General features: G+C 35.0%; 14 protein-coding genes, 1 long non-coding RNA gene and 7 pseudogenes across 20 annotated transcripts in view; 11 read left to right on the forward strand and 11 right to left on the reverse strand.

Annotated features, from left to right (window-relative positions):
* The first annotated feature begins 2,501 nt into the window (after positions 1-2,501).
* LOC145584385 (cytosolic sulfotransferase 5 pseudogene) lies at positions 2,502-3,604 on the forward strand (annotated as a pseudogene).
* Positions 3,605-8,605: 5,001 nt separating this feature from the next.
* Positions 8,606-9,633, forward strand: LOC145584386 (flavonol 3-sulfotransferase pseudogene; annotated as a pseudogene).
* Positions 9,634-10,506: 873 nt separating this feature from the next.
* On the forward strand, positions 10,507-11,734 carry LOC145585510 (cytosolic sulfotransferase 5 pseudogene; annotated as a pseudogene).
* A 1,518-nt stretch (positions 11,735-13,252) lies between these two features.
* LOC145585511 (cytosolic sulfotransferase 5 pseudogene) lies at positions 13,253-14,637 on the forward strand (annotated as a pseudogene).
* A 2,640-nt stretch (positions 14,638-17,277) lies between these two features.
* Positions 17,278-19,009, forward strand: LOC145585512 (xylulose 5-phosphate/phosphate translocator, chloroplastic pseudogene; annotated as a pseudogene).
* A 399-nt stretch (positions 19,010-19,408) lies between these two features.
* On the reverse strand, positions 19,409-23,499 carry LOC145585513 (uncharacterized). The gene is made up of 8 exons (XM_081642211.1): positions 23,122-23,499; positions 22,785-22,841; positions 22,590-22,665; positions 21,718-21,797; positions 21,563-21,612; positions 21,401-21,485; positions 21,170-21,268; positions 19,409-19,981 (listed from the first exon to the last, which is right to left on the reverse strand). The coding sequence occupies exons 1-8, from the start codon at positions 23,404-23,406 to the stop codon at positions 19,760-19,762; spliced, it is 954 nt and encodes a 317-aa protein (XP_081498337.1). The 5' UTR covers positions 23,407-23,499; the 3' UTR covers positions 19,409-19,759.
* Positions 23,500-24,364: 865 nt separating this feature from the next.
* On the forward strand, positions 24,365-28,454 carry LOC145586640 (uncharacterized). Of its 2 annotated transcripts, XM_081643529.1 has the most exons (5): positions 24,365-24,431; positions 24,614-24,712; positions 26,031-26,157; positions 27,360-27,432; positions 27,939-28,454. In XM_081643529.1, the coding sequence occupies exons 2-5, from the start codon at positions 24,685-24,687 to the stop codon at positions 28,203-28,205; spliced, it is 495 nt and encodes a 164-aa protein (XP_081499655.1). In that variant the 5' UTR covers positions 24,365-24,431; positions 24,614-24,684; the 3' UTR covers positions 28,206-28,454. The 2 variants fall into 2 exon arrangements, with proteins under 2 accessions (XP_081499655.1, XP_081499654.1); XM_081643528.1 differs by lacking the exon at positions 24,365-24,431 and having other exon boundaries at positions 24,513-24,712; positions 27,939-28,451.
* Positions 28,455-30,058: 1,604 nt separating this feature from the next.
* LOC145586641 (uncharacterized) lies at positions 30,059-32,501 on the forward strand. Its single transcript, XR_014100994.1, has 4 exons — positions 30,059-30,235; positions 30,334-30,387; positions 31,913-31,982; positions 32,069-32,501. It is a non-coding gene; the product is annotated as an uncharacterized LOC145586641 (long non-coding RNA).
* On the reverse strand, positions 32,479-33,892 carry LOC145586639 (flavonol sulfotransferase-like pseudogene; annotated as a pseudogene).
* A 3,445-nt stretch (positions 33,893-37,337) lies between these two features.
* On the reverse strand, positions 37,338-38,348 carry LOC145584388 (flavonol sulfotransferase-like pseudogene; annotated as a pseudogene).
* A 1,271-nt stretch (positions 38,349-39,619) lies between these two features.
* Positions 39,620-49,323, forward strand: LOC145585514 (isochorismate synthase, chloroplastic-like). Its single transcript, XM_081642212.1, has 15 exons — positions 39,620-40,053; positions 42,764-43,002; positions 43,715-43,832; positions 43,929-44,045; positions 44,120-44,266; positions 44,358-44,432; positions 44,521-44,589; positions 45,289-45,407; positions 45,502-45,559; positions 45,693-45,803; positions 46,480-46,564; positions 46,945-47,042; positions 47,256-47,348; positions 47,694-47,750; positions 48,862-49,323. Exons 1-14 carry the CDS (start codon positions 39,775-39,777, stop codon positions 47,742-47,744), a joined length of 1,659 nt encoding a protein of 552 aa, XP_081498338.1. The 5' UTR covers positions 39,620-39,774; the 3' UTR covers positions 47,745-47,750; positions 48,862-49,323.
* Positions 49,324-55,054: 5,731 nt separating this feature from the next.
* Positions 55,055-57,346, forward strand: LOC145584389 (transcription factor bHLH91-like). Its single transcript, XM_081641241.1, has 3 exons — positions 55,055-56,002; positions 56,510-56,980; positions 57,210-57,346. The coding sequence occupies exons 1-3, from the start codon at positions 55,055-55,057 to the stop codon at positions 57,321-57,323; spliced, it is 1,533 nt and encodes a 510-aa protein (XP_081497367.1). The 3' UTR covers positions 57,324-57,346.
* A 1,506-nt stretch (positions 57,347-58,852) lies between these two features.
* LOC145585516 (uncharacterized) lies at positions 58,853-62,398 on the reverse strand. 4 transcript variants are annotated; one of them, XR_014100677.1, is made up of 6 exons: positions 62,214-62,398; positions 61,476-61,637; positions 61,227-61,276; positions 60,962-61,067; positions 60,743-60,872; positions 58,853-59,085 (listed from the first exon to the last, which is right to left on the reverse strand). XR_014100677.1 is itself a non-coding variant. In XM_081642214.1 (6 exons), the coding sequence occupies exons 2-6, from the start codon at positions 61,584-61,586 to the stop codon at positions 59,037-59,039; spliced, it is 375 nt and encodes a 124-aa protein (XP_081498340.1). In that variant the 5' UTR covers positions 61,587-61,630; positions 62,214-62,398; the 3' UTR covers positions 58,853-59,036. The 4 variants fall into 4 exon arrangements, 3 of the variants coding, with proteins under 3 accessions (XP_081498340.1, XP_081498341.1, XP_081498339.1); XM_081642214.1 differs by having other exon boundaries at positions 60,814-60,872; positions 61,476-61,630; XM_081642215.1 differs by having other exon boundaries at positions 60,814-60,872; positions 61,476-61,633.
* Positions 62,399-65,124: 2,726 nt separating this feature from the next.
* On the forward strand, positions 65,125-70,495 carry LOC145586642 (110 kDa U5 small nuclear ribonucleoprotein component CLO-like). The gene is made up of 11 exons (XM_081643530.1): positions 65,125-65,796; positions 66,352-66,562; positions 67,011-67,079; positions 67,165-68,358; positions 68,580-68,678; positions 68,766-68,924; positions 69,014-69,099; positions 69,199-69,397; positions 69,474-69,584; positions 69,793-69,999; positions 70,125-70,495. The coding sequence occupies exons 1-11, from the start codon at positions 65,243-65,245 to the stop codon at positions 70,221-70,223; spliced, it is 2,988 nt and encodes a 995-aa protein (XP_081499656.1). The 5' UTR covers positions 65,125-65,242; the 3' UTR covers positions 70,224-70,495.
* Positions 70,496-71,355: 860 nt separating this feature from the next.
* On the reverse strand, positions 71,356-84,582 carry LOC145585517 (protein transport protein SEC23 C-like). The gene is made up of 12 exons (XM_081642216.1): positions 83,592-84,582; positions 83,085-83,258; positions 77,401-77,562; positions 76,546-76,688; positions 74,218-74,293; positions 73,961-74,136; positions 73,768-73,849; positions 73,158-73,235; positions 72,898-73,059; positions 72,558-72,821; positions 72,306-72,410; positions 71,356-71,818 (listed from the first exon to the last, which is right to left on the reverse strand). Exons 1-12 carry the CDS (start codon positions 84,333-84,335, stop codon positions 71,675-71,677), a joined length of 2,310 nt encoding a protein of 769 aa, XP_081498342.1. The 5' UTR covers positions 84,336-84,582; the 3' UTR covers positions 71,356-71,674.
* A 1,950-nt stretch (positions 84,583-86,532) lies between these two features.
* Positions 86,533-89,982, forward strand: LOC145585518 (GDP-mannose 4,6 dehydratase 2). Its single transcript, XM_081642217.1, has 2 exons — positions 86,533-87,223; positions 89,025-89,982. The coding sequence occupies exons 1-2, from the start codon at positions 86,650-86,652 to the stop codon at positions 89,534-89,536; spliced, it is 1,086 nt and encodes a 361-aa protein (XP_081498343.1). The 5' UTR covers positions 86,533-86,649; the 3' UTR covers positions 89,537-89,982.
* A 469-nt stretch (positions 89,983-90,451) lies between these two features.
* On the reverse strand, positions 90,452-92,662 carry LOC145585519 (non-specific phospholipase C4-like). Its single transcript, XM_081642218.1, has 5 exons — positions 92,405-92,662; positions 91,929-92,308; positions 91,443-91,852; positions 91,187-91,357; positions 90,452-90,960 (listed from the first exon to the last, which is right to left on the reverse strand). Exons 1-5 carry the CDS (start codon positions 92,660-92,662, stop codon positions 90,632-90,634), a joined length of 1,548 nt encoding a protein of 515 aa, XP_081498344.1. The 3' UTR covers positions 90,452-90,631.
* A 1,962-nt stretch (positions 92,663-94,624) lies between these two features.
* LOC145584390 (non-specific phospholipase C3-like) lies at positions 94,625-97,954 on the reverse strand. Its single transcript, XM_081641242.1, has 5 exons — positions 97,685-97,954; positions 96,218-96,597; positions 95,619-96,028; positions 95,078-95,248; positions 94,625-94,977 (listed from the first exon to the last, which is right to left on the reverse strand). The coding sequence occupies exons 1-5, from the start codon at positions 97,952-97,954 to the stop codon at positions 94,625-94,627; spliced, it is 1,584 nt and encodes a 527-aa protein (XP_081497368.1).
* A 2,177-nt stretch (positions 97,955-100,131) lies between these two features.
* LOC145586645 (3-phosphoshikimate 1-carboxyvinyltransferase 2-like) lies at positions 100,132-101,736 on the reverse strand. 2 transcript variants are annotated; one of them, XR_014100995.1, is made up of 4 exons: positions 101,648-101,736; positions 101,315-101,471; positions 100,505-101,134; positions 100,132-100,410 (listed from the first exon to the last, which is right to left on the reverse strand). XR_014100995.1 is itself a non-coding variant. In XM_081643533.1 (3 exons), exons 1-3 carry the CDS (start codon positions 101,710-101,712, stop codon positions 100,916-100,918), a joined length of 441 nt encoding a protein of 146 aa, XP_081499659.1. In that variant the 5' UTR covers positions 101,713-101,736; the 3' UTR covers positions 100,132-100,915. The 2 variants fall into 2 exon arrangements, 1 of the variants encoding a protein (XP_081499659.1); XM_081643533.1 differs by having other exon boundaries at positions 100,132-101,134.
* A 318-nt stretch (positions 101,737-102,054) lies between these two features.
* LOC145586643 (non-specific phospholipase C4-like) lies at positions 102,055-106,036 on the reverse strand. Its single transcript, XM_081643531.1, has 5 exons — positions 105,706-106,036; positions 103,590-103,969; positions 103,020-103,429; positions 102,720-102,890; positions 102,055-102,613 (listed from the first exon to the last, which is right to left on the reverse strand). The coding sequence occupies exons 1-5, from the start codon at positions 105,949-105,951 to the stop codon at positions 102,273-102,275; spliced, it is 1,548 nt and encodes a 515-aa protein (XP_081499657.1). The 5' UTR covers positions 105,952-106,036; the 3' UTR covers positions 102,055-102,272.
* Positions 106,037-112,129: 6,093 nt separating this feature from the next.
* Positions 112,130-116,151, reverse strand: LOC145586644 (ferredoxin--NADP reductase, root isozyme, chloroplastic-like). Its single transcript, XM_081643532.1, has 5 exons — positions 116,008-116,151; positions 115,458-115,514; positions 114,232-114,564; positions 113,622-113,841; positions 112,130-112,890 (listed from the first exon to the last, which is right to left on the reverse strand). The coding sequence occupies exons 1-5, from the start codon at positions 116,029-116,031 to the stop codon at positions 112,394-112,396; spliced, it is 1,131 nt and encodes a 376-aa protein (XP_081499658.1). The 5' UTR covers positions 116,032-116,151; the 3' UTR covers positions 112,130-112,393.
* Positions 116,152-125,234: 9,083 nt separating this feature from the next.
* The window catches only part of LOC145585520 (uncharacterized), a 19,876-nt gene continuing 4,314 nt past the window's right edge, over positions 125,235-140,796 (reverse strand). Inside the window, exons 10-20 of the mRNA XM_081642219.1 lie at positions 140,091-140,189; positions 139,440-139,536; positions 131,115-131,224; positions 130,977-131,019; positions 130,740-130,831; positions 129,634-129,682; positions 129,476-129,546; positions 128,428-128,547; positions 127,105-127,193; positions 126,471-126,516; positions 125,235-125,536 (exon numbers count right to left, since the gene is read on the reverse strand). Coding sequence (XP_081498345.1) covers positions 125,498-125,536; positions 126,471-126,516; positions 127,105-127,193; positions 128,428-128,547; positions 129,476-129,546; positions 129,634-129,682; positions 130,740-130,831; positions 130,977-131,019; positions 131,115-131,224; positions 139,440-139,536; positions 140,091-140,189 — 855 coding nt within the window. The 3' untranslated portion in view covers positions 125,235-125,497. The remainder of the gene's footprint in view (positions 125,537-126,470; positions 126,517-127,104; positions 127,194-128,427; positions 128,548-129,475; positions 129,547-129,633; positions 129,683-130,739; positions 130,832-130,976; positions 131,020-131,114; positions 131,225-139,439; positions 139,537-140,090; positions 140,190-140,796) is intronic.

Raw genomic sequence — 140,796 nt, forward strand, 5'->3', positions numbered from 1 at the left:
CCTATCTATACCCCACCCTTATACTACCTCCGTTTCATATTATTTGCAACGATTTGATATAAAGTAGAGAGAAAAAATATCTAATCGTTGCAAATAATATGAAACGGAGGTAGTAAAAAATTGAAGAAGTGGAAATGGAGGAATGTTATGTATTTGTAAATACATAACATTGATTAAAATATTTTTAAAAACATACGATTGAGGAAGAAATGAGGAGGGAGATAGGAAGAGAGTAGTCTGTAGGTGGACCCCACCTATTTTTTAGTCGGATTGTATCACGTGATGGGGCACCACATGCTGATTGTTCCACTGAAAGTTTATATAGTACCATTGAATCCTCAGTGGTACTATTTATGCATAAATTTAGTACAACTGAATGCATATATAATACCATTATGTGCATATATAGTATTACTGTATATTCAGTGGTATTATTTGATCATCCAATGATACCAGAATATGCATTTGTTTGTACATATGTATAATTACATGAATACCCCTTGTTATGCATTTCTACATACCTAACATTCCTCCCTTTAAAATCCCTCTAAAAAAATTTTCTAGCCAAATACTGATTGGTTTCATAAAACTGAATGGACACACGTGTGAATGGTTGGACGGACACGTCAAACAACCTTTTTTTAAAAAATATTAAAATTAAGTTATAAAATAGGATTATTATGTGGTAGTCATACTAAAATGACTATCATTTTATTAAATTTTTATTGACTGTTTTTATTTTTTTTTTTATTTTTTTTTAACTATTTTTCAATGTCAAAATCAAATATAATTCCTCTACTTAAATTTTAATATTCATTTAATAATTTTGAAATAGTTATTGAATTTTCTTAAATAATTTTCATAATTAATTTACGAAATTCAATTTTAATTATCACCAATTTTATATGTGGCTAGCCACACCATGTATTCATCATGGGGTTACTTCATTAGTGTTATAGGGGTTACTCGGTTAGTGTTATAAGGTTTACTCGATCAGTATTACAGGGGTTACTAGGTAAATGTTATAGATTTTCTTTTTGTTCTTTTACAAGCGGTCAAAACGTACTAATTATTATTAATGAAATAAAAAAGTTCATAATAATTAATATGTGATCTAGTTTGATTCTAATAATGAGATCATTATTAATTAATATCCTATCTTTATAATTAATTTTTTCTAATGTTTTTTTTGTTCTACCCGGTTCACCTTTTGGGCGTGCTAATCTGGATTCTGAGATTAGTTCTGGTCTTTTGGATGGGTAAGTTTCAGTCCCCTCTCGATTGTTGTTGCGGGGGATTAAACACGTAATCCTCCCTACTAAGTGCAGTCTCAATCACCACTACACCAACAACTAATTGGTAATTTTTTCTAATATCGCATTAAAAATATTAAGGATTAAAGATGTAGATCGATATGTGTAAATAACAAGATAATTATGAAACGAAGATCAAGTAAACAATTTTTCTTCACCACTGACACCTACCACATGGTCTATAGAAATCTTGTCAATCAATTGTATTATCTATACTAATAGATTAAAAGGCGTTCCTAAGAAAGTCTGTATGTGCTACATAGATCCTTTCACTTATGCCACGTCACATACTCAACTTCTTATTATGCCACATCACCACTCAATTAACCTTAATCATTATGCCACGTCACTATTCTCTATATAAAATCAATGATAAGATGATTCAAATACCTAACCTCTTATAGAAAACATGGTTAAGCCAATTAGCAACTATGTTACAAGTATGGATTTAAATAATATATATATATATATATATATATATATATATATATATATATATATATATATATATATATATATATATATATATATATATATATATGTTCCTAAGAAAGTCTATGTGTCACATAGACCCTTTTACTTATGTCACATCACCTATGATAAGAAGATTCGAACACCTAATATCTTATAGGAAAAATGGTTATTTAACCATCTAAGCTAATTAAATTAGCAACTATGTTATAAGTATAAAAATAAATGTATACAATTGTAAATCACAAGGAATATTAAAAAGGGGGGAAAAAAGCACCAATAATATTAGATACATATAATCACAAGGTTTAATTGAAATTGTAACCTGGTACAATGTCCGGAAAACACACCAGTTATCTATTTATAGCAAAGTAAGTTATAATGTCTTCTCATCATTAAATCCTAACCAAATCCTTGAATAGACTTAATGAGATTTAATCAACAACTACCCAAACTTCGAATAGAAGTAGTTTCTTAATAAGTCACGCACTAGACTTTAATGAGAGTGAGAGATAATTTAAGTGGTTAAAGCTCCCCTTCCTCTTTTAGGTGATCTTAGAATTGATTCAATTCTCATCACTCGTTATTGTGGCTCTTCAAACCAAACCGAAAAAAAAAAAAAAAAAAAAAAAAGAGTAGTGGACTTTAATCTCTATGTATATACAGCCATGCATAACGACTTAGCAAGTGCAATATACGTCGACCTTAAGGGAAAAAATGGCAGAGCAACTCCCAACAAATTCAAATACAACTCCTACTAAAACAACCCAAAGTGAAGAAACAGTTTTCCTCTCTGAAGAAGAAGTTGAACAACTTGTACAATGCCTTCCAAAGGTAAACTTTATGGGTAGTAATAAGATTCAACTCATAAACATTCAAGGGTTTTGGTATCCTAGTTCTCGTGTTGCTAGCATATTCAATTTCCAAAGACATTTTCTTGCTCAAGACACTGATCTTGTTATAGCTAGCTTTCCTAAAACCGGCACCACTTGGTTTAAATCGTTACTCTTTTTGGTTGCCAATCGAAATGTCTATCCTCCTAATCAAAGCCCTTAGGTTTCCCATAGTCCACATGAGCTTGTTTACGGGTTAGAAAATTCTGTCTATGGTGGTATCCTAACTGTCCCTAGACCGCACGAGCTTAACCAACTCCCTTCACCGCGACTTCTCCAGTCTCACATGCCTTACACGTCTCTTCCTGAATCTATCAAGGCCTCTTCATGTAAAATCTTGTACATTACTCGAAATCCCTTGGACACACTTGTGTCACACTGGCATTTTTATTCAAAAGTGATGAAGAGAGTAGTAGAAGATGAAAATTTTCAACCCCCTAGTATTGAAGATTTCTTCGAGGAATTCTACCAAGGTAAAGTATATTATGGGCCATTTTTTGATCACGCACTTGAGTACTGGAAGCAGAGTTTAGAGCAACCTAACAAAGTATTGTTCTTGAAGTATGAGGATTTGATCGAAAATCCTAGTTTTAATTTGAAAAAGTTGGCCAAATTCATAGATAAGCCATTTTCTCCACAAGAGGAAAACAAAGGTGTTATCAAAGAAATAATAGACTTTTGTAGTATCAACAATCTTAAAGAGCTTGAAGTTAATAAGAATGGTTTTCTTAGCAAAATTCATGAGAACAAGACTTTCTTTAGGGAGGGAGTTGTCGGAGGGTGGACTCGTTATTTCAGTGATTCCATGGCGGAGAGAATGAACAAGTTGATGGAACAAAAACTTGGAGATTCAGGATTGTCCTTTAAATCACAACTTTAAGTTACAATACATTCAACGTTATGTTTTACTCATTACGTTGAACTTGGAGATTCAGGGTTGTCCTTTACCTTTATTTTGAATGATGTATTATTGTTGTTGAGTTTTGATTTGTATTTCGATATTCGTCGTATGGGAGTTTTACTCGTGTTATAGTGTGTTGTATGGAAGTTGTTGAAGAATAGTGAACTGATGATGCATGGTATATTATGCATTTATGCATATCAATTAATTAATTTGCATAATAATTTGAATGGTGTACTTTAAATGTATTAATTACAAAGCTTATAATTTTTTTTTATTTTTTTTTTGGATGATACAAAGCTTATACTTCTTACTCCGTAATAATTGAAGAAGTGCAACTCCAAAAAAAAGTTGTTAGGTTTTAGATACTCAACTTTGAGTCTCATTTGAGAAAAAGTGTTGGCCTTTTATTAATATAATAATATATTTTGCAATATATTAAATTTTATTTTATTTGATTTTTTTTTTTATAAAAAAAAAAAAAAAAAAAAAAAAAAAAAAAAAAAAAAAAAAAACTTATAATATAGATTTGGTGGGGCTATAAATTGAAAGTGACATTAGTATACTTTAAAGAGTCTCACCATTGGGAAATTGGAATTCACATGAGTTGCTAAATTAAGGACCTGTTCTCATTGACTGAACTGAACTGAACTGAACTGAACTGAACTTATTAATTAGTGATTTTTAACTACGGATTAGTGATCTTTGATTATTTATTATTATAAATATGTGTATATACAAATATACATATTAAAATATTTAAGAAAAATATACTATATAATTAAAATATTTTCTTTTCGAAGAGGACGAAGAACTAACCGGTTATGAAAATGTGTATCAAAAAAATATAACCATTTGAACAATGAATTGTATCAATATTATTATTATTATTATTGTTATTATTATTATTAATTATTATTATTATTATTATTATTATTATTATTATTATATCTCAAAAACTGATAAAGTCATACAACCTACAAAAAATTAGTGGGAAGCCAATATACAATCTGGGCCCCCACTCTTCTAGCTATAGAAAAGCCTATCCTAGTAAAAATATGAGCAGCAGCACGAGCCCCGATAACCTGAGTCGTCGAGAACTTCTGAACCCGTTTCAGCAACGCGACAGCCTCCTTGTTTAACTCCCCAAGTGAAGAAAAGGTCCCCAAGTGAAGAAAAGGAGAAGGGAAGGAATCCATATCCAATTGCTCGACAACTAGATTCATACTTGACCCGCTTCCGATGAGCTGCATCAACCACAGCCCGTCCAGGCTAAAAGCCAGATAGCCCCGACTGTGTCAAAGGAGAAGACCTTGTCAAATCAACACATACATCACGACCACGATCCCAGGAATAAAGTAACACATCTGCAGGTTTAAGGGCCCCGTCGTTCCCTCCAGACAACCCAATGTCAACCTCCTTTCTAGCTGAAATCCCAGATCAATAACCAACATCAACAAGAGTATCCCGAACAACATTATGCCGATGTTTAATACCAACCATACCAGCACACGACACCACGTGATCATCAAAAATATCCCCAGTGAAAACCCTTAACAAGCAGTGCACGGCGTCGAAACAATGAATAAAGGAACACCTAAGCGGTAGCACAACACACATCGGTAAGTCTTTGCATTCATCGTCTGACCTAACCCTGAAATAGGAACTGCCCGAAGCCAAGTAGAGGTGTGATCTCCCTGCTGCGATTTCCACAATGCTGATTGACGAGGAGATAAAGAGAAGGTGGATTCTGCAAATGCGGTAACCTTTGTGAAATATATATCTACCAATTTCTTCATGAGTTTAGGGGCAGCGACCTCACTAGCATTACTCAAAATGTCAGACTCAACCGTTCCATTAAACAGAAGCAATGCATCCGCGAAGGCTCGACCAAGTCCATCAACGCCAGCATGCCATAGAAGCTTTATCTGCAACCCGGCAGACTGTAACCGAGAGGCAAGAAAAGCATAATGACGAACATCACCTGCGGAGTAAACACCAAGTCCGCCTAACGCAAATGGTAAGGTGGCAAGCCGCCACTGCCAATCGCCAAAACCAGGTCCCGAAGCAATAACGATGCGCTCCAAAGAAGATTGAAGAGCCTCGTCGAAAGTGCGCTGAACCACCTCAAAAGTACTAGGAGGACAAGTACATAAAGCAAAGTAGAGTTTAGAAACTCCGGTACATGCCCTAAGCAACAACAACTCACACTGAGGATCATCGAGTTTAGCAACCCTATCCATTAGAGCAATGGTCTTGGACACCCTCTGCAGCATAAGGTCACCTCCAAAACCGGGATCGGAACTAGCGAGACCACCCAGCAACTTGACGCCATGAGAGGGTCGAGCAATATTAGACGGAAAGACACCCATAAGCCTGCTTCGAGGGTCCTCTGAAAGACACCCACAAGCCTTCTTCAGTTATTATTGTTATTATTATTATTATTATTATTATTATTATTATTATTATTATTATTATTATCACTACTAAAAATTAAGGTTTTTGCGACCGCCACAAACGGTCGCAAAAATAGCAAAAACGGTCGCAAAGCGGTGGTCGCAATTTCCATGGTCGCAAAAAAACAAAATTACAACCGGTTGACGGTCGCAAAATTATTGCAACTGTTTATTCTATTTTCAACGACAAGTACTAAGACGGTCGCAAATATAAAAAATTGCGACCAGTAGAGCAGCGGTCGCAAAAATTGGTATTTGCGACGGCTATAGGCGGTCGCTAATTAATTATAAAAAAAAATAAAATAAAAATAGAAACAAATGCAACCTAGCCTGCATTCACACCGTACCCACGCACCACCACTGCCAACCTCCCAAAACCACCTCTACCCACGCACCACCACTGCCAACATCCAACCCAAAACACCCTCTACCCACGCACCACCGCGGCCAAGCTTAACCCAAACAACCAGAAACTAAACCAAAATACAAAATTTAAATCAAAATTAACAAAAAAACCCCACAAAATTACCCACCAAAAACAAACCACAAAATCAAACCAAAATCAAACCACAAAATCAAACCTAAAATCAAAATTAGCAAAAATCAAACCCAAAATCAAAAAGAAAATAAAACTGAAATTTAACAAAAATAAAACCTAAAAATTAACAAAAAATAAAAACGAAAATTAAACCCAAAACGAACATAAATAAAAAAAAAATTATCAAACATTCGAACATGAAAATTTGAAAAAAAAAAATCAAACCAAATTCGAAAAAATCAAACAAGAAAAAAAAATATAAAAACGAAAACATACCTCAAACCACGAATGGACTTTGAATTTCACCTCGAATTTGGTTTATAAGGCCAAATTCGACCATGAAAAGTCTAGATCTAGCCTTTTCATGGCCGAATTTGACCCTAAAAACCATTAACTTGTTTAAGCATGAGCTTGTGACGGTGGAGATCGTGGCGGTGCAGTGGGCTCGTGCTTGTGACGGTGGTGGTAAAGGAGGTGACAGTTGAAGGTTGGTGTCGGTGACGGAATTCACAAAACTTCGTAGTGTGATTTTTAACCTAGTTCTTTGAATTTTGTCTGATTTCCGGCAATTAAAGTCAGAGAATAAATGAAGGAGAGAAGGAAAAATGAAGGAGATAAAGAAAAAATGGAGAAGAGGAAGGATGATGGAGGGACGCGGAGAGAGGAGAGAGAAAGGAGAAAGAAAGAGAAGAGAGAGAAATGAAAAAGAAATAAAACGGCTGATGTTGAAATATTATTAGGGTTAGGGGTGAGTGGGATCCTTTTTTATACCACTTTTTTTTTTAAAAAAAAAAAAAACTAATTACGACCGCCTAAAAAACGGTCGCAAATGGTCGCAAATTGCGACCGTTTCTATAACGGTCGTAATGGTCGCAATTTGCGACCATTTTTGGCGGTCGCAATAGAATTGTTTTTTTTAGAATTATTTTTAACATGTATATTATTTTTATGAAATTTTTAAATACCTTTGCGACTGTTAAATAGCCTAAAAACGGTCGCAAATTTGCGACCGCCTTAAAAACGGTAGCAAATATTATATTTTGCGACCGTTTTAATGACCGTCGTAAAAAAATGGTCGCAATTTGACCGAATTTTAGTAGTGATTATTATTATTAATATTATTATTATTATTATTATTATTATTATCGTTGTTGTAATAAGAGGTTAAAAGAATGAAATTTGGCTTTATATCATTAGCAATATCATTAGAAATAAACTGCACTGAACTGAACTTATTAGAGCTGAACTGAACCGAACTGAACTGAAAATAAACGTATGAGAACATGCCCTAAGAAGTGAGTTGGGTATCACTATTGGAGGTAAAAAAAACAACTCATTTTGTATTTCAATACTCAAAGTTGGGTCACACCAAAAGAGATGGTCTTAGTCTCTTACACACAAATCCACAATGAATCAAAATGATAAATTGGACGATATATATGTCAAGGAAGAAGAAGTTCAAAACTTGATTCTATCCCTTTATAAATATTTAAGATAAATAAACTTTATAAATATCTTTTTTTTTTTTTTTTTTTTTGACAAAGGATACAACCAGATTACATACTAATACTAAAGCAAATAAAATTAACTGCCGCTTCTCCGGTAATCTGATGAGTTCGATGAATGCGTTAACGATCCGCCTTATGTATACTACAATACTGAAAGGTTGAGCCAAGTTGTTGAAGCTTACGAATAAGCCAAGGTAAGCCACATTACCTTGTCCATCCCCCAAAAGAAGGGTAACAAGATTATATGAGTCAGTGAAAACCGTGATAGAATGAAATCGCCGATCAAAAGCCCATTGAAGCCCATATAAGCAGGCCAAAGCCTCCGCATGAAGAGCTGAAGTACAGACCCCCGAAGTTACTTCCTCCCATGATTCGATCATCCAACGGGTCATCATTATCCAAGCACCAACCCATCCCAGCGTGTTGAGAGTCTTTGGCCTTATTGTAATCTAGTAGCATCTAAGCACAAAGTAGAGCTTCAACCTCAAGTTTTGTGTAAAAAAAAAAAACCTCAAGTCATTTTACATGGCCGAGCCATTTACAATATGTCAAAGTGAAGAATTAAATTTAGTCATTGAAAAAGAAGTTGAACAGCTTAAACAATGCCTTCCAAGGGCAAACTTCATGGGTTGTAAGCAATTCCAACTCATTAGAATTCAAGATTTTTGGTATCCTATTTTTCGTTTTCATAACATTCTCACTTGCCAAATACATTTCCTTGCTCAAGACACTAATTTCGTAGTTACTAGCTTTCCTAAAACCAGCACCACTTGGTTAAAATCTTTACTCTTTTCGATTACTAATCGATTTGTACACCCTCCTAAACAAAGTCCTGTGCTTTCTCACAATTCACACGAACTTGTTTATGATTTAGAAACCGGTGTTTATGGTGGTAACCCTAAGCTCCCCCGTCCACACCAACTTAATGAACTCCCTTCACCGCGCCTTCTCCACTATCACATGCCTTATGCATCCCTTCCTGAATCTATCAAGGCTTCTGCCTGTAAGATCGTGTACATTTGTCGAAATCCCTTGGACACACTTGTGTCATACTGGCATCTTTATCCAAATATAATATAGAGAGCAACTAGAGATAAAAATTTCCAACCTCCTAATATTGAAGATTTCTTAGAGGACTTTTGCCAAGGTATTGCATTAAATGGGCCGTATTTTGAGCATGTACTTGGATATTGGAAGCAGAGTTTAGAGCAACCTGATAAGGTATTGTTTTTGAAGTACGAGAATCTGAAGGAAGGTCCCAGTTTTTATTTGAAGAAGTTGGCTGAGTTCATTGATATTCCATTTTCTCCCAAAGAGGAAAACGAAGGCATCATCAAAGATATTATAGAGTTGTGTAGTATTGACAATCTTAGAGAGCTAGAGGTTAACAAGAATGGTTTGTTTTGCGAATTAGTGGAGAACAGACATATTTTAGAGACGGCGCAATTGGAGGATGGAATAAGTATCTCACCGATCCCATGGCGGAGAGAATGCAGAAATTGATGGAACAAAAATTTGGTTGTTCAGGATTGTTCTTTAAAATTTTGTCTTAAAAAATCATCAGTAAATACTACGAATATAAATCTATAATATGTGTAAGTGTTGCAGATCAAGTGATCAACATTTTGTTTAATTTGGTATGTTTTTAAATTAAGTGATGGTAACTTAGCTAGGTTTCAATTTAAAAATATCCCATTTAAGACATGTAATTTTCATTATTGTATTTTCATTAGTAACACGGCCAACTCCACACCTTATTAAGGGGTATCATTAAGGGGTGAGAAAGATGAGGGAAACAAATAGGAAAAAGGAAAAAAAAAAATGGGTTTACTAAAGTCAGTAAGTCACGTGACCGGCACATGACTAGGTAACGTCGTGTTTTTGTGGTCAAACTTGAAAATCTGGTAGAGGTATTTCTTTGTTAAAAAATTTGTTTAAATGGTATGTTCTCATAAAAAAAAAAAAGAATTTATAAGGTATTTTTTGACAAAAAATGTCATTTAAAAGGTAGTTTCTAACAAATTTTCCATATATCAATGCAATCTACTATTCCTCCTCATATATACTATATATTAAAAAAAAAATAAAACAAAAAAGATCATTTATTAAAATACAAAGAGAGTAAATAACAAGTCAAGTAAAAATTAAAAATAAAAAATAAAATAAAATAAAATAAAAATTAGAGGAAGTATGTACTTCGAGTACTCCGTAGTTTACAAGGACTGAAATGGACAATTGCATTTTTAATTTGCATGTGAGCATTCTCAAGTATAGTACTCGTAGCATGGATGCTTATACTCTAGTACAAAGGTACAATGGATTATTATGGACCAGATTTAATCTTATTTATATTTATTTGAAATTTAGAAGGTTTCTATTGAGACTATATATACTATAAGAGTTGGTGTGGTGAGAAATCAAACATATACAAATTACCATATCATCTTCTTCATAGTATCTCATTTCAACTCCTAATACAAACTTATTCACTATGAATCAAAATGATATAATGGACGATACACACGTCCATGAAGAAGTTGAAAAATTGATTCAATCCCTTCCAAAGTGTACCATGAGTGGCATGCCTTCATCACTAATTAAGTATGAGGGGTTTTGGTACTTGCATAATTTTGCAATCTTGAAAAATGTCCTCACCTTTCAAAAACATTTTATTGCTCGTGACAGTGATTTATTCATTGCTGGCTTTCCAAAAACTGGCACAACTTGGTTAAAATCTCTACTCTTTGCAATTGTTAACCGTGAAAATCATCCTGTTGATCATAGTCCTTTACTCACCCATCATCCACAAGAGCTTGTGTACAACCTTGAGAGTGATTTGTATAACCAAGCCTTTGCCTATCCTAAGCCACATCATCTTAATGAACTTAAGTCGCCTAGGCTTCTTAGCACTCATGTTTCCTACACATCCCTTCCAGAGTCTATTAAGACTTCTGGGTGTCGAATTCTGTATATTTGTCGAAATCCTTTGGATACTCTTGTTTCATTCTATTACTTCACCTTGGAATATGCGAAAAAGAAAGGAAAGGAAGATTTTTTAAAATCTCTTGAGGATTTTTTTGAAGACTTTTATGAAGGGAAATTCATGTATGGACCCTACTTTGAGCATGTTCTTGGATTTTGGAGGATGGGTTTAGAGCGACCTGATAAAGTATTGTTTCTCAAGTATGAAGACCTAAAAAATGATCTCAAACCTCACTTGAAGAGGGTGGCGGAATTTATAGGTATGCCTTTTTCTCCTCAAGAGGAAAGTGAAGATGTCATAACTCAAATTATAGAATTATGCAACATTAAGAATATGAAGGAGGTTAATAAGAGTGGTGTAATTAACAAGTTCTTTGAGAAGAAGAGCTATTTTAGGAAAGGAGAGGTTGGAGATTGGACCAATCATTTCACACCCGCCTTGGTCGAAAAGATGAATAAACTCATGCAAGAAAAATTTGAGGGCTCTGGTTTATCTTTCAACTTGCTTCCTTAATTATAATTATCTCTACCAGGCCACTTAAATGTATGATATCGTCATTACTTGGATAGTAATGAACTAATGATGTTAATTCTCATGCTTTGTCCTAGAATTTGGTATTAGATTTTGTTGAAATAAATCCAAGTTATATTGTATGGAGTATTATGTATTTTTGTGAATGTAAAGTTGTTTTTATTTAATCACATTAGGTACTCGTATTTATTTTGAATAAAATGTAATGAAGGAAATATTAATTAACTTTTCAGTCTTGCTGTCCCTAGTGCTATTCATGTCTTTGGTAAGTTTTGTTATAAATTTTAATAAAAGGGTGAACTAAATAAAATTTCTCACACTCCATAGTTTTGAAAGGGTTGTTAATTTAACAGTAATTAATATTTTATATTTTTGTAAGTTGAATTTTGCACCCTTAAAATGTTGTTGATGGGAACTAACCACTCAAGACTTAACATCAATGTCAGAAGGTGTTATCCCTTAGTCCCACGACTCTGACATCAGTGGTACAAATTATCTCTATTCTCTTATATCAAACACACAAAAATAACGACGAATTTATTGTGTGGTTTATTTGCACCCTTGAAATATGCATATTCATCACATTTCACAAGAAGAACATGTGTTATACTCCCTCCGTCCCTTTACTTTTATCCCACTGCTATTTTTTAAGTCAAACTTTGAAAATTTTGATCATAAATTACTGTTAATTTATACTTCCTCCGTTTTCTTATACTTGCAACAGTTTGACTTTTACACTATTCATGTACTCCACTTTGACTAGCTTTGACGATTTATAGCTAAGAAAAAATATAGTCATGTGTGATCTTGTTAGATTCGTCTCGTTTTATACTATTTTAATATCTAACATTTATATTTTTTACATATTGCTAATTAAAAATATAAACGAATGAAATAATGCATCGGCAAGCGTGAAAAGAGAAGTGTTGCAAGTAAAAAAAAAACAGAGGAAGTATAAGATAATATTGGCTTATTCTTAACGAATTTTCCTATTTTATATAGATTGTATGAATTTGAGGTTTTCACTATTTATTAATTTATTATATTTCGCTTATATTAAATTACGATTACATAATACACACTAATAAGTCAAAAAAATTATTATAAAAATCGTGCATCACACGAGCCTAACTTAGTACTCCGTATTTTACTATTTTTGTCCCCATTAGTAGTACCCCCTATCATAGTTTAATATTTTTAAGATTCTTTCTCCTCTCCACTTGTACCCATTATTATTATTATTATTATTATTATTATTATTATTATTATTATTATACTTTGTATATTATTTATTATTTAATTTTATTAAACTACTCTACTTCAATAATAAATCAATGCATTCTACTATTCCTCCTCATACAATAGACTCGGAAAAATAGATCATTTATTAAAATATAAAGAAAGTAAATAACAAGTCAAGTAAAAAAAATAGAGGAAGTATTTACTTCTGAGTACTCCGTAGTTTACAAGGACTGAAATGGACAATTGCATTTTTAATTTGCATGCGAGCATTCTCAAGTATAGTACTCGTAGGATGCATGCTTATACTCTAGTGTGAAGGTACAATGGATTATTATGGACCAAATTTAATCTTATTTATATTTATTTAAAATTTAGAAGGTTTCTATTGAGACTATATATACTATAAGAGTTGGTGTGGTGAGAAATCAAACATATACAAATTACCATATCATCTTCTTCATAGTATCTCATTTCAACTCCTAATACAAACTTATTCACCATGAATCAAAATGATAAAATGGACGATATATACGTCCATGAAGAAGAAGTTGAAACATTGATTCAATCCCTTCCAAAGTGTACCATGAGTGGCATACCTTCTTCATCACTAATTGAGTATGAGGGGTTTTGGTACTTACATACTTTTGCAATCTTGAGAAATGTTCTCACCTTTCAAAAACATTTTGTTGCTCGTGACAGTGATTTATTCATTGCTGGCTTTCCAAAAACTGGCACAACTTGATTAAAATCTCTACTCTTTGCAATTGTTAACCGCGCAAATCATCCTATTGATCGTAGTCCTTTACTCACCCATCATCCACAAGAGCTTGTGTACAACCTTGAGAGTGATTTGTATAACCAAGCCTTTGCCTATCCTAAGCCACATCATCTTAATGAACTTAAGTCGCCTAGGCTTCTTAGCACTCATGTTTCCTACACATCCCTTCCAGAGTCTATTAAGACTTCTGGGTGTCGAATTCTGTATATTTGTCGAAATCCTTTGGACACTCTTGTTTCATTCTATTACTTCACCTTGGAGTATGCAAAAAAGATAGAAAATGAAGATTTTTTAAAATCTCTTGAGGATTTTTTTGAAGACTTTTATGAAGGAAAATTCATGTATGGGCCCTACTTTGAGCATGTTCTTGAATTTTGGAAGATGAGTTTAGAGCGACCTGATAAAGTGTTATTTCTTAAGTATGAAGACTTAGAAGATGATCTCATACCTCACTTGAAGAGGGTGGCGGAATTTATAGGTATGCCTTTTACTCCTCAAGAAGAATATGAAGATGTCATTACTCAAATTATAGAATTATGCAACATTAAGAATATGAAGGAGGTTAATAAGAGTGGTGTAATTAACAAGTTCTTTGAGAAGAAGAGCTATTTTAGGAAAGGAGAGGTTGGAGATTGGACCAATCATTTCACACCCGCCTTGGTCGAAAAGATGAATAAACTCATGCAAGAAAAATTTGAGGGCTCTGGTTTATCTTTCAAATTGCTTCCTTAATTATAATTATCGATCTCTACCACTTAATAAATGGTATCGTCGTTACTTGGATAGTAATGATGTTAATTCTCATGCTTTCTCTAAGAATTTGGTTATTAGATTTTGTTACTTGAAGAGCTATTATGCATTTTTGTGAATGTGATGTTGTCTTTATTTACTGATAATAGGTACTCGTATTTACTTTGAATAAAATGTAATGAAGTAAGGAGTATTAACATTTTCAGTCTTGCTGTCCCTAGTGTTATTCATGTCTTTTGTTTGAAATTTAATAAAATGGTGATTTAAATTAAATTTCTTATGCTTCATAGTTTTGAAAGAATTATTGTTAAATTTAGCAGTAATATTTTAAATTTTTGTAAGGTAAATTTGCACCCTTAAAATGTTGTTAATGGGAACTCAACAGTCAACATCAATGTTAGAAGGTGTTATCCCTTAATCCCACGACTATACAATGACATCAGTGGTACAAATGATCTCTATTCACTAATATCAATTATCAAACACACAAAAATAACAACAAATTTATTGTGTGGTTTATTTGCACCCTTGAAATATGCATATTCTTCATGTCCATAAGAACATCTGTGTTATAAGACATATGGCTAACTAAGGCCCTATAATTTACTCATATATACTTTACACATTTTCATCCTTGCCAACACACATACTTTATCGATGAAATTGTTAGAAAATTACTGTGTTTTTAAATGTTAGTTATACGTTGTGTAGAAAGCTAACAATATTTTGCATTAGTTTAACACTAGGATTGATTCACCGAAAATTATATATATAAATTTTTTTAAAAAAAATCATTTTACTAAAGAAATTTAAATCTAGCAAAAACATAACAATTAAATCAACTAAAAAGTTCCATTTAGTAAAGCTATGATTGTTGCACATATCAAGCATTCATTGTACATTTTTCATATCGATGTATTTTACAACCTTTCTCAACGAAAGAATATATCTACTCATATCAATTTGTTGTAGCTAAAGGATTAAGCTCTTTCCGATCTTGTATGAATCCTTATTAGCAAAACAACTTTTACGATTTTTCTTCAATAATAATAATAAAAAAAAAAAACTTTTACATGACTTATACTCAAATAACCTTACTCAAACAAATATACGCAAACATATTAACAAAAAGCATACTACCTTCTTCTTCCTTCTTTCTTTATGTTCTTCCTGCAGTGTTCTTCTTTCTTTTTTCTTAGTTTTTTCCTGCTTTTATTATGATTCTTTATTATTCACTTTCTTAATAATTTTGAGTGCAATTTTCTCTCTTCATTTTCTTCTCTTTCATTCCACATTTTCTACTTCCTTTATTTTATGCATCATTATGCATTGGTTAATATTCCAAAGAAAACATCAATGGAGGTTAGTACGTTTTGGTGTTGTTGATTTTTAATTAATTTAAAATAATTTAGAATTTGACTGAATTTGTAATTGATTTTCTAATTTTATAATTTGATGAATTTCAATTTGAGGAGTTTGATGGATTTCAATTGACTTTTTGATGAATTTATGGTGAATTAGAATATCTCAATTGAATTTTTGAGTTAATATTAATTTAATTGATGAGATTTTGTGATGAATTACTGAATTGTTGCATCTTGAATTTGTTTTTTTTATCACGATTTTTGATATTTTTTAATTAAGTTGCTAATATTTGCGTATAATTTTTGGAAAAAAATGAACATGGTGTACTTTAAAATTGAACATTTAGTACATAAAAACTGAACATTTTCAAATGATTTATCTTATCTTTATTTTTCGTAAATAATTATATACAATGAATTTGAATTTGAATTTATATGAATATAGTTCATAATTTTTTTTGACGTGTTCAATTTTTTAATACTAATGTTCATTATATTTAGTGTGTTCATATATTTATATTAAATATACATTTTATTAGGTGTGCTCTAACTATTCTATGATTGTATGATAAATGTTCATTATTAATATGCTAATGTTCATAATTATTTTTAAAGTGTTCATGTTTTATTACTAAATGTTTTTTTTTATTTACGTGTTAAAAATTTTTAATTTATAAATTGTTCATTTTTAAGGTGGTCTTACAATTCATGATTATCATGTTCATTTTTAATATACTAAATGTTCATTTTTTTATGTGTTCATTTTTTATTACTGAATGTTCATTTTTTATTACTGAATGTTCATTTTTTTATGTGTTCATTTTATTAATAAAAGATAGTCAAACAACACTTACAAATAATTTCTAAAAAATCTAAAATCTTACTACATGTTCATTTTATAGGTAATGGTACAGCTAGAATAACTGTAGAATAGCCGCACCAAGATGCAGGCCATGCAGCTAAGACTTATTAGGAGCATTTACTACACTCAAACTCGCGTGTAACCCACTATCCAATTCTGATGCTACCAGGTCCAGCATGTATGAAGCATATCTTATTTGAAGCCCACACAAAGTCAATAGAGTGATTTCCATAAAAATAGTTCAAAGATGCAAAAATTCCCAAATTACATTCCTTTTACAAAAAATTCCCTCCATACCGTCCAACTCAGCATTTAAATTGACTTTTTTTTTCTACTGTTTACTAGTAAACCGCTAATTGAATTAGTGGTTTATACACATATAAACCGCTAATTCAATTAGTGGTTTAGTTGCTAGGTGAAATAATCTCCACAATTGTATGCACAAATTCTTATAAAACCGCTAATTGAGTTAGCGGTTTTATCCTTTATGAAACCGCTAATTCAATTAGCGGTTTTGTGTTGATTGATTTTTTTTTTTTAAAAAAAACACAATAAACTTGCTTTGTGGACGGTATGGAGGGAATTTTTTGTAAAAAGGGTATAATTTGGAATTTTTAGCCTTTTTTAGCATTATTTATGGAAAACACCCAAGTCAATACAAGTACAAAAGTTACAAAGAAAAGCCCTAAAACTTTCCTTAGATTGAGTTCCTAATCTGTGTCATCACCTCCACCATTCACTTTTATCACCTTCTTTTTTTCTCTCTCCTCTCTCTCACTCTTTCTCTCTCCTGTTACAGTAGCTCCCACAAAAATGCTTGCTTTAAATCTGCTACCCTCTTCTTCTCTTTCTCCTCTCAACAACTCTCATAAACCCTTCAAAAACCCTTGTTCCCTCCTTCCCCCAATTTCAACTCTCAAACTCAGAAATTCATCAAATTCATCCCCAAATTTTATTCATTTTCAATCTAATCCCAGAAATCTTTCAACCCCATTTACCAATTCAATATTACCTAACAAACCCAGATCCCATTTTTTGATCCCACATTGTTCATCTTCAACCTCCCCTGAATCTTTAACCTCTGAATCCAATGAATCAAATCCCAAATCAAAAACCCTAAAACTTGCTCTTGTTTTTGGGTTATGGTACTTCCAAAACATTGTTTTCAACATTTATAACAAAAAAGCTTTGAACATTTTCCCATTTCCTTGGCTTTTAGCTTCTTTCCAACTTTTTGTGGGTTCAATTTGGATGCTATCTCTTTGGTCATTTAAGCTTCAAACTCCTCCAAAAATCACCAAACCCTTCATTTTAGCACTTCTTGGTCCTGCACTTTTTCACACCATTGGTCATATCTCTGCTTGTGTCTCCTTTTCTAAAGTTGCTGTTTCATTCACTCATGTGATCAAGTCTTCTGAGCCTGTTTTCTCTGTTATCTTCTCCACTTTCTTAGGCGAATCGTACCCTGTTTCGATATGGCTTTCAATCCTCCCCATTGTATTTGGGTGCTCCCTTGCCGCGGTCACTGAGGTGTCCTTTAATTTGCAAGGGTTGTGGGGTGCTTTGATTAGCAATGTAGGTTTTGTTCTAAGAAATATTTACTCTAAGAAGAGTTTACAGAGTTTTAAAGAGGTTGATGGATTGAATATGTATGGTTGGATTAGTATAATCTCTTTTTTCTACTTGTTTCCGGTTGCTTGTTTCGTCGAGGGACCTCAATGGGTTCAAGGCTATCACAAAGCGATCGAATCAATTGGTAATCCAATGACATTGTATGTTTGGGTTTTGATAGCTGGGGTGTTTTATCACCTCTATAATCAGTCATCTTACCAAGCATTAGATGAGATTAGCCCACTTACATTTTCAGTGGGCAATACTATGAAGAGGGTGGTTGTTATTGTGGCAACTGTATTAGTCTTCAGGAACCCTGTTAGGCCTCTTAATGCTCTAGGTTCCGCCATCGCCATCTTCGGAACGTTCTTGTATTCACAAGCAAATGCAGCTCAGAAGGCCAAGAAGAAGCTTGAAGGTGAGAAGAGTAGCTAAAATACAGTTCTTTAGATTTTTTGTTTTAGCAAAATTTTTGCTTTGTTGTTTTTAGTTTTAACATTGTTTGCATTCTGTTGCCTTGATAGTTAGATATTTATAGGATCTTATTGTTTAATTTAAGACACCTAAATTAGACTTGTATGAGTGTATCTCATTTCGTGTTTAAGTTAGGGAACTTTGTTTTTTTTTTTTTTTTTTTTGGTCATTTGTGTTGTTAGAAGTTTTAGAACTTGCCATAATTGTATCAGTAGCCAGTAGGTATCTTTTTGGCTTTGAAATGCTAAGTGGCATTTTTGGTGCAAAATATTTGTATTCTTGTTGATTATTTATTAAACACACAGAATTTGACAATGATAAAAACATTGTTATTGAGTTAGGGATCAGGATTGTTATTGGAATCCTGCAACATATTTATGAAGTTGGATTACATATGGGAAATTATGGGACTTTTTCAATGTAGGTTATATTGGTACAGAAATTCATGAGAGATCATTCAGGAGCTCCTAAAATTGTTTTCGGAGGATTCATAAACTGTGCCCAAGAATATAACAGTTCTCTGTATTAAAAAGAAACAGAAATCCGGAAGATTATGAGTGTTCTGCACCAGTATATTCTTTAGTATTGAACAGGAAGTCGGGAATCCAAATCTTAGAACGGTGGCAAAGCCATTGCAGGATTCACCAAAAATTTAAATCACGGATGCCATCTTCATAGATCATGGTGTTTTGGAGTTGTGGGACAAAGGTGTTCAAAATGCATAGGATTGAAATAAATTTCTTTAACAAAAGACCAAAAGTAACAGATACACTAGTGAATACATTTATACATGTACAGGCTTTACTTCCTAAAGAGCTAAAACAGACTAAACGTAAAATTCTGCTTGTGACCTCCCTCCATCCCTTATATTTTGCACTATTTGACCCCAAAGAGCTCTCACAAAAAGTGGATCCATGGTGCAAAAAAAATTAAGGGAAAGAGGGAGTATTAATCAAGCTGACTGCAATGTAAGCCAGAGAAGTAGCAAACGGAGTTCCTAATAAAAGAAAAGCTTCTACTGTGTGATCTGTATCTATGCAGATTAAAAGAATGAGCATAATGCAGGCTTCAACCGATGATAATATTATGTTCTCTTCTGATACATTCGTCTATACATTTTAGCACCTTCAAGTTCAGCATGAATCTCTCTCTCAGTCCTAATCCCCATTGGATTACTTAGAAGCCAACCATCAGGATCACAACCAAAATTAGGGTCAATGACATCAAGGTGTAGCATATCCGGCACAATATCAAACTGATTTCTCATGTCAACTGCCACTTCATGCACATCAGACTGCACAAATACCTGTTTCGAATTGAAGCATGAAAATCAGAAACCAAGCAGTTGAATAAAGCTGGGCTGTGATATGGTATCAAGCTAAGAAATTATCATTTAAAGAGACTTGAAAAGCAAGCTAGCAGATTGGCATTGAAATAAGCAAACAAATGTTGAATGCTGGAGAAATCTACAATAACCTAGGTAGAAGTATAAATTCACCCCATTTCCCAACCTTAAAATAAATTCTAGGAAGAGAAAATAAATCGTGGGTAGAGGGAAAAAGAAGGTGAAATTTTAAAGAAAGATGACACTTTAAGGTCTTAAAAGAGTGCATTATAGTAGCTGTTTTTGCCCCTCATCTCGTGCATTGCACAAGTTTTATAGCTACTGAGGATGTAATCTAAATAATTCTGCTTGAGGACCACAAAGAAGCAGAAGTACCCCCATAGTACAGTAATTAAATATCTGTACTTCTGTAGAAGGGTCAATCTCCAACAAAAAGTTCTCTCAAAGATTAAAATCAGCTTTCAAATTCTCCACTTTTGAGAAAAATTGTATACTAACCCTTTATGCATTGATCCCCTCTAACTTCACTAATCCAAGAAGTGATCAATATCCTAGCCTTTAAACTTGCCCACACATGATCCAATCCAGATGTAGTGGGAGCTGTGCAAGCTGACCATGTAATCATGTATAGGTAAAAAGCAAGACATATTCAAGGACGGGTAAAAGCAATAACAGCAACGCTGCCACCACGAAATCTGATTCCCCCACAGGCCACAGGCATGGTGTGGGAAGATTCAGACTTTGGGCTTGTAGGTAGCAAAGAAAGGCAAAGTCTAAGCAGTGCAAGAGATAAATAGAAAATATAACCGAAGTATAAAATGTCACCACCATGGTTAAAGTTAAACCGTTAAACAATTCACCAACCCCCTTACCAATTTGCAATTCCAAGTATCCTAAAAATTGAATAAAAATAATTACTATGTTCAAAAAATCGTTTCATAGTGTTATAAAGGATGCCATAAAACTAAATTTCCCTAAGTTTTCATTACGTAGATATAATTATATGATTGTGACCCTGAACATATTGCGAATTAGGTTATGGTCTTAGCAATCAGGATTCAGGTATCTAGGTCATTGGGATAATTGGCAATAGACAACGAAATGGTAACCATTGCCTATGCTGCATGAGCTATGCTAGATAAAACTTACCTGTCCACCTGATGTTAAATTATCCACAATGGAGTCAACCAGTGGCTTCTGCAAAACCCTTCTCTTATGGTGCCTTTTCTTGAAGTGAGGATCTGGACACTGCAACCAATAAGGTCAATAACAGACCAAGTTTACTCTGAAGAAGCTCTTTTATGACATAATGATGCAATGACATTAATAGGCGATGCAGCTATAACATAAGGAAATCATACTGAGATAAGATGAACTGACCAGGATCGAAACCAACACCAGTGGTCCAGGATAAGAAGATGCCAACTGCTGGAAAGATATTGTAGCATTGGCAAACATGAAATGTCTGAAGCATAAGTACAGCATAATTAGTCAGTGAACAATTCATACAATCAATACTCCATATAAGTCTCAGAATCTTACGTATTAGAAAGACTCAGTTCTTTTGCCCAAAAATTCGAACGCTTTACCAACTGCACGTAGAGAAATTTCCCAGAGTAACCATAAATCCATTATGTTCAATAAGATGTAGCTAAAACAAAAGTCCAAATAAGTAGCCCAGATGTCTAATCCCATACTTTTTTGCGTATTTCAAGTCCCAAATAATTATTAGAACCAATGTTCCTTTTGGCTAGCCATAAGAGAAATCTGCCACTACCTGAAATTACTATGATGTCAGGCACTAAAGCACAATTTCCTCACAGCAACAAAAACAGCAGTCATAGTTGTCATAAAAATGAAATACACAGGACAAGTATGTGGGTATCTTGTTATCCAGGGTAAAAAGTTCATGAAACAATTTTCTCCCCCCGATTACTGCACGTCTGCACCTAAGTGTGCTTGACTCTATAATCCACTATAATCAGTTAAAACTCTTCCATCATCACCTTATTCATGATCAACATGTCCCTACACACATAGTAGCATCAGCCAGATGTCAAAGTAGGTGAAAATAGCCCATGTATAACTAGAAAACTCTTCTGATAGAAATCTGAAGGCTGAAATGTCACACAATTCTTAATGACATCAATAAGAATTTCAACTAATGCACCTAGGATTCTAGGAAGGGAGAAGAGGCAAAATAAAAGTAGTATGAAGGTAAAATTGATGCTTGCATGGAAATTGACATTAACTATACAACTGCAACACGGATGTGGAGACAACAGCCTGCATGTCACAAAGTTAAAAAATGGTGCATAACTCATACTAAGTTAATACTATGCCATTTCCCTCATTCACAATTTCTCTTCCTTTTTAGACTTTAGTCCATCATCTTCCCTTTGCTTCGATGTTTCATCTTTCCTAAGGGCATGAACTCATGATAAACAATTTGGTTCTATGATCAAGTACATTGCGAGTTTTTGACTCAAAAACGATGTAAGATATCTCATTCAACCACTATCAAACCAATGAGAGGCATTAATATATTTAGAAGAAATGCATTCAATACCACAGCCAATGTCCACCATCAGAGGCAAAGAGGAGTCTTTAAACACATCATTCCAATCAGGCACCTCTGCTGGTACCTATCAATTGCAGCATTAACACATAAAATCAACTTCAATGCTCTCAATAACCCTGAAAATAGAACGACTAAAGAAACCAAAAACCATAATTTGGAAGTGAATTAGTGAACAACACTTACAGATAATGCTGTACTAAGAGGATTAACATGCTGCCGGACTCGAATATTACCCACCTCCTACATCACATAATATAACCATGAAAATCTGCTCCATCAAATAACTCAATACAAACAATTTCATGCTACCAAGAAATCAATAAAAGAGTATTGAGTCCACTCTTAAAAGGGCTACCTCCATCTTGCCGTAAATTATTGTAAGTCCATCTCATATAAAAATTACAAGCACCAATCTTTGAATGCAAGTTCCATATAACATGAACAAAATAATCAAAATTGAGCTAGAAATTACTGGGAAAGTGTTAAAAATGCGAAAGAAATGAATGTGGGAGAATTAAACCTCGCAATTAATTGGAAGCTTAAGGTCAGAATACTCCAAAGCAACAAGATTAGGGCTTCTAATTACATCAGTAACACTGCCAGTTTCAGATAAACTTGTGACCCGAGTTCGAACCCTTTGCCAACCAGAATTGAAATTAAAAATGGGATTTTGAATTGGGTAATAAAGAAGATGATGATTGTAAATTGAAGATTGAGAAAATAAGGAGCGGCAAAAGCAAGAAGCAGCTTTTGGTAAGTTCATGGTAATAGAAGGTGTTTGGAAGTGAGAGAAAATGACCGCCATTGTTGGTTGAAGTTTCTTCTTTGATGTGTATTTTCTGGAGAAAATTGGGGTTTAGTTTAAAGCTTGAATCTTTGTACAGTAGTATTGTCTGAAATCGGACTAGTTGCTTTGGGTGATTGGATAGCCGACGAATTTTGGGCTCCTTTGTTGGTCTGTTTCTTGCTGGGCTTGGTATACTAGTCATTAAGTCCACTACCCCCCTCGAGGAGAGGGGAGGGACGGAGTGTTGCACTTTTATCTTATTCCGGAGTCCTAACACACATATAGACATAGAGTTAGGTGTATTCAAGATTATACTCTGTATTAGTTTTATTCATGTTGAGAATTTTATTTTTAAATGAATAAAAGTGATAAAAAGGACAACCGAGAACAATTAAGGATTTGTGGAGGGGTGGGTGGGTTAGTCTTTCTATGACAGTTTTCTCTTTGGTCTTTAAATGATTTAAATGTAAAATGGGAATACTCCGTAATTTACACTCAGAGCTTAGTAACAAAACAAGTAACAATACTTGAAATTAAATTAAGTAGTAGAGTGAAGGATTGAAATGTGCATGTACAAGGTTTGATTCTTTCTCTTTGGTTGTTAGTTATTACGTTGTTTAATGCTTAAATTGTTCTCATTTAGATTTAAATGAGTGAATGATTTTATATAATTTATTCTTTTTAGTTGAATTCTTTGCTTACTTGTATCATTTATCTCTAGTTCTTATTATATATGTCTAGAGTACATTATTCAAACAAATAAAAGAAAGAATCTTTTGCACACAGTATTTAACATCTTATTAAAATTTCTTCGGAAGTTAAAGACTCGTAATTAGAATCTTTTGGCAATTAGCATTGATTACAATCAATAGAAACAAATACTCCGTAATAATCTTAGACCCATTTGGAATCTATACAAATACAAGACGTGCAATCAAAGTAGCACTCAATAAAAAAAATCCAAATTGAAGATATGATTAATGATAATCCAAGGTAGAGAAGCTTCACTAAACACTCACACAACTTACCAAAAAATGCCACATGTAAGGACAGTGTACCATACAACCTCTGAAATATTAAAACTATCATCTTCAATTTTTTTGGTTAAAATATCACAAATTTCGCACCCCAATAAATTAAAAATTAAAAATTAAATTAAATTAATCAAAATCTAGGACTTTTGTGATTTTGGGTATTTAGCAAGTTTTACATCATTTATTTTCAGGTGGTTCTTCATCTTCTTCGGATCTTGCAAACTCAAAGACTGGGAAATTTCTTTTACTCCTTAAGCGGATAATGGGTCAGATTTTGGACAAAATCCAAGGTAATTTAATCTCACTCTTTTAAGCTAATTACAGTTTGTTCGAATTCATTTATACTTGCTTTCTATTTTTTGGTTTTTAATGATGAAATTTAGTAAATACCCTTGATTTCAATGGGGTTTTGTAAGTGTTATATTGCAGAATTGTTGATTTTTTTTTTTTTTTACTTATTTGTTATAATTGTTGTTATCATGACAAACCCATGATCAACTTAAATTAGTTAATCATGTTCGTTTTTTTTTTTTTTTTTTTTTTTGGGGAAGGGGGAGGGGGGGGGGGGGGGGGGAGAATGGATTAAAGTAGCTATCTTTTGGATTTTCTGCTAGTGAGAGGCAGAAAATTTATCAAATTTGTTCTTATATGATATTATAGGAGTTTTAAGGTTGTAGTGTATAGATTAAGATTCTATTAGTATCTAGAAAAAGTGGGGAATCCCATGTATGCTTATGTGTACATGTGATGTGAGTCAGTTTGAGGCTTTTAGCTGTCCTATAAGGCAGGCGCATTCGATTATACTAGGTAACTATCGAGTAGTGGAGTCTGGTACGTCTTCGTGTCATTTGGTTTTGAGACGGAATCTTACTTGGTTTAGGCGGAGTAAGCTAAGTCATAATGTCAATTGGTTTTGAGATGAAATCTACTTGGTTATAATGGTCCAGAATTCCATAGATGCAGGCTAACCTATTTGCAAGTTGAGAAATTAAGTAGCTAGTGTAAACTTGCATAACACGGGGTGTAGATGAGATAAAGAAGTAAGAAAAGGTTACATATTTAAAAAATCAAATATATGCTGCGTTATTACTAGAAAAACCCTTATTAGAACTTATTGGACCTTATATGATTATTCAATGTTTTTAAGGCTTTAATTGATTGATCGATCTAAACTTACTAGAACAACGTAATTGTGAATTGAACTCGGATAGCCTATAACTCTCATTTGAAGTTATCTAAACACTTTTTCTGAAACTCGCTTCTTTACAGCTTGTCAAAGACATCAGTCATCAAAATTTTAAATCATAAGATTAGATAATTACCCAACTTCAGTAGGTGGGTTTCTTTAATGTGAAAAGAACTAAGCCTAAATACTTCATATCGAATGGCATGGAGTAGGTTACATATCAACTCCTTCATCTATAAAAGTCTACCCTTAGTGGGAATGGATTATAGAAAATGCTTGAGTGACAAAAAGGATTGAATGATGCTTTGTTGAGGACATATATGCCCTAAACTTCTTATTGATTAATTGAAATTATGTCAGTTTTTTATTTACTTGATTACTATATACACCCTGATGATGGGTCATGTTGCCATCTTGCATAGGTAAGGAATGGAGGAAGAAAAAAATCAGGAAGATAACGGACAAAGTGTTTGATCGTGTGCAGACTCAGACTGGAAATGTCACACTGTCGTTTGAAGAGCTATATATAGCTGTCCTGATAGTTTACAAGTGAGTAGAGCTGTCAGTTTCTGACCCGAACCGTTAAACCCGACTGTTTCGAACCGATCCGAAAAGGAACTGAACTGTTTAAAACCCGTTTTTTGGAAACCGAAAACTGACCCGACCCAATTTTTTCCAAACCGAAACTGAACTAAACCGAATTTGTGTAAACCGTTACTAACTCAACCCGTTATCAAGCCAAACCGTTACAACCCGAAACTGAAAGCAACCCAAACCGATTACGTTTAAACCCGATAGTAACCCGACCCGTTTTAAACCGAAAACCGTTAAAACCCGATAAAAATCCGATAAACCTAAATCGTTCCAACCCGTAACCCGTTGTGACCGAACCGGTTATAATCCGTAACCCGTTGTAACCGAACCGTTTACGACCCGTAGCCCGTTATGACCAAACCGTTTAAAACCCGTAACCCGTTATGACTGAGTCATTTACAACCTGTTACCCAATATGTTTATGATCTAATCCGTTTCAACACACTACTCGATAAACCCAACTTATTTATGACTTGACTTGATTATAACATGACTCGTTCCTACCCATTATCTGACTAATTCGACTCGATAATCATCCGACTCAATTTTAACCCGATATGATTTTGATTAGAAACCCGTTTCAAATTGGGTAAACTCGTTTTCAAAACAACCAAGTTCAATCTAAACCGAATATAACCGGAACAATAATGGTTGGACCCGATTTCACCCGATCTATTTTGAACCGAAACCCATTTTCGAACTGACCCAGTTAAACCCAAACTGATTATGACCCGAACCAATTACGACCCGTCCTGATTAAGACCCGAACTGTTTTTAACCGAAACCCACATTAAATGGGCTAAACCCGTTTTCAAACCGACCCACTTCAACCCAAATTGATTATGACCCGATCCGACTAGAACCCGACCCGATAAGGACCCGATCCGAATAGAAACTGCAATTAAAAAAACCAAACCGAACTGACCCGATAATTTTCAAAACCGACCCAAACCGACCCGCTTATTATTTCAATCCGTTATAAACCGACCCGTTATAACCCGAAACTGATAAACCCAACCCAAACCCGAACTGTTTAACCGAATTGACACCCCTACAAGTGAGTGATTTTTTCAATTAGCTTTGTCAAAGTCTAGTACTCTTAAGTAAAAGTATGGTTCCCATGCTAACAAAATGGTACAAATGCGATGCTGTTGCAGTGATATCAATAAGTACTTACCAGGGCCACACTTTGATCCTCCGACAAAAGATGAAGTCAGAGGGTTGATGGAGGTACTTTCAGCTTTATAACCCTTTGGAATTTAGCATGTCTGATAACATCTCTTCTTTCATTTGTCAAACCATTGTTTGAACTTATCAAAACTTATCTGTTGTTATTGGAGTGGGAACTTTACTTATTATGAACCTTTTTTTTTTCAGCTTGTATGAACTTCTTTAAATTGTTATTTGAACTTTTGTTGCCCTTATCTGAACATCTATTTCCTGAAACTTGTTCTTTTAAGGGGAAAAGAATTAGGACAATGACAGAAAATAAGACCATTTCTATTCTTGAATCTTATCTCCACTTATTGTACAGTGATGACTATGACCTGCTTATGGTATTAATTGGAGATAGAACTCACTATATTAGATCATGGAATTTGCTGTTTTGAAATCAGTTTTTATGCTAATATTGGCTTGAATCTCTTTCCACTTTTCAGCTGTCAGCACTGCTTGGCAACCTCTTTTTTTAAAAAAATGGTATGGCTTTAATGTTTGGCATTTTTTTATAATTGCAGAAGTGTGACATCAATTTGGATGGGGGAATCAACCGAGATGAATTTGTGAAATTCATGCTGGAGTTGACTGCTGACACGTTTAGCACAGTGAGCCAGGGACTGATCATCAGTCTGGTGGTGGCACCAACAGTAGCTTTAGCAACAAAGAGGGCAACCGAAGGTGTCCCAGGCGTGGGGAAAGTGGTGCAGAAGATGCCTAATTCGATTTATGCATCCCTTGTTACTCTTGCTGTTGTTGCAATCCAGAATGCTAGCCAGGGATACTGATGACTAGAGTTTGTCGTTGATATAGCTCTGGCCTTGCTTGTTCATGTGATACAGGAACTATACATATTATTTTTCCATTTTTCCATCTATGTCATCTTCTCTCAGCTATTTTAAAGCTTTTGAGGGGATTCAGGATGTTGAAAAGCATAAACAGTAATCATTGTTGTAATAACTACCAATTTGTTGCGTGCTTTCTAATGTTTCAGCTTATTAATCAATCTGCAAACTGTCCAAATTTCATTGTAAGATGGTGATTATGTTATGCTATACGCACAAGTCATACCTATTTATCAGTGGTTTGATTGCAATGACTGATGAGGAAAAATACTCGATTCACCACTCAGCGATTCTTTGAACACTTGACTCCTTGAGTGAAAGTATTTTTTAAAAACCACTTTTAATATTTTAACCAACTAAGCTAGTTGATATTCATATTCACCTAGCAAATTAATTCAACAAGGTTATGTATGCTTGTATGTTCCCTATTTTAAAAAATTTCAACTCAAACTTAAACTATGATCTCCCCTCTTCTCCCAAACCATTGTTACCCTTACCACCATAGGTAATTTTTTTTTTTGGTTTAAGTGACAAGTGTTACCATGTGAATGATTGAAAATATATAAAAAAACGAAAAAAATAAAAAAGAACACCCAACCCCATCCCACGACAACCCCACCAGTCCACCACCACCCAAGTCCGGCACTCCGGCGTCCCTCCTCCCACCGGCCTAGCCTAGATCCCCTCCCCAACTGCCGACTCCACCTTTTCCCGGCGCCCTTTCCCCCAAAACTGGCTCCAACGTGAGGGAATTGAAGGTCACCATGACCCAGACACCTAAACCGCTCCCACTCCCCGGAATTCACCCATGATTCCTATTCCAACCCCCGAAAATTCGAAAACCACCCTTCTCCCCAAAACCGTTTCTTCCGCCTAATCAAACAGTAGATCGACGCCGGTACTTTATAAACGGACAAGATCAAACACTCCATAAAAACGCAAGGAGAACAACATGATACAACTACCCATCTCGCCGTTGTTCCTGTGGCGACTTCTTCGATGGCCGATAACGACTTTTTCCGGGTTAGGGAAAAAAAAGCGGTGGTTTTCGGGTGTGGGGGGGCGATTTTGATGGGTAGGTCGTGGTGAGGGAAGGATTCCGGTGGTTTGGGGTGGGGGATGCCGGAGAGTTGAAGGGCTGTCGGCAGGCCTGGGGAGTGGGGAGGGTGGTCGTGAGCCTGTGAGGGTTATTGGCTGTGTTTTTCAGTTTTTTTTTTTTTTTTTTTTTTCATTTTAATTTTTTTCAATCAATTATGTAGTGACATATGTCTCTTTCCCTCAAAAAAAAAATAAGTTAGGTTATTAGTTGGGACCAATTAAAGCGAATACAATTCGGATTATTTAAAAATAATACAAAGTTGGGATTATTTTGAGCGAAACGATAAAAATTGGGATTATTTTTGTCTATTTTTCCTACATAGTTTTGTACGAATATAAATTTTCTATTCCGCTTTTTCTAAAAAAAAAAAAAAAAAAAAAAATCTATTCCCCTTAATGGTTAAAATCGTAAAATAATATACTCCTGTAGTGTCTTTGTTGGACAAAAACATTGTAACTAAGGGCTTATTCTGTTTAATTTAATTTCAATTCAGTTCCGTTCTTAATTTCCTTCTCTCATAAACAATCAATTTCAACTCTATTTTGTTCAGTACAATTTAGTTATTTCCAGTAAATCAGAACAGGCCCTAAAACACACCTTAAATATAATTGCGAGCCTTGCAAGTTGCAGCCACCTCTAATTCGGTATGCGGCGTATGGCCATATGCCCCAAGGACCAGACCTATTTAAAATTGGCTAAAGCCATCTGTCCAACTTGATAAATCATAGTCACAAGTACAAGTATGAATTTGCATTATTACTCCATTTCTGCGCAGTTCTCTTAAAGGCGCTCAGCAATGGCAACTGCTGCTGCATCATCTTCTTCGTCTTCCCAAACTTCTCCTTCTTCAGACCCCAAATTTGATCTTGTTGAGGTATTTCTCTCTTCTCTTCTCATCTCATCTCAATTAAATAACTTAATTCATTCAAATTACGCTAATGCGACCTTTCGTAACTCTTCAATTTTGTGCAGATTAAACGTCACGAGGTTGCAATTGCAGAGCTTAACAGTCTACCTTCTTCTAGGGTTAGATTTTAATTTACCTTTATTTTTTCTAATTTTTATGCCTGATTATGAATTTCATTTTTCTCTTTCAACCCTGAAAAATTGATTCAATTGCGCTGGTATGAAGTAGCTTATGCTGCTTCGCTGCTTAAGGGGCGTAGCGAGTCGCTAAAGCGAAGTTTTTGGACAGGAAGTCTTTTTTTTTTAATTTTGATTGTAATTCTTGTATTATTGCTGTATTCATGTCAATTAGGGGTTTTTTTTGGATGAATATAAGTGTAGTATGATACTTATTTTGTGGTCTATTAGCCAAGAATGAGTTGAAATGACTAATGATATGCTATGAAGTGTGGGTTGATTACAAGATATTTAGAGAAAATTAGGGGAAAGAAAAGCATTAGAGTGAGAATAGGAAGGAGAAGATTGCAGAGGACAAAGAGAAAGGAATTATCTATCCGTACTAGTATTAATCCTAAACACAAAATAATTGAATGATGTGCTATATCGTGTAACGAGCATAGTGTGCCCAAAACATCTGTGTATGCCTGTTCTTGTTGGACATACATTATTACATATGAAGTGCGGAGTATAATCCAAGTGCACCAAGAGTTAGAACTTGGAATTCTTGGAACTGGCTATTTATAGGGTTTTTTTTCTGTTAAAAGCTGGGTGTCTGAGTGATGTGCAGTATGCCAGGATTTGTGTATGATTGTACTTTTGGTATGGAGTGAATGGCATGGATTCGCAGCATGACTGCATGACCATCATAATAGGAGATTTCATCCTGAGTTTTAAGTTTATAAAAGTAGTGAAGGAAGAAGCAAGCAGTAAATATGTATGGCTCAGGTGAGAGTGTTTCCAATCTCAGAAGCGCTCTGGTGCATATGATGTTTCTGTTACGGTGGGGTGCAAGCTAGGACGTTTAAGTGATGGTGCTCCTCTTCATAGTTGAGTACTTTAATTTGTCCAGATAGTGGTTGTTGGATAACTTTTTATCTAGGTATTGGTAATGCTCTTTATCATTTCTGCCAATGGTTCTGCTTGTTCATTGCTTCTAGTTGTTTTTGTTTACCTTCTAAGAGAAAATGGATATTGGACTTTGAGTCCAATTTGTGCATTCATTATCGAGGGGGAGGATTATCGAGGGGGAGGGGGCATGGGAAGAAAAAGTGTCAAATGCCAGAAAATAGAAGCAGGGTCGGGGAAAGAATGAAGCATGTTTCTTCTGATAAGGTGTCGAATTGGGGAGGATTCTAAACTTTGACTATTGTGATTAAGTAAAGTGGAAATATCTGGTACCATAACTATTTGCCAAACACAAGCAAGGTGAAGGGTTGATATTCTTAATTCTATGAGAAGGTTAAAATCGTACTCCTGAATTCTATAACTATGCAAATTTAAAAATTTACTTGGCATATGAGATCTGTATTTTGGATTATATCTTCTGGTGTTGTTTTTGCTGCAAAGGAGTGCACTTAGTTATGATTCACTTATGACAATCAGTATATATAACTGATACTGAATCCTCTTGATTTTTTATTTTCAGCATGTCTATCTGAAGAATGGGAACATATTTTTCCGTACAACCATCCAAAAAGCAATCACATATGAGCAGAGTAAGTAAAATGATTCAACTATTGAAGAGGGCGTTGCTTTAGTTTTTCTCATTATTACCCTAAAGTCCTTGGTGATTAATATGCAGAACAACTTGATTTGGCCAAGAGTAAGCCCCAAAAGCTCAATAGAGGTTGATGACATCTAGTCACATTGTTAAGCATGGAACATAATTAATTACCTGGCATTTGATGGCCCAAAGTGTTGTCGTAAACTTGATCTTTTGGTGATAATTCAGGGTTTGATCCAGGGTTGTGAGGTTTTTGATCCCTGAATGATATCGACTGCTTTGCCCTGATGGTGAATGGTGATGTTCGCTGAACTCTTCCCTTCATTTGTGCAGACTTTATCTATGCTGATCTATCTAAAAATTTGCATTTATACAAGTATTGAGTTTAGTGTGTGACATATTTTAGGGAGGCTTGTAGTGTATGTTGCATGAATTTTTTTTTGTTTCCATTAGCCGACATTACATACTGGTATTTTTAAGCGAATGAAGGAGATTATTTACAAGCTCCAAAGTCCCAGTTTTGCCGTAAGAGTGTAATTTCTAGGAGGTTTTCATGCTTTCATTATATGCTCCATAAATTTCCAAATTCACCATCATTCTTGGAGACCATGTGCACCATCATTCTTTGAGACCATACTTTAAAAGAAACACTAAAACTGCCAAATTATTCAAGTAGATTCTTGATTTTATTATAGAAACCAGACTCGTGAAGAACCCAAACCTTGGTCCTGAGTTCGGTAAGGAAAAAAGTTAGACAAAAGAAAAAAAAAATTACAGCAACGACGACGGCGACAATGACAATAACAATAACAAAAAAGGATAGCTCATTGAAGGTTGGCTTTGCAAGAGTGGGGTTGAGGGAGTAACTTAAAGCACAACCCAGTACCTTCAAGTTTATCTTGCATGAGTTTATTCATCCTCTCAACCATGTTAGGTGTGAAGTGATTGATCCAATCCCCTACCTCTCCTTTTCGAAAGAAAATCTTATTCTCAAGTGACTTCATGACCATCTCTGTGCCTTTATTAACCTCTAATTCCTTCATATTCTTGATGCTACAAAGGTCTATAATTTCGTGAATAACACCATCACTCTCTTCTCTTGGCGAAAATGGCTTACCTATGAAGTTAGCCAACTTTTTCAACTCCGATACTGGATCATCCTTTAAGTCCTCATACTTAAGGAACAATACCTTGTCTGGATGCTCTAAGCTTGCCTTCCAAAATCCAATCACATGTTCGAAGAAAGGCCCACATGGGTGTTTCCCATCATAAACTTCCTCAAAGAAATCCTCTATAGAAGGAGATTTGAAATTTTCTCCAAATTGTTTCTTCATAGACTTAATGCAGAAGTAATATAATGACACAAGTGTGTCAAAGGGATTTCGACAAATGTACAAAATCCGACACTTAGAAGTCTTGATGGATTCAGGAAGGGATGTGTAGGATAAATGAATGTTAAATAGCCTAGGCGAAGTAAGCTCATTAAGATGGTGATAGCAAGGGTAATCAAAGGCTCCATTATAGAGAGCCTCAAGGCTATGAACAAGTTCGTGTGGATTAGCATTAAGCAACGGGCTTTGATCAATAGGGTGGTGGATACGGTTGACAGTAGCAAAGAGTAAAGATTTCAACCAAGTGGTACCGACTTTCATGAGACCAGCTATGATAAGATCGGTGTCTCGAGCAAGAAAGTGTCTTTGTAACATGAGGATACTTTGGATATAGTCACCTCCATACCAGAAATTCTCATATTTTACTAGTTCAATAAGCTCATTGCCCGTGAAGGAGCATTTTGGAAGGCATCTTTTTTTGAGCTCGACTTGAACTTCTTCTTCAAGCACTTGTAGAATTTCCTGATCTTGTGTTTGATTTGGATTCTTTGTGGATACATTCATGTTCTTAGCTTGAGCTGAAGATGGAACCCGATATTGGAGAGTTTTGTGTATAGGAATGATATAAACAAAGCTAGGAATTGAAGGGTTTTTATGTGATTAATAAGAAGAAAAACCGAATTAAACATAATTAGTGAATTTATAGAGGAAGTTAGCTATATATTATAAAATTTGATTTTAAATGCTAGTTTGTGGAAAGATTCCATGATTAATTGTTATATTAATTTCTTAGATAAAATATGAGCTAGCTTAATAAAATTATGATAAAATCTTTGATCATGCATGGATACTTGTTAGAAAAACAGTTATTTAACTTATTGTAGTTACGTACAAAATGATGATAAAATCTTTGATCAATCAATTATCTACAATAGCTAGCTGTGATATATAGTTTATTGTAGGCATAATCTTGACACGATTGTAGGCTTGAGTTTGTAAACCATAATTATCTCTGATATACTGGAATGGATCGTTACATCGATCTTCATATAAGGGAATTATTGTATGAAGTACTAAAAATGTTAGAATTAGTTCCTTAAACAACATGCATGAAAATAGTGCAAATCAAATTAAGATGTTTGCATTGCATGATCATGTCAAATGCGCACATGTTGCCGCATACAAGTATTTCGTTATGAATTATTTTGACATATTAATAACTCTCAGCTCTTTGTTCCATATAAACAGTCTTATATACGCGAGTACTCAAATGTTATACATGCTTCGTACGTACGAAATATATAATAACATTGAATGATGTGTTTTTTTTTTTTTTTTTTTTTTTTTTTTTTTTTTTTTTTTTTTTTTTTTGTTTTTGTGTATTTGATCTTCCCATAACCTGTAACGAACATCACTTTCTTCACACAAGAGATAGAAATCAAATTAGAATTGATTTCGATGACTAAACTCATAAACCTAGAACAAAGATTTTACAATGAAGTAAGCCTCATGAAGTCATGAATCATGTCAACTTGTCATATAATAACAATGGATGATCATTCATATTCATACATGGCCCTTGTCATGCAACTTTATAACGTCAAAAATACCATTATAAACAATATTAATTGCTAACAAATCATACTCCGTGCGATCACCTGAGCTGTAGTTACAATTTTTTTTTGGAAAGATGACCAATTAAGACAACTAGACAAGAAACAAGCAAGGACTTATTTTCGCATTTTTGGTGACTTTTGCTGAACTAAATTTTTTTATTGAAATTACTTTTTTTTACAAATTAAAACTTAATTTATTGATTTTCTATTATATTTATTTCTTAAAGTTACCGATCTTTATTAAATAGGACTTTTTTCATAACCTAATAATTAGTAATAATGTAGTAGTAATAGTAATTGTAATGTAATAATTAGAAATAGTAATAGTAGTAACGTAATACGGAGTAGTAAAAATAACAATAATAATAATTCAGTTCAACCGATTTTTAGCTAAACAAAAAAAAAAAAAAAAAAAAAAAAACAGGGCCTAAGTGAGATATATTATATGGTACTCATCTATTTATACCAGACTAATAGAGTACACTAATAAGGGTCTGTCCTCTTCAGCTTAATTTCAGTTCAGCTTTAATTAGTTCAGTTGAGTTCCAATCAGATTAGTTCAATTCAGTTCAGTTCCTAATTTTCTTCTCTTATAAAATATTCATTTCATTTCAGCTCACTTTAATAAATCAGAACATGCCCTAATTTGTTGTATATTATGAAGAAGTAGACTGTAGTGTTTACAAAGATAATTACTACGTAATTACAAGGGTTCATACTTGGAATACCAACGACGATCTATATAAAACTATCATATCCACCATCTCCTCGACATATTTATATTACATCAATCAAAACTGATATCAAATATATTAATTTAATTATGATAATATCTTTGACTAACCACTTATCGATTGTATCTAGCTAGCATGTACTAGTATTTTATTGAGTTTGTCTATAATATATATTTATCTCTGACATTCTCGAAAGGATCACTATATAGTCAATCTCGATCTGCATTTAAGGGATCGGTGTTATATATGGTACAAATTATATTATTAACAATGTTATAATTAAATTCCTAAAAAGAAAATACATGCATGAATGAAAACGGTGGAAAATCAAATTAGCAATTAAGGCCTCGTTAGTTTCTGAAAATAAGTTCCTATAGAAAATTATATATCATGAGAAGTTATTTCTTTAATGAAGTTCCTAGGAATTTTTGTAAGTTGTTGGGTTATAACAATGGAAAGTTGTAATTTTCATATATACCAGTTCACTTGATTTTTCACTTTTCATTTTATTTTGTCAACCAAACAAGCACAAATTATTCTATGATCATGCCAAAATCAAGTTTGTAATAAAAATTGCATTCAATGCTTGAATGCTTTGAGACGGTTTTACTTAGTGAGTTTGAGCTTATTTGTTGTTAGGGAGCAAGGGTTACATTATTTTTGTTTTTTGAATAGTTTGAATGATCTACGACTTAATGCAATAAACTGTAGTTATTGCTTTACATTTCTTGTACGCAGCATATTTTCTCATTTTTGTCCTTGCAACTCACAAGAGTCACAACTTAAAGCTTTGCAAAAGCGTACAACAGAGTTGAGGGTGATGATACATTGATACCAAACCACCCTCGAATGAGATACAGCTAGAATAATTTTTTTCTCCTTTATAATCAAAGGCAGTTAAAGTTTTCTAACTTTTACTACATGAGCAGTTAATGAGAAGATCAGTAAGAAAAAATGGATATTGTACGATATTAAGACATTAGGCGTGTTCGGCAAAATATAGCTGTGAAGGTAATTGTAGCCGTGGAGGTAACTGTTAGCTGTGTAGGTAACTGTTAACTGTCAACAAGGTGTTAGCTGTGAAGATAAATAATTTAGATATGAGTGTTCGGTAAAGTAGCGGTTGACTAGCTGTTACATATAAAAATCAATATTTTATTTTTAAAACTATAGATTAAATTTTCAACAGGTACCTCAAAAGCTACCTCTAATTTCAAAAGCTAATATTTCTAACTTTTCATAAAAGCTACCTCCACCACTAAAAGCTACCCTAACCACTAGTTTGCCAAACACTCATATTTTTTGTTAAGTAGTGTTTTGACTTGATCAAACCACTAAAAGCTACTTAAAAGCTAGCGCCGAACACGCCCTAAGTGACCTAAAAACTATCATTATGCGTTTAAGATGTTCATAAACACCGAACTAAAAATGGCTTACGATTGGAAGACCCAAATAAGGAGTCAAATAGATTATTAATCATGAGGTACATTTATTTATGAAATTACATACATAGAAAGTTAGAAACTACACAGATTCATCATGAAGAATCCAATCTTAATTCTACGTACCATATTTGTGAACAAAATGAAATTAAACCTCATGAAAGGACGATAAAGCATACGATGATAACCCAATATAAATGGCTATATGGATGATCTGCGAGTAATCAACATTGAGGAAGTAACGTAAAAGATAACCCAGTGCCCTCAATTTTTTCTTCCATCAATTTTTTCATTCTTTCCACCATAGTAGGAGTGAAATGTTTAGTCCAATCTCCGACCTCTCCCTTCCTAAAGTAGGTCTTCTTATCGAAGAACTTGTCTATTGCCTTGTCGTCGCTCTTATTAACTTCCAAATCCTTCATAGTCTTGATGCTACAAAGCTCAATTATTTGTGTTATAACACCTTCATTTTCCTCTTGTGGTGAAAATGGTACACCTATGAATTCAGCCAACCTTTTCAGATGAAAAGTTGGATCGTCTTTCAGATCCTCATACTTAAGAAATAAAACCTTTTCTGGTCGCTCTAAGCTTGTCTTCCAAAATCCAACAACATGTTCAAAGAAAGGGCCACATGGACGTCTCCCATCATAAAAATCTTCAAAGAATTCCTCCATAGAAGGTGGTTTGAAATCTTCTACTTGCTTCTTCATGAAGTTTATAGAGAAAAAATATAGTGACACAAGCATGTCTAAGGGATTTCGACAAATGTACAAAGTCCGACATTTTGAATTCTTGATGGATTCAGGAAGGGATGTGTAAGACAAATGGGTGCTAAAAAGCCTCGGCGAAGGGAGATCATTAGGGTTGTGTGAAGGATGCTCTCCATAGAGAGGCTCGAGGCTATGTACAAGTTCATGTGGGTGATGGCTAAGCAAAGGGCTTTGAGTAATGGGGTGGTGAACACGGTTGACAATAGCAAAAAGTAAAGCTTTTAACCAAGTGGTGCCGGTTTTCATGAGACTACCAATTATAAGATCGGTGTCTTGAGCAACAAAGTTTCTTTGTAACTTGAGTATGTTTTGGATGTACATATCACCATACCAAATGTTTTGATATTTTGCTAGTTGAACAAGTTCACTACCCATGAAAGGAGATTTTGGAAGGTTTTTTTGCACCTCTTGAATTTTTTCTTCATCGTTTTCGAGAACGAATTTTGTTTGATTTTCACCATTCATTGTGGATGAATTCAAGCAGTGTTTTAAGAGATGGGATGCACACTAACTAGCCTTGTTTATATAGAGTAGAAGTTTGTAAGTGATGAGAATTCTCATGCATGCACAATCATATTTATAGTAGTGTGTAGTCTATATATGTCGACATGTATGAATTTTTATAAAAATATCAATATCAATAAATACATGAACCTTGCTAGTTGCTTTGGTATATTATATTTTAGTACTATGAAGAGTTTGCTAGCATTTTACTCAATACTCGTATTATTTATGACCCTTGTCATGCAACTTTTGTGGTTAGTATTAAGAACAGTTATTTCCATATATACTGACTACTGAAACTTTTTTTAAAAAAAATACTAATAAAAGAAAAAACATTAGGATATTTTTATTTGTTTGTTTCTAGCTATATTAGGTTGTTTAAGTAAATTTCTTGTTGTAACAATACTAATTACTAGTGGGAAAAGTTGCAGTAGAACACTGGTTAAATATTGGACATTAAGGTTTCATGTTCAAATCCTAGATGCAGTAAAAAGCATTTTTTATTTGGATTTTTACTTCTTTTCACTTTCTTAACCAAAAACTGTTTACTATTAGTAGTAGAAATCGGCAAATATTTGGTATCCAATACCTAAAATCAAATCTTGTTTACATATATTTATTCTTTTTGTCTCTCTCTACAGCAAAAATATATTACAAAAGTAGTCATTGTACTCCGTTCTCATTAGCTTAGTTAGCTCTTATGATACGAGTATTAAATGATTCCATGTTCAAATCCGAACTATCTAGACATACCATAAGATTAGTAGTGACTAATTTGGTTTTAGTAGTTTTATTTGTTTATGTCATTAATTATGTGTTTGGCTAGGGAGCTTTCTATTTGAGGGGATAATAGATCATAAAACAATATATACTAAGTATAACAATTTATAGTAGATGTCACTTAACTTAGTTGATTATAGTTTTTCAGATGTTACCCAAAATCTAAAATCAAACCTCATAACCATAGTGCCTCATTTGTTAACTCTTATGATAGAAAATGAGTCCAAGTTCGAATCCTAATTGGTTCGAAGAGACACTATAGGACTAATCTAGTTTAGGAGTAGTTTTATTTCTTCTTCATATGTCTAGCTAGCAGCTTTCCATTTGAGGGGGTAAAAAATCACAAAATAATACAACTCCTTATATGTGTCACAATAACAACCAGTCAATTCTATAAACATGAACTATATGTCTATATAAGTCAAATTGCCCATAACTTCCACTATTTTACAAAAGACACTCCCAATTTGTCCACTAAAAACTCTTAGAAGCACAGCAACATTATTTCAATTAGCCACCAAATAATTTATTTTGAACCAACCCATCAATTATAACTATTTTTAGCTAGCCACCTTTCAAATTTTCTTTTCAACTCAAAAATCAAATCATGGTTGCAGCAACATCATCTTTTGCTGTAGGGAAGTGCATTACTCGGTTTTCTGACTTAGAACCTCAAAGACACCACTATCAATCATGTTCATTATCAATTATGTCTATGAATGGGTGCCAAGGTGACCCCAAAATTCCAATAGGGATTGTCGAAACTCGAACTCTACCTTCGGTTCCATCACCGGCTCTAGCCTTGGACCGTCTTAAATATACCATTTCCGGCTTAAGGTCTAACCAACCATACTCGAATTTCCCCTCCGGTCTCATCCGCATCCAGGTAAACTTTTTTCTTTAGCTTTTAAGAGTTTATTAAAGTTATAAATTATGTTTTAGCTTAATGCAAGAATGTTGCATATATATAGAACACTAATTTTTGGTTCGATAGTGTACATACTTACCATACTCCCTTCGTTCCTTTATTTTCGTCCCATTGCAAATATGTGGGTTAATTTTAATTATCTTTGAACATAATTGCTTAGTAGTCGCTAGAATTATTTTATAAACAATAATCATGATGTTTAAAGATAAGTGGGCACACAATTATCGAACATTGAGGAAAGGTATGGAGTGAACGTTGTGATATGTGAATTAGGATAGGAGTTGTATTATCCTTTACCTTATCCTAAATATCACTCTTTGTGGTGTACAAAGAACAGAACTTTGAAGAAATTCTTTGAAGAAATTTGTACTTGCTTTCTATCATACTTTTGCAAAACTCATTGATGATTGAGGAATGAGAGATTGGCCCAATAAAGTAATAATAATGTACGTACTAGAATTTAGGCGTTGTTTTTGTCTGAAATGATTTAATCAGATTTTATATGAACTTACTCCGCATTATATTATTTTAAGAGGAAAATATTCTGCCTAAAATTGTTTTATTTGTATGCAATTTTGATTAATGCATGAAGTTATGTGGAAAAAAAATGATTTAATTTTTTTGTCTTATACGTCAAAATAAATTAAAATAGGATCAATTAAGCTACTTTAAACAGACTAATAGTCACAAATTGTCAAGTAAAATGACCTCATTCTGTCTTCATTTGTTGTTCCTATTTTGACGATATATGTTGTCTTTAATTTTTTTTTTCAATTATTAATTATTATTATAAATTAAAATTATATACATAGCTACCATGAGAATTAAGTGGGAGTTCTTTGATTCTACCTTAATTTTATTGTCTAATAATGTACTCTAGTTATTACTTAAAAATGTTGGCTTAGTGGTAAAATGACTTTTTAACTTAGATTGAGGGTTCATTCTACACTAGAAATACTTTGAAAGAGGAGGTTATCTTATCCCCCCCCCCCCAACTCCTAAGCCCATTAACCTAGGTAGGATCGATCAATGCGAGGTTTAGACTGATGGGTAATCTAATTAATTGCGTTGCATTTTGTCAAAAAAATTAATTGGGTTGCAATAATTGAAAAATTAAATACGAAATTATTTATTGATTTAACATTAGTTGGTACGTAACAACTCTCTCAGAAATTATAATAGCGGAATTATTTATTGATTTGACATTAGTTAGCACGTAACAACTCCCTAAGAAATTAAGGCATTGGACTAAGGATGTCAATGGGATAGGGCGAGTGGATGTTAGTTTTTCCATCCCTATCCCAACCTAATTTGTCTATCATCATCGTCATCATTCTCATCCACATCCCCATGAAGGGTCTAAAAGTCATTAACATTCCCATTCCACTAATCATCTAATCCACCTGGGTTTCCACACCCATGTGATCCACCAAACCCCCATCTCAAATTCATAGATGAGTTTTGACATTAATCGTATTATATAGAATATATCATGGTATGAAGTGCGATATTAGGGTCTAATATTGTATTCATACACCAAATTCAAAAGGGCTTTCATGTTAGTGGGTATAGAATTGAATATAAAACCAATTTTGTGGCGGGTTAATCATTGACATCTATGAGAAAACAATTTATTTTATATTTTTCTGTGGGTATTGAAAGCTACTACAGGGATGATGTAAATGAGATTAATTTGACACTATCACTCACGAAACTTACTTTAACTGATTGAGCTAGTTAACATCCACTCATTATGTATTACTTTTGACTTTATAAGACAAGTCTGTAGCTAGTCGGTCAATAAAATGATCAAATAGGTCATTGATTTTAACCAATTAACGTTCTTGACTGTATTTCCAATCATACAAATATACAATACATCATACACTTTAAATTACATATTGTTAAAATTAAGTATCGAATGTACGCGTGATAATTAAAGATTAAGCTAGACCGAAATAAACCTAATCGTTTATTGTTTTTGGCAAAAAAATATACTTCCAAAATCTTAACCTTGCGCCCTTGTCTTATCAAATTATGTTTACATTATTAGTTACTACTTTTGTTTTTTTTTTTTAGTTGACACGTTTTGACTCTAACACTATTCACATACTTTCCTTTGACTATGTTTTGTGATTTTATACGTAATGAAAAACATAGTCATGTGGATTTTGTTAGATTCGTCACAATAGATATTTTTAAAATATCAACTTTTATAATTTTTGGTAATCGGTAATTAAAGATGTTAATGGTTGAATTTGTACATTGATAAACGTGACTAAAAAAACGTGTTAACTAAAGAGGAATTATTAGTTATTACTCCCTCCGTCCCTTATGGGCAAATTTTAGTTCCAAAATATTCACCCATTTGCTTTTTTCAATAATCATTAATATTAAATTCCCTCCAATTTACAACAATATTTGTGCAAATTTAAGTTTCCCATGTAAATTTTGTTTTCCCATTTACTTTTATTACTTTCTCTCTCTACTTTTTTTGCATACTCAATGTCAATTTACTTTTTCAATGTACTTTTACTATTCTTATTTGTGTTTATTAATTCCTGTGATAAATGTCCACAAGAGACTATCAATAGGGGACGGAAGGAGTAACAATTGTGGTGTTAATTTCCGACATAAAATCAATAATATTTGAATTTAATTTTGAAAGGTACCAATAGAGCAAGAGATAGAAGCCATAGATTGGCTTCATTCACAAGACCACCACCACCAACTCCCTCGTCTTTTCTTCTCCGGTAGACGTCAATTCAACGGCTCCGATTTCATCGACGGCTACAACAATGGTAAAATCAACGGCCATGATCTCATCAGCGTCGCAGGTTTAGGTGCTGCCGTTTATTTTCAGCATTTTCGCCCTTTCTCATTTGATGACTGGAGTTCAATTAAGAGGTATTCAATTTCTTTAAAATTATTACTTTTTTCATCTTTCTATTATTAAATTCTTGTACTATGTAATACTGAATTTCTTTAATTTTCTGCTGTTTTCATTCTAGAATTAAAAGCCACATTTTTTTTTGGTGGTTAAAATTCGCTAATTTTAAGCTTAAATTTGAGTAAGAATTTAATATTTTAGTTTATACACCTTACAATTTATACTATTATATTATTACAGAAATTAATGGTTTATGTTAACAAGATGTAACTTTACAAATCAATAATCGCAACATTTTTCAATTTGGCAGAAGAATAATATAATTTGCCGAGACTAAGGGTCTGTTCTGATTTACTGAGCTGAACTGAATTGTTTATGAGAGAAAGAAATTAGGAACTGAATTGAATTGAAATTAAGCCGAAGAAAACAGGTCCTAAACGAGTGTTGTTAAGTAAACTTTTATAATTTATTGTTTATCAAAAAATTATTTTTGGAAGACATTTTGTGAGTTTATGAATTATGATGCTGATTAATGATTAATTTGTTAGAGGGTGTTAATGTGTTATACTTCGTATTAAGCTAATTAGTTAACTAGATCAAATGAAATGACATTTTTTCCATTATAGTCTAAATTTAGTTATGTATTACTAATCTTTTTACTATCAAGTTAAATTGGGGTTTTTAAATATGATTTCTAATCATGTAATGTAATACATTTATGGTTTGAAGGTTCCTGTCAAAGAGTTGTCCTTTGATTCGTGCATACGGGGCGATCCGATTTGATGCAAAAGTTGATATATCGAAAGAATGGGAGCCTTTTGGCTCCTTCTACTTCATGGTTCCTCAGGTATGTTATATTTACATACATGATGCTTGTTCATAAGCGGTGATACCAGGTATTATTTTAATATATGAACAACCCATTGTTAGACATGAATGACAGGTTGAGCTCAATGAGTTCGAGGGAAGGTCCCTGTTGGCTGCCAATGTTGCATGGGATAATGGCCTTTCTTGCCCTTGGGAATCAGCGATTGATTCCCTTCAAGCAACCTTGGACCAGGTAATCTTGTAAATTTCGCGTGTTTTGTTTTGAACTTAGAGCCCCTCTTCAGTGAGTTAATTTTAATGTCATAGGTCAATTTTGTCATCTTCAAGTCAGAGAAAAAATTTCCTAAAACTACAATAAGGGCCGATGTATTGCACATCCCTGATGAGGATAATTGGGAGATTGCTGTCACTAAAGCATTGAAGATGATCAGAAGCAGCTCAGCTCTCACAAAGGTATCGAACTTCGGGACACTCTATCATATAGTATTGTGTATTCTAATATTCTGTCCTTTTGACTTTTTTTGTAACTTTCATGTGACACTAGGCTGTACTTGCACGAAGTAGCAGAATCTTTACTAATTCCGATATTGACCCACTAGCATGGTTAGCTTGTTTACAGGTAGTCTGTTTTTCAGTTAAAGTTGTGATTTCCTGTGAACTCTATAGTTTAAGTTTTATGGGCTAGTTTCCTTTTACTATTGTTGTAGGCAGAGGGGGATAATGCTTACCAGTTCTTGCTTCAGCCACCCAATGCACCAGCTTTCATTGGAAACACTGTAAGTTTTCTATACCCCTTTCTTTAATTTGGCTTTGGTGGTAGTTTGTCTATTTTTAGCTTACATGAAACATGTCTTTCGTACATTTTTTTGTTTTTGAAAACACATGCCTTTTTTACATAGTAAGATGATATTTGGAAAGGTCTTTCTACACACCAAAAAAAAGTTGACTTGTTTAATTAAGTTCATTGTTTCACTAGAGGAGCAACTGATGTATACTTAACATAAATGACAGTCGCAACATGAGACATTGCCTGACAATATGCATATAAATTTAAAATCTGATATACTGCCTTTCATTCAGTGTTCTTGACAAAAATGAAAGCTGTCACAGCAGATTGTTGGAGCCCTTAATGGAATCGCAAACCTATTCTTACTTTCTTAGTACCTATGGAATCTCATGAGCATTGCTTTTATATTTCTCTCTTTCTCTATGAAGTTTCTTTATTCCTAACATTCTCCTGATGAACTAAGAATAGGCTACCTTGTTTTATCCTGTTCTACTGGTTTATTGAATTAAACTACCCAGAAGGATTTTCGGCGCCTTCCTTTTCGTACTAATAATGTTACAAGTCTCTGATTGGACTGATAACACTGAATATATTGGATGTTGAAGCTTGACCATTATGGTATTGTGAAATGATGCTTGTGATTCATGCCTTTGTGTTGTAAGTAACCATTGATAAATCTATGCTATAGCCAGAGCAGCTGTTTCACCGAAAGAAGCTTAACATTTGGAGTGAAGCTTTGGCTGGAACCCGAGCCATATGTGGATCAGAGATTTTGGATCATAAAACAGCATTGGATCTTCTCTCCAGGTTAACCCTGCTATTAGAATAACCCTGCTATTAGATATATGATTTTCATTGTTGTTTAGCTGACAAATACTGTTTTCGTCACATTGCTTTCCAGCCCAAAAGATAACTTAGAGTTTACAATTGTAAGGCAGTGTATAAAGAAGAAACTTGAGGTGAGTGAATATTTATAGGTAACAGATAAGCTTTTCTTGATAATACTTTTTCTGCCTTAGAGTAGAAATTATGTATTGAAGCTTTACTAATGTTTCCTATCACTTACGTCATATCTTTGAATATTTTTCACAGTCTGTTTGTAACTCAGTATTAGTGGATCCCCAGAAGGCAATTCGAAAGCTTCCCAGAGTACAACATCTGTATGCTAATTTAAAAGGAAGATTAAGAAGTGAAGATGATGAGGTATGCTTATGATATCTGTTTTTTTTTGGAATAATTGTGTAGGCACATATAAATTGTTTAAGTGCCACATCGGAAAATTAAAATTTGTGCTTACAGTGTGTTCTACTTTTTATGTGAAAGATTCTTATCTTATCAGTATACCCCTATTGTCACTGTTCTATTACGTGATGGTTTTGAACAGAGTTATATCTTTATTATATTTATAATGTACTGCATGATACTACCAATAAAGTTAACTGAGCATCTTTATGGACATGGCCGAGTATCTCACCAAATGAAGACAGGGAACCCAATATTTGCTGATCTAGAGCTTATAACTTTCTTGTTTTGAAATAATGACGGATTCAACAAAAGCAATTTAGAAGCAGGAGCTAGGCAATGTGTGTAGTTTCTGAAATTAGAATTTTAAAGTGTTCAGCATTTTGGAAGAATACTACCCTGGTTGTAGTTAGTGAGGTGCAGTTATATTTGTAAGGCTGGAAGACAGTTAACTTCATTGGTAGTGTCATTTTGGAAGAATGATTACAAGTTCCTATAACTGCATTTTGGAAGAAAGTTTCAGTCTGTACAAAGGTACAAGCATTAGGAAAAGTGAATATCTTCTTTTTTGGAGAAAGAGATGTTTGTGAGTGTATTATGTATATAACCTTTTTCTGCTTTTTTGAATGAATTTCAGTTTGAGATTTTATCTTCTCTTCACCCAAGTCCAGCTGTGTGTGGATTTCCCGCTGAAGATGCACGTTGCCTTATTGCAGAAACTGGTATTCTGTCTAACCATGAATTTGAACTTTTGATTTCTACTTTGTGATTAGTTTTGTGCATTGAATTAAGTTGAAAGTATATGCTTGTATCTTCATTTCAAGTCATAAGAGCCACATTAGTCAAGGTTTAAGCTGATATAATATAATGGGTTTATATCCTAACTTACCATAGAAACTGATTTTGAGGTAACATATGTGCTTAGATATAGAGTTAATGCTAGTTCTAAATTACATCGGATACTACAGCATGTGTCATGTTGATATATAAGGAATCATTCTTGCTTCTTTTTAATTTTTGCTAACCAATTCAATAGATTCTAGTAGTTCCTCAGATGTTTTCTTTTCTTTTCTTTTCTTTTTTTTTTTTTTTTTTTTTCTAGAAATGTTTGACCGAGGAATGTATGCTGGCCCTATTGGTTGGTTTGGAGGTGAAGAAGCTGAATTTGCAGTTGGGATAAGATCTGCTTTAGTAAAAAAGGTAAGTTGTGGAACTTTGTCGGAACTTTGTCCTGTGGACAGTTCTGAATCCTTCTGATTGATAACTATGGAATTCTGAGGCTGAAAGAGAGGGATATTTGTGCCACATTAGTTCTTGATTTTTTCTTTTTATTGAATTGCCTGGCCTGTGCTCTGCTGATGGCCGTGAAATTTATCTCCCGCTTACATTTATAATTTGGAGTTCATTTGACAGGGTCTTGGTGCTTTCTTTTATGCTGGAACTGGAATTGTTGAGGGAAGTGATCCTTCCTTAGAGTGGGAAGAATTAGAGCTGAAAACTATGCAGGTTTTTCCCCACCTTTATCTAGTTCTTTCTTCTTCATACTACTGTTCCTTCCCCTTAGGAGATCCACATAACTTTTCAGCTTGTGTATACAATTAGGCATTCATTTGCACATGTAATACGAGTATACAACATGTCTTTGTGTGAACAATCAATGCCTAGTGCTCCTTTTTCACATTTACAAGGACCTTTGTTATAATAGGCCCCTGTTGTAAATATACGGAACTATGGATCAGTCGAATAGTTTGAAGTTTAGTTGATCAAAACAGGTTATCAAAATTATAGTTTGAAGTATAAAATAATCATAATTCAATTGTTTACTTATTAGCTGATTGATTTTCTCTACAGTTCACCAAGTTGTTGAGACTTGAGGTACCTCTCTTGCATACCGTGACATGACTTCAGGTCTCTCTCTCTCTCTCTCTCTCTCTTTCTCTCTCTCTCTCTCTCTCGCTACATTACTTTCATTTAACATTGTCTTGAAAGATTTCTATTGCAATGAAGACAGGGATATCTGTAAGATGAAATGAAGTCTTGAAAAGAATGTCTTTTTTTTTGGTTCTTATGCTTTTTCAAATACTAATTTTCCAAATAAATATGAAGATATAAAGGGAAATTTGTAGACTAATTAAGTAGGGAAATTCAGAGATGATGGATTGTTAATGAGATATTAAGCCCTAAAGTAAGTTAATTATGCACTAATATTCTTTGGCATGGGAGACAGTAGACAGTACACCATTATAGCAGTATAGCCACCGCATGGATCAGCAGCTTAATTATCATTAGTTTGAGGGATAGATTACGGATAAGAGTAGATCGTATTGTGGACGTGTAAGGTTTGTCATGCCTGAAATATAAGGTGACAGTGAGATGGTTTATGATAATCCGAGTGATCCAAGTCATCCAACAATTACTTTGGACTTGTCATTTAACCTATGGTAATCAAGATCTTCTAACACCATTGTATCACCTTCTAGTTTGCACGTACTTTAAATAGTCTGTAAATTTTCTACCAGGTTTTATTCCTCACGTAATGCATAATTTTTTTTACTTCGCTTGTATTGTGAATTTTGTGCCAGGGTTTAATGACTCTAATTCTTGTATTATTGTGGACATTAGTCAGGTTAGATTGTTGGCCATTAATAGGAGTGACTCACTGTGTTTTTTGCTACTTTACTTTCTTTTTGCCTATTGACACTCAATTATATGATCTCCGGCTCCGCCCCCCATCTCCCCTCCCCAAACAAAAAAGATCCTAACATTATAATTGGTTCGCTTTCTCTCTTTGATGTGACCCTCTTCCTTCTGAAATAAGTTATGGTGATAAATTTGGATTAGTGTTAAGAGAAGTCTATTTTGAGATTTCTGCAGTTTGATTTTGGTATCACTACTGCGTTATTTCTGATAATCTTAGATTTATAATTCTGCTTTCTGTATAGTTATATAAGCCAAACGTTTATCATGACACAAATTTCCCTTTCATATGCTGTATTTTCTAAATTATTTTGTTCTACAGGAGCTAATTTTTGTGAATTTTGGACTCTTCATCATCGTGGATCTTGTTGAAATCAACTTAGTTCTTCATTTGGTGATATACCAAGCTATGCAAATACTATGAACTTCATTTCTGCAACAAGGTTCGAATTTTTCCTACGAAGGTTTCAATCACTTTCCACATCTTTGTATAGAATTGTGAATCAAGCTGGACACTGTGGAAATGGGGTGAAGCAGCGAAAAAGGGCTAAAGAATCAAACATTAGAATACACAACAATCATACAAATGATGTTTACGAGCTATAGTTCTTAAGCATGTCTTGTAAATTAGTGCATCTTCTCCTGTCCACAAGCATGTGGTTTGTAAGTTATATAGAACAGGTTGTTGATTATTTTCTTGTTTGATTACCTTAGAAGTATGTAACATTATAAGAAAACATTCTTGATTACATGTGATTTACAATTGATTTAATATTTTCACTATCTGGCAACTTTTTACTTAATTTATTCTCGATTTAGGGCTCGTTTAGTTCACCTTATTTTTGCTTCTCTGAATTTATCAGATCTGGTCTGATTGTCAGATTTGACAAACTTTGACCTTAAGTGTACGATAATTAATATGGAAAAAATATATTAAGCGAGGTCTTGTTAGATTCGTAACAATGTGTATTTTATTAATATGCAATTTTCATAACTTTTTACATCACGAAAATAAAAATATTTAGTGATTAAAAATGGCACACAAAATGATGATTTGATTTGAATTTATTTTTTTATGATTTGATCTGATCTGATCTAATCCTATTATAAAATAAGTAAAAATAAACTGAACTAAACAAGACCTTACACAAATTCATTTTGATTTATGACTTTAAGGTTGTAGGTCGTAGCTAGGGATAGACAATCCCATAATAATATAATATGATTAATATCTGATAGAGTATAAAACATATTCCTGGGCCTCAACCATCAGCTTAAGTTTTTGGTTGAGTTGGTCCTCTAACATGGTATCAGAGCCAGCGTGACACAAAGGTCACGGGTTCGAATCTCATCCACCCCTCCTTCAAAGTGGAATTAATTCGCACCAGGTATGGGTGGGCCTGTGTTGCATCCATATTTCAAGCTCAAAAGGCCTTTCATGTGAGGGGGAATGATAGAGTATAAAACATATTCCTGGGCCTCAACCATCAGCTTAAGCTTTTGGTTGAGTTGGTCTTCTAACAATATCGTTGAGAGGCTTGAAACTTCTATAAAAAGAAGGCATGTCATGCAAAAGTCCATTTGATATACTATTATAATATCTTAGCTTATGACATAGGGGTTTTTTATTTTTCCTTTCTGTAAAAAATTTGTTCGTCCTTAAAATGTACAAAATTATTGATTCTCTCTTATTAATTCTTTATATTTGATGAAAATACAAGTCATTAAAGTGAATATCGTCATACCTTAATGCCATAGAAATCTATTTACGAAATTAATGGTTTAAGCTATGTATTGGATAGCCTAACCATAAAACTATTACGATATTTTAAAGATTGGAAGAAGTATGTTTTTGTACTTTTATGATACCTCTTGTTACTTTGAATATTAAGCAGCCAAAACCCCTCAAAACTATATTTAAAAAAAGTAGAGAAAATCCAAAAAATGAGGCAACAAAAAGAATGTCATGTTAAGTTGATGATGATAATAGTATAATAATAAAATCCCAAACTAACTCGCTTGGTAAAGGATTAATTTCTTTAAAGTACTAGACTTTCGGTCTTACCTACTCAAAAGGAAAGAATAAAAATTTCATTGTTTGAAGAATTTCAAAACGGTTAATGCTAATAAGAGGAGTTAGTTCAGGCTCCCATTTTGCGTGGAATTCTTGCTAATCACTGGTCCCACTTTTCAATTCTGTTTTACTCAGACAACCTAAACTAACTTTCTGGCAGATATATCCCCTTTTTTTGCGTGAATTAGCATCTTTCTCTATGCTTATTTTCCTATTTTTGCACTATTTTTTTTGGGTTCGAATGAGCTATTAGCTAGAGTGTTACGACTTTACGAGTACAAATTACGAATGAAGGAGAACGATTTAAACTTATGAACTATTGTACATATATTCTCAATATTTGTCATTAGATCAGCTTAAGATCTCATTGGTACTTTGCTCTATTTTGTATATATGGATATAACTATATAAGGATATAATAAACCTAATTATTAGAGATCAAGTGAGTCACCTTTTTTTTTCCCACTCGATTCACTCTGTGGGCAAATTCGAATTCAGGGTTCAGTTTTAAGTGATTAAGTTTCAATCCCTTTCCAATTGTATTTGGCTTGATAATCAACAGGTTGAAGCTTCTTATCCAACCTATTTATTGAATAAGTTACTTAAATGACACGTTTAAGTCACATTCAATTCACCTTATTTTCTCTAAATTTAGGATTCATTTGAAATTTAACAAGCCTTGGTACGTAATTCATCATGATAAGTAAGTTCAAATAAGGGATATCTAAGTTCAATTTACAACAAATATCATTGTAATAAGTTCTAATAATAATAAGTTTATATGTGATCAAATAATAAGCAAAAATCAGGGAAATCAAAGGCTTATTCTTAAGTTGATGTAAGTTCATAATTCATATATATTCAAATAATTTAAAATCAGGTAAATACAACGCACGACATAAGTCACTAATACAAATTAAAAGAATGATAGTCTTAGCTTGAGCATGTCATAATCAATAGGGTAATTTTTTTTAAATAGAGATATGCATGCATCTCTCTCGTGAATCATAAAACTGTTTATGGAGGAAATGTCAACCAGCTACTTTGCTTATTATATTTGGTATCCTGTTAGACAGGCAAAAATACTTAGATTATTGGTTCTCAAATTACGTTAATTAGTTGGTGTAGTTACGAGATTATCTACAAATTTATTCTCAAACATTCCCAATCTTTATTGAAAAGGGTAAGTTACCCGCAAGTCTAACTATGGAAAATTTTTCATTAGTAACGGTTTTGTATATAATTAATAAAGAATAATAAATACAAATATGGTACACTCGAGTGTACTGTACACCAAACTAACTAAATTAAGGTTAATTTTTGGTTTTCATTTAATGATTAAACGAAAAACAATCATCAAAATAAGAACAAAATACTCATAGGTATACGGTGCACCCGAGTGTATATAACAATCTTTTTAAGCCTTTAAATAGGTTTCATCTGAAAATCAATCAACAATAATGTGAAGGCAGCTCCTCGAGCTTATAAATTTGTTATTGTCTACTTTGTGTTTTCTTGTCCAATATGGAACAACTCCATTGCATTATTTTAATTGGAGTCATAAAAAATTTGACCATTTTCGATCCTGGAAATCGGAAACCCCCGAGAGAAAATGAAAGGCATGACAATTGCACTTCACTAAATTTGAATCAGCTTCCTAATAATAAAACGAATATTTCAATCGGATCAACATTATACGGAGTATGTTTTTTATTTCAATGAATCTTCGAAATTATAAAATAATTGTAAGTATGTCAACATATTTTAATTTAATTTTCAAAAATTTTATCTAGCTTTTCACATAAAAGGGAAAGTTGTTCATTCACCTTTCAGCCACCTCGCAATATCTAATTTAGCTAAGCTAGCTTTTCATTTTATCTAGTGAGTGCAAAATTTTGATTAATATCTAGCTTTCCATCTTCTAATTATGGACATTCCAATTAATATTGTTTTTCTTAAATTCTTGTACTGTTAATTTTCTTTAGCTACCATTTCCTTAACATTTAACTAACTTCCAGCTGATTTTTCAAATTAGCTAATAATTTCAACTACCTTCTGATTTTTTAGCTAAATTATAATTTTGTCAACCACATCCTAGAATCCTAGATCATCAATTTATTTACTTGTATATGTTTTTTATATATCTTTTGTCTTATTACATGCATATGTTAATATGTATGATATAGATTATGGATATACATAACTTATTCCCTACAATCCATATATCATATATGTATTCATGTATGAGTAACAATTAGGTATGTCCCAAAATATAATATGGGGTGGTAAATTATATTTTATTTTTTCGAAATAATATGGAGCAATAAATTAGTGATTCTTGAGTGAAACTTATCTGTCTATCTAATTAAGACTGGCATATTCTGATTTAGTGAATTGAGTTGAATTGAGTTGAATTGAATTGAAGTGAAGTGAAATGAATTGTTTATGAGAGAAGAAAATTAGGAACGGAACTGAGCTTAACTGAACTGATTGGAGCTGAACTGAACTGAAATTAAGTTGAAAAGAACAGACCCTTATACGAAGTATTAACTAGAAACCTCACGTGACTCATCCAATTATATACTGTAATTCTCATTTCCTTGATCCTCAATGTAACAAAAACATTAATGAGAAACAAAACCTTTTAAGACACGATGCATTGGATATGATGACCACCTCAAATCTTCAACCTCATCAAAACATATAGGTTACAAGTCATAGAAGAAAAACATATCTTATTGTCACTAATCTACCCTTTTACGATAAAATAAGTAATTTTTCGTAAAATGAATCTTTAAAGTGGTGTAAGACACTATCTAAATGTAGTACGGAGTAATAATCATAATTAAAGTGTCCAATTTTTAGAAATTGCTACTCCGTAAAAGATAAGGAATTTCTTAAGGTGTCGTTAAATTAAATCTTTTTTTTCATCTCATAAAATCAATTAAGCTTAGAAACAAAACTTTTACAATTTTTTTATTTTTTTTTTTTATTTTTGCATTTTCTTACAAGCTTGTTGCAGCAATAAATTTGGTTAGCTAGAAGTAGTGTAGCAGCGGTAAAAGGGTAAAAGCGTTGAAAAAGGCCAAAACAGATAAGAAGTTGGGTACTGTCAGGTCTGTGTAAAACAGCCACGCCAGAGGTAGAGAGAGTATCCGAACGCAGAAGATCATATGCTGGTCCCATTTTACTCAGGGTGAGAGAGAAAAGGATTTTCAGTTACATTTAATGATTATCACTTCATAAATTGATTACTCTCATTGTTTAAGTACGTACGTGTATTATTATTATTATTATTATTATTATTATTATTATTATTATATTATTTTTTTTTGTGTGTTTTATTCACAAGGAGTGTTAAATTGTTTGATAACGTGATTATAGTATAAGTTCCCCGTTTGATCTCTTGATGTTAATTAAATACTCGTAAAACTTATAATAATGTGTCCAATGATCGATATGTACATACATAGCTCAAAACTTTTAGTGTAAGGATTTCTCCTTTTGCATACCCTATTCTTAATTAGTAACCTAGCTAGCTATCTTCTTCTCTCTCTTCATTCTCGCTCATTTCCTCAAGATAATATGTACATATATGATTCTACATATTTGAATTATGTAATTTCATCAATTAGGAACTAGTTACATGTTATGTAGAACCAAAATCTATATCAAATTCATATGACAAATTGTAGACAATCAAGTAGCGTATTAGACTTTTTTTCAGGAAAAAAAAAAGTAGAGTATTAGAGTTAATTAAATGACTTAATTATTTCTACGAATAGTTGCTCCAATCCAACTTTATCGTAAGACCAAAATCCTCACCATTGAATTATGAAGAAGTCAAAACATTTACTTGTAATAATTTTGACCTTTTATTCTTTAAGACTAACTGAAAATTTGTACCCAATAGAAGTCCAACCAACCAAACACCCAAAAATATCAAAAGAATAACAAGAAAGAAAAAACCCTTACATTCCCCAATTTACCAAGTATATATAAACATGCCCTTACCTTCTCCTTCATATCCCTTCTCTTAACACCAAGACAAAACCCTTCTCTTCCTCTCTCCTAAACTTTCAATCCTCCATTTTCTTTCATACTTTCAATCCATAAAAGGTAAGCTAATTATCTACACCCCATAAATTACAATAAAAATGTTCATGTATTTCCATTTATAGTAATTACACTTTCTAATTGTTATACACCCTCATGCTTTCCTCCCCTCCCAACTCCCTAATCTTTTTCTAATCAAATACTTTTTTTTTTTGGGCCTTGAGCCAGTATCATTAAAACATTTGTCTTTTCACGATCTCCAATGATAAAATCATTTTATTTTTGTTGTTGCTAAAAACAAAGAATCAACTGATCTTGTATGATCTTGTGCAGAGACATAGGCCCACAAATAAAGGAAATTTGCAGGAGGAGAGAGAAAATAAAAATGTATGACCAGACAACAGAAGCTGCTACTGCTGCTGCTGCTGCTGCTTGTTTTGACCCAAACAACATCCCTGAATCAGCAGCTGCAACTGCTATTCCTTCTGTTAATGGAAATGGAAATGGGTTTATTTCCCATGAAACAAACAATCATAATCACCAAACCCAGGAATCTGATTCCTCAATGGAATTCCAAAACCCTAATCTTGGGAATAACAATAATGGATTCAGTACTACTACTACTACTACCCATTTACCAATGTTACCAAACTGTAATCCTAATGATCATGATCCAAATTCATGGGGTCCCACTAATTTAACCCATGAAATTGGTAATGGGTTTACTCATTTTGATGAAAATTTTCAACCAACAACTGATCTTCTTACACTTCTTCACTTGCCTAGATGTTCTTTTACATCCTCAACCACTAACACCACCTCATTATCCTTTGGGAAACCGTCGTCCCCTCCACCGCCTTCGGGTTCAGCTTTAGGCTTCTTAGGTGATCTTAATCCACCTATGATGGTGGATAATCCATCTGGGTCTGGATCATCTACCATATCCTATGATCCATCAACAGCGGCTGCTGCTGCCTTTTCTTATGATCCTTTGTTTCACCTTAACTTGCCCCCTCAACCTTCCCCTCTTTTGAGGGATTTGATGTATCATCAGACGCTGCCACACGGCGGCGGAAGAGGGACTAATGGGATTATTGGAAATGGAAGTTCATCTAGTTTGTTTGGTGGGTTAGATGATGGTGAAGGGAATACTATTAATGTGATTTACCAAGATGGAGATCATCATATTCATGGAAATGGAGTTTTTGAGTTTAGTAAAGGTGATGTTAAAGGGGGTAAATGCCCTAAGAATTTTGTTACTGAAAGACAGAGAAGGCAAAACTTTAATGACAAGTATCAGCATCTTAGGAGCCTTGTTCCTAATCAAACCAAGGTATGATTTTATAATATATGCTTTTTATAATCAACTTTGTAGTGCAATTTTGAGTTATTATGTGTTTATGAGTTTGAGCTGGGTACTTGGGTATGATATCAATCAATCAATCAATCAATCAAAGCCTTAATCCCAAAAGTGGGGTCGGCTAACATGAACCAAATTTGATTATTCCGTGTAGTCATCAACATAAATCTTTCTCCTCCATCCCTTACGATCCAAAACTTCGTCAGTGGGTTTCCCGCTGCCAGTCCCAAGCCTGGATAAAGGAGGAGGGTTACGGTAGGCCAGTGACAGCCAGTATAAAACTTCGTCACATCCCATGACATGAGCCAAACAGGTACTTGGGTATGATATAATTACATATAATTTATGCTTTTTAAAAATGAATTTTGTAGTGCAATTTTGAGTTATTATGATCTTATAATTCTGAATATGTTTGTTTGAACTCTTTCCCCAAAGCATTGGCGGAAGTTTAAATTGTTTAATTTGTTGATATGCATGAAGGGGGACAGAGCATCAATAGTTTGGGATGCAATAAACCACATAAATGAGCTGAGAAGAACAGTGGGAGAGCTAAAACTCTTGGTTGAGAAAAAAAAGATGTCAAAGGAGAGGTTGAAGAGGCATAAAACTGAGCATCAGGACACCCCAGCTGGTGGTACTACTAGTACTGGTGGTGGGGACCACAACAGTAACGGTGTCGATGGACCGGCCGCGGTGAAACCCGACCCGGATGAGGAGTTTAATGGGTCGGCCGCCATCCAGCTCCGAAGCTCATGGATCCAAAGGAAGTGTAAGGACACGGAAGTCGATGTTCGAATTGTGGATGATGATGTTACCATTAAGCTTGTGCAGCGTAAGAAGATCAATTGCTTGTTGTTTGTGTCTAGGACACTTGATGAGCTTCAGTTGGATTTACGCCATGTTGCTGGAGGCCATGTTGGGGACTATTACAGTTATCTTTTCAACTCCAAGGTGATCATTAATTATCATAGAGTATACGTCTACACGAGTACTGAATTTAACTTTACGTAATTACACAATATATATCTTTACAGAATATATGGAGAATAGTTACATATACTCCGTATACAATATCAAATTACAATTACCAACGAACAAGTTTGATTTAATTATCGCAGTAGTTTACTTGATTAATGTGATTTATTATTATTCGATCGTTTTTTGGTTGATTTGGTGGCAGATATGTGAAGGGTCATCAGTGTATGCAAGTGCAATTGCAAACAAGCTGATAGAAGTTGTGGAAAGACAGTATGCTGCTGCTTCTGTTGCTGTTGCACCCACTACAAGTTTTTAGCTTATTAATTAGTGATTAAGAACAACAGTTTAACTGTAGTTTACTCGTATCTAACCAATTTAATATGTTGCTGCTTTGTTAACATGATCAAGTAATTACTGTAGTATTTAGTAATCGTGTTGATTAAGTACTACTTTGCTTAATTAACGGGTTATATATACGTAAGGTCCAGTTAACAGTTTCTTAGCATAATTGCGCGCATGATATCTTCTCTTGATCTCCATTGTTACATGAAGTACGATATCTGTGTATGACAATGAATGATGATCTCATTCATGCACATAAAAGGGAAAATTAAGCTGCATTGCATGCAGTCTGAATCTGATGATGTAAAATTACTATCAGAAATTAGTAAAGACGATAATATAGTTTGTATCTTTACAGGAAAATGATTATGTAAATAGCTAATGTTGCCTGCTAATGGCCTAGTCTTATCAGGCAAGGCTAATATAGTTTAGACTTAAAATGATAGGGTTATGAACTTATGATATGTTCATAAACTATTAAGGGTAGATTATGTAGAGAATTTGGATTAAATTACCATCACTTTTAATGCTAAACGCTAATTATGATGTGTAAGTTTTGGGTGATGAAAATAAAATGTGTGGGAGTTGTTTGGATGTAGTGCTCAATAGCTCACTGAAAAATAATTTTGGAAGTTGTCACTCCAAAGTCAATTTTAGCACACCTCCTGATAGTTTTGAGAACATTAAGCATAGTACAAAATTATTGAGAGAGAATAGAAATCAATTTTTGGAGTGCGAAAATCAATTCCCTAAGGATTCTAGCTTAAAAACAGATGTGCCTTTGATTTATCAAAAGATTTTCAAAATTTGACACATAAGATGTCCAACAATTGTCCAAGCTTAGCCAAAGCAAGCTATGGCAGCTGCAAGCAAGGGAAATGTTTGCATCAATTTTGCGAAAGATAGAGATTATCACTTTCGGGTATTCAGAAGAAATTAAAAGTTGAATGTAATCAAAAAAATTTTAAAATTAAAAAAAAAAAAAAAAAAAAAAAAAAAAAAAAAAAAAAAAAAATGAGGCAGATAAGAAGTAGAATCAGTTTCATTTCATGTGCCAAGAGTAGTTGCAAGTGAGCTCATACAAATTTGAGCTCATGCCTTTCAGAAAAAGCTTAATTATATATGGTCCCAATACTCCCAAACTCTCAGGGATAACATAGGCTGCTGCCGTGAGCTAACCATCCTGTGGTTACTCTATCTATATGCTATTATTCTGTTCTGCTTGGTCTAATGGTCTTACCCGGGCTTTCCAGGTTGGTAGTGGATATAATGGAAATTTTGCTATCTAACATCTTGTTTAAATGACTTTTCACAAAAATTCCAAAGCGAAAAATAAATAGATGACGAGCTTACTTGAAAGAAGCTGGTTACAGCAATTCAAGATCAAATCACAGTATTTATTCATGGGGTATGTTCAAGTGTTTACAGAGATTTGATCGAATAAGATCCCATTTACATTTCTGACTCTCCCAAGGTTATGCATGAGAGTTGAAAATGCACAAGTCACCAGAAAAAATACAGCTCAGATCGATAGTTGATAAAGAATTAGAGTCACATCACATCTACATCAGCTGATATGAAACTGCTTTAGCAAAGGCAATAGAAGAACGAGCAGAATTCCTTTTCCCGGGTTATACTTGTGTCCGAGAACATTGACATGCCATACAAGTTTACAGTTGTAGGAAGACTAGCCCAAAGAACCCTTGATGCCATCAATGCTTTCTCCAGTTGATATCCTGTGTGCAAGAAAAAATCATATAAGGATATGCTCAGTGTTGTATAACCCAAAAAAGGAAGCATGCAAAAAGGAGGTAATATCAGAGCCCAAATGCGAACCATGACCATAGAACCCATGAAATGTGATGCAAAAAGGTGAATTCAATTATACATACGACTGCATGAATTATCTACCCTAGTCTAGTAATACCTAAGCAACACTTATCCACCCAAATATACAATATGGTGATGCGTGTAGTGGTTGAATTGATTGCTTTTCTTACAACAGAATTGCCATTTACACACTTCATTGACCCACTAACAGATAAAAATTATACCTTATGACCTAGAATGTGTAAACACTAGGTTAGTGAATGTATCACAGCAACTACATTAATTCAGCATTTCGGTAGCAATCATGTGCAGTTTGAGTCATCGATGAATAGAACTTCATTTCCAGCTTGCTATAAGTAGCTATGATAATGCCGGCTATGCCGCCAATATGTCAGATGACAGAACTTATTCTACACACAATTAATGAGACATATCAAAGAAAATCCTGCAAGGCAGAAGCCTTTGATACCATGAACCAGCTCAGGATTTCTGCAAGTGCTCTATAAGCCTATAACCATCTTATTATAACTACTTCCTGCATGGTGGTAGAAATTACAAACACACACCTGTTTGTGTGCCAGTGTGAATGGTCAATAGACTATGCTAGGCTACACGTCTCTATACATGCATATTAGTAGTTTAGTACCCTTAAAACAAGTATAAGTCTCAATATATTTGTCTATTTTTTGACATTGAGGTACATACAGAAGGACTAGCCAAAGTTTAGATTCCTAGATTTCCTAGAAGACTCCTATATCATGGGCTGGACCAACTGAACATCACTGTTGTGCTTAAAAAAAATGCAATTATCACTATTTGTCATGTCAATTTTTTTTAAAAAAAATTTCTCTTGAAAATTGTCACTTAAAATAGACACTTGAATAGTGCAATTTGTACTCTGAACTCTGAAGTAAGAATGAAGATAGTTCTTTGGCTAGTTTCTGAATGATTTCCAACTCTGCATTCATCAACACCAAAAATTGTTGCATTCAAGTTTTTAACTTTGGATAGAATTTTACTTTTAGCTAAAGGTACATTTTGAAACAAAATGTGTGTAAAGAAAATTATAAAACTTCAAAAATATCAGCTGAGCAAGTGGGCCTCGTCCAATAGAAGCATCAGACTACAATTTTCAAGCTCAAGAGGACTATAGTAAAAGTATTTGATTCAAATTATAACCAGCACAAGGTATAATCCATACCATTAGCATGGAAGTGTTCCACTATAATCATCAAACTTAGAAATTCAAACTCAAGGGGACTACAGTAAAATTCTACCATATACTTACAGTCTAGGTGCTATGCAGTTTATATCATATATGAAGAGTAGAATAGCTAAAGAAGAAATTAGAAGTGCAATCAATGAAGCAGATGCAACAGGTGTTCGCAAGCAGAGCCTCATGATCAGTAGGATTCAGGAAGCATATATACCCCGCATTTGGTTTCACAACTTTGTACTTGTTAAGAGTCTAAACAATAAATAGATATGCAAAGCCCTTCATAATCATACATAACTCAGACAGGCAATCATCAAAAAATCAGAAGAGGCAAAGGAAACTTGTACCAATAATAGTTTTCAGAACAGGCAATGCTGAGTATCAGAAGAGTACAAGCAATTGTTGTGAGGTCAATTACCTGTACATACAGTACTTGTACTCTTGACTCCTGATAAGGTCCTTCTCTCCTTCTTCCAGCTGCAAATAACTATAACCCATAACTACTTGAACTTTGAAAGTCCAGACCAATGAGTAATTGGACCAGAAGTGAATGGAAATACCCTTACCGGATCACTCTCATAAACAAGCTCATAACACCGTGGTGAAAGACATCGCAATGCACAGTTCTCCTTAGCAATGATCGAAGTTTTGCAATCCAAGCCCCACAGGCCACTAAAAACAGTTTCATGAAAGGGGTCATTTTCCATCAATAAGTAAATCAAAACCGATAAAGTATGTATCCCCCAGAAAAGTGGCAAATTGATGCTAATCCAAAGTACTTAATGGGTTATGTTAGGTAATCCAAAAGAAGATGTATACAAGCAAGAATACCTTTCAATGTCAGCATAACACTCGTCTTTCTTCATTCTTATTTCAGCATCCTGTTGTTTACAAAAGGTGAATGAGAAACAAGCGATGCAAACAAGAATAAAAAGATACACCTTCCAAGAGTTCCAACTGCCAAATTAAAAGTCACTCACTCACTCTTATTGCCTCAAAATACAGAAAACAGCAATCAACGGACGTCATTTAAAGAGGCATAATCTATTTGAATTGAACGAGAAATGTGAAGTGCCTTACGGTAATACGATGACCAGATTTGGCATCAACAGCTGTCGTAAAATACAAGATGTGCAAAGAAAGGACAAGCCACAAGAACAAGGGAGCACAGCCTCGAGGATTACAAGCCATTTCCTTTTAGCGCGATCAATCTTAAGCAGCTCTTTCCCAATTACCTGCTTACTTTGCATACAAATTTGCAGTAAGTTATCAGTTACAAATCCCTTCTTTTTGTATATCAACCAAGAATAAAATGAAGACAAAACACACTCAAAATGGTCTTTCTACATGAATCAAAGGGGACATAGTACAGCAGCTACAAGCCTACAAACTATGTTACTCGGACTATTCAATTCACCTCAAGTACCCATGCCGAATTCTCCACACACGACATGGGTATAATTACCAAGAAAAACGAAACAGAATAATTCCCTCAATTGCTAAGACATCTAACAAGGAAACCCAATAAAGATCTCACCGCAAATTGGCTAATTAAGGAAAAAAATTCGATCAAACTAATTACAGCTCACAAAGCAGCAAAACAACCCAACAAGATTTCCACTGAACTGGGCGAGCATCAATTGAACAGAGTAATTGCAGATAAATCAAATAAAAGCCCAATCTATAGATTAAATATGCAGATTACATCATAATACATAAATAGATGGGAAAAAATTTATTTATTGAATTTGTAATACAATTGAAACAATGAATTGCAAGAATAATGCAACAAACTGATCCGGATTTGAATGTACCAACCTCAATCGCGTAATTAATGTATCTTGGGGGTTAGAAGATGCAATATCAAGGATTAGGGTTACGTGAATAGAACTGAATCACCTCAATCAAGGTTGCTAGAAGTGCTCAACAATTCAATCATTTAGCTCAAGCAAAAACGAGTTTCGAGTTTTTTTTTTAATTTTTTATTTTCTGGAATTCTCTGTTTTCTTTAGTTTGTTTTATTTTGCCAAATGAGGAAAAAATAGCGTGTACCGTATAGGGCTGTTCACCGCCCATGACCGACTGGATTGAAGTCCAAAAAATTACTACCCGGAGATTAGATCGGTTGTGCCGTGTGTCGTGTGCCCATGTGCAAGGTTTGGACCCATACTAGACTAATAAAATTTATCCAAAATTTAAACCACGTTGGTTTGGATCAAATTTACAATATTTTTAATTTTTGTAAAATTTTAATAATCTAATATATATAAATAAAGTAGGCATTTTTGGAGAGCATTCGGCGCGCCACATAAGCAAAGGTATATTTTGGACCAATTAAAAATTAGAATTCTATTTTATTTTAGAATTAAAAAATTCACTTGCCACCTAAATAAAAGCGACGAATGAGATTTAAGAAATTTTCCACGTAGGTAAAAACAACAAATAATGATTTATGAGGATTTAATTTATTTAAAAAACTAAAAATTATCTTTTAAAAAAATCATCTTTAGATATAGGATTTATATATCTAAGATAATCTTTATAGTGTTTATGATAAGAAATAAAAATTATTTTTTAATTGTAATTTAATTAAATCAAAATTTGTGATGCCTACCACTATAAATTGACGCATTCTATGACATACATAAAATCTCATATCAATACAAAACCAAATCGAATTTTTTGTCCGTTTGAGGTCATCAATGGTTGCATAATTCTTAGTTTAATTTTTAAATTCTATGTGTTAAATATATATATTTGTGATTATTGCTTACATTGTATTTATTTGAAAAACTTAATGATTATATGTTTTTTTTTTTGAAAGAAACTTAATGATTATATGTTTATGTTTTGTTTATTGAATTTTTTTTTACATGTAGATCTAATTAAATCAAAGGTATTATATCTTTATAAATCGTTTACATTTTTTAAATTTTTTATAAACCTTTTTAGTTTTTATTAATTAATTTTATGATTAAAACTGTTTTTGTTTTTTTTTTTTTGGTAGCATAATCAAGTCATCAAATTAACTTAATTTTTATTTTTAATTACAGGATGATTGCGTTCATACCTCAATTACAGCCAACTTTGTAGCTTTTCGTCCAAAATAGATTGAAATAAAAGTTTACACCATTAGATACGACTTTTCAATCGTTACAATAAGCAATATCGCACGCATTGTTAGTGACAATAAATTAATAATTTAATTTTTTAAAATATTATTGTTCGGGCGATTGAGGATGATGATAAAATTCCAATACATAGATCTAGATTTTATTTTGTACAATTAAAATCTTTGCTAACATGCTTTATTTATCCATTTTGATTAGATGGAAGAGATATGAGTGTGAACGGAGTTGGTGATTTTATCTAAATAGAAGATAAATAGTATACATGATTTTATTATTTTCAAACAGATAAAATATCACATTTATAAAAAAAATTTTGAAAGATATCACATTTACAATTTATTCATATTTTTAAATTTAGTTGTCATATAATTAACAACCACAATAAAATACAAAACAACAATAAAAAAAAAAAAGTCGAATTATAAATTATATTAAAAAAAAAAAGTTTGTAATAGGCCATAACACTTTAATTAAAATATTATGTGTTTTTTTTATCTAAAATTATTAGATAGTAAAATTAATCAAATAATTAAAAAAACATAGAATCTAAATGAAAATATATTTTCGTGAGATTTATATATGAAAAAATTGTACCTTCATTGAATTAACACTATGAAGGTGCTCCATTTAATAAATTTGATTAATAAATTTTTTTCATTTTTCATTTTTTGTTTTTTTTTTGTTTTTTTTTTGTTTTTTTTTTTTTTAAAAAAAAATAGGCACTTAAACTTCCCTTTTCCTCTCCATAACTCGTCATCGCCACCACCTTCATCTCTCCATCTTCTAGCGCGACTAACCATGAAGGCCTCTCATATAATTCGCCATGAAAACCTCTTAAGTGTAGACAAGTAGGGGAGAGGAGAAGAACAACCCCAACACCACCATTCACCACTAACATTTAATTTTTCCGGTGGCTTCGCCGTTGAATTCAAAGAAAACCCTAAAAAAATTATCCTATATATAAAGTGAAAGGGCCTTTCGAGTGATAAATTTCATTATCCCCAAATTACCCCTCCCATTTCTTCTTTTTTTTTATTAAAAAATAACAACCATCCTTTTAAAGAAAATTTATTTTCTTAAAAAAAATTAGCATTCTTTTTTTAGAAAAAGAAGTCATCTCCTATTATTTGGCCTCTATGACTTCATCAACATAATTTATTTACAACATATTCTACCTAATTAAAAAATCGAGCATGATAGATTTTATATTGTTCACGCACGTATCGCGTGTATCTCTTAGCTTGTAGAAATAAAGGAAATAGAATTATGGAAATAGAGGGAATGATTAATCCCAATAAGATAGGTGTTTGTCGGGAGAGAATGGAGGTAGATTAAGCTTTAGAAAGCTTTTATCACCAGAACAACTTCAACAATTGAACAATGGGAGAGTGGAGAAGAGACAACACCATACTTCTAGCTAGAAGCATTGAAATTACGACAACACCCACAAGTAAATGGAGGAAATGACAATAATACCTCTAATATGCGAGAAATGTTTATCGAACTACGGAATAAACCGAGATTATTCCGTAAGATGTGGTTAAAAGACCGTCTAATACAAGAATTTGCGAGAATAAAAATATCTCAACTCCGCCCAAAACAAACATTTGCACCGCCTTCATCTAAAACCCCAAATAACCCCTCCTCACTTCACTCCTCTCACAATTTCACCACCCCAACAAAAAACTCCATCACTTTCTCTCTCCTCCTTCCGCCATGGACGACAGCTTATACGACGAGTTCGGCAACTACATCGGCCCCGAAATCGACTCCGACCAAGACAACGATTCCGACGCCGACATTCCCTCCGACGATGACGTCGACAAACGCCCTTCCGACGACGAAGCTCCTTCCTACTCCGCCGGCCCCACCAACGGCTGGATGACAGCTTCACACGGCGTCGAAGACGACGAAGACACTGAAATGGCCGATAATCAGGTTGTTCTTGCCGAAGACAAGAAATACTACCCTACTGCTGAGGAAGTTTATGGCGAAGATGTTGAAACCCTAGTTGAAGATGAAGATGAACTTCCTCTTGAACAGCCGATTATTAGGCCTGTTAAAGCGCTCAAGTTTGAGCTTGGTGTTAAGGATTCGTCTACTTATGTTTCGACTCAGTTTATGCTTGGTCTTATGTCGAACCCTAATTTGGTGAGGAATGTTGCGCTTGTTGGGCATTTACATCATGGGAAGACGCTGTTTATGGATATGCTTGTTGAGCAGACTCATCATATTTCTACTTTTGATACCAAGAATGAGAGGCATATGAGGTAGTTTCTTGAATTTTACTGATTATTTTGTTGATTGCATTTCATGATTTTAAGTGTATTTTGTGATTTCTGGGTTTTTGATAAGTTATTTGGATAATTGATTTGGTCTAGTGTTGATTGAGGTTGGAAATTGCTACTGGTGATTGCAAATTGTTTGGTTGGGCAATTTTTAGGTGTGGAAAGATGGAAACATAGGAAGAATGGTGTCAAAGTAGCTAATAGCCTAAAATATGCACGAATTTCCGAAAACAATGACTCGTTTGTTGTAAAGTTTGTAACACTACATTTATGCTGATAGAGACTTGATCCTCAATTTAAGATTAGTTTTCGAATAAGGATGAAATGATGATGATTATATTAGTTACTACTCTATGTGGATGGTTTGGTTTAGGATGGTTTGGTTGTTGATTGAGGGTAATGTTAGATTGATTTAGGTTAAAGATAGTGCTTATCTTAACAGAAATGTCTTGCTAGGTAGTTTATGATATGGAAAGCTGTTAGTTTACTCTATGTAAGCCAATTTTGGCCATATGTTGATACTTACGAATTCTGTAGGTATACCGATACGAGGGTTGATGAGCAAGAGAGGAGAATTTCTATCAAGTCTGTGCCAATGTCGCTTGTTCTTGAGGATAGTAACTCGAAATCATTTTTGATTAATATTATGGATGCCCCGGGCCATGTAAATTTCTCAGATGAGATGAGTGCTGCTCTAAGGCTCGCTGATGGGGCTGTTTTGGTTGTTGATGCAGCTGAAGGTGTCATGGTGAGTGCCCTTTCTTACCAACTTTTTTTATCATTACAATGTATGTAATTGATTTCATTTTAGATAGATGTTGCTGTATATTATGGAAATTTATATGGGCATTGGTATGACATTCCATCTTAAACAACAAGCACTTGAATGTTAGACTTCCACAATTTAATAATACCTTGGCTAATTTTGGGCAAATGTCATAATGTGTCAGGCACAACTTTGAATTCTAAACTGTTGTTAGTTAACCAAGTAATTGTTTGAGTTATTACTATGTACTTTCTTACAGTAGCTGGCTATTAGTTGCAACCTTACAGCTCCCTGTATATGCATTTAGCCTTTTGGTTTCTAATGTGGAGTATATCATGTTATAAAAGGGCTCGACTCTATTCTATATTCTTGCTTGTGTTCCCTGTACTATGTGATATTATTATGATTATTCATTCTTTGATATTCTAAGGTCAATACCGAGAGGGCTATTCGGCATGCAACTCAGGAGCGTATCCCGATAGTAGTTGTTATTAATAAGGTGTGTATTCATTTATCTGCCCAGTTTACTTTAGCCTGTTCATAGTTATAAACTTTTACATTATATTGTATTTGTTTTCTTGAAGGTTGACAGGTTGATAACAGAGCTTAAATTGCCTCCGAAAGATGCCTACCATAAACTAAGGCATACTTTAGAAATCATCAACAACCTCATCACGGCGGCCTCTTCCACTGCTGGAGATGTCCAGCTTATAGATCCAGCAGCAGGGAACGTTTGTTTTGCCAGCGCAACAGCAGGATGGTCATTCACTCTGCAATCATTTGCAAAGCTATATGTGAAACTACATGGGGTACCATTCGATGCAAGTAAGTTTGCTGCTCGTCTGTGGGGAGACATGTACTACCATCCAGACAGCAGAAGTTTTAAGAGAAAACCTCCTGCAACTGGAGGGGAAAGATCTTTTGTTCAGTTTATCTTAGAGCCACTGTATAAAATATATAGTCAAGTCATCGGGGAGCATAGAAAGAGTGTAGAGGCAACTTTAGCAGAACTTGGGGTTACACTTCCGAATGCAGCCTACAAGTTGAATGTTCGACCATTGTTAAGACTTGCCTGTAGCTCAGTTTTTGGTACAGCAACAGGTTTCACTGATATGCTAGTTCAGCACGTTCCTTGTGGAAAAGAAGCTTCTTCTAGAAAGGTCGATCACATATATACTGGTCCAAAAGACTCTATGGTTTACAAGTCCATGGAAAATTGTGATCCATCAGGGCCACTTATGGTTAATATTACCAAACTCTATCCTAAACCAGATTGCAGTGTTTTTGATGCCTTTGGTAGAGTGTACAGTGGCACGATCCAAACAGGCCAGACTGTTCGTGTGCTAGGAGAAGGGTACTCACCTGAGGATGAGGAAGATATGACAGTGAAAGAAGTAACAAAGTTGTGGGTTTACCAGGCTCGTTATAGGATCCCTGTAAGCAAGGCTCCACCAGGTTCATGGGTTCTCATTGAAGGTGTAGATGCCTCTATCATGAAGACTGCAACACTTTGTAATGTTGATTATGATGAAGATGTATACATATTCCGCCCTCTACAGTTCAATACACTTTCAGTGGTGAAAACTGCTACAGAGCCTCTTAATCCTAGTGAACTACCAAAAATGGTTGAGGGTCTAAGAAAAATCAGCAAGAGCTACCCTCTAGCCATTACTAAAGTTGAGGAATCGGGGGAGCATACAATTCTGGGCACTGGGGAGTTATACCTTGATTCTATCATGAAGGACCTAAGAGAGCTTTATTCTGAAGTAGAAGTCAAGGTCTGTTGTTCAGCTGCCTGTTTGTTTTTTATAATGTCAATTAATCTTGTTGCTCTTTTTTTTGTGTTTGGGGGGGGGGGGGGGGTGTTGGTTTCCTGATGATAGTGTTTTATATTTCGTTTGAGCTTTTGGAGAATCCAAATCAATTTCTTGTGTACAGTGTTGACTGATCAATATCTTGCTTTTGACAACTGAATTGATCTATTTTCAATTGGTGTTAGGTAGCGGATCCAGTTGTCTCATTCTGTGAAACAGTGGTAGAGTCTTCATCAATGAAGTGTTTCGCTGAAACACCCAATAAGAAGAACAAGATCACTATGGTAAGATTTGCATTCTTGTTTTGTTGTTGAAAGATTTGGTCCTTTTTGTGCACAACTCTGGCTTACTGCTGTTCCCTGCCTCTTCAGATTGCTGAGCCATTAGAGAGGGGTCTGGCTGAGGATATCGAGAATGGTATCGTGAGCATAGACTGGCCCCGAAAGAGACTGGGTGACTTTTTCCAAAGTAAATATGAATGGGATTTGCTGGCTGCCCGTTCTATATGGGCTTTTGGTCCAGATAAGCAGGTAAACTCATTCTCAGATATGCTAAATGTCAGAATTCTTTGCTTTATTTTGTTATTTCGTGATTAGTCTAAAAGCCATCTTACTTGTAGGGGCCTAACATATTATTAGATGACACGCTTCCTAGTGAAGTTGACAAGAACTTGCTGAGTGCTGTGAAGGATTCTATTGTTCAAGGGTAAGCAATTTCTCTTACATTCTCTCCTCCTCCCCTACTCCCTCCCCAGTTTTCTATCTTCTACTTTTCTTTTGAATTTTTGCATTCTTTTGTATACAGCTTTCAGTGGGGTGCTCGAGAAGGTCCCCTCTGCGATGAACCAATCAGAAACGTGAAATTCAAGATAGTTGATGCTAGGATTGCTCCTGAGCCACTACATCGGGGTACTGGACAATTAATCCCCACAGCCCGTCGTGTGGCTTATTCAGCTTTCCTTATGGCAACCCCTCGTCTTATGGAGCCAGTGTATTATGTGGAGGTGACTACTTTTTCCTGTTTAGTACTATAAAGTTGACTGATTTTGTTCCATGATCTTATTTATGTGCCTCTTTCAGATACAAACACCAATAGATTGTGTTTCTGCGATCTACACGGTTTTATCTCGTAGGCGTGGCCATGTGACTGCTGATGTTCCACAACCAGGAACCCCAGCGTATATTGTTAAGGTTTGTTTTATTTTTCTTGATGCAATTTAATTTTATCTTGCCAAGTGTGATAAGCTCATAAGCATATGCTTTCCATTGTATATTGTTCATTTTGGTGTTTGATTCAGCAACTGATACATCACAAAAAGTACCTTGCTTTTTTGTACACTCGTGTTGATTCACCTAGTATTGTTGAGTTTTGACGCTGTGGTCATCTTTTTCTTTATAGGCGTTTTTGCCTGTGATAGAGTCATTTGGATTTGAGACAGATTTAAGGTATCATACCCAAGGTCAGGCCTTCTGCTCTTCTGTGTTTGATCATTGGGCTATTGTCCCTGGAGATCCCCTAGACAAGAGCATTGTCCTACGGCCTCTTGAACCTGCTCCAATACAGCACCTTGCAAGAGAGTTCATGGTGAAAACAAGGCGTAGAAAGGTACGATTCTTTTCTTTTATCTGTGGTGAGATACTTAACAAGTGATCTTCACAACATTATGACATTAATTTTAAGGAAACTAGACAAACCTGTTCTGTTGTGCTTATTGATGATTATTCCTGCAGGGTATGAGTGAGGATGTTAGCATCCAGAAGTTCTTTGATGATGCTATGGTTGTGGAGCTGGCTCAACAGGCTGCAGATCTTCATCTGCAGATGATGTGAAGGGTGGATATTCCCTCTTTTTTCTTCCTTCATGACCAAAGATATTCCTGGCAGGTCTTGATATTTAGAACGTCTCCTGCATGCATATGAATTTTGTTTTTTGTTGAATAGTGAAGTTAGATCCCTAAGTGATTATGAGATATGTACATCGACGATTTGGAATATAGTTTCTCTACAAGGATCTAAATTAACAAATGCTTGGGGTGACTTCATTTCAAGCTAAATGCTACTAATGATATCATTCTTTCCCAAGTTTCAAATTTCCATCTAAACCTTTTGTTTACGCGGCATTTGTGCTGAGCTGCTTCTCAATTCAGAAACCGGCTTTTAGCCGTATATTGCTGTATGGTTTTGCTGAAAAGTATGTCATCTAACCTGTGCCATACTTCAGGACATCATCAGCTTAGTAGAAGTCTGAGCCACTAAATAGTAGGCCTGTAAACACTTCCTCCAAGGCTCCAACTGATCCTATTATGCAAGCCAAGCCTACCGATCTTTCTCTTTGGTAAGTGGACATCAAAAGTGCACTTCATTTGAAAAGAACATCACCCTTGCACCCTTGCCAACATTTAATTTATCAAGTGTTCACAGAAATACAAGTACTGTATACATCATGTTCTTTAGTCCAAACTCCATCAAATTTTGAGTTATGACTTATAATTAAGATACATACTAATCTTTTTGGCAACATAACTAATAAGGGTCGGTTTATCATATTTCAGAAAAAATAAGTTTATACTCCGGTATAAATAAAACGAGTTCTCATAAAATAATTTCAAACAAATTAAAACAGCCAAACAGAGCCTAATTCTCAAAGCAAAGACCACCAAGTCCAAAATTGAATTTTTTTTAGGGAATCCATAATAGATATTGGATACATGGTATGGTATTGATCCTCTAAACTAAACATACCATGTATCCCCATGAAGGTCATACCTTACTCTCTTCAAAGTCCTCAGACTCCTCACTTCACAAGCTATACTGGGAAATCCGTCTTCGGCCCTTTTGTGACTTAGAATTCATTCAGTCTTTCAGTTATAAGTAGCCATAAACTGAATAGCTACTAATAATACAGCTTACATCAATGCATACCATCGCCCAACAGGATACAAAAGTTAAGTTTGGAAACATCGAAACAAAACCGACACTGATCACTATCACTGATCAATGGTTTTAATTAAGGCATTCAATAAAAATTCCTTTGCAAAGCTAACCATGGAATAGACATACTGCAGCAGCAAATTCTCAATTGGCTTTAATTAGAAGATTTCACTGAGAAGTTGCTTATAATGGTATTATCCGATCAGCTTAAAGTGGAACATTATTAATACCAATCAAAAATATGCAGAGCATAAAATAATAATAGACTCACACTGCCAAAACATCAAAGTAGACATTACTGTACAGCAAGCTCAAATAAAATTTTACAAAATTGTGGGACCTATTCTATTCTATTGAACTGCTAGCCTTTGGAGATGATCCAAGAACACCTCTAAACTGACGTCGTCCGTGAAAATGAGATCTCCACCAGGAGCCATAGAGGCACCAGAGTTGTATGTAGCTGAAGGATTTAACTTTGCCAGAAGAAAGCGAGCCTAGACAAGCATTAAGAAAGAAAAGTCAATTTTACTCGGACAAGGTGCAAAATGAGCAATCCAAGATAACGAGCACAAAAGCATAAATTGATTATCAGCCCATCAAAGTACTGGTAGTTGCTGTAGTTCAGAGGAAGACCTTTGTTTTGTGTTTGCTTCACAGATAAGATACTTAGGTAATTAAAAAAATAGTTGGCCTTTATTCATACAGAAAATTTGTAGACCTTCGAAAACAGAAAGAGGGACAAAAAAAATAAAGGAGTAATGTACAGAAGTTTAGAAGTTAGAGATCAATGCGCTGCTGACTTAAAAGGCATATTTATCATTCATAGAGGGAGACTAGAAATATAAGAAACTGCTCTTCAGCACACATTATGACCACAATTAACATAGATATCCTATATAAAGCAAATACTCTAACAAATGCAAACCTAACAGTATTACAGTTCATCCCATTTATTCTAAGAGTTTTCAGTATGAGAAATACCTGAGAGCCATACTGATCACAGATAACTAAGCGTGGAACTGGAAACCTCTCTTTGATCAAAGCATTGGCATCATCTTTAGGAACTTGCAACAACTGGGCAAATTCCTGAGAAAAAAGAAAGGAAGAAGCCGAGTCAAAGAAAGAACAATCAAACAGCTGGCAAATAGTAGATAACACAAACTCATTGTGAAACCTAGTTATTTCATATACCACAATCACAGACTCAAGTAACACAACAAGGAAAACATTGACCTTGTAATCGGGCTGATCTTGGTATCCAGCCTTACGCCACTGAGCAATAGTTTGACCATGAAATATGACAATAGTGAAATATGAGTCTAGTAGCAATATCCTTTCTGGAGCTACAGAAGCGATGTCGAGAAGAGCAGGTTCAGGAGGTGATTGTAAGGAATAGGAAATCAGTGAAGGCTGAATCATCACTACCGAGTTGGCTACATTTTCCCGATTTAAAATCATTCTAAAGTATGCAGTCTCATCAGGGCTGTTGTTGAACACCTATTACACAATAATAAAGTAAGCTGCTTTCATGATTTTACAATCATCTAAGATCCCACAATAGAAAATTGTATACCTGAACAAACTGAGATCTCCTTAGATGAAAAATAAATTGAGGAAATATTGAAAACCGTGGTGATAGGCTAAAAGAGTTGGGATTTTCCTTTTGGTAATCTCCATATTTTGAGCATAGACGTATCAGTGATCTATCAAGCCATCGTATTGGGTCAAACTCTGCCTGCATGTGAAAATATTTTTTTGGTTAAAGATGAAACAAGAAAATGTAAAAAATTGTTTAAAACAAAACCTAAATCAGTATTCCCCATTAAAAGTTACCTCATTCTCCATCTTGAATGAAACTAAGCGTGCCAGAGTAACAGCAGCAGCTTCTTGATCAAATCCCGCAATCAACTCCTAAGCAATATAGATGGAAAAAGGTGTAAAAACATAAAACAGCTATAGTAAGAGGCTAAATAACCCAAAAAGCAACTCCAGCATGGGAGAAGAAGTTCAAGATATTCCAACAAGCAATAATGGGAGATGACTAGTAAGAATCTGAATCATAGTTTGTTCAGAAATAGTTCTTTTTCCTGTACCTGACTTCTACATTTAATTTCTAAGCTCCTTTTTGTGGTGGTGGGAGGGGGGGGGGGGGGGGCACAAATTGATATTAGGAAGGGAAGTCAATCAAGACCCAAATTCATGAATATAAAAAATAAAAGAAATACAAAAAACATTGAAATTGCACCTAAAATTTTAAAAGTACTACCAAACGTGTTTCAATGAGCTTTCATGATGAAACGTTTCTGATACGAATATGCAGGTCATGCCATGCATCAGAGGTAAATGCCAAGCGTAGTAACATGTACAATCAACTAACTTTTGATCAAATATCCTAGAATAAAGAAAGGCAATACAAAATACACACAGCAAATAGCAGGAATACCTGCGTGCTTCCTGGACCAGAAACCCATCGCCTAGAAATAGTAGAAATACGAAGTCTCATACGACCACTAATATGTTGATAACTGAGAAAATTATGTAACAAGTAAGAATATGTTCACCATCTAGCAAGCACTGAAGCACAATATGTCAATAAGAAAGGGAACAACCAAGAAAGTGAAAGGTTATGCTCATACTAAGTCAAAAACTGTAGGTAAAACAGGTTGCTAGTGGCTTCACCAATAGCATCAGGGCTCTCCTTCTTTGCAATGTCAAAATAGATGCATAAAGTTGTAGCTTTGTCAAGTCCACACAACTTCCATGCACTTGTGTTTCCCTGACCAATAACGGTTTCCGAACAAAGTAGACCTTTCTGCACCAAAGCATTGGACATGAACATCAAAGATCCGCAAGCACAAGTATGAAAATAAACAAACTTAAAACACAAATTAACCTTTTCAAGTGACGCACAGGGACCAAGAATTCCCTGAATCTTCATATCTTTTGAGCAGCTAACCTCAAATATACCACTGCACACAAAAATTTGATTAGGCCAACTGCCATTATCACCTATGCTAAAAGTCTGAATAAGAAAGTTCAGCACCAAATGTCTGAATGTTAAAAAATCCAACAACCGACATGGTTGCAGAAGAATCAATGCAAAATAACAATGCATTGTAATAGCAGAGTTGAGCATTCAAATTATTTGTAAGCCATGTATAAAATAGCAAGTACTATACAGCATAAAACAGTTCGATTTCTAAACTTCACAGATAAGATCAAAGAGGGCACTTTACACAGCCTGGTCTAGTAATTCTAAAAACAGGTAAACAGCCTTCTATAGCTCATAAATAATAGATCTTCTAAGCTAATTAGCATTTGGGGGGGGGGGAAGAAAGAGAAATACAAAGTATCACCGTTCTTTCATAATGAACCATATAATCACCAATCACAGAAACTCTATATCTACCCAAATTCTGCCTAATTCCAGTAAAATATTTTGAAAATGAATTACAATAATAATCAATGAGTCTTCTCCTTCCCAGAATACTATCTGCCTTCCGTCTTAGTCTCGACTACTCTCTCTTATTAAAGATTATACAACTCCGATTTCGAGCTTCCATAATTGACTTGCAAATACAATCCCATTTTGAATAATCTTGTACAAATGAGTACCAAAGTCAATATTCGTAAGGATTTCGAAAATTCAAGATACTAGCTATTCATTCTGCCCCCATTTATTCTTTTTTAATAAGAAAATGGCCACCACAATTGCCATCTCAAACCAGCAGACCAACACAAATCTCCTAAATAATACACAAACAAATTAGCAATTGGAAATACGTAACTTGAGAGTTAAAGCAAAATCAAGAAATATTACATTCAGCCAAAGATTCCCAGTCCTTTGAATTTGGAGGGGTTAGTTGAAATTAGGGATGTCAATGGGTCGGATTCGGATCGGATTGTGCAAAATCCGACTCCGACCCTACAAGCTGTCGGATTTTTTATCTGCCTCCACCTCCGACTCCGATCCGACTTAAATTTCCATCCTCGGACTCCGCCCTGATCCGACTCCGACTCCGACTTTAAAAGTAATTTTGACCCAATTATCAATAGCAACCAATATATAATCAACTTTAAAGACCAATAAATTCATAAATTGAATGATAAAAAATATAAAGTACATGAAAAAGTCGGAGTCGGATTCGGATAATTATTTCTCAGATTCGGTTCGGATTTTTTTCTTCGGATCGGATCGGATCGGAGTAGGGGCGGATTCGGATTAGATTGCCATCCCTAGTTGAAATGCTCTTTTCCTGTAGCAGGACTAAGGCAGCATGTATTTAACCCTAACCTTATTCACCATAAGCAAAGGCCCTCTATATACAAATTCTATGTTGAAGTTGTCATTTATAGATGAACCAGATGGTGTAAATGAATGGATTTTTTTTTTTTTTTTTTGGGGGGGGTGGGGGGTGGGGTGGGGGGGCAGAAAGTCTTCGAAGAAATTGCATAGAAGGAAAAAAATTAGGGACAATTACCATAAAATTAAAATTTAAAGTATACAACTAGAAAATTGGTGAGAGCAGTGTTTTCATAGAGTCGAACCACTAGCTAGGCTGAAACGAAAAAGTATCTAAAGCACAAAACAACTCTGTGTTCCAAAACAAGGTTCTAAAGCGTAACAAATGTCCTGGATCAAGGCTCTCAAGTCTCAACATAATACAAATCAGTGCCAAAACAGGGTCCTAATGAATTAAAAATTTCAAAGTGAAAGTCAATTAATTTAACCCAAACATGAAGACCACTTACTCTTTGAAAACAAAAAAGGAAAACTTTCACTTACAAATCAATGCCACCCAGATCTAGCTTAAGAAAATCATGTTCATGTGCTGATTTCAAGCCAAAGCTTAAGTACTAGCCAACATATAAGTAAAAGAGAATCAGCACCAACTATTCCAGCACACTCCATACGACCCTCAACTGACATCAAAACCAAGACTATATAATGCAATGATATTTCCTGCTCCAAAGGAAATGGAAAGTCTATCACAATGGATTGATACTTAAAGACAGCATGAAATTAACTTTTACTGGAATGTAATAATACTACTATCGACAAATCTGGAAATTACAGGAGACACATTATCAAAATAAGAAGCACCCTAAATAACTCCAGCCAAATTCTGGGAATATAACAGTTCAAAAGTGTACATAGATCAACAAAATCTCAACTGCCAAAAGTTAAGATAGGTCAAGCATGATTTAAGCAGAGCCTTACTTTGACGCTGGTCCAAGATCATGTTCCCCAGCCCGGAAAACACGCTTCAGAGATTCCTTAAAAACTGAATGGCCAAAACTTTCAGCAAGGACCACAAGACCGCCAGTACTTTCAACGGCAACTTTCATTTCAGCAAGCCCAACCTGATGTGTGAAAGACGATTACTGACATCAGGCCAATATGTCTAGGAAAATGTATATACAAGGCAGCAGAAGAGGCAAGGTAATAATACTTGCTCTCAAAAATGAATGTCTGTCAGCAAGTAGAAACAATATAATAAGATTTTAAATTTCAATACAACTTAATATGAAATAGTATAAAACAAGGCGAGAGCTCTTTGTTGGCTTGCACCAAATGTATTTTGTCAGTTGGGAGTTATGCCTTAAGACCAACAATCCTCAAAGTCAGAGGGTGCCAGTTGGATGTATACTCATATCAATAACCATTAATAAACTGTAACGAAATCATATTTCCCCTATTCTTTCCACTAAGTGCTGCTGGGAATACAGAAAGCATAGTAGAAGAACAGATCCAGACATTTCAGCTCACCTGAACAAGCATATAGACATTGGAACAGATTTGCCAATTACTACCTCACCAGTTCACCACCACACAAAAGTATGTGTATTATACTATTATTCCTTCAAAAAGATATAGGCCTATATAAAAAGTACAATCCTACAGCAACGTATCTTCTGAAATTGTATTTCACTTTTTGAATATATTGACTCCTTAAAAGGCACATTATAAAGACAAGAGTGATGAGATGTAATACTGGCAATAGCATTTATGCAAGCAATCAACTCAAAACCCCAAGAAAATTCTTATTCACAAAGCCAAAACACATATTGATACCTGATCTAGAGCACACGCAAAAAGGTCAAGAATGTGCCCTTGGTGTACAAGCTGCTTAGAAAGTCCTTCATAGAATTTAACAGCTTTATGGTAATATGGAGCAGAATCCTTATCCAGATCCTTGTGAGAGCGAATTGGCTCAGATAAGTTCTTTGAAACAATCTGCAAATAGGGGAAAAAAAAAAAAAAAAACCACTAACCACAGTTCAGAAATGTAAGGCCTTGACTTATCAACAAGAAATCAGGAAACCTACAACAGAAAATGATATCAAGTAGACAGGATAAAGTCTCAAAAAATATTAAGGTATGAGTCATATGACTCATATGATATTCACTTCACCTTACAAAAATAATATTCAATTATGTAAAAATAATTTCATCCCACTTAGGAGTCATTTGGTTGGATCGTTTGAAATGGGTTGGAATGAAGTTGGAATCCATCCCATATTTTCTGTTTGATTGAGCTTTTTAACTATGAAATCTCATATCAAAGGGGTTCTAACTCTACCTCATATGTATGCAATCCCATACCCACATCTCCCCTAAGATTCAAAAATCATTTTATTAATGAAGCATATAATCCATTCCAACAATAAAACCAAATAACTTTAGACTAGTATGGGTTTTACAATCCATACCTCTCTAGTATGAGATTCTAACCAATCCATTCCAATTTAATGAACAAACACCTCCTTAAAAATTTAGTTCAGTAAAAATCAATAACTTAAAAGAGAAATATAATAAAGAATCAGTAAAAATAATTTTAGGGAAATTCTCAATAGTAGCTATTTACTTTTGCACATTCTAATTGGTAACAAAATATTTGGCTAATTCTCTCAAATAGCATTATTTTTTATTAGTTTCTCTGAATTGACAATATTTTTACATTAAGTAACTAATTAAACTCCGCCAGTGGGTTTCCCGCCAGTGGGTTTCCCGCTGCCAGTCCCAAGCCTGGATAAAGGAGGAGGGTTACGGTAGGCCAGTGACAGCCAGTATAAAACTTCGTCACATCCCATGACATGAGCCAAACAGATATTTTCGTGGGGGCGTTCCCTACTCAGCGACGCGCTGCACTTCCTAGACCCGGGTGTAGTGATAAGTATGCAAGGGTTGCTAGGTCGTCGCCCAGAAGCGACGCGCCACATTGCCCGAGTGTGGTGTCAAATGAGCAAGGGCGTGCCATTGGGGCGTTCCCTACTGAGCGACGCGCTGCACTTCCCAGACCCGGGTGCAGTGATAAGTATGTAAGGGTTGCTAGGTCGTCGCCCAGAAGCGACGCGCCATATTGCCCAATTGTGGTGTCAAATAATCAAGGGCTTGGAGTTGGGATCAGGAGGGAGCGTGGGAGAAAAGAATTTAGTTTGCGGATTGGTTCTTGGAATGTGGGGTCTCTTACGGGAAAATCAGCAGAATTGGTAGAAGTAATGAAAAGACGACGCGTGAACATCATGTGCCTCCAAGAGACAAGATGGACAGGAGAAGGAGCTCGAGGCTTGGTTTTGGGGTATAAGGTATGGTATGTTGGGCAAGAAACGAGCCACAGAACAAGGAATGGTGGAGCTAGGAACGGAGTTGGTGTGGTTCTCGATGAGAGGTTGGCAAAAGAGGTGATCGAGGTCTATCGGAAGAACGATAGGTTGATAAGGCTGAAGTTGCTATGTGGCAAGGAGATTGTGAATGTTATCAGTGCTTATGCTCCCCAAGTGGGTTTAGATGCAGAAGAGAAACGACAATTTTGGGAGGACCTAGACGAGGTGGTGCAGGGTGTCCACCACTCAGAGAAGTTATATATTGGAGGGGATCTAAATGGGCACGTTGGGGCGAGCCGAGATGGCTATGAGAGTGTCCATGGAGGCTTTGGGTATGGGCGGAGGGACGCCGGTGGTGAAGCTATTATGGATTTTGCCCAATCATATGATTTAATTTTGGCTAATACTTGGTTTAAGAAGAGGGATTCACACTTGATAACTTTTCGGAATGGAGCAAATGCAACTCAAATAGACTTCCTGCTCACAAGGAGCATAGATAGACAAAGTTGCATAAACTGTAAGGTTATCCCAGGGGAGAGTGTGGTCACCCAACACCGGCTATTGGTAATGACTATTCGTCTGAAAGAGAAGGCGAAGAAAAAAGTTAGACAAGAAGAACCAAGGATAAGATGGTGGACCCTAAGGGATGCAAAAGCTAAGGTTTTTACAGAAAAGGTAATTGAAGAAGCGGATTGGGATGGAGAGGTGGATCCGGACATGACTTGGTTACGAATGAAGAACTGTTTCCTAAGAGTGGCCAAAGAGGTCTTAGGGGAAGTAAGGGGAAGAACTTCGGTACAGAGAGATACTTCGTGGTGGAATGAAGAGGTGAAAGCAGTAATTAAGCAAAAAAGGGAATGCTATCAAGCCTTAGGAAAATGTAGGAGTGATGAAACCTTTGCAGCGTATAAGGAGGCTAAGAGCAAGGCAAAGGCAGCTGTTCGCCAAGCAAAAGAAAAGGCATATCAGGAGGTTTATGAAAAGCTTGATTCCAAGGAGGGAGAAAGGATCATTTATAAGATGGCAAAGAGAAGACAAGAGGCAAGGAAGGATATTGGCATGGTGAAGTGTGTCAAAGATAAGAACCAAATGGTCCTAGTGCAAGAGGAGGGCATCAAGGACAGGTGGAAGGGGTACTTCGATGAATTATTTAATGGAAGTAATGGAGTTGTGATAGGAGATACCTCTATGAGTGATGAAGAAATCAACATGGAGTATGTGCGAAGGATTAGGAGAGTAGAGGTGGAGATTGCACTGAGGAAGATGAAACCTAAGAAGGCGGTTGGCCCTGATGGGGTACCGATAGAGGTGTGGAGGTGTTTGGGTAAGATTGGTATTGATTGGTTAACAAACCTTTTCAACAAGATATGGACGGCTACAAGGATCCCACAAGATTGGAGGAAGAGCACCTTGGTCCCGGTTTATAAAAACAAAGGAGACGCTCAAGATTGTTCTAACTATCGAGGAATTAAGCTTATGAGCCATACTATGAAGTTGTGGGAAAGGGTGATTGAACAAAGGTTGAGGGCATGCACAAGCATTTCAGATAACCAATTTGGTTTTATGCCTGGGAGATCTACTATGGAGGCAATCCATTTGATAAGACAAATGATGGAGTTTTATAGGGTAAAGAAGAAAGATCTTCATATGGTCTTTATTGATTTAGAGAAGGCATATGACAAGGTGCCAAGAGAGATACTTTGGTGGGCAATGTTGAAGAAAGGTATCCCACGAAGGTATGTAGACCTAGTTAAGGATATGTATCGGGATGTGTCAACAAATGTGAGGACATGCGGAGGGTTGACAAAAGATTTCCCTATTACAATCGGATTGCATCAAGGGTCTGCATTAAGCCCTTTTCTTTTTGCAACGGTTCTAGATGAATTAACTAGACCAATTCAAGATGAGGTTCCATGGTGTATGCTGTTCGCAGATGATATCGTTTTGGTGGATGAGACTAAGGATGGGGTTAATGTCAAGTTGGAGCAATGGAGGCAAAGGTTGGAATCTAGAGGGTTTAAGCTAAGTCGGAGTAAGACTGAATATTTGGTATGTCGTTTTGGCACTCAGAGGGGGACAAGCAATGAAGTGGTGAGTTTGGATGGAAAGGATTTGACCATGAGTGAATGTTTTAAGTACCTAGGGTCGATCATCCAGAAGAATGGTGACATTGATCAAGACGTGACCCACAGGATTAAGTCAGGGTGGCTTAAATGGAGAGCGGCCACGGGAGTGTTATGCGACCGCAGCATTCCCTTAAAGTTGAAGGGAAAATTCTACAGGACTGCCATAAGACCAGTGTTGCTCTATGGTACAGAATGTTGGGCTTCTAAGAAAGAGCATATTAAAAAGATGGAGGTTACGGAAATGCGCATGTTAAGGTGGATGTGTGGAAACACTTTAAGAGATAGAATCAGAAATGAGGTTATTCGCAAGAAAGTAGGTGTGGCGGGCATTGTAGATAAATTAAGGGAAAATCGTCTGCGTTGGTTTGGACATGTAAGACGGAGACCCGAGGGTGCACCGGTGCGAAGAGTGGAAGAGTGGGACCATGGAGGGATTAAACGAGGAAGAGGGAGACCAAAGATGACTTGGTTGGAAGGAGTGAGGAAGGATATGAAGTGCATGGATTTACGTGAGGATGAAGTTTTGGATCGTAAGGGATGGAGGAGAAAGATTTATGTTGATGACTACACGGAATAATCAAATTTGGTTCATGTTAGCCGACCCCACTTTTGGGATTAAGGCTTTGATTGATTGATTGATAACTAATTAGCTTAATTATATGATTTTTTAAAAAAAAAAAAATTAAAAAAGTTGTGCAATACTCTTCACCAGCCACCCCACACCACCGACTATCCACCGGAACCCATCACCACCAAGCTCGCCTAAACCCCTCCGAACCCACCCCCACGCTGCGACTAGCCACCAGAATCCATCACCACCAAGCTCGCCTCAAAGAACCCTGCGAACCCTCCACCAAGCTCGCCTAAACGGACCTGCGAACCCACCCCATGCCGCCGAATAGCCACCAAAGTCCACCACCAGAAAGATCGCCTAAACCCCTACGAACCCACCCACGCCGCCGATTGTCCACCAGAATCCACCACCACCAATTGCACCTGATGAAGATTGTCAATTGGGGAAAAATCGAAAACCCTTAAAATCTGAAATAAAAATTTCTAGGCTAATGAGGAATCAATTCAGCAGAGGAAAGGGGAAAGGAAAATGAAGGAAAGGGTGGGAGGTTCAGGCGAGTACAGTTGTATGAATATCGAAGGTGATGGTGGGTTCTGTTGGGTTAGCGGCGACGTGGGGTGGCTGGCAAAGAGGGGTCTGTACATTTTTTTTTTTTGATAATTTTTTTTTACAAGATTGTTAATTAACTGTTAATTATTGTTTAATTAAGCTAATTAGTTACTAATTATAAAAAAAATGTCATAATAGAGAAACTAATAAATAATAATGCTATTTGGGAGAATTTGTGAAATATTTTGTTACCATTGAGAATGTGCAAAAGTTTATAGCTACCATTGAGAATTTCCCATAATTTTAATTCAGCAAAATTAATTTCAATTTAGTAAAAATAATTTCAGTTCAGTAAAAATAATTTCAGTTTGGCAAATTAATTTCAGCTCGGCAAAAATAATTCAAGTTCAGCAAAAATAATTTCAATCCAGTAAAAACAATTTAAGTTCAGCGAAAATAAGGTGAAGTGAATACGGCGGGGGCCTAATAGAATCAAATAAAAAAAAAAATCATCAACCTTACTTCAAACATGCAAAAGACATGTTCTGGACAATATCTGTTTTGCTCGGCTTCAATTGTTCAGGACTACAAAAGTGTGAAGGTAGCATATCAGGTTTTTCAACACACAATTGGGCAACTATTCCAATCACATTGTCTCAGGCAGATGGGTGAAACCTCCACCAAAGAACTGGGGCTCTAGCAATAGGGTCTATTCGCATCTTTCTTTTATTAAGAACTTCCCCTTACATTTTAAAAACCAGAGAGCACACAAGTGACATAATTACCCCAAGCCAGAAGTAACCTACTGCTTACAAAAGTTAGAGTAACTATGTAAAGTTTTCTTTACAGATCAATACTAAAAAGTTAAGGTTGGAATAGAGCATTTCAAAGAAGAAAACTTACAGCGCCCGGCCCTTCTGTTGATGGGCCACCAACAAAAGCCATAATCCTAGCTCCTGATCCAGGAACGCAAGCACCCAACACATGGGCAGCAATACTGAGCGCTGTGCCAGTACATCTACTTGCCCTCTGATCTGAAGGCACTCCCCAAGGATCCTTTTGAAGCTCTTCTAACAGCTACACCCACCCGATCACAAATAAATCAGCAAGAAGTCAATACCAATCAAGTCTGCAACAGCAGAAACAACACAACAGCTACGAAGCAAGAAACAAGAAACAAGCCTCCCCGTATCATATTGGACCATACAATTATAAATGTAAGCATGAATGTACATCTTATATTAGTAAAAGTACACTCCAAACTCTATAAATCAAAAGTCATAAACTCATAATCATTCATTCAATTCTGTATCAATAATAGAGTTTTATCAACATCATCAAATCATTCATTCAAACCAAACACACATTAATCAAACATAAGATATCAACAAACATGATCAAAAGCTATACCGAATTCAACGTAAACTCGCACTCGGAAGCAGGCAACAAGAACCTCGCAATGCTTTCAGGAGTCAAACCATCCCTAACACCAGCAACAACCCCAGCAGCCGGTTTCGGCTTCCGATCAAAAAAATTCAACTGCTCCATCACCTTATCTTTACTAACCTCCTTAGACCCTTTAAACACATAACACTTAGGAATCCCACTACCCCCACCAGAAAACCCTAATTCATGAACTTGAACAAAACTCCCAAATGTAATAAACCCAATTAAAGCATCATCCGGCATCAAATCCAACGCCTGAGACAAAGCTAATTTCAAATACCCAATTTCCTCCTCAATCAAACAATTATCAACAACAAATAAATAAACTAAAGGGGTATGATTTTGGGCGTGCAATTCAGGGGGAGGTTCATATTCAATTGTAGTGTATTCTGGGTATAATTCAGCAGGAAGATTAGCATCAGAAATCGAAGCGTAATGTTGGGGGAAGTGATTTCGATTGAAACAAAAAGGGCAGATCCAGATTTTGGCAGCATAATCGATCACAGCAAAAGGGTTGAGAATTGATCGACAAGAACGACATCGAAGAGGAGAGTAAGGGAGAATTGGAAGATTAGGGAAGGGTTTTAATGGAGTGTAGAGAAGAGAAACAGGGATAACAGAATTGCTTGATTCTTGTTTTGTGCCTGGGATTACGTTCCATGGCATTCGAACTCCATCTTTGGATTCTAGGTCTAGGAATTCCGCCATTGTTGGAGCTTCAAGGTGATGATGAAGATGGTGATCTTGAAGATGGGTTGATTTGAAAATTGATGATCACTGTAAACTGTGATCAGTGTGAAGGAAAAACTGGAAATTGATCAAGAATGTTTCGAGTGTTTGACAAGAATGCAAGTGATCAAACTGATCAAATGTTGCTCCCCTCACTTTCGGTTTTTCTTTTTCTTTTTTTTTTTTCAACAAAACATTTAATTAAGGCAAGGACAAAAATAGAAATGCCCAATATTGAATATAACTCTCGTTTTGACTAATTGTAACACTTTCATATCCATTTGTTATAGAGTTTGATCAATTATTTAATTGGTGCAAGTGTGTAATATCTTGCTAATCAATTTTTTTTCATTGGTGCAAGTGTGTAATATCTTGCTCGTTTGTGAGAAACACTCGTCGCATGAAATACACATACTACGGTCCTTTCTTAGACTTTCATAATATTTCAGTATAGTTATTATTATTATTATGAAATTTAATATGTCGTATTTAATTTTAGTTAAGTTAATTTCAGTTCAGTTATGCAAATTTTATTTCATTTCAGTTTAGCAAGTGAATTTAGTCCAAAAGAATGAGGCCTAATTGCTCTATGGTGCTTCGTATTGTATCAAATTATCAATTTTTACATGATAACAATATAAGCAATGACTTATATACACTCTAAGTGTCCCAACTTACTTGTTCTAACTAATGCTTGTTGTCACATCTTTTGGAATTTTGGGTTGTTGTGTACATAATACATTGGACCTTTTTTTTATATGAAAAAAATAATACTATTACACCTTTACTTCTAAAAGGCATACCACTACAAAAATAAGAGCTTTTTAGCAACTAAGTTTGGCAACAAATTTTTAAAACGTTGCTAAATAGGAACAAAAATAATTTTTTTCATTGTCTAATTAGAAGCGACATTTTATGCTTTACTTTTTCAATAATTAATGGCTACGGGTTTTTGTTTGTTGCTGTTTAAAACAAATTTTCTTACTAGTTGTTCCTAGATGACATCATATTTTTGTCATGTTGTCATATAGAAACAAACTATGGCAACTTTTATAACAAACAAAGGCAATGAATTTTTGAATTGTTGCCATTAGAAACAAGTCGTCTAAACTATTGTTGCTAGATGACAACGTACTTTTTATTTGTTGCCATTTACCAATGTCAGTTAATGACAGTGAAAATTTTATTTGTTGCCATTGGAGATACTCTTCTTATTATTTGTTGTTATAATGAAATCAAATTCTAGTTTATTGTCATTGGAAACAAGTTGTGTTACAGTTTGTTGTCAATTTATATGTGAACCACTTTTATATTTGTTGCCATTGGAGATACTCTTCTTATTATTTGTTCCTATAATAACATCAAAAAGAGATGGATTTCAATTCCGTCTCTAATTTAGAGACGGATTTTTGATTTCTCCTAATTTAGAGACAGAGTTTTCAATTTTGTCTCTAATCTTTCATTCACTTATTATCAACTATGTGCATAGAAGTAAACAAATAGTATTTGGTATAGTTGGTTAGAGTTTCACCATGTGACTTTGAGGTCACAGGTTCAACTCCTACTAATGTCTAGTCTTGAGACAAGACAATTAAAGATATTAATGTCATAGTCAAACTTTACTCACTTGTCAATACACAATTTTGACACTTTGACTCTAAATATAAATATTATTCTTTCTCTTACATTTTTTTTTTGTTCTTACACCAATTCATTTAATGACTCCTTTTTATTATTTGCAAACTCATGGTGAGTTAGTTAATAAATAAATAGAGATAGATATATGGAGTATAAAAAATCGACTCGACTTGAAAACACCCGATCCATATTCAAAACTCAATTCCCCGTCAAAAGAAAAAACACCTCAATTCGAAAATAAAAAACTAATCCTCTAATACAAATACTAGCTAAACTTGTATATAAACATCTAACCCATTATTGAATCACAATTCACAAAGCATGATAAACATAAATTATAATTTTTCTTTGTAATAAAATAATTCAACAATAGATTCACCCGATTCAATCCGAACCGACTTAAAAAAAAAAAAACATACCGTGTCTCGATCCCCCGACGGTGGATCTACCTAGCCTTAGTGGGACACCATCTTGTAACACATCTTCCCCTCTATTTCCCTCCCAAACTGATTTCCCCACTAACCCCCCTCACCTTCTTCTCCTCCTTTCTTCCCTCTTAAATCCCCCCATCATTTCCCCTCAAAACTCGTCATTCACTCTCTCTCTATCTCCTCCCTAACCCCGCCATTTCCATCACCTTCAACAAGCTCCAACAATGGCGGAACCCACTGAAACCCCCCAAAACTCCGAACCCAAAATCAAAGTCGCCCTAATCACCGGAATCACCGGCCAAGACGGATCTTACCTCACCGAATTCCTCCTCTCAAAAGGGTACGAAGTCCACGGATTAATCCGACGATCTTCAAACTTCAACACCCAAAGAATCAATCACATCTACATCGACCCACACAATGCCAACAAAGCTAGGATGAAATTGCACTACGCCGATCTCACCGACGCCTCTTCTCTTCGTCGTTGGATCGATACAATTGCACCTGATGAAGTTTACAATCTTGCTGCTCAATCTCATGTTGCTGTTTCTTTTGAGATCCCTGATTATACTGCTGATGTTGTTGCTACTGGTACGCTTCGATTGCTTGAAGCTGTTAGATCTCATATTGCTGAAACGGGTCGGACCCATATTAAGTATTATCAAGCCGGGTCGTCGGAGATGTTCGGATCTACGCCACCGCCTCAGGCGGAGGATACCCCGTTTCATCCCAGGTCGCCTTATGCTGTTGCTAAGTGTGCTGCTCATTGGTACACTGTCAATTACCGTGAAGCTTATGGTAATTTTTTTTTTAACTTTTTTTGATGAATTTTGGAATTTTGATTGTGGGTTTTTCTGGGATTTTTGAATTGATGAGCTTTTTGGTTGTTTGATTGATTGAGAAATTAATGGCATTTTGTTTGATTGAGAAATTAATGGCATTTTGCTTGATTGATTAAAAAATGATGACATTTTAGAAGAAATTGAGTTTTAGAGAAATGGAAATGTTAGTTTTTTAGTCTGTGGAGAGGTATAGAAGGCAATGTTGTAGACGAGATTTGATCCAAAGTCTTGTGTTGTAATGGTCAATGGAAATGGTGGGAAGAATTGGGGTTCAATTTGGGTTCTAGGTGCTGTTTGGGTCGAGGCTTTAGTTTTTGTGCTGTTTAGAGAGCTATAAAAGACAATGTAGGTGACAAGATTTGATTCGATGTCTTGTGTAGTGTTGGTCAATGGAAATGGTTGGAGGAACTGGGGTCAATTTAATTCTAGATAGGAGCTACTATTTGGGTTAAGGCATTAGCTTCCATCAAAGACAATGGTGTAAACAAGATTTGATCTGAGGTCTTGGGCAGTAATAATGGTAAATGGATTTAGTAGAAGGAATTGAGGATCAATGTGGTTTCTCGGTATTTCATCTGTGTTGAGGCATTATTGTTTTTGTTTTGATGCTTGGATATGAGTGGATAGTGTACTCAAATTCTTTTGCTTTTGATGATTGATCTCTCAACTGCATTGTTTCCGTGATGTAAAGGGTTATCTTGTTACTTTTTGCTACTGATTTCGAGTTTCATGATTTGAACTTTACAAACATGCTTCATGATTTAATATTTAAAATGTGGAAATGAAAATGTTTTTTGTACATTTGAGCAAGATCTGGTTTTTTTGTTCCTTTTAGTCAACGTATCCTTTAGATTCCATGAGGGTCTATCATTGATCTGAATTCATTTAATTGATCTCCAATTCTTGGATTATGATAGAAAAAGAAGATCAATTTAATATATTATCGAGTGTTTGGTGTACAAGAATATGTAAGATGCATCACTTTTGTCTTCTCTAGTTCTCAGGCTAATAGTCCTGTTCAAATCATAGACTGTACGTTTGTTTGAAAATTATTACTTGAATTCTATTAAGATGACCTAGGTGATGGGTTGACTTTCTATATGACGCTCCTTGTACTATTGAAGTGCACATGGGCCACATGGCTACTCTTCATAGTGGCAGCTCTTAGTAATGGTGAATGAACCTTTTTACTTGTTCCTTTCATAGGTATTTTTGCTTGCAACGGCATTTTATTCAATCATGAATCACCACGAAGGGGAGAGAACTTTAAAAATTGTAAGATCATGATTAGAACTTTATAAACATGATTAGGACTTTATAAACATGCAGCATGCTTCATGGTTTATTATATATTAAAATGTGGGAAATGGAAACGTGTTTTGTGCATTTAAGCAAGATTTGGTTCTTGTTCCATTTGATCAATGGATCCTACAGATTCCTCGAGAATCAATCATTGATCTGAATTCATTTAATCGATCTCCAATTCTGGGAGCATGAAAGAAAAAAGATCAATTAATTATGTTATTGAGTGTTTGGTGTACAAGAAATATTTAAGATGCATCATTTTTGCTTTCTCGAGCGTATAGTCCTGGTTTTTCGAATTATAGGTTGTGTACTTGAAAATTATTACTTGTATTCTATTAAGATGACCTGGGTGATGGGCTGACTGTTTCAATTTGATGCTCCTTGCACTATTGAAGTGCTTGTGGCAGTTCTTAGTACGGGTGAATAACCTTTTTACTTGTTTCTTTTCATAGGAATTTTTGCTTGCAACGGCATTTTATTCAACCATGAATCACCAAGAAGGGGAGAAAACTTTGTGACTCGTAAGATCACACGTGCTGTTGGCAGGATCAAGATTGGGCTTCAGAGCAAGCTTTTCCTGGGTAATTTGCAAGCCTCAAGGGACTGGGGATTTGCAGGAGACTATGTTGAAGCAATGTGGATGATGCTTCAACAGGAAAAGCCCGATGATTATGTGGTGGCTACCGAGGAATCTCACAGTGTTGAGGAGTTCTTGGAAGCTGCATTCGGGTACGTAGGATTGAACTGGCGGGATCACGTGGTGATCGACAAGAGGTACTTTAGGCCATCTGAGGTAGACAATCTGAAGGGTGATGCCAGCAAGGCAAAGAAAGTCCTCGGTTGGAAGCCTAAGGTCGGGTTCCAGCAACTAGTGAAAATGATGGTTGATGAGGACGTAGAAACGGCTAAGAGGGAAAAGGTGCTTGTTGATGCCGGTTACATGGATGCTCAGCAACAACCATGATTTAGTTTATGGTACCATCTGATTCTCAAAGTTTTTAAATTAATCTATTGTGATTTAGTATACAGAACAAATCAAATCATAGTTTACTTTAAAGGTTGGCAATTTTTGTTGATTTTGTTAAAAAAATGTCCAATTTTTTTTGTTTTTGTTCTTCTTTAGTGGGTATCTTAAATATCCCATGTTTCAACCCATTGTCGGTGGGATGCTTCCTTGTCATAGTTCATATCTCTTGTTGGCAATTTCTTATTTATTTTTTGTTCCCTTTTTTAGTTATTCAACACATTTTTATTCATTTCATTGTCTTTCACTTTTCTGGAGATTGGATGGAGTGAGGGGGTTGTAACTTGTAACTACAGCTGTTTCATACTTGATTCAGGAATCTCTGTTGAAGTAACTATAATCATTTTCTTTTGACTGTCCAATAAAAAATTCTTTGATTTGTCTAATGAATGCATTATTATAGTAATGAAAAAGCAGTTTCTGTTTCTGTCTTTTTCAATACAACTCTCTTTCCTCTTTTGAACTGTCTTGATCTCTTGCTTTCGCTGTCTATGCACACACATGCTGCGTAAATGAATGCGTCTGTTATGGATCTCATCATGCTCTATACCTGGGCCTATAAAGTTGACTCGATTTGGTCGGATGTGTCGGTACGGGCCACACTTTGGGCTGAAGTTTCAACCATGCTGGTGAATTGGGCCAATTGATTGGCTAATTTCGAAGGTGCTTTCAGACGGGCCTATAGCCCATGATCACCCATAAATTGTTTGACCCTGATTGAATCAGACTAGGCCGTGCTTGATCACTCGCTCTAATCAGTTGTGCTTATAACATTTGTATTTGATGATTGAATCTTTGGTATCGTTAATTGAGTTCTTATAAAATGCTTCTAGTATGAAGATTGTTTTGCTGTAAAATGCCCGAGTACTATACAGTTACAAGTGAAATCTTCATCATAATGAACTATTAATACACTGGAAAGTATATATAGAAGTAATTTTACATAGCAAAGAATATCAATTCACTGATTCTCCAGTATTGTCCTCCAAATTCATCTGGTATGTAAGTAGAAAAGAATTCTGAGGCCAGAAAAGTTTAGTTGTTACAAGCTAAGCAAGACAGTAACTTGCTTTTCAGTGATCTGCGAGTGTTCTTAGATGAACCCACATCAATGATTGTGGATTCATCTGCTCCTCGCTTCCTGGCTTCATCACACTCGTGCAAGAAAATCTCCCATGCTTCTTGCACATATTCAGCTGCTTCTTTAACTGTCATATTCTCAACTAAAGCATCTGGGTAGGTGTCTTTCTTGTGATCGCCTTTTAAGCAAGCTGCCATTTGCACCAACTCTGCTTGGAAATCAGACAAGTGCTTGTCTTCCAACGCTGAAGTTGCTCTCAATTTAACTGGCTCTGGCAAAGTCTCTGCATTTATCCAAAATAGTCTAAGAAATTCAATGATTTTTTTCTTACTAAAACTTTGATGATTTAGCACATTTTCTTAGGAGTAATCCTTTCAAATAGTTAAGCTTGATTTTCTTCACCTGATATTTTCTGGGTGTACCTGAACTTTTCCGAATTTGTTTACTTGTGGGTGTTCAATAATTAAACATATATCAACTTTTACGGTTGTTTTTTAAGAATAATTTACCTGGGCAATCAGTTCTTGGAGTTTTTCTGCTAACTACACCTTCAAAAGTGCCAGCCCATGCATCGCGTTTAGTTAAAAACTCTTTCAGGTTGAAGATCTTTTTGACAGTTGCTGGAATTGAAGAATGTTCATATTCTGATGTAGGATATGGCCCTGAAGGTCCATGTAACACTGCATTTCCCAACTTATATTAGTCTACAATATCGATGAATAGAGCAAAAAAAAAAAAAAAAACATTCAAAATATTGATAGGTACCTGTTCCAGGTTCAATCCAGGGAGAGATCATGATAGTTGGAACCCTAACACCGAGACGATCAAATCCAAAGCTATATGGTTCAGGACCAACAATGCCATCAGGGCTAGGAACCCCTTCCACTGGGGTGGGAACATGATCATAGAAGCCACCATGCTCGTCATATGTGATTATAAACAACATTTCGTTCCACTGAGGACTTGATCTCAATGTTTCATAAACTTCCTTGATGAACTTCTGACCTACTGAAACATCATGAGATGGATGATCATCATTTCCTGGCACTGCTAGCAAGTCGAAATATCTTTGTTCAATCACCACATAATTTGGTAGCTTCCCTTCCTTGCAATGCTTCTTGAATTCTAGATCAAATTGGTGAAAATGTGGCACATATTTCAGCCTCCTAAGATTCCTGCCAATAACAGAGAAGAAATGTTTATACTAATGTGACAAAAGACTTAAATTCTGATTTTCTGATGGCTATATACCTGTAGAACAAGGTGGCAGGAGGGTACTGAAAATAGATACCGAAAGAGAAACCAGCCTCATCTAGGGACTCAAATATGGTCTTCTGAGGCAACCCTGCAATGAGCTTCCCTGTATCATTACTTGTTAAACCGTGTGAGGTTGCTGAGTGCACGTACAGCCTATTCGGCTGTGTGGATGCAGGGACTGATGCAAACCACCTATCACAAACTGCAAACTGGGTTAATAACTCCTTGTAAACAGGTACACGATCCGGCTTGAATCCGTTCATCACGGCGTCCTCCATCCCACTCTGGAGCCTGTTTGCATTCTGTGCAAATCCTTGCATTGTTAGGGCCTTCCTCTTCTCTGCTGATTCTTGGCTCCATTGCTCACCAAATACCTGCTCAATAAACAATTCTTATAATTACAGTAACTTCATTTTGTGCAAAAAGTCATAGCGTTTCACTTAAAAATATTGATTAGTCCAAGTCTTTACCTGTTCGTAAATGTCTTGGATGGAGTGACCAGGGTCAGGGTCGACGTACACAGACTCATCCCCAAACTTGAACCTTTTAGAGTTAGGATCCGATGTGTCCAAGGGGTTCGACTCTTGACCCGTGACACCGTTTATTTCAGGGTTGATCCCCTTCATCCACCCGAGCATGTGGTCAAATGACCTATTCTCTTGCACCAACACCACCACCGTCTTAATCGGATATGGGCTACTCCCGCCGCTATTTTGATCACTGCCCATACCTTAAAAGTAACACTAACAAATTTGAATCACTCCTTTTTCGCTCCTTTTCTATGAGTAATGTTGTTAATGTGTCAAGGGAAAGAAAAGAAAAAAAACGGAAGAGTTTATAAAAGAGGAGTGATTGCCTAGCCTAGCTTAGCTTGTTATTGAAGGTACGTGCTTAAATCTGATTTCTTATGGGACTTGACGTAATAAATTGAGTGTATTTGTAAATTTGTACAATTATATTTTTCTGAAAATTGTTAGCTTGCGTACCAAAATATACATAACAATATGGAGTATATAGTATGGTACATTAATAAATAACAATAATATACATGAATACTCCAATATTATTGTTTCTTTGGTTAAGTTCTGTTGTAGTTTGTAACAAATAAACAATCTTGTTGCACCCGCCTTAACTGCATTTCGTAGGCAAAGACAACTATAGTATGGGATCCATATGCTGCAAAGTTTTCAGCTGCTTAACGGAAAAGAGAGATGCATGTTTTGAGGCTTTAGTTGGTTGTTAATTGACGATTGTGAGAATGGCCGGCCTAACTCGTGCAAAACGTTTAAGTTGGACAGCTTTTCATACGATCACTCAAGGATTGATTTGTACCTCTAGGAGTAATTAGCTATTGTCAACCGGTCTTGAACTTAATTAAGGTGTGTTCTAGTAATTTATACTGAGTAATCCTTATCAAACTTATTTTTTCTGAACTGAACTTATCTGAACTTATTAAACTTGAAATAAGTGAAAATAAGGTAAACAAAACATACCTTACTACGTAGAACATATATCACGAGATTTAAACTTTTATGTCTCTTGAGGAATTATCTTTTAGGGTAGCTTGATAACTTAATTGGCATAACTAATTAGATAATATTCAAATTTTTAAAAAAATCCCATTATTTTTCAATATTAAAAGGGCATAAACATGATTCAACCATTGTATTTAAAATAAAAAAAAAGGCACAAAATTCAAAGAAAGGCTCAAGTAACACCTAGAAAATATACTTGTATAGGTGTATGTTCCTCTAGCATATTCCTTAGATTTAGCGTGCAATGATTAAATACACTAATTAGGCAAGAAAGTGTGGAAGGATACTCTTCATTTAGTCATTATCATTTTCTAACACTTGGATCATTTTAAGAGGTAAGTCGGTAACATCAATTGTTCTATTAGTGGCTATATTCACAAAAACAATTTAGTAGTAGCATTTTACATAATTTAGTTGCATTTTTTCACGTTTTTTGATTTTCACAGAAGTCTAATTTTATTGTGTACGTTGGAGTGTAGTTCAATACCACATTCTTATTACTAAAATCACCTAGAGAACAAGTAATTGACAAAAGGAGTAAACCGTGTGAGGGAAATTAATTATACTTTAAAAAAAAAAATTAAAATTTCAACATCAAATTTATCTTGTTTGCCTCCAAAACCCCTCACATTGGATAAAATCCAAGAAAATGAATGGATAAATGCACGCAACTTTACTCTCATAAGATCTTCGCCATATGTGTTTATATTATTTGATTAAAAAAAAAAAAACTCATAATGATTACAACATATGCGGTGTAAAAGTTGTTAAGATGAATACGTGTATAAAAATCTTGTCTATTTGTGGACTTGTGTGGTGGAAACATCTATTATGATGTACTCATGCACTTGGGTGTATCTAAAATTAGACATATATGTACTTACAGTATACATATACGTATACGTATAACTTCTAGTAATATGAACACATATATAAGAGAAAATTCACGGATTTGCCATTATTATTGCTGATACGTATACGTATAAGTTCTAGTATGTCATCACTCACATTGTTGTACAAAGCACTAAGACTCCAAGAGAACAAATAGTTCGGAGAACAGAGTTGTACATACAGTGGAAAGGAGGAAACACTCAAATAAAAACACCCAAATTAACAAAACATTATTACATGAACATTTCCTTTAAAAAAGTTCCTTTAATTGTTGTTGCAAGCCAAGCATGAAAAAACCTTATGAACAAGCGATTTTTCATCATTCTCTTTGTTAGGTACGCCTTGTTCAGTGCCTCCGATGTCAATGACCGTGTCATCATCGACTCCATCAAGCCTTGCTTTCTCACATTCTTGTAAAAAAATATTCAAGGCTTCGTTGCAATAGTCAGCAGCATGAGCAACATTCATTTCCTCAACTAATGTGTTTGGATAATTGTCTTTTTTATGGTCTCCTTTTAAGCATGCTGCTAGTTGTACCATTTCTCCTTGAAAGTCTGATAACTTCTTCTCTTCTCTTGCCTCAAAGTCTCTTAGTCTCACTGGCTCAGGCATTGTAACTGCAAACACGTCGAGGAATTAGTTCATACATGTACTCTCAGAAGGTACTCTATACAATGGTTGCACCACATTAGCACTAACTACGAAAGTAATAAGTACCTGGGCAGTCAGATCTAGGGGTGGTTCGGTTTAAGACAACTTCGAAAGTCCCAGCCCATGCATCGCGTTTTGTAAGGAAGTCTTTCAAGTTGAAAATCTTCTTAACTGTTGCTGGAATTGAGGAGTGTTCAAATTGGGATGTTGGTTGTGGTCCTTTAGGAGCATGTATCACTGCATTTAATTTCCCATTGTCACATAAGTTATGTTATTACCTTACCAAGAATCATAAAAACAATATGGAATATTATATTAGAGAACCCTTTTCACGAGGAAAAAACTTAACACATTTGACAAAAGGATAAAAACAATGAAAATTTGTTGGAAACCATCTTAACCCCTTTCCCTCTATTCATTCCCCTCTTCGTAACTCCTCTGCTTCAAGCGATTACAGGAAGTGGTGGGACTTAACAAATTTTTTTTTTAAAACAGGTGTGTTTTGACAAAAAAAAGTTTATAAGATAGTTTTCAACAAAATTTGATTTTTATAAGATGGTTTTCAACAAATTTTCCTAAAAACAAAATAATAGTGGACTAGTAGTACCTGTTCCGGGTTGGATCCAAGGGGATATGAAAATGGTAGGAACCCGAACACCAAGACGATCAAACTTAAAATTATACGGGGCTGGACCGTCGATACCATCAGGGCTAGGAACACCTTCTACAGGGGTGGGAACATGGTCAAAGAAACCACCATGCTCATCATATGTAATTATGAACAACATTTCATTCCATTGAGGACTTGATCTTAATGCTTCATAAACTTCTTTGACGAATTTTTGACCTATTGAGACGTCATGGGATGGATGATCATCGTTCCCTGGCAATAATTTCAAGTCCAAGTATCTTTGCTCTATTACCACATAGTTTGGTAGCTTTCCTTCCTTGCAATGTCTCTTGAATGTGATATCGAATTGGTGAAATTTCGGTATATACTTCAATTTTCTTAGGTTCCTGAATCACAATAAATATGTATAAGTATGTTGTTAGTCCATGGTCTCGACCAATAATATATAAGTTGTCAGTCTTGTCACGTTAAAGGTTAAAGTTTCCCTGTGTCAGTTATAATTGATTATGGATGACGTGTTAGTCCTGAACCATCAAATGTATCTTTATTCAATTTGTGTTTCGTGTTATGGTTACCTGTAGTAAAGAGTGGCGGGAGGAAGTTGATAATAAATACCGAAACTATGACCAGCCTCATGCAACGAATCAAATATGGTCTTTTGAGGCATTCCTGCCTTGAGCTTTTTGCTATCATTGCTTGTTAAGCCATGAGATGTGGCTGAGTGGATGTACTGCCTATTTGGTTGTGTGGAGGCAGGGATTGAAGCGAACCACCTATCACAAACCGCGAATTGGCTTACCAGCTCCTTGTAAACTGGTAAAAGTTCGGGTTTGAACCCATTCATCACAGCTTCATCCATTCCGGGTTTGATCCGATTTGCGTTCTGCGCAAATCCTTGCATTTTTGGGGGTTCCTTCTTTTGTTCTGATTCTTGGCTCCATGGCTCTCCAAAAATCTAAACATTGAATTTTGCTAAAATGGTCAAAAATCCGGTCTATACGGTCAATGAGCCTAGAGTTTATCAATAGTAAAACATTATATTGCTATATTTACATACATATATTAGACGATCAGACTAGGTATTAGTTACATTTAAAATTTTAAAAGTTAAATAAAACCGCGCAATGGATAACCAATTGTCATACAAAAAGATTCATACTTTTTCCAAAAACAGGATTATGGTTTTAAAAATCATCAATTTGATTTTATTCATTAAAGAAGGTTAACCTTTCCGAAATTTCTGAATAAAAGTAGACAACCATAGATTAACCTTAACAATATATCAACTTCTGTTGGTCTGTTTCACTTACTTTGAAGTCACATCACCTCCTCTATGAATTTATGATCATGATTGGCTAACAGAGTTGGAAGTTTTATTTGTAGTTCTTATTTTAAGGAATATTTCATAAAGTAGTTAGGCCAACTAACTACCATATACGCCTTAATAAACCTATAGTCTTAACCATCAAAACTAGTTTATAAAGGAGTAGAAAAAACCAATTTGTGCAATTTTTAATCGTATAAGGGTGCATAGTAACCCTTCAGAGAAGAAGTTCAAAATCAACAATGTAAAGACTTTGAATACGTTTAGACCCCCAAAGAAAATCACGTATCTTGTGTGTGTGTGCACGGTACATGTTAATGTCTGTGCACGTCGTGTGTATAAGGTAATAAGATGTATGATGGTGCTTATATAACTATGAATTTGTACAAGTATCTAAATTTAGTTGGATCTAACATTGACATGATTATAGATCCTAGCTTAGAAATATTTCTAATTTAAGTAAAATTGAACGCTACAATTATACTTAATTTGTATGTATCTTATTTCCTTTTCTTTCAGCTTCTCTGGTTTTGACAAGTAAATTAAAACTTCATTTCCATGGAAATAGAAAATTTTCATCCAAATCAAACATGTACCACTTTAACGCCAAAAATGGAATGACATATCCCCTTAAACTTTCTTTCTTCCCACTTTATCAAAATTATCAAACTAAACACCTACACAAACAATATAGTCATAAGTCATAAGACTCATATACCTGTTCATAGATATCTTGAATGGAGTGACCGGGATCAGGATCGACATAAACGGAGCCGTCACCAAATTTGATACGGGCAGAATTTGGATCCGAAGTGTTCAAAGGAACGGACTCATGACCCGTGACCCCGTCAATATGAGGGTTGAGTAGCTTCATCCAACCAAGCATATGATCAAATGATCTATTCTCTTGAACCAACACCACAATTGTCTTAATTGGATACCCTTTACTCTCATTTTCACCTTCAATCATCACTAATTCTCCCGCCATTTTCACTATCTCTTAATTAGCAAAGGCTAAGTTTCAAGTTGTATTTCTAATGAAGTTGAGTAGCGTATATATGTTACTATATATATAAGAATATAAGAAATCAAGTTAGTTAGTTGTGGGTGCGGGGCTTTGTTTGCGATGTCTTAGCTTAGCTTAGCTTATCTTCCTTGTTGAGTGTACGTTGCCAAATACCCAAGCGTTGCTAGCTCTTTATGTGCATATTTTCTTATTATGTTACATTGACGTATATTTTAGTGTTGATAAAGTATGACAAGGGTATGGGGTTGCAACCTTAAACATGTGGCTCGACTTAAAATTGTACACCTTACTGCAACAACTTGACTTTTGAACATATACTAACCGTATATTATTTACATATATATGTATGGGTATCAACTATTGATTTAGAATAAATATATTTTTACTAATCCAACAATATGGTATGGAGTATATCATATCATAAAACATATTTTTATATGTAGTGTGAAAGTGAAAAAAAAAGAGAACAATTATTTTAGGAATAATATAGTCTTGATCTAAAAATTCTAAATGATTGTTTTAATGCATTATACTATGAAGCAATGAAGTATATACCTAAAAAAAATTCAACTTATTTGGAATATTCGACATCTTATACAAGTATTAACACTCACGCATGATACATCGTATTGTGTAATGTATACCATCACATAGAATATGCGAGTAAATCAATGACATATACCATATACGAAGTAACTCAAAGCTATTGTAACGTGTAGGGATGTGAAAGGATTACCAAATGTGCTAGCTAAGTTTGCGATTAACGACAATTAACAACAACGAAGACGGAAAAACAAGTAATAAACGAGACAAGGAGAATTTACCGTGGGAAACCCGAGAACCGGGAGAAAAACCCACCAATCCACTATGGAGTAATAATTTGATGAAGAACAATGTAGTTTACAAGCTTTCAATCACCATGAAAGCTCCCACCCGAAGCTCACCCTCTCAAACACTCAAACCCTAAGTGTTTGGGTTTACATGAGGCTTTCTCTCTCTACATCTTTCCCCTCATCCTATTACTCCCTTACAATGACATTACAAGAGTATATATAGTCTAAATACAAGGCAAATAATCTAAGGGCTAAGAATGTAAGTTACTAACAAAGGAAAAATCAAGACCGTAAAACCGAGGCTCAAACGCGGAAAAACAGAGCCCCGAGAAACCCAGTGAAGCGGGCGCTCCAAAGGACAGGAGCGGGCGCTCCAATGGACAGGAGCCCAAAACGAGCCTCGACGGAGCGGGCGCTCCTCTAGAGAGGAGCGGCCGCTCCGACTCACCCTGCTGAACAATTTCTCGTAAAACAACCATATCTTCCTCGTTTCTTGGCCAAATTTAGCTTATGACTAGTCGTTGGAAAGCTCTTAAGACGAGCTATCACTACCAACTTGAATCATCTCAATATCACTTCTAGATCTTGAGATATGTCCATTTGAAGTCAGCCCTTTGTCATCCATCATTGCTTAACACCGAGCAATAGGTCATAGCTTAAACTCCTAAGCTATGCACCCCCTTAGCCTCCTTGAACCGTTCTCCACACTTCTCAAACCCAACAGGGTGAATCTATAATTAATAATGACGAGGGATAAACTATGCCATGAGGGCCGCCCATGACTATAGTCACTACTATATATCATGTTCTAGGATTCCTGCTCTTAAAGTCTTGAATATGCCCTGCCAAGTGCCAACTGTGTATATACACACAATGTACGTAACGGCTAGCTTACTACGCTATTATGAAGTACCCCGTAATTTTTTTATAGCACACATTATGATGGTCTTCTCTTAAAACTGTGTCTTAACTTAAATTAACAAGCTCTATTAAATTTTACCCTAGCTTGAAATAAGGGCAAATTAAGATTAAAAACTCACAGAATGAAGATGGTAAAAATAAAAATGATATGCATTCTCTTCATTTCAAAAATAATGGTTTATGGTTACACATTAGTATATTACACTTTAGATTTTAATTCTACCAATAAACTCTAATTTGACTATCGTTTGTTTTGGAAAAATGTAGCCATGCATGTTATACATCATTAGAATTATACAAAGTAAATATATTCTAGTGATTTAAGTTATACAAAGCAGAATTTTAGGTGTAAATATAGATTTATCAAATACGAGTACATAACAATTTAATATCCTTAAACACTGCAATTACACAAAGAATGTGATGGAAGCCTGGTGACTCAATGCCTGGCAATTCAAGCCTCTGCAAGATATCAAAGTAGTTTGGAAAGGTCTTGCTGGTGCACCCTGGATCCTTGATGGTAATGTGGACATCAGCACAAGCAGCAAGAGAAAATGCCATCGCTATTCGATGATCGTTGTACGTGTCAATGGCAGTTACGTTTAGTTTCTCAGGTGGAGTTATCACACAGTAATCAGGTCCTTCCTTAACAGTCGCCCCAAGCTAAAACAATTTCAAGATTAACCGAATATATAGTGATTGAACATCATTTTTAATTCATTACGGAGTAGTAAATTAAAATTTTCTCCAAGCTTACCTTTCTGAGTTCTGTAGAAATAGCATTCATCCGTTCTGATTCCTTCACTCTCCAACTAGCAACTGCACGCTCTTTCACAAAACATATCCATTATCGATTTCTCTTCTACAATTGTTAAAATGGTCGTGACAATTCCTCTCTACTTTATTTTACTACCTCAAATATTAAAATGGGATGACACAATCTTTAAGGCACGAAGGGAATAGTTTATTTAAAGATGTAATTTCACGTCACCAAAAGATTAAACTATGGTTGCTATCTGCATCAATTTTCAATGTAACTAGCACTAGAAGCATCACCCTCAACATATGCATTTCCAGGAGATCTGATGAATTTTCATGTGCTTTTCAATTTCCAGTCTACTATTGGAGTAACGTTGTAGGACATGAAATGATGTAAAAGACGACACTCTTACTTGTACTTCTGATCACCCCGGATTAAGAACCTGTTACAATTAGCGTTATGCTCTACAGACACTCCAAATCGTTCCATTGTTTTAATTGTCATATCTACAAACGGTACTGAAATCAGTCTGTCAACAATTTCAATCTTCACATCTCCATGAGCCAAAGGAGTAGCCACAAGCATTGCAGTCAAAAACACGCTGCTAACTGAGCCAGAGAGCTTGACCTGCTGCATATATGCTTATAAAACCATACATATAAATAGGACACTTCACAAATGAGATCCATAGAATCTGAACTATACTCGAAATCATAAAAGTATAAATTGCTAGAATTTTAATTACTAAAATCAAAACTTACAAAGTAATAAACAAGATAAGATGGTATAAAGAACATAAATACTTACCTTGTCTCCTGAAAGGCCACCTCCTTTAGCATTTACCCGAACAGGAGGACAATTTGTGCCAAGAAAACAGTCGGCGTCTGCACCAAGTTGCTTCAGACCTGCTACTAAATCCCCAATAGGCCGTTCTCTCATTCTTGGCATCCCATCAAGTACATAACTGAAGATACCAATAAAAGGAAAAAAAAAAAATCAAAGTGAAAGCAGCAAAAACATTGATTACTGAGAGTAAACATTCATAAGACCTCCTACTCCTGCTACATTAACAGCATCATAACTGACAAAAGGAATAATTATTGGTATTACATAACATAGTTTGAAAAGCATCAGACGAACCTAGAATTTCCGGCAACAACAGCAATCAAAAGGCGTATAAGTTGGTTTATCATGTGGAATCTCATGACAGGTGTGGCTCAGGCTTGTTCATGGTTGGTTGACTCCTTATGGTCGTTTAATAAGATTCTAAATATAAGTTGGTTTAGCTCACCCTTGACTTATCTGGTAAAGTGTTATTCCCTTCATCTTTTTTTTTTTTTTTATAGTACTTGCATCACTTCTCATGAAGTCATGAGCAGTCTTTTTTTTTTTCTTTTTCTTTTTCTTTTTATTTTTTTTATTTTTTTTTTAAAGTTAACAGCTTTATCTTTCAATTGAAGAAGGGATGAAAACTTGCTTTTGAATGATTTATCATTGTTAAGAGAATAATTTGTACTTAATTACCAAGAACTTTATTTATCAAATGATTCGCAATTTCACAACAATTTATTACTTATTTAAGTAATTAAGGAAACTCATCACTTCAATTATTATTACAAAGCAAAGGAGGATATGGGACATTCCACAAACTATTTACAAACATAATATGTTTAATAAATTATACAATTGTTTATCTACTACATCATTTTAAAACATAAATAGATGATTATTATTGAATAATACAAGTACCATCCATATAATGTTATCACCAACCAGCACAAGAGAACAACTTCTGGAAAAAAGTTTTGGGTTTGAGGCTGTCTTTGTTAGTGATTATCTCTTCTTCAGTGCTTTCAACCACCACCACAGAGTCCTCAGCCACGCCATTTTTCTTAGCTTTCGCGCACTCTGCCATGAAGACCTTGAACGCCTCACTGGTATACTCAGCAGCATGAGCAACAGTCATACCATCCAAAGGACCGTCTTTCATCTTATGGTCTCCCTTTAAGCTTGCTGTCAACTGCACCAATTCTTCTTGAAAATCTGATAGTTTATTGTCTTCCTTTGCCTCAAAGTCTCGTAGTCTCATTGGCTCAGGCAGTGTAACTACACGAAACATGCTTATCAATTACTCTAGTTAATAATATTTGTTACATAAAAATTAAGCTAGCTAGTCCTCCTTAATTAGTGATTAATCTGCACGAAAATCTACCTGGACAGTCTGTTCTTGGAGTTGTTCTGTTTAAGACAACTTCGAAAGTTCCTGCCCATGCATCTCGTTTGGTAAGAAAGTCCTTCAAGTTGAAAAACTTTTTGATTGTTGCTGGAATTGAGGAATGCTCGTACTGAGATGTTGGTTGCGGCCCTGAAGGAGTATGCAGGACTACATATTCCATTTTACGAAGTTTAATCAGTAAAAATAAATTTCAATCAGTAAAATTAAATAAATTGATCATATACGCGTAACAAGTCTAACAACAACTTTTAACACTATTTTAAGTAGTATTAGTACCTGTTCCGGGTTCAATCCAGGGTGAGATGAACATGGCAGGAACACGAACACCAAGGCGATCAAACTTGAAATTGTACGGACCAGGACCAACAAGATCATCAGGGTTAGGCACACCTTCGACAGGGGTAGGCACATGATCATAAAACCCGCCATGCTCATCGTATACAACCATGAACAACATCTCATTCCATTGAGGACTTGACCTCAATGCTTCATAAACTTCCTTGACAAACTTTTGACCTGTTGACACATCATGGGATGGATGATCATCATTTCCCGGCAATGCTAGCAAGTCAAAATACCTTGGCTCGATCACCACATAATTTGGTAGCTTCCCCTCCTTGCAGTGGAGCTTGAAGGTCACATCAAAAGGATGAAACTTTGTTGCATATTTCAATTTCCTAAGGTTCCTGCACCCAAAATACCCATATATATAAGTTTATCTGCGATTGTACACATTTATTTAAGTCATACACATGTACTAAACACGTAACCTTGTCACACTAGCTCTAATACCAGGTAAGAAAATCAATTCAACAAAAAAAACGGAAATAATATGATTAGGCTTACTTGTAATACAGAGTGGATGGTGCAGATTGATAGTAAATACCAAAACTATGACCAGCATCATGTAATGAATCGAAAATGGTTTTCTGAGGCATCCCTGCATTTAATTTCTTGCTGTCATTTCCTATTAAACCATGTGATGTTGCAGAGTGTACGTACAACCTATTTGGTTGTGTAGATGCTGGCATTGAAGCAAACCACCTATCACATACTGCAAATTGGGTTACAAGTTCTTTGTAAACTGGTACTAATTCGGGTTTGAACCCGTTCATCACGGTTTCAGCCATGCCATTTTGGATCCGGTTTGCATTTTGGGCAAATCCTTCCATTGTTGGGGGTAATTTCTTGTCCACTGATTCTTGACTCCATGGTTCTCCATATACCTGTTCATTCATCAATTATGTAAATGATGGGAACTTCATTTTAATCATTCATTATTTAATTATGACTACAAATTAAGTTATGCTTGTATTAAATTATGCAATGTCCTATTGTTAAAAATTGTGCAGCTATTTGTTGAACTATTTCTTTCAACTGTTTAAAGTTTATGACTAGGACCAAGCACTAATTGGTCTAGTGGTAAGTAATAAAGATTTGTACCACACAACTTCTAATTAGTAGGCCTACTTTGGGTCTAAGGATTTCTTTTAATTTTCATATTTTGTAATGTCAATAGGACAGCGTGCCAACTTAGGCCTAATTAATTTACCAATCGAGATTTGTATTTATTAGTAAGGTCACGGGATAAGGGCAACAGTTGAGACTTGTTTGAGTAACATTGTCCGAGACTTAGACCAACTAGGCAACTACCAAAGTTAAAATCACTTTTATATTTCCTCCGTTTCATAATAGTTAACATGTTTTGACCTTTGTTACTATTCACATAAATTTCTTTGACTTATTTTGTGATTCATTATTAAGAAAAAAAAAACTTAATCGAATGAGGTATTATTTGAAATTTTTATTAAGTATACTTTGTAGTTGTATGTAATTGAAGATATAATTATTTGAAGTTATGCATTGTCAAAAACGTCTAAAGAAAGTGTGGTGTCAACGGCGTCAACTAATATGAAACTAACGGATGAAGTATTATGCTTAAGTATGGTGAGGTTTGGTGAGCTTGATTAACATATGTGGTACATCAACTTTAGTGTTTAGACCTTTAAGGTGGGGATTGGGATGCACTTTAATTTAGAGGGGGCAGGTTTTTTCAGGAAATAGTTAACTATGTTAATTTTGACTCATGTTTGATTATGTAGTTCTTTGGTAGATGTTAGGTCCAATTGAAGAAATCAATGATCAGTAATAAACATTAGTATTATGTCTGACAATTAATTGTGATGGAACTATATGTCAGAAATGCTACTTATTTTTTTAGAGCAACTAGAAAAAAAACTTGAATAATCCAATATGTAGTCTGTATATCTTATGAATTTAAACATACTTATCTTATGAATTACATGTCAGAAATGTTACTTAAACATACTACTTATCTTGTGAATTTAAAAACAATATGTACTCTGTATATCTAACTGACATGGTAAATAAAATACAAAAAATAAGTACTCACATGCTACAAAATTAATTGAACAAAGATAAAAAAGAAATCTTTGGTTAAAAAAAAAACAAGGATAAGATCCTCTTTAGTTACTAGACGATTTAATTACAGGAATTCTATTCAACTCATTATGTACGGAGTAATTTTCTTTTTTTAAAGAAAAAAATAAGGAGAATTCTCTTATAAGTTGGGGGAAATAAGGGATTTAACTTAATTGGGGTGAGAATCAAACCTTTCTTGTAGGGGTGGAAGGAGGGTCTCCAACCACTAGGCTAACCTTGATTCTCATTATATACAAAGTACTTGTATAAATTACAACTAGATTTATATATAATGTACTCCGTATATGCAAAAATTGTGAAATAGTCGGGTAACCTTTATATAATGACATAATGTTACGCCTAATAAAAAACGGAAAAAGTAGACACGCATTTCAATGACAGGATATCGAGTTAGCCTACGGAGTATATCTGAAGAGGTTAGCTCATACACAAAGTCACAAACACTAGTCACATAATAACCCAACAGAAAGTGGATAAAGTATAACAATTTATAGCTTACCTGTTCATAGATATCTTGGTAAGAATGACCAGGGTTTGGATCCACAAAAACAGACCCATCCCCGAATTTGGTACGATCCGAGTTAGGATCCGAAGTGTTTAACGGGTTAGACTCCTGACCCGTTAAACCGTCGATTTCCGTGTTGAGAGATTTCATCCATCCTAGCATGTGATCAAAGGATCTATTCTCCATAACCAACAAAACCACTGTTTTTATTGGATATTCCTTCTCATTATTATCCGCCATTTTTGTATGCTTACAAATTTGAAGAAAATATTTTGCTAGCTTAGCAATATAATAAGCTGTGTTAGCTTGAAGGCGAGAATAATGAAGGTGCTATGAGCTAAAGATGCTGCTAGGAATAAGTATGTATATACGAGGATATATTTATAAGCTAAAGTTTGGAGTGTATACTTTATATAAGCTTATTAAAATGATTTTTTTTTTTTTTTTTTTTTTTTTTTTTTTTTTTTGAGACGGGTCATCTTAGTTGTTAGGCTTACGTGTAACTAAGTTTTTTTCTCTCCATTATTTTTTAGTAGTAGCATAAAATTTGTTACACGGCTTACACCCTTTATTCCGTGTTAAGTAGTTATATGGATAATGTATGGACATGAAGTATATTAAAATTAAACATTGTTTATTATGTAATATTCCCAATTTTAAATACAAGTAACAGTAATTGATAATCTACATTGAACAAAACGATACATATGTAAATATTTTGCTGTCGTTTTAAATAAGATAAATCCGTCTCAAAATAAAATAACTTATTTAAACAATGCGTTATCATGTGTATGAAAATAATAGCCATCTATTGAAGTTGAAGAGTACTACTAATAAGTAATAATATGCCCGAAAAAAGTTGTTAAGTGACAAACAAATACACCTATTATTATTATTATTATCTTTTGTGATTGAGTTTGCCATATATGGATTATGGAGTAGTATTTTCCTAAGGTTGAAATTGAAATATTCCAATTCTTAAAATTAGTCTTTGAGCAAACATATAAGAAGTTCGTGTAAAGTAAATGCGACTTTGTATGATATGATATGATACTACTAGTTATACTCGTATGTAATAACTACTCCCTCCGTCCCCAAATGATAGTCTTTTATGGCCTATTTTTAGTCCCAAATTGATAGTCCTATTTGATTTTTTCAAGTACTATTAATATCAATTTTTTTATCAAAATTTCCTTCAATTACAACAATATTTGTGCAAATTTAACTTTCCCATGTAATTTTGTTTTTCAATGTACTTTTATTACTTTCTCTCTCTACTATTTTACATACCCAATGTAAATTTATCTTTTCAATGTAATTTTACTACTTTTATTTAAGTTTCTTAATTCCTGTGATTTTTGCCCATAAGGGACTATCATTTGGGGACGGAGGGAGTAATTAATTATTACGGAGTAATAAGTATGTAGGCAAATGCTCATGAGATAAATTTGTCTGCAGTTGGTCATTTTAAAGTGATATCTTCAACGTGTGAGATAGTGTAGATTGGGGAACATGGCCATTTGCATGGACAAAGCACAAAGGCCAAGCGGTCAACTATTAATCACCATACATTTAGGTCGGTGTAATTTTTTTATTTTTTTTTTTTTTTTTTCCAAAAAAAAGTATTATATGAGTCCGAACTCGTGACAAGACGGATAAACCTTAGGTAACACAGAATATTTGGGAAGAATTAAATAGTAAGAATGGGAGTCTTATGAAATATTATAGTACATGTGAAATGTGAGTGTTTTGGAATAAATAAATCCATACTTTTTGACCTATTATGAAATATAGTACGTAATTATGGGCACTTAATTATGGTGTTTTTTGTAATAGTTAATCTTATGACAACTAATTTCAGATTAGCTTGCTCCAACTACTCTACTAATTGGTACAAAAAGGCGAGTTTAAATTGCTATTATATTCAGTTTTTAGAATTATTTATACTAGAGTGTACCCGTGCATATATTTTATAGAAAGATATTACAAAGATCTAATAACAACAATATATTTAAATACGTGAAGTTGTTTGTGATGTAGTAACTTATTCTTTTATGTGACTAGATACACCGTGTAGCTAGCTATTATGGAAGTTACTTTGCCAATGTTATAGGGATTACCCGTCAATATTATAGGGGTTACCCGTTCAGCGTTATAGTTATTATCCCGCCAGTGTTAAAAGGGTTATGCGTTTTGTATTATAGGGGGTTACTCTGTCAATAGTATAGGGGTTACTCCAGTCACACTGCTGGTTTGTTGCAAAAAAAAAACGTGTTGTCGTATAAAAAACATTATGTATATATTTTTTGTTTCGATGATTATTGAATTAATAATAAGGTAGTTAACTGATTTTTAAAAAATATAAATAAACAATTGGAAGAATTTTTTAAAAGGAAAATAGTGGAACTTATAGTGGCAATATTATTAAAAAAAAAAAAGTGCACATAATTTTGGAAAAAAATGTGCAATTATTGTAATATTGGTGTTTCTAAAAAGAAATTGGGTAATATAATAAAACACTACATAGGTAGTTTTTTGGGGTAGTGTGTGTTATTAGGAAAAATAATAGTGGAAGTTTATTTTTTTTTTGGAGGGTTTTATATATATTTTTTTTTAAAAAAAAAAAAAGGAAAAAGGAAAATGGGAGTGAATGAGAATTGAGAGATTGGGTTTAGAGTGATGTAGTGAGAAGTTGAGAAAAACATCTCTTAAATTATATAAAAGATTAGGTAAAAAAAAAAGAAATGGACAAAGTTGAATAGTATGACAACGTGATAACATTGTATATAAGTACCGTCAAAAAAAAAAACATTGTATATAAGTAACACTAGTGGAAAATTTCTCATTCGTAACAGGCTATTTGTAACGGGCAAAGCTTTGCCCGTTACAATTAAGATATTCGTAACGGGCAAAATAGTGTCCATTACGAATACTTATTTATTCGTAACGGGCAAAATAGTGCCCGTTACGAATAAAGCGGGCAAAATAGTGTCCGTTACGAATAAATAAGTATTCGTAACGGGCAAAATAGTGTCCGTTACGAATAAATAAGTATTCGTAACGGGCAAAATAGTGTCCGTTACGAATAATTATTATTCGTAACGGACACTATTTTGCCCGTTACGAATACTATATTACACGTAAATGACCAAACTTAGACCAACTAATGAGAGGAGAGCCCAATACTTTGCTTTTTAGGGTTTCACTCCCTCTCTCACTCATCAGTCCCTCACTCCCTCCTCTGGCCGTCATTCACCTCTCTCTCTCCTCTCCTCTCTCTCTCTCTCTCTCCTCTCCTCTCTCTCTCCTCTCCGTCATCTCTTTCTCTCCTCTTTCTCCGTCATTCACCTCTCTATCTCCTCTCCTCTTTCTCCGTCATTCTATCTTCGGAGGTGATTATTTTGGTGTTTTGGGCGGAGGTGTAACCGACGGTGACGGAACTCCGGTCCAAACCTGGTTAGCGTCGATTGAGCAAAGGAAGGAAGGATAGATCTGCCCGTTGGGATTCTATAGCGACGTTGAGAACAACCAAGCCCGTAGGCTTCTTCCTCTAATTTAGATCTAAGTCGTTGAACAAATTCACAGGTTTGTTTCGATTTTTTTCTCTTTTGCTTTCTTTTCGTTCTTCGATTTGATGTGCTCGTTGTTTTGATCTTCGCATTGATTTTTTTAGGATTTATAATTGGTTATTGTTCGAGAATTATTTAGGTTTTTGAGTGATTTAATAGATTTATAATGTGATTATTGATTCAACATTTGATCTGATTTTCAGTACGTGTTGTTAGTGAATTTGTGAAATCATGCGTTCTCATCATCGGTAAGATTTGAGAATTTTTCGTCTAGGTGTTTGATTCTTAGTGCTGATTTTAGGATTTGTGATTTTGGATTGTTTATTTCAATGATCTGAAGAGGATTTTGTGGTGTAAATCTGTAGATCTGTAAATTTATTTGAATTTTGAAAATGGTTATTTAGTTTTGTTGTTTGTGAATTTGAATTTAGCTTGGAAATGAGATCCGATTTGGTAGTAATGACTTTAAATTGGTGAAAATCTTTCTTATTTCTGAGATCTTTAAGTAATGCGCAAATGTTCGTAGTTCCGAAGCTTAATTATGCTTGAATTATGTAATTTTATGGTGAAATCAGCTTATTTTTTTTTAAAATTTTGATTTTTTTTAAATCAACTTATTTTATGTAATTCAATTATTATTATTATTATTATTATTATTTACGGGCTGATTCAATTATGATTCAACTATTTTTTTAATTTTGATATTTTTTTTTTCAATTATGTTAATTTTGGTTTGTTGTAATTATTGAATGTAGGTGGAGCATATAATATCTACACAAGGGAGCTTAAGACTCAACGTCTCAGACCATAAATGTTGGGATAAAACTTGTTTTTATTACAATTATTATTTTTTTGCTCTTTTATTAGTCTTAGTCTTAAGAAACTTGCGACATTATATGACCAAGTTGATGTATTTTAAAGTTGATGTATTTTTTTTTTTTTTTTGAAACAAAAGTTGATGTATTTTTGAGTATATTAAATGTGTATTATACTTGTGAAATAAAAAAAAATATCTGTGTATTATATTTGTGTAAAAAAAAAAAAATCTCATTATTTGATAAAATGATCCAGCACGTGCTAGCACGTGTTGGATATTTTTTTAATTGCATTAAACACTATTCGTAACGGGCAGATGTAATGCCTGTTACGAATAATGGGTTATTCGTAACGGGCAAAATAAATGCCTGTTACGAATAACGGGTTATTCGTAACGGGCATTTTATCAGCCCGTTACGAATAACGGGTTATTTGTAACGGGCACTTGAAACGCCCGTTACGAATAACTACTTATTCGTAACGGACAATGTAAGTGCCCGTTACGAATAAGTAGTTATTCGTAACGGACGGTGCCCGTTATGAATAATAATGGCCATCCGTAACGGCCGCATACGTAACGGACGCTGCCCGTTACGGATGGGCCCTTTTTTCCCGTTACGGATGGCCTTTTTTCCACTAGTGTAATACAACCTCCGGTTTTTGTAGTTGATACGATTTGACTTTAGCACTATTTAACCGTGTTTTGTGATTTATACGTACTGAAAAATATAGTCATGTGGAGTCTTGTTAGATTCGTCACTATGTATATTTTCAAAATATCAACTTTTTGTAATTTTTGGAAATCGATAATTAAAGGTATTAACGGTTGAATTTGTACATTGACAAACGTGACTAAAGAAACGTGTCAACTAAAAAGAAACGAAGGAATTATAACGCTTCATTAGTTCAGAGCACTTATCTCCTCCTTCACTTCCAAAAATAAGATTTGATTCCAAAACCTAAGATAACTTCAATAATACTACAATACAACAATTCAACACTACTCGTATAGTCGTATTACATGAGCCAAAACAACAATCTTCATATATAAGCTTGTCTGAAAGTACAATTTTTCGAATAAATTAATTTTAATTAGCAGGAATAATAGGGGAAAATGTGACAATTATTTGAGTACGATGGCATATTACAAGTCTTTTATATGGTACAAAATATCCTCTGAACAAGAGCGAAGGCTTGAAGAGAGCTTAATTATGTCACATGAAGAAATAGTAAGACAATGACTAATTACCTAATACCAAGAATTTTCTAACACCCTATTGATTGACTAAGCTTGAATTGTTTATGTAATTTTCCTACCAAATCTAAACCTTCCCCAATATTTAACTGCCCTAAGTTATTTATGATCTTGATGGTATTTTTCACGTGTAGTTAGAAATTAAAAATGTCACATTGTCGATCTATCAATAATATAATAACAATATGATTATGACTAACATATGAAAATCAAAATGAATTTAAGTGTTAATAGTTGATATATACGATGTATAGGCCTAATCATATTGGTTGCATCTCGTAAAAGATTATTGTGTAAAAATTTACTCCCTTTGTCTCATAAAGTTACTTTATTATTTGACTTTTCACATTCTCTACAACGCATCCATTCTAATCCATAAGGAGTAAATATTTTCATTACGTTAGCATACAAAATTTAAAAATAAAATGACAATAATATACATCAAAACAAATCAAGAAGAAGATGACTGCTATTTCTTATATACTGCATATCAATAATAAATAAATAAAAACTGTGTATAATCTATAAAATTTGACCTATGGAATGGAAGAAACTTTTAAGAGAGAATGGGAAAATTAGCTATCATGATGATGAAATACTTTATATATATAATTAATGGGCCATACTTCAAATAACCTCACTTTATGGGCCGGCCTATAACGGGAAAGAAGGTGTACAACAAATAGTAACACTCAAGCATATAATAGACAGATTCCATAGCAAGAGAAGCTAGTTTGTCCGTAGATAAACAATACAAGAATCAACAAAAGACAGAAGCAGCAAAAATGCAAAATAAGAACAAAGACAACACCCTTTATCTATCAAACTCATCATATATTGCCAAATTTGCCAACTCAACTTCAATTATTAGCGATAATAATAGAGAAAAATTGATCATCAAAATCAACATATTTCAAGAAATTCATTAAACAGGGATAAAATCCCCACTTCTAAAATGCTAGCCATTCATCCAGACTAAAAGCCAATGATCAAATCTTCTTTCTACATTGAAGCTTCCAAAGAATAACACGGTATACATGTATCAATATACCTCTACATGCCACTGCTGGTTCTTCTTCAGCTGAGAAAGCTTTTCGTCCCAGCTCTCCCCCCTCTCTTCCGCAACTCTTTTTAGGGTATCTTGGATTCCGGGCATCATCCCTTTCAGCCCACAGAAATATATATGAGCTCCATTGTCAAGTAGCTTAAAGATTTCATCACTGTATTCTTCTATCTTGTCCTGAACATACATCTTTCCACCCTTCTTGTTTTTATGTTCTCGGCTAAGAGCTGTGTCATACCGGAAATTATCTGGGTGATCTTTTAGATATTTGGTAAATTCATCGTCATATAGAAGACTGTCGGTGTTGGCCACCCCAAGGAAAAGCCAAGCTAGGCCTTTGAACTTGTACGTGGGGACATCCTCCATGAACATGCGTCGAAGGTAGCCTCTGTAAGGAGCCACCCCAGTTCCTGTAGCAATCATTATGTGGGTGGCATTTGGGTCCTCAGGTAAAAGCATAACCTTGCCCGAAGGACCTGCAAAAATAGCATGGGAGACATTAATAGCAGAAACAATTATACCAATGGGTGGTCTTATTATAAAAATCCCATCTTTCTAGTAGTAGGAGCATTAGTAGGTTGGAGACTATCATTTCGACGGTTAGCTGATTACTGGCATCTGTTAACAAGTACTGTAAGCTTGAGTGACAAAAACTGCCCCAAAACCAAGAATAGACATAGGCCTGAAAACTTGGCTTTCAAATACATTTTTTATGACCTGAATTTGACATTTGGGAAATGAATTGTGAAATGGGTTCTAGACCTGAAGCTTAATTGACAAAACTCAGCCTATTGAAAGGTAAAAATATCTTGCACCAAACAAGATTAGAGAGTTTTTATCCAAATTTGAGACAATGAAAAAAAAAAACCAGGAGCACCTTGAACAGCATGAAACTAGATTACTAGAGGTTGCAAACAGACATAAGAACTCCTTTAGGACATATACAGGTATTTACATCATTTACCCAAGAACACTGCTTTGGTAGGATAGTGAATTTTTCTGAGAATTATGTTCCCTTCTAGAATTGTAAAGATAACACTAAGTATAAGTTTTTCTGACTCACTTCAACAGATATTGATTCTTACTTGCACAATAAAAGGCAAGAATATGCAATAAGTTGACACCTTTTGACAATATCTTTAGACACTACATGGCAACAAATCAACAGGCTAAGTTTACACCTTCCACAAAATTAGATGCAACTTACCAGCTATCTGGACCTTGTCTCCAGGCTTGGAATCACAAAGGAAATTGCTGCATACGCCCATCTTAGAAGGGTCCTCTTTACCTGTCTCGGGATCATAATAGACTGCTCGACGAACACATAAAGTTGCAGTTTTCCCATCAAAATGGTCTCCATACCTCGTAGAAGCAATGGAATAGAGTCGTACATTATGAGGTTTTCCAGGTTTCTTGGGGTTCTCGCCCTGTTCAATGAATTAGGACTTCAGTTAGCTCATGTGCTCAAACCATAGAGATGATCAAATGATTAGAAATGACCAATTAATAGAAAAAATTTAAGCCACACACAGGCTTGAGGCTACAAGATTGATAAACAAGAAACCCTCTAGAGAGCATCTACAAGACTACAATAACAAACCTATACAATTCCCACACCATCAGCAGGGTTAAGTTTCTCAGATTCAAATCTGTGAATAACCACCTATCCATCTATCCCACATTCCAACACCATACATCCCCCACCCCAAAAAAAGAAAAGGGGAAAAAAAAAAAAAAAAAACTGTTCACATGTCCAACGAATCAAACATAGACAAGTGAGCAAGTAAGAATGAGCAGCAGGAAATGGAATGGCATACCGGGGGAATAACACCATAGCTCTGCCCTTCCCAGTAGGGAACATTGCCACCATGATCGATCACAATATGGCATGTTTCCCCAGGAGCCTTAGGACCAACAACCCTCTCAACAGAAACAATGGTTCCTGTATAGGGCTCCTTGGCCTTGTACACATGCATAGGAGGTTCTTTAACATCTTCAAGAGCTAGAGGTGAAACCGCAACTTTAGGTGTGGTAGTTTGTTGCACAGACATGCATACTACTGACTGTTTTCTCAGTCTTATGTTGTTTGACTTCAGGTCCAATGCATAGCCAGGAGCCCATGATTTACTGCCAAAGCTTACACTGTATGTCTGCATAAATGACAATATGTAAGAGCTTGTGAGCTTATGACATTAAACAGCAGTAATTTGGCAACTGAATTGAAAAGAAATAAGCTTGCAGCATTTAATTCCATTTACTAGTCATAAGTGGTACAGAAACAAGAAGGAAGCAAACACAATAAAGAGAAAATGCCCATATGATTATCATCTACATTGTGCTATATCGTTAGCATACCAACACATCAACTCACTATAAGTATATACCCCCACTCGTTCATGACTCTCACTAAAAGCAAAGTTCATCCTCAAAGTACATTGACAACATCTTATGTCACTAGTTTCAGCGATATGAAAACAACAGAGATCGACACAATGTGAAAGACAAAATGAATACGACCACAAACGAGAAAACTGATCATTAAATGTCAATCTAAGCCTTGGTTGAATTGATATGAGAAACATTCGGGAAACAAAAAGGCTAATCCACAGTTATAACAACCAAAATACTAAAATGCATCCAAATCATGCAAGTTATAGGCCTTAGTTGCAAAGTTGAATCCACACATTCAACCATTTCCCCCAAATAGGAATGCATCACAGATTAGTCATATGTAGCATACTTCGTACAAGATAAATCATATCACAACTACGGAGTGTAATACTCCCTCTGTCCGGATTTAGTTGTTAAGAGTACATTAATAATTCAAATTACACCAATAATGTGACAATCAATTTCGGACAGGGAATTCAACAAATAAATAGTCCCATAATTCAATAATACTTCATGCAGCAGAAAATCAAATACGCTTAAACAAACTCCTCATGATCAATGACAAATAACACAAAGCACAGTACAAGCAAAGCCATCAAACTAACAATCAATTTATTGAGTAATTTAATTAAATAATAAGCTGATAAAGTACCTTAAAAGTAGATCCTTTCACAGATGATTCATTTGTAACTGGGACAGCAACAGAAACCTAAAAACAACATAAATTATACACAAAAAATATTATTACAAGTTTGTCGGATCTTAATCAAGCTAATTAACAGTATAATTTTTGGTTTAGTAAAAACACCCATCGCCAAAATTATCTCAAATCAACTAAAATTCCCATTACATGTCAACATTTATACATCAAAGTACAAGAAAATTGCAATTGAAAAGGAAAGTCCAGAAACATACAAAAGAAAAGGGATTTGACTTTTGTAGGGACCCAAAAAAAAAATCAAAATAAGCAAAACATCTGAAATTTGATCTTAATAATTACAATAATACATTATTTTGCCAAATTAAAACAAACCCATTACTAGAAACTGATTCAAAAAACACCCCATCAAAAAAAAAAAAAAAAAAAATAATTTTTTTAAAACCCCACCAAAAATATCTTGCATTTCAGCACAAATATATTAAAATTAGGGGATAATAATGAATTATAAGAAAATTAGAGAAAAGGGTTTAATGTGACTGACCTTGGCAATGGCGGAATGAGCCATGATTGAGCAGAGAAATGTTAGGAGAGAGAAAATGAGATGATCGAAGGTAAGAGTGTAAGAGAGAGAAAGAAGAAAAGAGGAGGTTTTAACGATGAAAGTGACTGAACCTTTGGCAATTGCAAGGGACAGTTTGGCTGGCGGCAGCAGATTCGCAAGAGTCTAAATCACAGTGAAAGTGTACATTAAAATAATTGGAAATTGCTAGATTAGTGACCAAATCTGGTGATTAATGGACCAATTTGGCAACTAGCAAGCTTAATGCAGTCTGCAAAGGCCAACCAAAGGTGCCGTCTAATGTTTTGCTTTCTATTTTCATGGTTCATTCCCCCTTAACCCATGCCCCATGAAATGTATTATAGTGATTAATCATTTGTAATTTCTATTGCACAATCCGTGTGTTATGGCGTAGCTGGTTCTAAGTTTCTGACTTCTAAGGGTATGTTTGGAATTGTAAAGCATCATTGTCAATTGTCATCTTTGGCGACATCTTAGGTCTTAGGATCTGTTCTCTTCAGCTTAATTTCACTTTAGTTAACTTCATCTTCAATCAGTTCAGTTCAGCTCCTAATTTCCTTCTTTCATAAACAATTCATTTTAGTTCAGTTCAGTTCAATTAAGCTCCAATCAGTTTTCAATTCAGTAAATTAGAACAACCCCTTATATTATGAGGTTAGTGTCGAAATTGTAAATTTTGTGTCTACTTAATTTTATATACACCCGTGTGCACAATATACCAATGAGCATTTTGTTCATATTTTGATGATTGTTTTTCATTTAATCTGAAATGTAAAAACTAACTTTGAGTTAGTTGGGTATACAATATACCCCAGTGTGTATAAAATATTTTACTCAAGTCATTACATGTAATATGAGATTAAGATATAATTATTACTTATTTTTCTTGACAAAAAATAAAATATGATAAACAAAATTAGACCTCAAAACAAAACCATTGTCTAGTGTGTTTTAAAATTTTGTGCATCATTGGTAACATTACTTATGTGCCTACAACTCTAGACGTATGCTCGTATAAACATACAATGTAACTAGAGAACAATCTATCGGACTATATCCTCTTACAATCTCAACAGTTAACCAATACTCGTATCTTCTAATTTATTGAATAACTAGTCAATTTTTCTCGTATAAAAAACAAAAAAAAAATTATGCAATTTGGAACATACTTCGTAATTTATAGGGTGACTCCACATTGTGAGATATTTCGATTGTTGGGCCTGACAACAATGAAGTAAAAGCTTAAGAAGGCTAAACTAAAAACTAATCAAAGACAAAGGTGGCCCACTTCCTATGACATTTCCGATGATCCAACCCTAAGGCCTAAGGGCCCAGATTGGTGCCCTTATTCTATTTTGTTGACAAATCAAATAAAACATATGACTAGTTTTTATTATTTATTTTTTATTTATTTTTTTTTTTTTTTACAATTACATATATAAAGTTTAAAATTTTCACCTTCATCTATAAGTAAAAGTGGGAAAAAAATACTGGTATTAGGTGACTTTTTTACCACAAATTGAAATGGGGAAGTCCATTGAATTAATTAGTACAGAGTAACAAGATGAAAGTCTTGTTGGAAAGGATCATAAGAGGACATTTTGTATACTAGTAGTTGTAATCTTCGCAATTAGACGGGAAGTTGATTAGTTGAAGATGAAATAAATCATGTTATTAAATTCTTTCAATTTTTAATTTGTATATACTAAGTATAACAACAAAATGTGATATGGGTAGTTCAAAAAATAAATAAAAAAAAGTACCTCATTGTTCTTTTTTAAAAACAAATCCAACAATAATATTTCTACAATTGAATTACTGCATTGTACTTCAATTATTAACATAATGATTATTATATTTAAAAAAAAAAAAAAGGATTATCAAAATCAATAAATCAACCAATAGATATATCTCTGTTTTATGTATACATTATTTTCCATGATAAAAATAAAATAAAACATTGTCAATTCCTACATTTAGCCTTTAGCAAAAAAAGTCGTACAACTCCGGCGCCTGATTGTTGTTGTCTGCGGTCTAGTACAAGAAAGGTGGCAGATCGACTTGTATTAGGAGCCAATTTAACTTATCATTTTATCAAACTTCAATTAATCAAATAATAATGCATTAATGCCACTTCTTTTTATTTATCGTCTCGAGATTAGATCTAATCTCCCATATTGAAATAGCAAAATTCCCAAATAATCACTTTCTAGCTTCTGAAATCAAAGCTATAACTAATGTACTCCCTCCGTCCCTAACTTAAAAGCCTCTTTCTCTATATTAAATGCTAGAAAGAGGTTTTGTATTAAGGGACGGAGGGAGTAGTAATTAATTAGCATCATATTGAAGGAATGTAAAAGTTTTATTTTTTGTTCTTTATTTTTTTTGGCACAAAGCAAACGTAATAAAAAACCAAACTAACTCATATTTATAACCCCTTTATAATAGATGGTTAGTCGATAAGATAGGGAATATGTGTACTCGTATTATTTTTAATTTGTGAAGAATAATGTCTCATGTTAAATACAAAGTAATAATAATATTACATCACAACTCAATATTAAATTTATAGTGATCAATAATAGAAAAAAAATTTACAAGCAAAATTAAATTTTGAGAATGGAAATGAATTGCATGAGAATTTCTTTACATGTAATCGTATTATTATTATAAAAAACATTATCAATATTAATTACGTGCGGCCTATCAAATATGTCTTAATATTATTTAATTAAGAACTTATGTTTATTCTTCCCTTAATTGTTCGAGACTTTTCATCATTAATACATGCAACCTTTTGGAATAATTTATAAGATTAACAACTCTATCTAAAAATAGTATTAGTAAACATCTAATATACTTTCATTGTATTGCATCCAACACATATAAATAGCATCCAAATGTATGTCTATTTTCTCCTCGTGATAATTGATGATGGTACGTTTTCAACCCTACTAGACACGCTAGTTTGTTTGTTTTTTTTTTTTTTTTTTTTTGGAGGCCATAATTGGAATTTTGGAACAATTTCTAGTTTTCCTTAATCTTCTCTGAATATCTTTTTCATCCTTCCTACTATTAAAGTTGGTAAAGAGAAGGTGGCGTTCAGTTAAGGAAATGTAGATGAGAATGTTGCAATTATTAACTCCTTGAATTGATATGTCAAGTAGCATATTTAATTTCTAATTCTCGAAAGTGAGATTGAAGGAATGATTTATGTGACATCAAAAACAAATAATAACTCGTTGTTGATCGACTTATTTATCATAGGTCGAAATTTGTAAACATGACCGATTTAATTTACTAATTACACTTGTATCAAATGGATTTTCATCGAGGTTACATCAATCAATTGATTGTCAAAAGTTAAATACTTAAAATCTTCATAATTAACAATTTCTATATATAGTATATAATACCATACATCCAAAAACTACTTGAAAAAACAAATTCAAAGTGTGTAGTTGAAATTTAGGACTATCAACTCATATTTGAATTTATAAAAGATATCTAAACCATTTTGCATTAGGAACGATCAAAAAGCATATGACTAAGTTTTCTGAGATGGGTCCAGACCATATTCATCGACGAGACAAGTTTTCAACTTTTAGTCCAATAATTTATTTAGGGAGAAGTAACTCGATCATCATGGCTATTATCTTGTATCTTTTACACTATGGGACAACTTATAAATGTGTATTTTCACATAGATACATAGGTATATAACAATTATACATCGATAAAAGTTCTTACAACAGTACAATTTACAAACATTGTGGATGACTAGATGTTACAAGTAGATTATGTTATCCTCCGCTTGCTTTGACTTAATCCAGATTTTTTTTTCTTTTTATAAAAAAAAATAAAAAATCTGTGAAGATAACTCGAATATTTTACTCCATAGTGAAAAGTATCAAAATATTTACAAATATAAACATGAAAAATCGAATCTTGTTTATACCATCATACTTGAACTTTTGAAATTTGTTATGACTATGCATTACCACTTTAGCAGGCCAAGATCATTAGATCAACAACTGACTGAAAAGAAGTTACTTATAACATTGTCATATGAGGCTGAAGAAACAAAATCAAGATGGAAATTTTTATCTTCTTGTCATGTAGTGTGTGGAATAAAAAGTAAAGTTGAAAAATCTTATTATAGAGATTCAAAGACGTAAATCACTGATTAAAGTTTGAAAGAGGCACTTTAATTTAATTTATCAAACTTTGATCACCAACCCAAATACCTTCTTTTTTTTGGATTGTAATACCTTCTTGAGTCATTAGATTAAATTAAATATTTTACTTTGAACATAATAATGTTTACTTTAAATTTTAAAAATAAAAAGAGTACTTCTAACTCCTTAAGTAAACTATTTTTCTTCTCTAAAAATAAACTATGGTTTTTTTTTTTTGTTTTTTAATTTTTTTTTTAACATAAGAGACTCATCAATTTGAGCTATGTTTTTTTAAAGAAGATGACAAGTAATTAAATGTAATGGTAGTTTGCTACTATGCTAGTCACATAAATATAAATATAAATATAAATGATGAGAGTTAACTAATTGTATATGAGTATACAAAAACAGGACTCCGCCTATACTAGGCACAAAGACCTACCCCTCCTTTTATTGGCCTTTAATGGTTTAGACAAAGACTACTCTCGATTAATTTTGGTCACAAGATACCAAATTGAAGGTTTAGGCTAATTGCAAACTACTTACATTTTATATTTATTTTATTTTATTGAAGGGATTGATATTTTATGCATCTATTATTGACTATTAACTTAATTAAGTGATGTCAAGTCACCCATGAAAATTAGAACATGACACAAACACGTTTGATACCAACTCTTGTTATTTTATACACTAACTGATACGTAGTATTATAGGCCAACTAAATAATTGTCCATAAAACTGATACAAACCGTTCGTCAAAACTACAAAAAGCAAAGTATACAAGAAAAGAAAAGATAAAGAAAGAAAGTAGACTCAAATAAACTCTACCCAATTATGACAATGACTGCCCTTCAAGGCTTCAAGCCATACACATCATATTCATATCCCTCATACTGTCATACAATACTCAAATGTCTACGGTACACTCAACTATAAGTAATCTATTATAATATCTCCGAATACATAATCTACTTATACTGGGTTTTGTATTGTACCATTGGACATAATTTATTAATTTCAAATCCTTCAAAATTTCTCACCATAAATAATCTACGTATGTAAATGAAGGTAGAATATGAGAGGATGTAAAATTACATACAACAATGATATATTTTATATTTCAAATCACTGTCAATATCTATTTAAATGTAACCAAATAAGTTTAATGAAGATAGTGAGCAAATCACATTGTGACCTTTTCAAAAACAAAAGTTTGAATCTCACCATCTACTTGTGCTCAATAATGAGGATTCCCTTAAAAAATCCTTCCTACTTTGCTAGACTTGTATTGTTGTATATGTATATTTATGTACATCGACTAATTAACTTATTATAGACCCCATGTAATAGTGGAAAAAAAAAACTAAAATATGAGAAGACGTAAAATTACATTCCAATGTAGCTTTATACCTCAAAGTAACATAAATCATACACGAATAATAACACGATATAAAATTACACTAACAGTGTGTTCTATTCACCTAATTATCTTAACTTATCTTATTTTGTGTAAACTTATTTAAACCTATTTGGCTTTATTAAAATTTATTTTAGTTGTAATTTGTAATTAGATAGACCTTAATATAACTTATTTTTCCTAAATTTATTACATCTAAAATGAGTAAAAAATAAATTGAACAGAACAAAACATACGACATCGTTTAAACACCCCAAGGCCACCAACATATATATACACTTATAAAAGTTATAATGAATGATACACTCATGTGCTCATACACATAAACATACACATACCACTCCATCCCCAATTCTCCACTAATCAACATCATAATTAATCAAAAGAATATAATACACAAAAAAATTTCATCCCCTTTTCCCCATTTCTACTTTCCCTTTTCCTTCTCTCATTCTCTCTCCTCTCTCCTCTCTCCCCCACCCAACTTCCCTCCAAATTACACCCACCACCATTTCCAATGAAATAAACTCCCCTCAAACCTTCATCATTACCCCATCAATGGCTTCCCCCATCTCAATTGGAGCTCCACAACCATGGCCCTCAACCTCCAAAACCTACAATTTCTGCTCCCAAGGTTGCTCCTTCAACTGCCCCCAATTATGCATCTTCCCCCCACCTCCTCCCCTCCTCCTCAACCCCAACATCATCTCCTCCGACGACTCATCCTCGTCTCGCATCTCCCCATTAATGGCCGCTCTCATCGCCGTCCTCGCCGCCGCCTTCCTCCTCCTCTTCTACTTCACCGTCATCTCCAAGCTCTGCCGTCGCTCTCGCAACCGTCGCAGAATCAACCGATTCCTCGACTCCGAAACCTCCGACCCTCTTTCAAGAGTGGACTCGCTGATTCATGACCCGACTCGACCCAACTCGTCCGCCTCTGGTCTCGACGATGCGTTTATTCGTCAGATCACGGTGTTTAAGTATCGGAGAGAGGATAACTTAGTTGATGGCACGGAATGCGCTGTTTGTCTCAGTGAGTTCAATGAGAATGAGAATCTTCGGTTGATGCCCAACTGTGAGCATGCTTTTCATTTGCCTTGTATTGATACTTGGCTTAAGACTCACTCTAATTGCCCGCTCTGTCGGTCTACCATGAACTTAGCTCCGCCCCTTCGATCCTCCTCGGGTTCGGGTCCTGCTCCCAACCCGAACCCCAGCTCGAACACGAACACGGGTGGTGTCAACGGGGCTAGTGTTGCGGCGTTGCGGGTTCAGAGGATGAGTAACGACGCCGTTTTGATGATCCGGGAGTTGGAAGGGAGGGTTCAAGTTTTGGAGGCTACGCAAGATGATGAGGTAGGAAGTGGTGGTGGTGGGTGTGGGAATTTTGAGGGGAGAGAAACAAAATTAGAAATTAATGATGATATTATTACTATTAATAATAATAATGATAATTCAAGATGAATACAATTACCACGAAAAAAGGGCAAATTTTAGATATTTTTATTTTTTAAAATTTTGTATATTGATATGATTATTATTATTATTATTGCCTTATTGGTGATTAGATTTATGAACTCATATCATAAACTTATGAGTTGAGTTAAATATAGAGTTTGTTTGTTGTAAATTTTGCTACAAATGAAGGCGAATTTGAAGGATTTGTTCTTGAATCTTCATCTTGGTTTCGTTTAGATTTAATTGGGGTGCTGCTATTTTTTATTACACTATCAATGTGACTATTGCTACATGTTTATGATTTACATTTTGAATTTGTGATTGCTGATTAAATTCGGGTTTGATCCAATTGACACGTTGCTTCGAATTACACTATAACGTGACTATTGACTCTAAACGAAGGTGATATTCTAGTCTTTATAGTTAGCATTGTGATTGCGAAATGGAAGCATCTAAATTATGAGAGTTGGTTGGATTATTATTGATATTAATTAGAAAATAATTTAAATGGGGGTGAGATTTAATGATTGGAATGCTTAAATTACTGCTTAAAAGTCAAAATAAGTCACATGGATAGTTGGGGAGGTTGTTGCAAAATAATTTTTCATAGATGATGATACTTGCATACATTTGTCCATAAGTTTAATGGTGTTTACTTCCTTTTGTTTTGGGGTGGACTTGAAGTCTAGAACCATTTGTAAGCTTCTTTCTCTCTTTTCTTTATTAAAGAAAGAATTAGGTGCTCTTACTTTATCATTTACTTTTGTTTGTACTGAGAATCCATAAGTTGATCTTAATATGATACTACGAAACTTCCAGTCTTCCTCAATAATGTCTCGCAACCAGCCGCGACCTAGCTGTGACTCTGTGAGAGCGGCACTCTACCAACTGAGCTATATCCCTCCTAACCAAGTGGAGCTAGTTAGATGCTCGGTTCTTGGGGCTCTAGTGTGAATTCGGATGAAGGAGGTTACATTTGTCACTTCTGTGATGATAGAAATACAAGTATTGTTTTTGTTAGAGTTGGACCCTAGATCTTTGATTGTCTTAACATCCAAAAAAAAAAAAACCGACTTGAATAAGATCTCAACATTTAAGAAATGCAGCTTTCAAAAAAAAAAAAAAAAAAAAAAAAAAAAACATTTAGTGAAATAATCTAGCTAGCTGTAAGAAATGCACTTAAAAAAAAAAAAAAAAAAAAAAAAAAAAAAAAAAAAAAAAAACATTTAAGAGTATTGTATTTTTTTAACTTTTATGAAGTTTTGGAAACGAACTCAAAATCAACTTGAATAAGATCTCAACATGTTGCTAGCCATAGGCATTAACGGTTTACCAGAATTTAGTAAGTTTTATTTCACTCTTGTAAGTTGTACCAAAGATTCTATAAACTATTATGGTATGTGAATGCTAACTAATTTAATTGGAAAAAAAAAGTCTTAGTGTCGTAAAAGTAGTGATGAAGCCCTATGATCGAACAGAAACCGACTTCCCAACTTGTAAATAGCATTGACAAATGACAATAACAAGAACAACAAAAACCAAAAAAACCCTCCATTGAAAATCCACTTGTAATACTTGTATGTAGGGTTGAATTCCCACTAGTATCGATCAACTTTTGGTGTTACTGAAATTTCTGTACATTCTTTACGAAGAAGATATAATTCGTACACCGACATGAATTGTTTTTGCTGCTGAAATCCGACATATTTTCAGTGCTCAGAACACAGAAAGAGAAATGCACGTGTAATACAAACTTGGGTGAAAATAATAAAATGGAGCATTTATTAAGGTTAATTCGTGAATGAATATGGAATTTGGTTGGTGAGCAACTGAGCACTGGGCAGGAACTTGGGTGTGAAATGTAGGTTTCAAGAATCTTGTTTGTTTGATAATAGATGAATTTATATTGATTACTACTTCCGTTAAATGTTATGTGCAACTTTGGGGTATTATTTGTGAGATATAAAATATTTCAAAGTTGCACATAACATCGGAAATAGAATATAAAAATGCATTATCATGTAAGAAATTATATAAACATATTAATATATTACAACGAAAATTATAGGAAAGATTGAAAGAGTTATAAAAATTTAAATTTAACCCCATTGGCAAAATGACGACATAAGATATCAAAATTAAACATCGCTTTCTAATATATACGGGATAGTATAAATGTGGTTTTAATGATACAGAACATTAATCTACAAATGTAAATTCAATATGATTATTCCTTTTTTTTCCACTAAAATAATTGGACAAACATAGTAAATAATAAATGCAAAATTTTGACTAGAGTTACATAAAAATACAAGCATTCACATAAAATATCAATTTTTGATGCACAAACTTGCTGTAATTGGCTCTTGATTTGTATATTTTCAAATTTTGTGACTTATAATGGTCCTTTCCCTTTTCTTAGATCATCGCGAGCCTACATTAGTGTAAATAATTTTAGAAAATATATAATCATATACGGCGAAAACTATGTTGAAATTAATGTAAATAAATACTTCAACATTAAAAATTACTGGTACAGAAATCTAAAAGCTGCAAGCTAGTACATTTGGAAGTTTATTTTTAAGAAAAGCAAGCAAGCCAGCAAATCCTAGTGATCTGTCATTATTCACATAATCTTTCTATCCTAATATTTAATTTTGTTAGTTATACTAATTAATTTATATTATTAAAGTGATAGAGAAGTAGTAATCATGGTTTGAAAAGTGATTCAGTGAGTTATTTCCAGCAACAGATAAGAAAAGGAAAAGCTACTTTCTGTCTATATTTTGTTCTATTCTTTATACAGAACAATCACACAGGAGTCAGGATAGAAGTTCACTCGCACATTTCCAAAATAGCTTTTTCTTTCGGGTATTTAGGACAGCGTAGTCAAGTATATATGTCGAAAACTCAACATTTCGACATGGGTACAGATTCATTATAGTCACTTGACACTTCATTTTGGATTAGGATTCTCCAAGTCGTTAATAAAGTGACTAATCTGTACTGGCCGAACGTAAGTAGTCAGCACTGACATTACTATGTTGCGAAACCAACCTCATAAACTAACATTCTCTAGGTCTCTAACATTCTCATAAACTAACCTCATCAAAGACACTACTAATTTGTGTTTACTGGAGTATACTGAAAAGAAAAGAAAAAAAAATATTAATTTAGGCTTTACAGAATTATGAAGGGGAAAGCTTGCTAGTGATTTAGAGAATAAATTTCTCCAGAATTTCCTCAAGTTTCAAAGCTATGTGAAGATAACAAAGCAGCAAACATAAACAAAACACCGAAATAGCAATGCAGCAAATTGACACGTCAATTCTACAACATCCTCGTAAATGAAAGAAAAAAAAGATTACCTTATTCTGGAACATTCTTATAGTCAACACAAGAGTGTCACGCATTCTGTAGGAAATCAGAAATTTATAAATGAAATCAGACTATGTAAAATTTTTAGGAAATCACGCATTCTTATACAAGTAACTTCTGTTTCGCAGTAAAACGCATACTGCTTAACGAGATGTTTCAGACTATGTACGGAGTAAAATTTTTAGGAAGGAAAGAGAGAAGCAGAGGACATTCTGCACCTCAGTTGTGAACTCTATAATCACAAGTTCATGATTTTTATAAAAGCAATTACTCCCTCTCCCTGGAATCAAGAGCCTCGTGACTAGCATACTATTATAGAATTTAGAGCATGTTATCATTAATAATGATTTATAATTGGATTTCCTAACTTGTCATTAATTTGAGAAATAGGTAGAAATAACACGCATCCAATTAAGATTAACAGAGATAGCTAGTATGATAAGATTCCCACCCAGTTGACATGTTGTCTCAATTCGCCATTTTGGTCCACTATGGCTTTAAAGACAAAATCTTATTATGAAGAACAAACATAAAAACCAAATTAACGGCATGCAAATTGCAAATAAGATACTCAGATATTATGACATCAATTAAGAAAATCAAACTGCAAGAATTTTACATTACCTAATATCATTGTATGTGCTTAAAGGGTGTGAAGTTACATCCGAACATGTTAGAACAAACTGTGTTGACAATCCACCAGGAATCTTGATCTGCAGGAGCAACAACAGTGAAGTTATACATAGAGTTACATATAAGAACAAAGACAAACCCATAAAAACCATAACTTATAGCAGCAAGGTAGTCAGAATATATACTTATATAGGTACTGGTAAGTTAAAAAAATTTAGCATACAGTAACATCACAAGTCAAGGTAGGAATTTCAGCTCCAATTAGCTCATGAACCCAGGAGGCTATAACGCTGCAAAAGATGTGAATTTGGAAAGGTCCTTGAAGGAGCATGAAGATTTCTGGAAGAAAATATGAACCGATAAGTCACCCTATGGTACTGTAATTTCTTTTGGAGAGTTGCTCATGATGTAATGGGAGTTGGCTATGGTACTGGTCTAATGGATACTAATTGTTCAAGATGTAAGCAACATGAAACTTTGGACAAATGCTGCTTTAATGTGAATACTGACAGACAACCCAATAAACTCGTAATACAGCTAAATGGGCCAAAGAGATCTTTACCAAGGTGGAGCTTGTTTAACTTGAGACTTTGAGAGGTACAGTTCAGAAAAGTAATGCCTGGAATTTAGGAAACAAACATGGTGACGTTCACCTCAATGCTTGAAAGGGCTATGGATTACTAAAGGAAAACATAACTGAGCACGAAAAGGCTAAGGTAAAAGGAGTCATAAAACCCAATAATGAACACCAATATTCTGGCCAGTTAAAATCACTTTTGGCGTGGCATGCAAGACTTTTGATAATGATTTGTGTTCATACCTCACGCAAGAAATGACTCAAAGGTACAGCATAAACATTCTCAAGAGCAGGAAGTTGGGGAGGCTGCTCTTGAGTGGGTAGCTTAGGGAAGAAAGAGTGTTGTTAGAGAGTTAGACTCAAAAGAAGGTACAGCTGAGATAGTTTCTTTTGTAAATCATTTATTGTATAAACGTAATCTAAATCCCTAACTCAATAAATAAAGAATGAAAAATCTCCAGAGTGCTATAGCCCCCAGACTACAGATATGTTCTGTCCTAAATTTGTGCTGGTGGGCAATAAAATTAAAATGTTGCAGCTATATTTCACAAGTTGGACACAGCCACACAGGTAAATGCATAAATTGGTAATAAGTCATATACAATGACTGGATTGCAGATACACAGCTTTTAGTTTGACGTGAACCGCAAGCTCATCTGCCAATCTAGCCTTGTAAACAACAGGAGTTCCCTTTTCTTAGGAGGAGGGCTATGAAAAAATGCACTCGTCCAACATACCGATAAGTTATCTGAAAATTCATCAGCAATTTGAAGAGCTCCTGTTTTATTGATCTTCACTTGAAAGCCTGAGCGCCGTAAAATAAAAGTTGCTGGTTCCCAGTGATTAAATGAATCCAACTGCTTGACAAGCAATACAAAAATATGTATCACTTCACAGTCTATAAGCCTTATAATGTTACTCTGTATAATACAACATGAATTGGTATGATATGATTTAGAAGGCATAGACAATGTATTTCAAGCATGGAAGTAATTTCGTTTCCTTTATTGTATACATTGGGTATATTAATATATTAAAATGGCTAAATCACCTCAGATCCTATTTAAAAGCAACCCAAATAGAAGCCACCCCTTACCTAAATGGTCACTTGAATAAATTACCTCATGTCCAATAAAACTTAACCCTGATTTTTCAAAATTTTCTCTACTGTAGTTATTTGGTTTTTCAGCAAGAATAATCAATCTCTACATAGAGGAAAAATAAGAATGTTCTGCACAGAAGCCATTATTTAAAATAAGAAGAAAAAGAAAAATGGAATTTAAATCTCTCGTTCCTTCCAAATTTCACCAATGCAACGGAAAAAGTGAAACAAGAATTTTACAGGGAATTTCATATTAGTATTTTCCTTCCCTTCCAATACTTATGTATAGTTTCAATCCAAAGAAGGAAGAGTTATATAATTTTATCAGCAATTATAAAGCCTGAGAAATCAACCCTCAAATCGGGTCAGCTATCCCTAGGGACCAAGATATCTAACATTTCATTCTCTTTCCCCTTGTTTAAAGCTTTAAGGTGGCTGGCAATCTAGTCTAAAGTCAATATCTCATAAAATGGATTATGCAAAGATCTTAAAACAAAAGGCAATGTTCTTGGGTCGTGAAAAGAGAATTAAGGTGAAAGATAGTCATTTTCTAGTATGAATTTTTCTTTCACTTACTTATTTCGAAGCTAAGGTAGTTAACTGTTCACCAATGATTGTTTGAATGATGTCAACTTTGATCAGAAGCATGCAAAGAAAATAAATACTGTCACTAGTAAACTTACCAGAACTAATACACCGAAATCGGCTTGGCCTTTAGTAATATACGAGTCAATCTCTGCTTGCATATCTGGGTCTAGTGAAGGAAAAAATATTCAAGAACTGACCAACAATGCTTATTAGGAACTAGATAAACAAAGAGATTTAGTGAAAATAGACATACCACATGTTATCTTATTCTGGTCATTGGCAAAGCGTCTTACTAATTCACCCTGATTATTGTAACAAAAGAGATTAGCTATATTTCCGATTTGTCAAGAATGTGATTTCAAAAAAAGTATTACATTGGTATCTTTTATTTATTTTGGCACATAGGGGCTTAGGGAGCCCTGAATGAGCACTGATGTAGACGGGATTCTTGGGTAACAACCACCCCCAAGACTTTAACTAAGTTAGTTGGCTTCACCATATTGGTTTCATGTTTTACGGTTTTACCCAATAAAGGAAAGTTGATCTATACCAATGAAAAACAATGTAGAATAATATCATCCCTCTGGGCTAAACTATAAGTCGCGTTGGCAATCTATTTTGACCCAAATGCAGGTAATTCTATAATATCAATGACATAATGTAAAAAATATAGGCTAGCACTACTGGTCATTTATCAAATTAGTCATTTAAAATTCAAATACTTCATATTATATGCCACTTCATAAGACAAATAAAGCTTTCAACAAAGTCAACCAATTTCATGACGTGTAAAAATTTCTAAGAACTACTTAAAACTCTGAATCAGTGTGAATAGCAAAGTGCTCTCAATCAAGTGTAAGACATCAAGTTGAAATAATATTAAGGTCCAAAACATCATCTGGGTCAGATATTCTAATGTATCAGGTGGAAAGGTAAGATCAATGACACATACAATGGTATATTGGCCATGCAAATTAACTTCTTGAATGCAGAAGCATAAAGTATAAGAGTAATTTTTCAAATGGAAGACAACCATAGTATTTGCATCGCAGTACTTATCTTTTCTTTAGTTGAAAGCTACATGCCATTAACTCATAGCAACTACTGCGGATATAAACCTCTATAGATGAAAAATCTTATAGTTTTGCAAATGATTAATTCTCATTTAATCAGACACATATGATGACAATCAGAATAGCGTATGGAGGCAACCGACATGAATTCTGTCTTACATCCTGATCATACCTAATGCCCTACTTGGTTAAGGTTTGTTTTGCTTCAGCTTTCAAGAACATTTTTACTTCAACTGAGAGTTATATGCAGTAGAAAACTCATCAAATTGATAACTCAAGAGAATACCTGACGACCATTCTCATCCATTGGGATGCACTCAACAGCAATACACTTGTCAACATCATCAGCTGTAACTACATACTCTGGATTGGTAGCACCTGAATAATGGACATAGGTTGATCAAACTGCAGCATAAACTGTCACATGACAAAACATATTGATGTAATCTACCTGCACAGGATTATATAATCATAAGTCCAGCTTGAGGCAAATAGCATAGAAGTATGGATGTACACCATTTACCTTCAATGTAGTGTCTAGTTCCATCTTGGAGATGACGAACCCACTGTTATTCGAACGAGAGAAAAGGTAAAAACTTGATCAATACTGAAAGAAGTAATAATATCCAACAGGTAATAGGAAGAACTTGTTCTATTTTACCTGAAACATGCAAAGTGAAGTGCCTCGTACAGGATAGCCACACCCAAGAAGCTTGGCTCCCAATTTAGCTTCACCAATTATTTGGAAACCTTCTATTCCAGGACCCTCATCTAAAGAAAATTAGTGTGAAAATTTACAAATAGTCAGACTCATAGCGTAAATCATAGTTCACCTTAAAATTATCCAATCCATGAAGTTAGGAAAATTAAACGCAAGCATCTTTCATCAATTTATAGCACACAAGTGAGCAACTGTGTGACCCATAATTCCAACACCATATCGTTTTTTATATAAAGATTTTTTTGATAAAACATGATATTAAGAAGCAGAAAGGATAATGGATTCTAAAAATAAAATGGATTAGTCAGAGATATCACGCTTTTCCAACAATGGAAGGATTTTGCGCGGGGGGTGGGGTGGGGGGAATCAGAATGGGGAAAAGAGAAAAGAGATTAATAAAGAAAAAATTACTTCAACCAAGAAAGACAAATACAGTGACTAGAGATTGCCAGCCAGTAACTTGTAAAAATCCCTGAAGCCTACTTTGGTTTCTAAACATTATATATTGAAACACATGATACATCCTCTTTTACCATACCTAATAAGAGCCAATAGTGAAAACAGATTCAACACATACGAAGTACCATTATAGGTTATTCTGCATAGACTATAATTTGAACCAACAGAAAATCGGTCAATCAAAGAAGTCAAAGGTCACACTGCATATATACCCAGACCTCCTAAGACACCACCCTTGGCAATATCCATATTGGCTGGTATGCAGTCATCACCATTATTATTTTATCAAAATGCTATAACAAGGAATTGGGGTTAACAGCCCGTCCACATTTATTGATTGATTTGATTTTAACAGAAAAGGTATACTTCAGCACCAACACACGGTTTTATAATCACAATGAGTAGCAACTAAGTTGCAATAACCAAGTAGCTATTTTACACATTAAGCACAAAAAATAAAACTCACTTGTTAAGGAAGAAGCAAAGAGCAAAATTATTTTGGTAAGGGCTTTCTAATTATGTATCTATTAAAGAATGGAAATGCATTGCAATACACCAACACCCTCCACCACCTGTGACTCTGGTATACAGCAGGAGACAGAAAGGACAGCCACTTACCACCAACAACAACGAAGCTACAGCAAGAAGGGAAGCAGAGGACCGTTAAGGGGACAGCAGGGGAGACAAGCTGCTTGGGTATTTTGTTGTTTTAGCACTAAAGTAGTATAAGGACAAGAGTAGCAATTGTAGTAATTAAGGGCAATGTAGCCTATTCTAGTAAGTTGATTGTAGTATAAGTAGCAGTAGCAAAGAATGAGAAAGGATGCAGACAATTTGTAAGGAAACACTTGGAGAGTTATGGCCTAAAGCCATATGTATCTTTTGAAGCTCTTAGCTTATCAATCAAACAACAACCGTTGGATTTAATTATTTTACAAACACGCTAGTCCATTGTACTTGGTATCAGAGCAGGAATGCCTCCGACACCACTGATGGTGACGCCGGAGAGGGTGGCGGCGCTAGAGGAAAAAGTAGAGGAAATTCTGGAGAAGGTCGGTGACGGGGAGAACTCGATACAGAGGACGCTGAAGAAGGACCAGGACGCGTTCTTTGAGGAGATGCGAAGTTTGATGGCGGCGATGAACCACAAGGATGGAAATCAGACGCCGGGGAGTGGGAACTACGACGAAAATCCTTTAGGCAACGGTGGCCTGAGATTCGGGAACTGGGAGCTCGGGAACAATGGCGGAATCCAGCATGTCAACCACGACAACCGTGAAGGGAGCGGAAATTGGCGATATAGGAAGTTGGAGATGCCGACTTTCAATGGGTCCGACCCCGATGGGTGGATTCTCAGGGGGGAACAATTTTTCGAGTTTTATCGGTTGTCGGAGACGGAGAAATTGCAAGCCTCGGTGGTAGCAATGGACGGAGATGCCCTCCTGTGGCATCAATGGGAAAGCCGGAGGCGCCCAATGGTGAGTTGGGAGGATTTGAAGGGGCGAGTGTTAAATCAATTTAGGCCGGTGAATTCAGGGTCGCTTCACGAGCAATGGTTGGCAGTAGAACAGGCGACGACGGTGGTAGAATATAGGAGGTTATTTATAGAGAAAGCTTCCCCGCTGTTAGACGTGCCGGAGAGTATAATGAAGGGGCAATTCATTAACGGGTTGAAGGAGGAGATCCGAGCTGAGATCCGCATGTTGAACCCGTTGACCCTTGAAGACGCCATGGATCTCGCGATCCGGGTCGAAGAAAGGAATCGGGTCAGCAGTTTGAGAAAGACGGGTGGGGTCTTTTCCAAGCCCGGACCCTACTCATACTTCAATCGCAGCCCAACTTCGACCATCCTAGGTGGTGGGCCGACCCAGAAATCTAATTCCAGCCCACTACCTTACAGCCCAAACCGAGCCAACCCTCAGCCCAATTCAATCCACAACCCATCATTCAACTCAACCCAATTACCACAATCATCTTCAGTAGCTTCTGTGAACCAACCCTCTTCATCATACTCCACTAGACCAAGCTCTAACACCACCCGTTTCAACGGTGAAGTCCGACGACTCACCGAGAAAGAAATCCAAGATAAACGCGCGAAGGGTCTCTGTTTTCGCTGTGATGGTAGGTGGACGGGACCAACCCACGTATGTGCGGCTAAGGGGTTGAGTGTTTTACTAGTTGACGAGGAAGAGTGTGAGGAGGAAGGTGAGCTACAAACAATAGAGAATTCGGAGGCGCCAGTCGAGGAGGAGATCCTAACCGCCGCTTCGATGAACTCATTAGTGGGGCTTTCTAATCCCAAGACAATGAGGTTGACCGGATTAATCAAGAAACAACCCGTGGTGGTCATGATTGATCCGGGGGCAACGCATAATTTCATTTCCACAACAACAATTGAGAAACTAGGCCTAACCATTAATGGGAATCAAACGTTCGGGGTTTCTTTGGGAAATGGTGAAAACATCAAGGGGAGAGGGCAATGCAAAGGGGTGCACTTGGAGTTAGGAGACGGCGTAGAGATAGAGGAGGATTTTTTGCCACTCAAATTGGGGAATTCGGATGTGATAATGGGAATACAATGGCTGGAAAAGTTGGGAACCATCCTCACTAATTGGAAGGAGCAAGTGATGAGATTCTCTTTGAACGGTCGTACGGTGGAGGTGAAAGGAGACCCGAGTTTAACTAAGGTAGGAGTAACACTTAAGGCCATGATAAAGACCTTAAGAAAAGAGGAGGGGGGAACTTTGGTGGAGCTGAACTTGAGTGAGACACAACTGGGCCGCCCAAATGAAATTGGGCCGAAGGAGGATGGGCCGCCAGAATTTTTGAGGGAAGTGTTGGAGGAGTACGCTGAGGTGTTTGAGAGTCCTAATGGGCTTCCTCCCATAAGGGGCCATGAGCATTCTATTGTCCTCAAAGAGGGCAGTAACCCAATTAGTGTTAGGCCCTACCGTTACCCACAATTCCAAAAAGATGAGATCGAGAAACTCATCGGAGAAATGCTTCAAGCGGGTATCATACGACCCTCTACTAGTCCTTTCTCGAGCCCGGTGCTTTTAGTCAAGAAGAAGGATGGATCGTGGAGATTTTGCGTGGACTACCGGGCTCTCAACAAGGAAACCGTTCCGGATAAATATCCGATTCCCGTGATTGATGAACTTTTGGATGAGTTACATGGGGCACGAATTTTTTCGAAGTTGGATCTCAAGGCCGGCTACCATCAAATTTTAGTCCGACCCGAGGATACTCATAAGACCGCTTTCCGAACTCATGAGGGCCACTATGAATTTCTCGTGATGCCTTTTGGCCTAACCAATGCTCCGGCCACCTTTCAATCACTAATGAACGAGGTATTTCGTCCTTTTTTGCGTAAATTTGTACTTGTTTTCTTTGATGACATACTTATTTATAGTGCTTGTGAGGATGATCATGTTAAGCATGTGAAGTTAGTGTTAGCAACTCTTAAAAAACACTTACTGTTTGCCAACTTAAAAAAGTGTGAGTTTGGCAAGCCCAAGGTTGCCTATTTGGGCCACATAATTTCCCATGAAGGGGTTGCTGTGGATGGAGAAAAGGTGGGCTCGATGGTTAATTGGCCCAAACCGAAGTCTTTAAGGGATTTGAGGGGATTTCTTGGGCTAACAGGGTATTACCGCAAATTTATCCACCACTATGCTCATATCGCAAGGCCGTTGACTGAGCAACTTCGGAAAGACAATTTCGGGTGGAATCCGGCAGCCGACGAAGCCTTCCAGAAGCTGAAACAAGCCATGGTCTCCGCTCCTGTACTCACAATGCCCGATTTCTCAAAGGAATTTGTAGTTGAATCCGATGCTTCGGGTTTTGGACTCGGCGCGGTGTTAATGCAAGAGGGTAAACCCGTGGCCTTCTTTAGCAAGGTGCTCGGTCCCCGGGGACAAGGGAAATCGATTTACGAAAAGGAACTAATGGCGGTTTGTCTCGCGGTGGAGAAGTGGAAACACTATCTTTTAGGCCGGCGATTTGTAATTCGAAGTGATCAACAAAGTTTAAAATACATCACCCAACAAAGGGAGATTGGGATGGAGTTTCAAAAGTGGGTGCGCAAGTTGGTTGGGTTCGAATTCGAAGTACAATATAAGCCGGGGGTGGCTAATAAGGTGGCGGATGCCCTTTCACGGCGAGGTGGAGATGAAACTGAGACGGGGGAGGAATTAAATGCCCTAGTAGCCACACAGTGGGTAGATTGGGAGAAATTGAAGGTCGAGATTGCCAAGGATGCGGCTATACAGAAGCTTTTGGCGGAGGTGGAGCAGGGACAAGGGCCGCGGGGGTACACGGTGGAGAACCACCTGCTGCTGTACAGGGGACGTGTAATACCCGAATATTTTATGATTTTATATATAGTTTATTTTTATTTATTAAATAACTTTCCTTTCTCATATTTTTATTTTAGAGTTCGGAAAGTTTTAAAACCCTATTTTAATTTAAATATGACTCTTTATTTTTCTTTAAGCGTATAAAAACTATTCTAACCCTATTAAGTTTTTGATACAATAATATTATGCAGCCGTTTTTATAAATATTTCCTAGCTTTTCCTTCTTTCTTTTTACTCCACTCTGTTCGTGGGTTTATAGTTGCAGCCTTCTATCAATCTTGGCTTTAGATGAGTTGTCTCCATGATCATTAATTGGTCAAACTAACTACTTTCATTCCAAAATTGAGTCATGTGCATAGTGGTGAATTGATGATCGAGCAGTGGAAGGCTTGTAGTAATCATGTCATGTGAAATTGCAGTATTGTGTTCTTCTATCTATTAGATCGGTGGAGTGTCTTGCTAATTTTGCCTAATTTTTGCTAAGGTAATCACACAGATTTATTTTAGAATTGTTTGTATAATTATTGCTTTATATTATTATTGTATAATTGGATATTCATATGCTTGAGTGTATATATATTTGATTGACGTATATAATTTTATGATATGATCTGTTTTAATTGTCTTGTTATTATTGGTATATTGATTGATTTGTGTTATATTTCTAGGGTTTTAATGTTGTTGCTATAGGGAGTATTGTTTTATTGAGGTTTTAGGGTTATTAATGCAGAGTATTATTTTGGGTTGAAAATTAATTAATTTTGGGTACTAGTATTAGCCATATAAGAGTTGAGATATTTTATGAATTGGGAACTTGTGCCAATATTGAGATATTATTTATTATCATGTGAAAGATTATTTGATCAAGTATGAGATCAAAAGGTTGAGAAATTATTATTTGTTCTTGGTTTGAGGCTCGGCGTTATAGACTTAGTCCTTGGCATGTTGGTAATGAGATAATGATCATGAGTTAAGAATGAGGTACAATCTTTATATTATTTATATTTTTCTATGGTCCCCTACAGTGGGAATTGGCCCGTATGTGGTCTGGTTCAAGGTGTTTTCTAATTATTGGGAGTATTCAAGTTTTTATACTTGTTGGTTTTATTCGAATTACCCATGTCCAAGGCTAGGTATAGAACAAAGAGCATGGCACACTTATTGGGTATGATTAGTTAATTGAGTAAAAGGGTTTGTATTATTATTCAAGGTTATTTTCAGAGTACAATGTGTAATGTAGTTTGAACTACATTGTTTAATTGAGCTAGTAATGTTGATTATTTTGCTATTCTTTGTATTCTGATATGTGGTGATTACTCAGCTTTTTGCTGACGTGTGTGTTATTTTGTTGTGCTACTTGTGTCTGCGGCCATGTCTTTTTCTTATGGTGGCCCTGCGACGATCTATTTTGGAATTTGTCCTTAATGGTGAGCAGACAAGATTATTTAGCAGGTTGATCAAATGATCGTAGCTAAAGGAGCTCAAGTGCTTCGATTAGTTTGTTATAACAAGTTTGTAAAGTTGTACAAATAGCTCACCTAGATTATTGGGTTGTAACTATTGGGATTTTGTAAGCCTTAGCACTTGACAGATTGTCGAGTGTGGCGGTAATACCTCCGATTTAGGTGTATGCTTCCGCAATTTTATTTAAAGGTTGTTTATTTTCCTTTATTTATTGTTTATTATTAGCTAGTAAATCGGGGGTGTTACAGGACGGTTGGTGTTGCCCAAAAATTCGACATTAAAGGCAGCTCTGTTTCACGCATATCACGATTCCCCGGAGGGAGGGCACACCGGAGAGACCAAAATGTATTTAAAATTGGGAGCGGATTGGTTTTGGAGCGGAATGAGGAAGGAGGTGGCTGACTATGTTCGGGAATGCACAGTGTGTCAGCGAAACAAATTTTCTCAGCAATCGCCGGCGGGGCTATTGCAACCCTTGCCCATCCCGGAGAGGATTTGGGAAGAGATTAGCATGGATTTTATTGAGGGATTACCGCGCTCGAAGGGGGTGGATACAATATTCGTGGTGGTGGATAGGTTGTCGAAATATGCACATTTTATAGGCCTCAAACACCCCTTCACAGCCTACGATGTAGGCTGAGGCATTTGTCAAGGAGGTTGTACGCCTCCACGGGGTTCCATCAAGCATCGTTTCGGATAGGGATAAGGTGTTCTTAAGTGCATTTTGGAGGGAATTATTCCGAATGCAGGGGACGGAGTTGAAGCGAAGCACCTCTTACCACCCTCAGACCGACGGGCAGACGGAGGTGATAAATAAACGATTGGAGACGTATCTTCGATGTTTTGCGGGAGGGCAGCCTAGGAAGTGGGCTCAATGGCTTCCGTGGGCTGAATATTCTTATAACACAACACCGCAATCTTCCACTCAAGTAACTCCCTTCCTGGCAGTTTATGGGAGGGAACCACCCAAGTTACTTCGTGTGGGAACAGGGCAATCTGCTGTGGGTTCGGTTGACGAATTGCTACAAGAGCGTGACTTGATGTTGGATGAATTGAAGTGTACTTTGGTGCGTGCTCAGCAAATTATGAAGAGGTATGCAGATGGGAAGCGAAGGGAAGAGGAATTTCAGGTGGGGGACTTTGTTTATCTCAAGCTACAACCGTATCGGCAAAGGTCTTTGGCTAGGAGACCATATGAGAAGTTGGCCGCGCGTTTTTATGGACCATATGAGGTAGTGCAGCGTGTGGGCAAGGTCGCTTATAAGTTGATGCTCCCCGACCACTGTCGGATACACCCGGTCTTCCACATCTCCCAATTGAAACGCGCCATAGGAGAGGTCCCTAGTAATCCGACTATTCCACTCCAATTAACACCAGAACTCGAGATGGTCGCTGAACCAGAGCAGGTATTGGAAGTTAGACGCAAAGGAGGTAGAATTGAAGTGCTCATGAAGTGGCTGGGAATTCCCGAGTTTGAGGCTACTTGGGAGGAAGTCGAAGCGATCAAAGAGCAATTTCCGCACTTCCACCTTGAGGACAAGGTGGCACTTTTGGGGGGCGGTATTGCAATACACCAACACCCTCCACCACCTGTGACTCTGGTATACAGCAGGAGACAGAAAGGACAGCCACTTACCACCAACAACAACGAAGCTACAGCAAGAAGGGAAGCAGAGGACCGTTAAGGGGACAGCAGGGGAGACAAGCTGCTTGGGTATTTTGTTGTTTTAGCACTAAAGTAGTATAAGGACAAGAGTAGCAATTGTAGTAATTAAGGGCAATGTAGCCTATTCTAGTAAGTTGATTGTAGTATAAGTAGCAGTAGCAAAGAATGAGAAAGGATGCAGACAATTTGTAAGGAAACACTTGGAGAGTTATGGCCTAAAGCCATATGTATCTTTTGAAGCTCTTAGCTTATCAATCAAACAACAACCGTTGGATTTAATTATTTTACAAACACGCTAGTCCATTGTATGCATCTCACCATAGATTAGCGAGTGCCCAGTCTGCTCGTCAGGCCACGCCCTATTGGTTGCTGGTAAATATTCTTCAGCTCGACTTGATAGAGATGATTCTCCTTTCTACGTGAACAAATAAGGAAATATTAAAATTGAAGTGGAAAATTACATTTGAAACAATCAAGATGCATATCTGAGCAACATTGTGGTGAGAAAAATACTAAATGAGTCCACCAGCCCCAAAAGGAAAGCCTTTATCACTTTGGTAACAATTCTAATATTTTTGTTAGCTAGTCATAACTTAAACCTAAATGGTATGGGCTGGATATTGCAAACTCCCTCACCTCGGAAAATGTTCACAAGTCCTCCCTAGGCAAGGTAGGTTACTAGAGACATATGCCAACCAAATCATTGGCATCAACCTCCAGGCCGTGAACCCACTATTTCACGGGATCAAGAGTCACAGAGGCTACATAATAGGCTCCAATAAGGACCGCATACTACAAAAGCAATTGTTACTAATATCTAGATAGAAAATTGAGGCAAACCCGAATGCTCCCATAAAGAGGTCTACTTAATACCAAAAGGGGAAGGCTTTGTTACAACAGTCAATCCTTTATAAGTTAGTCAGAAAATCACCATACAATGCAGCACACACCTGTGAGTTAGAACATTACCATTTGTTGGTAAGGAGACCCAACATGTAAATTGCTAGGTTGAGAACCGATCTCATAATATGGGTCCTGAGTGAGATTCCTCAATTCCCTTGTTTTTTCCTACAACAATAAGAGAAATTTGTTTGAAACTTTAGTCCCTGTTATAAATAGTCAAAAGCTAATATTGTGAGCATAATTGACGGAAACTGAATTCTGAAAATCTCCCCTGATAATTTGCCGAACAGTAATAAACATTAGCAGGAAAAATAATAAAATATTTTTAATTGGGCATGCTCTTGGAGTATGAAGAATTAAGTCGGGAAAAAATCAAGGCTGGGGGTTAACATGATATGAAAAGAAGAGGAAAAGGCAACATCTTATTCTTATTCAGTTCCAGATTCCATGATTAATACGCAGTAATATTTACACCTTTAGTCTTTTACTACAGCTGGATATCCAAAACTGATTGTCCATTATTCATTTCCATAAAGAAGTGAGACATGGCTTTCCATAATGAAAGCAGGAAAAACTGGGCTCTCCTTCCTTCAGTTCTTCCTAATTTTGGGAAAGCTATCAGCTGAAGAAAAAGCTCTAGAGTCTAGAGCTTGAGAAACAGTCAATAATTATATGACCATTAAGGTTAGTAAGGTATTAGGCTCTGGAAATGTGAGGACTCTCTCCCACTAAGTTAAGCTATCAGGCATGAAATATCAGCAGCGATTTTGTT

This window comes from Chenopodium album, chromosome 16 (assembly GCF_948465745.1).
Source record: "Chenopodium album chromosome 16, dcCheAlbu1.1, whole genome shotgun sequence".
In the NCBI taxonomy this organism is placed as follows: Eukaryota; Viridiplantae; Streptophyta; class Magnoliopsida; order Caryophyllales; family Amaranthaceae; genus Chenopodium; species Chenopodium album.

What these genes read in the sequence shown, in the direction of transcription:
- LOC145585519 (XM_081642218.1), bottom strand. Translation starts at nt 92,662, where the DNA reads ATGGGCAGTGATCAAAATAGCGGCGGGAGTAGCCCATATCCGATTAAG. An exon ending in CCTGCCACCTTGTTCTACAG is followed by an intron (nt 91,853 to 91,928) that starts GTATATAGCCAT and finishes TGTTATTGGCAG; the next exon opens with GAATCTTAGGAGGCTGAAAT. An exon ending in TCCAAGAACTGATTGCCCAG is followed by an intron (nt 90,961 to 91,186) that starts GTAAATTATTCT and finishes GGATAAATGCAG; the next exon opens with AGACTTTGCCAGAGCCAGTT.
- LOC145586642 (XM_081643530.1), top strand. Translation starts at nt 65,243, where the DNA reads ATGGACGACAGCTTATACGACGAGTTCGGCAACTACATCGGCCCCGAA. An exon ending in ATTCTGAAGTAGAAGTCAAG is followed by an intron (nt 68,359 to 68,579) that starts GTCTGTTGTTCA and finishes AATTGGTGTTAG; the next exon opens with GTAGCGGATCCAGTTGTCTC. An exon ending in AGCCAGTGTATTATGTGGAG is followed by an intron (nt 69,398 to 69,473) that starts GTGACTACTTTT and finishes TGCCTCTTTCAG; the next exon opens with ATACAAACACCAATAGATTG.
- LOC145585517 (XM_081642216.1), bottom strand. Translation starts at nt 84,335, where the DNA reads ATGGCGGAATTCCTAGACCTAGAATCCAAAGATGGAGTTCGAATGCCA. An exon ending in CTGGTCCAGGAAGCACGCAG is followed by an intron (nt 73,236 to 73,767) that starts GTATTCCTGCTA and finishes TATATTGCTTAG; the next exon opens with GAGTTGATTGCGGGATTTGA. An exon ending in GGAGATCTCAGTTTGTTCAG is followed by an intron (nt 72,822 to 72,897) that starts GTATACAATTTT and finishes ATTGTGTAATAG; the next exon opens with GTGTTCAACAACAGCCCTGA.
- LOC145585514 (XM_081642212.1), top strand. Translation starts at nt 39,775, where the DNA reads ATGGTTGCAGCAACATCATCTTTTGCTGTAGGGAAGTGCATTACTCGG. An exon ending in CCGGTCTCATCCGCATCCAG is followed by an intron (nt 40,054 to 42,763) that starts GTAAACTTTTTT and finishes TAATTTTGAAAG; the next exon opens with GTACCAATAGAGCAAGAGAT. An exon ending in TTCAAGCAACCTTGGACCAG is followed by an intron (nt 44,046 to 44,119) that starts GTAATCTTGTAA and finishes TTAATGTCATAG; the next exon opens with GTCAATTTTGTCATCTTCAA.
- LOC145586640 (XM_081643529.1), top strand. Translation starts at nt 24,685, where the DNA reads ATGGGTCAGATTTTGGACAAAATCCAAG. An exon ending in GCTGTCCTGATAGTTTACAA is followed by an intron (nt 26,158 to 27,359) that starts GTGAGTAGAGCT and finishes ATGCTGTTGCAG; the next exon opens with TGATATCAATAAGTACTTAC. An exon ending in AAGTCAGAGGGTTGATGGAG is followed by an intron (nt 27,433 to 27,938) that starts GTACTTTCAGCT and finishes TTATAATTGCAG; the next exon opens with AAGTGTGACATCAATTTGGA.
- LOC145585518 (XM_081642217.1), top strand. Translation starts at nt 86,650, where the DNA reads ATGGCGGAACCCACTGAAACCCCCCAAAACTCCGAACCCAAAATCAAA. An exon ending in CAATTACCGTGAAGCTTATG is followed by an intron (nt 87,224 to 89,024) that starts GTAATTTTTTTT and finishes TTCTTTTCATAG; the next exon opens with GAATTTTTGCTTGCAACGGC.
- LOC145585513 (XM_081642211.1), bottom strand. Translation starts at nt 23,406, where the DNA reads ATGGCGGTCATTTTCTCTCACTTCCAAACACCTTCTATTACCATGAAC. An exon ending in AGCTTCCAATTAATTGCGAG is followed by an intron (nt 22,842 to 23,121) that starts GTTTAATTCTCC and finishes TATGTGATGTAG; the next exon opens with GAGGTGGGTAATATTCGAGT. An exon ending in GAACTGAGTCTTTCTAATAC is followed by an intron (nt 21,486 to 21,562) that starts GTAAGATTCTGA and finishes CTTATGCTTCAG; the next exon opens with ACATTTCATGTTTGCCAATG.
- LOC145586644 (XM_081643532.1), bottom strand. Translation starts at nt 116,031, where the DNA reads ATGGCTCATTCCGCCATTGCCAAG. An exon ending in CTCATTCCGCCATTGCCAAG is followed by an intron (nt 115,515 to 116,007) that starts GTCAGTCACATT and finishes TGTTGTTTTTAG; the next exon opens with GTTTCTGTTGCTGTCCCAGT. An exon ending in GCTATGGTGTTATTCCCCCG is followed by an intron (nt 113,842 to 114,231) that starts GTATGCCATTCC and finishes TTCATTGAACAG; the next exon opens with GGCGAGAACCCCAAGAAACC.
- LOC145586643 (XM_081643531.1), bottom strand. Translation starts at nt 105,951, where the DNA reads ATGGCGGATAATAATGAGAAGGAATATCCAATAAAAACAGTGGTTTTG. An exon ending in CTGGATTGAACCCGGAACAG is followed by an intron (nt 102,891 to 103,019) that starts GTACTAATACTA and finishes TGGAATATGTAG; the next exon opens with TCCTGCATACTCCTTCAGGG. An exon ending in TCCAAGAACAGACTGTCCAG is followed by an intron (nt 102,614 to 102,719) that starts GTAGATTTTCGT and finishes TGTTTCGTGTAG; the next exon opens with TTACACTGCCTGAGCCAATG.
- LOC145585516 (XM_081642214.1), bottom strand. Translation starts at nt 61,586, where the DNA reads ATGGCTTGTAATCCTCGAGGCTGTGCTCCCTTGTTCTTGTGGCTTGTC. An exon ending in AATCTGGTCATCGTATTACC is followed by an intron (nt 61,277 to 61,475) that starts GTAAGGCACTTC and finishes TGTAAACAACAG; the next exon opens with GATGCTGAAATAAGAATGAA. An exon ending in TGTTATGCTGACATTGAAAG is followed by an intron (nt 61,068 to 61,226) that starts GTATTCTTGCTT and finishes AACTGTTTTTAG; the next exon opens with TGGCCTGTGGGGCTTGGATT.
- LOC145586645 (XM_081643533.1), bottom strand. Translation starts at nt 101,712, where the DNA reads ATGAGATTCCACATGATAAACCAACTTATACGCCTTTTGATTGCTGTT. An exon ending in GTTGTTGCCGGAAATTCTAG is followed by an intron (nt 101,472 to 101,647) that starts GTTCGTCTGATG and finishes TGGTATCTTCAG; the next exon opens with TTATGTACTTGATGGGATGC. An exon ending in GTGGCCTTTCAGGAGACAAG is followed by an intron (nt 101,135 to 101,314) that starts GTAAGTATTTAT and finishes TATATGCAGCAG; the next exon opens with GTCAAGCTCTCTGGCTCAGT.
- LOC145584390 (XM_081641242.1), bottom strand. Translation starts at nt 97,954, where the DNA reads ATGGCGGGAGAATTAGTGATGATTGAAGGTGAAAATGAGAGTAAAGGG. An exon ending in TTGGATCCAACCCGGAACAG is followed by an intron (nt 95,249 to 95,618) that starts GTACTACTAGTC and finishes AATTAAATGCAG; the next exon opens with TGATACATGCTCCTAAAGGA. An exon ending in CCCTAGATCTGACTGCCCAG is followed by an intron (nt 94,978 to 95,077) that starts GTACTTATTACT and finishes ACGTGTTTGCAG; the next exon opens with TTACAATGCCTGAGCCAGTG.
- LOC145584389 (XM_081641241.1), top strand. Translation starts at nt 55,055, where the DNA reads ATGTATGACCAGACAACAGAAGCTGCTACTGCTGCTGCTGCTGCTGCT. An exon ending in TTGTTCCTAATCAAACCAAG is followed by an intron (nt 56,003 to 56,509) that starts GTATGATTTTAT and finishes ATATGCATGAAG; the next exon opens with GGGGACAGAGCATCAATAGT. An exon ending in GTTATCTTTTCAACTCCAAG is followed by an intron (nt 56,981 to 57,209) that starts GTGATCATTAAT and finishes ATTTGGTGGCAG; the next exon opens with ATATGTGAAGGGTCATCAGT.